General features: G+C 43.1%; 4 protein-coding genes across 12 annotated transcripts in view; all 4 read right to left on the bottom strand.

Moving 5' to 3' along the window:
* LOC106606438 (E3 ubiquitin-protein ligase rnf213-alpha) overlaps positions 1-35359 on the bottom strand; it is a 77953-nt gene extending 42594 nt beyond the window's left edge. Inside the window, exons 1-28 of one of the 4 annotated variants that reach the window (XM_014202643.2) lie at positions 35205-35359; positions 33895-34016; positions 28446-28606; positions 27193-28131; positions 25361-25554; positions 23343-23513; positions 22949-23151; positions 20932-21221; positions 20097-20356; positions 19627-19836; positions 14543-14735; positions 13277-13332; positions 13004-13181; positions 12196-12363; positions 11974-12072; positions 11762-11884; positions 8486-8669; positions 7769-7942; positions 7350-7502; positions 6547-7175; positions 5788-5947; positions 5341-5558; positions 5084-5221; positions 4679-4843; positions 3223-4507; positions 2920-3098; positions 2629-2784; positions 1-2527 (exon numbers count right to left, since the gene is read on the bottom strand). The exon at positions 1-2527 is cut by the window's left edge and continues 1091 nt beyond it. In XM_014202643.2, coding sequence (XP_014058118.2) covers positions 1-2527; positions 2629-2784; positions 2920-3098; positions 3223-4507; positions 4679-4843; positions 5084-5221; positions 5341-5558; positions 5788-5947; positions 6547-7175; positions 7350-7502; positions 7769-7942; positions 8486-8669; positions 11762-11884; positions 11974-12072; positions 12196-12363; positions 13004-13181; positions 13277-13332; positions 14543-14735; positions 19627-19836; positions 20097-20356; positions 20932-21221; positions 22949-23151; positions 23343-23513; positions 25361-25554; positions 27193-28131; positions 28446-28606; positions 33895-33997 — 9316 coding nt within the window. In that variant the 5' untranslated portion in view covers positions 33998-34016; positions 35205-35359. Of the gene's footprint in view, positions 2528-2628; positions 2785-2919; positions 3099-3222; positions 4508-4678; positions 4844-5083; positions 5222-5340; positions 5559-5787; positions 5948-6546; positions 7176-7349; positions 7503-7768; positions 7943-8485; positions 8670-11761; positions 11885-11973; positions 12073-12195; positions 12364-13003; positions 13182-13276; positions 13333-14542; positions 14736-19626; positions 19837-20096; positions 20357-20931; positions 21222-22948; positions 23152-23342; positions 23514-25360; positions 25555-27192; positions 28132-28445; positions 28607-33894; positions 34017-34469; positions 35102-35204 lie in introns of those variants that run through there. The other 3 variants (XM_014202644.2, XM_014202647.2, XM_045719847.1) reach the window with 3 other exon arrangements.
* Positions 35360-35748: 389 nt separating this feature from the next.
* LOC106606439 (sialoadhesin) lies at positions 35749-45842 on the bottom strand. Of its 4 annotated transcripts, none has more exons than XM_045719848.1 (11): positions 45485-45842; positions 42836-43195; positions 42485-42730; positions 42122-42388; positions 41711-41822; positions 41566-41611; positions 40823-40956; positions 40691-40735; positions 40495-40586; positions 40234-40293; positions 35749-36625 (listed from the first exon to the last, which is right to left on the bottom strand). In XM_045719848.1, exons 1-11 carry the CDS (start codon positions 45546-45548, stop codon positions 36474-36476), a joined length of 1578 nt encoding a protein of 525 aa, XP_045575804.1. In that variant the 5' UTR covers positions 45549-45842; the 3' UTR covers positions 35749-36473. The 4 variants fall into 4 exon arrangements, with proteins under 4 accessions (XP_045575804.1, XP_045575805.1, XP_045575806.1 ...); XM_045719849.1 differs by having other exon boundaries at positions 40545-40586; positions 45485-45841; XM_045719850.1 differs by lacking the exon at positions 35749-36625 and adding an exon at positions 38285-39903 and having other exon boundaries at positions 45485-45840.
* Positions 45843-49573: 3731 nt separating this feature from the next.
* LOC106606440 (guanine nucleotide-binding protein G(o) subunit alpha) lies at positions 49574-85273 on the bottom strand. 2 transcript variants are annotated; one of them, XM_045721303.1, is made up of 11 exons: positions 85054-85273; positions 84755-84899; positions 81334-81425; positions 80403-80495; positions 77822-77982; positions 70621-70749; positions 65887-66016; positions 65505-65576; positions 58414-58501; positions 58181-58249; positions 50018-50102 (listed from the first exon to the last, which is right to left on the bottom strand). In XM_045721303.1, exons 1-10 carry the CDS (start codon positions 85090-85092, stop codon positions 58227-58229), a joined length of 972 nt encoding a protein of 323 aa, XP_045577259.1. In that variant the 5' UTR covers positions 85093-85273; the 3' UTR covers positions 50018-50102; positions 58181-58226. The 2 variants fall into 2 exon arrangements, with proteins under 2 accessions (XP_014058128.1, XP_045577259.1); XM_014202653.1 differs by lacking the exon at positions 58181-58249 and having other exon boundaries at positions 49574-50102.
* Positions 85274-90119: 4846 nt separating this feature from the next.
* On the bottom strand, positions 90120-131930 carry LOC106606425 (ethanolamine-phosphate cytidylyltransferase). 2 transcript variants are annotated; one of them, XM_045719845.1, is made up of 13 exons: positions 131572-131930; positions 120961-121049; positions 115558-115719; positions 113832-113898; positions 112538-112622; positions 110733-110774; positions 109625-109772; positions 108189-108271; positions 107150-107227; positions 106881-106946; positions 95107-95172; positions 93392-93480; positions 90120-92527 (listed from the first exon to the last, which is right to left on the bottom strand). In XM_045719845.1, exons 1-13 carry the CDS (start codon positions 131691-131693, stop codon positions 92413-92415), a joined length of 1212 nt encoding a protein of 403 aa, XP_045575801.1. In that variant the 5' UTR covers positions 131694-131930; the 3' UTR covers positions 90120-92412. The 2 variants fall into 2 exon arrangements, with proteins under 2 accessions (XP_045575801.1, XP_045575802.1); XM_045719846.1 differs by having other exon boundaries at positions 109625-109763.
* Positions 131931-144000: the final 12070 nt, after the last annotated feature.

Genomic DNA, 144000 nt, shown 5'->3' with positions numbered 1-144000 from the left:
AACCTTTCCCCTGTTTACGGCAGATGTTTAGGTAGGCCCTGGCAAAGGGTTGGAAGAAATCCCTGACCTTCTCCAAAATCATTGTGTCAGACGAGCATATGCCTTTAGCGCTCTCAATCAGCTCTTTCTCGTCAGGGTCGCAACGTGAGACGAAAATGCCTCTATTCATCTTCGCAGGATCCAAAGCCCAGTTGGAGATGCCGATGAATCCAACCTTTTTGTGCGGTAGCGGCTCATCATCGATGCATCCCTCTTCTAGTAGAGGATGGAGGGTTTTCAGGGGCATTTTGGGCGAATCCTCAGCCAAGCCAATCTCATCCAGCACCACCACAGATATATACTCCTTCAGGTTCTTCCCCTCCTGGAAACGAGCACATTGCTTGAACGTGTTGATGATGCCCTCCGGTGTGGAGTGAGGGCTGCACTGGAAGGACACCAGGTGAATCTGCTTAAGCCTTTTGTAGAGGTCAGAGTGTGCGGCTTGGCCCTGCATGGCGTCTGCCACCAAGGTTTTAGACAGAGATTTTGAACTCCCAGGTTTCCCCACCAAGAAGAGGGGGATTCTCAGCTCTATACAGACCACCATCATGAAGACATTCTCTTTCAGAGCATTGTTTCGTGCAATAGTTTCCCCCAAGGGCACTCCGCTCAGAAGGAGATCCTGCATGAGGGAGATCTCCTGCATCACTTTGAATGGGGTGTAGGTTTCAGTGAGGTATTTGCAGATTCTCTGTCTGTACTTGTCCTTGTTTTCCAAGCAAGCATGGTAGCATACGCCCAGAGCCATCACTACAGACCACAAGACTGGGTCTCTTGCTTCTGGATCCCTCTGGTTCCTCTCACTCCTCTCTGCATTTTGATTTCTCTGATACTGATTTAGCTCAGCAAGCAGCATCGCATGGTTTCTGTAGAACCACACAAAGGCTTGCATGCAACGTTCTACATCCCTCAGACTTACGAAGCTACATTCGTCTTTCCTTGTCCGCATGTACCGCTGCGAAGCAGACAGGACTTCCGCGATCAACCTGGTGTATACTATATCGATCGTGTTGGTCTCAACCACCCTCTGGACAATCTGCTGGATGTACATTTTTTCAGTGTGATCATTGAGCTGGCCAAAGTCCCACACCAGAGGTATCATGCTGGGGGGCAAGGCCTGGACTCTGTACACCAACTGGCGGAGAGGGATGGAGCCCAGCTTCTCATCAGTCTCTTCAGCTCGGACTCGATATCCCAGTCCAGCAGACTCCAACCTCTGAATCATCTCGTCAGTGTGTTTTCTGTAAGGGTTGCATGCGGCGATGATCTGCAAGCCGCAATGGGGCACCAAACACTCTCCCTCCACTGTATTATCACAGAGGACTTCCTTGATACTGCTGATGGCTTCCGTGGTGTTGGCTTCGTCAAAGAAGAGGACAGAGTCAAAGCCGTAGTCTTGTTTGTTGGTGAACGCAATGGCTTCTGCTTCCCGGATTTTGGTGTAGATCATGTCTGAGCTGGTTCCACCATGAACTTTGACTAGCTTCATGTTCTCCGTGGCCACTCCGCTCCTCCTAAGCTCACATAGGAATTTAATGAGCCTCGTCTTCCCAAAGCCTGTCTCCCCCATGATGATGACTGGGATGCCACACCTGAACCGCATGTGGATGGCCAGCATCTTCAATATATTGTCAGTGGTGAGCTCATACGTTTCGTCAGGATCAAGAGGCCACTGGATTCCCAAGACGTTGCAAAGGCGTTCAATCTTCTCCCCTCTGGGCAGTTGGTCAAAGTCGATATTGAAAGGGACTCTCTGTAGCTTTAGACCCTCATACAGCTCTCTGGTCATGATGTCTCTTTTGATCACCCTTCTTGTGGATGGATCGACGGCGTCAACAGAGTTCTGTTCGTTGGGCTGAAGATGGAAGCCAATGAAGGTCATGGACACATGGTCATCGTTGAAGAAGATGTACGGATGTGGTTCTGACTCCCATCTCTTCCTGATCCGGAAGGGTGCCAAGTCTTCGTCGCTGACCCCAGTCAGGTCCATCTGCTGCCTCCCGGGGCTCTGGTCAGAGATGCTGAGTGACGGTGTGGCAAAGTCCTTGGCCATCAGAATCATGAAGTCCACCACAAAGTTCTTGAATCCCTGGAGGGTGTCCCCGGTGAAAGAGGCATCACAAAAGACTGACGTCTCACAGTCTCGTAGTTGAAGGTTTAGGAACCATGCGAAATTCCTTAACTCGGCCCACGACGGGTCCATTATGCCACAGAACATAAAGAGCATCTGTAGACATTCTACATAGGTGCCTTCCACCCCACTGTACATGAAGGTGTCCAGGTCGATTTGATTATGGAAACGTGTCAGATACTGGTAGGGTCGTTGGTATGCTTCACTCCTGAACTCTTTGTCATCCATGAATGGGTCTTCAAGCTTTACAAAGGAGGGGTCCTCCCGCATCCTCATTTCCAGATCTAGAACCTCTTTTGGTGGGCGGCAGAAGACATTTGGGAACACATCCAGGAACGTGGAGTTGGCACTTGCATTCTGTGAAGAAATAAAGTGTGAGGAACGAAAGTGTGAGTGTTCTTTTTCTCTTATCACAATGAAAATGTATAGGATTTAACACCAAGAGACTACATATTTACCGTTCTTGGGCCATTTCTGGGCAAGTTTACTGATGGCTGCAGGATCTCAATGACATAAAGCTGCTTGTTGCTGCATTTCCACATCCTTCCCTCTGAATCCATCAAATATCCCAAGACCAACAGTTTAAAGAGAAACTCATAGAGGCCTTTCCGCACCTGTTGATAAAACATTTTTTTAAAGAATTTCATCAAAATATCACAAAACGAATCTACATGGATAAACATTCTATCAAAAATAGTTAAACTATCACTAAACAAATAATAATGACCAATAGGCTACAGTATATTTACCGAAGATGTGACATCGAAGTGGAAGATGAGCTCTTTCAACTTGGGGGTATTCAGCAGAGACTGAAGAATAACATTCTCATCAACCCTTGGCTCGATCAAGCGGATGCATTTCAGCAGTGACAGCTTCTTGGTGGAGTGTTTCAGTTTTTCATACAGCCTCTTGATGTAAAGGGACTTACCTGAAAGTGTGAAGAACATGTCATTATTTTAAGCATAAATCCAGCGGATAAGTAGGATATATCAAACCACCAATTCAATGATCAACACAGGAGTATACATAAACTGAAGGCCAAATATACTCACCAACTCCAGCTCTATTGGACGACACAACTCCAACAAACATTCTGTCCTTGAACACAGCAGCAGCACTGCTCTGATCTGACGGGACCGTGTAGTGTTTGTTGAGGTATCTCTGGATGCTGCTCAGGGGTTCCTGGGGCACCATGTGTAACCTGTACTGGCTGAAGGCCGAGGGAAGGTAGGCATGCTCTCTGTCCGAGCTGCAGATGATCACGAGCCTGTAGTCTTTCCTGCTCTGCATTTTAATTCGCTGGAAAAAGCTCTCCACCTTGGAGCTGACTTCGTAGCTCAACTGATCGCCGTAGAGCATGGTGTAAATCTTCTTTCCTCTGTAGCCGGCAGTGAGGCAGCGTCTGAGGAACAGCTCCACCTGCTCGTAAGGCGTGGAGGAGTTGCACAGTAGGACCTCGTCGTATGTGGGCAGCGGCTCGTGTTTGCTGCTCATGTAAATGGAGATACAAGACGACAGGATCTCGTCGTGTGGGGAAACTATGAGGTTTGGACTTCCGATAGCCAGGCCCTTGGGTATCAATCTTTCAATGCTTTTGTATTTCTTCTCATCAGTCATGTCTCCTTCATTCTCATCACCTATGTTGGCCAGAATATCTAGCAGTCTTCCGAAGCTTTGGATGTCGAGAGTGTCTGGGAGGAAACACTTCATGTCTCTCATGTAGGCGTTCCACATCAAGTCCAACTTTCCTGAGTCGCTAATGTGCTCCACAAGACTTGGACGATTGTCTGAAGAGAGATTCAACTCTCCAATGAAATCCAGACCTCCCTGTACACCGCTCGGCACCTCAACAAAAGTCTGGAAGTCAATGTCCTCATTTTGCACAAGTGGGTTAGTGAGGATCTCGTATTGCAGTATGTGCCAGGTTTGCCTAAGATCGGAAGCTGTGCAGTTGGGTTTGACGAAGGAGAGCATCATGAGAACTTGGTCCTCCAAATTCGACACATTCTGCTGAGTCAGCTTACTGCACAGGTATACGATCTGCTCAGCGGTGTAGTAGTTCAGGTAGTAATTGTGGGATCTCTGTTTGTCCATGAAGTCGTTCCAGTACTTCAGACACTTCTCCATCTTCCTGCACAGCTCGGGAAGCTGCTCCACGATGCTGCCCTCCACTATTATCACACTGACAACGCTGCCAAGGTTGAAGTCCATGATGATGCCGGCATCTTGGCTGAGGGAACTACTGTTGATGTTGGCCTCCCAGTGTCTGAACAGGGGGTTCCCTGCCGTGAACAGGGCAATGAATGCCACAGCTAGCCTCTGGACACTGGCGAAAACCTGAGGAAAAGAACCCAAAGTGAATCCTTGTTTATAATGGCACATACCAAATGCTCCTCTCTTCTATTACTATTTGACTACCAAGCTCACCTTGAAGAAGAGGCTTCAACCTTAACTGACATGCATGGTTAAAGAAAAGGTTAAATTAAAGAAAGAAAAATACTACAGTACCTCCGCAAACTGGTCCACCTCACACTGGCCTTGGTCCCCTTTCCCAGACATGAGCATGAGTTTGTTCTGCAGTTCCCTCAGGTCCTCCAGGGAGTAACGGCGCATCTCATGGCCCTCCTCGTGCTCCTCTGGGATTTGCAGTTTCAGGGCAGTGTCCAGGCTCAACTGGAAGGACAAAAAGAAAAAATTATGTTGAAGCATGGCACTGTAGAACTATGACATAATAATTCTACTCCACTGAAGTATCATTCTACACACTGGAGTGGTAAACGTTTTAACCGAACTTCAAAGCATCGGTAAGCAGTTGGAACAAAGTCCTGGCTAAAATGAACATGAGTAAGAGCTGATACTTTTAAAGATGGTTGAAACTAACTGTATATTCTATGGATTGTTGTTCAGGCCTACCTTCTTTTGGTTCTGGGCACTGATGATGTAGATTCCTTTACTGTTGATGGCTGATGCTAAGGAGAGAGAGGATAGTTCCACAGATCCATGGCTGTCCTTCACAGTCTTCAACCACTCCAGGTGGCGCGCTGTGTCACGCTGCAATAAGGACATTCACAGTCAGGTAGTTTTCCACTTTTAAATGGACAGTTGACTTTGAAGTTTTGGCTTATTTAAGGTAGGTTGAAAGTAAGTTAAATATCATAAAACTTCGTCACCAGCTTCTTTGGGAGGTTGTTGTCATTGTCCAATGCCCTCCACAGCTTCTTCAGCACCTCCTTGAAGGCCTGGAAACCGGAGTCTGGCTTCAGTTCGTACAACATCGGAGAGTAACCCAGGACAGCATCATGGAAACAGGCCACACGGTCCACGTCGAGGTCATTCTCCCCAGCAGAGATGGAAGCCAAGTCAACAAACACTTTAAGCTCGTTGATATCTGGAATAGAGCACAACAGACTGATTAATCCAATAGCACTACATTTATCCCACAATGGGTAATTGTGCAGACAAGCAGTTCAGATACAGTATAACAAATAACATGAGACCTCATAATAATCACATGAAATATAATTACACGAAACATGACTGTCTATTTTCAATAGATAGTTAGTGACTGATTACTGACAGGTTACCCTCTTGAAGGTAAAGATGATCACCCCATTTACCTTCAAGAGCCTCTTTAACCCAGATGACAAAGTTTTTCCTGAGGCCGAGTTCCTGGAGACACAGTCTGCGGGGCTCTGTGATGTCCACCAGAACCAGCTTTGTCTGCATCAGGTCATTGTCAATACGATCCAGGTGCTCCCTCTTAAAGTCCTCATGCGTCTGACAACAGAGAAATACAGAATTTGTTTGAGTATTGTTTGTTCTACCAGTACTTGGCTTCTGATTGGCTGAAAGGTTTAATACACAGTTTAGTTCCATACAGAAAACCAAACACACATCCTGGCAATGTTAGCTTCAGATAACTTTGGCCGGGATTCAAACAAATCACACTACGCCGACAGCGCCCCTGACAATGTCCTTGACATTCTACGAGATAATATTTATGGTAAACGTCACGGGTGTCAGCTCAAACGCAAATTACCTTTTTAAATTCAAGTGTTGCGCGACATAGGCACAATGCAGTTTGTTCGCTAGCTAGCATTAATTTGTAAAACCAACTTTTGACGAGCACTGTCATTTTCAGCAGTGGTGGCCAGGACAGTGGTGGCTAGAAAGCTGATACAATGTTGCCTAGTGGCAAAAGAAAACTTGCTAACATTTTCTGTTTGAGCGGTAGCTTAGGACAGTTGGCTGGCTAGAATAAGTTTATTACCAAAGTAACAAGCTATCTAGCTACGTCAGTGAATGTGCACAAAACAAGATGACATTTGTTTTAAACCTGTGATAAATAAATGAAACGGAAATTCACACCAACTCACAACTTCTAGCAGTGTCTGCAGGACTTGGAAGTTGCCTTGAAGGTTGAGCGTCTGCTTGACCAACATGATGACCTGAGCAGACTCCACAGCCAGGTGAAGCTCGTGGTACTGCTCAATCTGCTGCACCCTTCTCTGGATCCACTGTTTGTTATCCGACTTGTCGTTTCTGCACATGATATCAAAGTCCTGCGCCAGCTCTTCGTACTTGCCCCTGTAGGCCTTGAAGAGAGTATCGACCTCTTCAAGCCGAAGGCTGCCGTTCTTCAGGCATTTGTAGATCTCATCGTACTTCGCGTAGCAAGGAAGAAAAATATTGCTGTGTATCTCGACTGGTCCTACAAAGTAGTCAACCGATTCCTCAGGTTCTTCATGGTCATAGTCTTCATCATATGTACCTCTTCTGGCAAGGTCTCGGGCCTGTTTCTCCCAGCACAACTTGAAGATGTAGCTGTCTTTAAATCTGTGCAGAACCTCTGCCATCTCTCTCACGTCGTCCTCAAGTTCGAAGAAGGTGACTACACCGGCCGTTGGAGAAGAGAGTTGGTCGAATGGATGGACCTCCATGAATTGGTCAAGGGTCATTGCTTCAATGTTGGTCTGTAGGTTTGCTTCCAAGCCTTCAAATTGAACTGCAAGAGAGGGATTAAGCATGAAAACGATTAGGACCACTGATCAGACTGGCCAAACGCAACCTTCCCTCAAAAGATTTTACTTTCATTCACCCATTTGACTTCTCACAAACACAGACCTGCGTAGCAGCTTTGTGTGGATCTTTGACCGAATACACACACAAACACACCTACCTACGACATGTTCCTGTAGTTTGCGGCTCATGGTAAGCAGGACTTCCACCAGCTCCTTCTCATGGTAGACAGCTTTCACCTCCTCCTGCCTACACATTAGCAGCCTTTTCATGGGGGCGCTGTCCTTGTAGCGCTCATTCTCCGAAAGACAGTCTGCATTTAGATCAAAACACACATTTAATAAGCAAACAGCACTAAGACTAATAAAAAAAGACAGCCTTTATCAATATTATGAAATCCTTTCATATGAACAAAGAACTTGGGTTGCAAAATTATGGAAACGTTCCAAAAGTTTGATTATAATTTTTTAAATCCCGGATGGGGAATTGCCAGTTGAAAGAATCTTCCAAACAGGATTTCTGAAAAAGATGGAAATGTAAGGGACGTTTTCAACCCTAAAAAGCACAACCTCCCATTACCTATTTTCAGCAGCTCTGTGAAAGTATCCCTCTTCTCCAAGACGGAGTTGAGCAGTTTGATGCGGATGTTTCCGTGGACCAGCTGGTTGGAGATGGCAGTGAAGGACGAGATAGCTACGGCCATCCTGTCCCTGGCTTCTTCAGAGAGCTGCTCAATCAGCTTTTTATCTGCACCTAAAACCACATAGGATTTGCATTACAATATGGGGTAAAAGCAGCTGGATACTGAAACAAGATGGGTTAAATGCTTGATACAGTTACAGGACTCTCAATTTGAAACCAGAAAAGTCTAATTGAGATCACAAAAACTATTATAAACACAACATACATTTGAACTCCAAAAACATCACCAGGACTGGGACACAATGATGGCCAAAGACCGCCAGAAGAGGGGAGTCTTTCAGCACTGGGGCGGCAGGTAGCCTAGTGGTTAGACCGTTGGTCCAGTAACCGAAAGGTTGCTGGATCGAATCCCTGAGCTGACAAGGTAAAAATCTAACGTTCTGCCTCTGAGCAAGGCCCACTGTTCCCCGGTAGGCTGTCATTGTAAATAAGAATTTGTTCTTAACTGGCTTGCCTAGTTAAATAAAGGTTTAAAAATATATATATATATTATGTAAAAACCATACGGCAGACATAATTATCATGCAATCGGACCATACACTAAAACAGGCAAATAGACTGATTAAAGAACAGTAAATAGACTGATGGAAGTACCGTGTAGATGGAAAATGTTCTTAGCGGCTGTCCAGGAGAGCAGGTGTTGAAAAACCACGTCATCTTCTTCGTGGTAATCACCATGCTCATCTCTCGGCCAGGACTTCTGGATGATGGCTGAGATGAGTTTACCAAACTTCCAGTTGATCTTCAACCGGTCAAAGAGTTTACCCTCGGACTTGCTCTGTGTAAGAAAAAAAAACATTTAAGAGATTGAGATCTATACAGGATATGAATTCCTAAAATAAGAGATTAGGTTTATGTCCTAGCCAACTTCTTCATCAAGGCTTATTTTCCATTTCATTCAGAAGTGGTTCAGTTTAATATGCTTTAATATGCTTATAAAAGGTCATTATACAGTACCAGTTAAAAGTTTGGACACAAACTCATTCAAGTTTTTTTTTTTTACTATTTTCTACATTGTAAAATAATAGTGAAGACATCAAAACTATGAAATAACATAAGGAATCATGTAGTAACCAAAAAAAAGTGTTCAACAAATCGAAATAGATCTTAAATTTGAGATTCTTCAAAGTAGCCACCCTTTGCCTTGATGACAGCTTTGCACACTCTTGGCATTCTCTCAACCAGCTTCATGAGGAATGATTTTCCAGTCTTGAAGGAGTTCCCACATATGATGAGCACTTCTTGACTACTTTTCCTTCACTCTGCAGTCCAACTCATCCTAAACCATCTCAAAAGGCTTGAGGTCGGGTGATTGTGGAGGCCAGGTCATCTGATGCAGCACTCCATCACTCTCCTTGGTCAAATAGCCCTTACATAGCCTGTGTTGTGGGTCATTGTCCTGTTGAAAAACAAATTATAGTCCCACTAAGCACAAACCAGATGGGATGACGTATCGCTGCAGAATTCGGTGGTAGCCATGCTGGTTAAGTGTGCCTTGAATTCTAAATAAATCACAGACAGTGTCACCAGCAAAGCATCCCCACACCATTACACTTCCTCCTCCATGCTTCACGGTGGTAACCACACATGCGGAGATCATCCATTCACCTACTCTGCGTCTCCCAAAGACACGGCGGTTGGAACCAAAAATCTCAAATTTGGACTCATTAGACCAAAGGACAGATTTCCACCAGTCAAATGTCCATTGCTCGTGTTTATTGGACCAGCAAGTCTCTTCTTATTATTGGTGTCCTTTAGTAGTGGTTTCTTTGCAGAAATTTGACCATGAAGGCCTGATGCACGCAGTCTCCTCTGAACAGTTGATGTTGAGATGTGTCGTTATTTGAACTCTATGAAGCATTTACATGGGCTGCAATCTGAAGTGTAACACTGGGTCTTCCGTTCCTGTGGCGGTCCTCATGAGAGCCAGTTTCATCATCGCGATTGATGGTTTTTGCGCTTCATGGTTTTCCAGATTGACTGACCTTCGTGTCTTAAAGTAATGATGGACTGTCGTTTCTCTTTGCTTATTTGAGCAGTTCTTGACAAATATGGACTTGGCATTTGACCAAATAGGGCTATCTTCTGTATACCACCCCTACCTTGTCACAACACAACTGTTTGGCTCAAACGCATTAACTTGTTATGGATAGGGGGCAGTATTTTCACGGCCGGATAAAAAACATACCCGGTTTAATCTGATTATTACTCCTGCCCAGAAACTAGAATATGTGAGTATAACAGAACTCATTTGGCAGGCCAAAACCTGAGAAGATTCCAAACAGGAAGCGCCCTCTCTGTCCATTTCTTGGCCTTCTTGATCATCTCTATCCAAAACAGGGGATCTCTGCTGTAACGTGACATTTTCTAACGCTCCCATAGGCTCTCAGAAGGCGCCAGAACGTTGAATGATGACTTTGCAGGCCATGGCTGAAAAACAGTAGCGCATTTGGTAAGTGGTCGATCTGAGAACAATGAGACTGACGCGCGCGTGCACGAGAAGAGTCCATTTTAGATTTTTAGTCTTTGAACGAAAACAGGGTTTCCCGGTCGGAATATTATCGCTTTTTTACGAGAAAAATGGCATAAAAATTGATTTTAAACAGCGTTTGACATGCTTCGAAGTACGGTAATGGAATATTTTTAATTTTTTTGTCACGAAACGCGCCGGGCGCGTCACCCTTCGTATAGTGTCTTGAACGCACAACAAAACGCCGCTATTTGGATATAACTATGGATTATTTGGAACCAAACCAACATTTGTTATTGAAGTAGAAGTCCTGGGAGTGCATTCTGACGAAGAACAGCAAAGGTAATCCAATTTTTCTTATAGTAAATCTGAGTTTGGTGAGTACCAAACTTGGTGGGTGTCAAAATAGCTAGCCCGTGATGGCGAGCTATCTACTCAGAATATTGCAAAATGTGCTTTCACCGAAAAGCTATTTTAAAATTGGACACCGCGATTGCATAAAGGAGTTCTGTATCTATAATTCTTAAAATAATTGTTATGTTTTTTGTGAACGTTTATCATGAGTAATTTAGTAAATTCACCGGAAGTGTTTGGTGGGAATGCTAGTTCTGAACGTCACATGCTAATGTAAAAAGCTGGTTTTTGATATAAATATGAACTTGATTGAACAAAACATGCATGTATTGTATAACACAATGTCCTAGGAGTGTCATCTGATGAAGATCAAAGGTTAGTGCTGCATTTAGCTGTGGTTTTGTTTTTTGTGACATTATATGCTAGCTTGAAAAATGGGTGTCTGATTATTTCGGGCTGGGTACTCTGCTGACATAATCTAATGTTTTTCTTTCGCTGTAAAGCCTTTTTGAAATCGGACAGTGTGGTTAGATAAAGGAGAGTCTTGTCTTTAAAATGGTGTAAAATAGTCATATGTTTGAAAAATTGAAGTTTTAGGATTTTTTAGGAATTTGTATTTCGCGCCACGCCTATCATTGGATATTGGAGCAGGTGTTCCGCTAGCGGAACGTCTAGATGTAAGAGGTTAAGAAGGAAAGAAATTCCACAAATTAACTTTTATCAAGGCACTTCTGTTAATTGAAATGCATTCCAGGTGACTACCTCATGAAGCTGGTTGAGAGAATGCCAAGAGTGTGCAAAGCTGTCATTAAGGCAAAGGGTGGCTACTTTGATAAATCTCAAATATGTTTTCATTGTTTAACACTTTTTTGGTTACTAAATGATTCCATGTGTTATTTCATAGTTTTGATGTCTTCAGTATTATTCTACTGTAGAATAATAGTGCAAATAAAGAAAAACCCTGAAATGAGTAGGTTTGTCCAAACTTGACTGGTATTCTATATTGAATCTGTATTTAAGTAAAGTGTTACCATGAGTCTACTTACCTGGCACAGTGAGGTGACAGCTTCCAGGGCACATTTCTCTATACTCTTGGCTACGTGAGGGTGAGATTCATTCAGGACCTCAATCTTCGAACAGTAGATCTCTATCTGATCCAGAGGAGACTCCTAGAAATGCAGAAAATGTATTTCAGTCATTTCACCAATGGCTATTTCAGTCAGGTCTCAATTGTACTATATGTGTGGCCGTTTCATACCTGTTTCAGTTTGCCCTCCAAGTCCCTAGTGAAAGTTTGTCTCCATTCTTTTGTGAAATCGTCATTGGCGAACTTGAGAGAGATTATGTTATTCCACATCTGGCAAATAAAAAAAGAGCATCAGTAAGTTAGTAAAAAAAAAAAAAAGATAGAAATACACAAAAAGAAAAGAAAATTCATGGTCATGATTTGCACAACAAAAATAAATCATTTTCTCCTCACCTCTATCTCTGTGGTGACACTGACACTGAGGTACAAGGTGGCCACACTCCTGGCCAGCAACCGGTCTCTGAAGGTTTTGCCGATCCAGGATCTGACGATCACCATCGCCTCGGATAGCAGCTCCAGCTCCTTGGCATGCATATGCTCTCTTTCCACATCCTTAGTGGCCTTGAAAAGGAATGATAAGTTATTTCCATCCTTTTTCGGAAATGTCTCAACCATAGCAATTTGCCTGGAACACTGACGGGTACACTCAATATGGCCGCCGGTCCACCCATCACAGGAAATTGACTTAAATGGGAATGTCCGTTCTAGTAAATATTTTTCTATAGTCTGAAGTAGTCGGCTGTACCTGCACCAAAACTCTGGTATTTCTCCTTTTAGAGCTTGTTCTCCATCTTCTTTTTAAATAGTGAACCAACATGTTTTAGCACTTTTATTTCCCCGACTTGATCAAAACTCGTTTTCTCATGCTCTCTCTTATCGCTCTGCAGCAGACATATAGTGAGAAATATGTTTGGAACATCGAATCGCAATAAAGAATCATGATACATATAGAATCCCAATACATATCGTACCGGCACCTATGTATTATGATAATATAGTATTGTGACGTCCCTGAAAATTCCCAGAAATACAAGATAGTGGTCAGATTCAAAGACGTGTTGTTAATGTATTTTCTGTTTAATAAATAACTTTCATATCTAAAGATATGATATCTGAAGACACTGAAGCAGCAAACGTTGTGGAAATTAATGTGTGTCATTCTCAAAACTTTTGGCCACGACTGTACTTGATCTCTACATACCTGTTTCTCAAAGGCCCGGGCAAACTCGGATACGGAGACAACCATGTTCATGCATGCCACAGGGATGTCTGTGAAGTTCTGAGTGTAGGTTGAAGTGGACCGGACTCCTCTGCAGATCTTCTCAAAAAGTTTCACTGCAGCTGCCAAGCACTCTCTGCCATACGCCTCACTAAAACAACTGCAATCACAAAAAACAGTGGATGTTTTACAATAACTATCATCAAAGATCAAAAGGAAACGAGTGAACTAAATTAGTTACAGAAAGTCAATCACCTGTATTTCTGCTCGATGAGATTGCTTTGAATATGTGAGAGAGTGTCCGACACATACTGCAGGGCAGAAAAAACACATTGTTAAAAAACAAGTTGATTTGAAACCTTCAATGCTCTATAATACTTTTAAAAACATTTTTGGTTTATTCGCTAGGATAGAAATAGAGGAGAGAGTATACTGAAAAAGCTGTGGGCCGGATTCAAACACATGCTGCAGGAGTATATAATATGTACTCCTATAAATACACTCCTGTGTTCTGGAGGCAGCGGCTAAGACCGCTAAACTACCATAGCCCACTTCTACAGGGCATTACTTCTTCAACTAGTTATAATAATGGATTGGATTTAGCTATATAGCACATTTACCAGTAGCTCAATGCACTTTACATACTGTGCCTTCAGAAAGTATTCACACTTCAAGATTTGTTGTGTTACAGCCTGAATTTAAAATAGATTACATTCAGATTGTCACTGGCCTACACAGAATAACCCATAATATCAAAGTGGAATTATGTTTTCAAATGTTTTACTAATGAATTAAACATGAAAAGCTGAAATGTCTTAAATCAATAAGTATTCAACCTTTTTATTATGGCAAGCCTAAATAAGTTAAGGACTAACAATTTGCTTAACAAGTCACATAATCAGTTGAAATGGAGCTAAGAACTGGCAAAATCCTAGATAAAAACCTGGTTCTGTCTGCTTTCCAACAGACACTGGGAGATTAATTCACCTTTCAGCAGGACAATAACCTAAAACACAAGGCCAAATCTACACCGGAGTTGCTTACCAAGAAGACAGTGAATGTTCCTGAATGGCCGAGTTACAGTTTTGACTTAAATCTACTTGAAAATCTATGGCAAGACCTGAAAATGGTTGTCTAGCAATGATCAACAACCAATTTGACAGAGCTACAAGATTCTAAAAATAATAAAATGGGCAAATGTTGCACAATCCAGGTGTGGAAAGCTCTTAGAGACTTACCCAGAAAGACTCACAGCTGTAATCGCTGACAAAAGTGATTCTAAAATGTATTGACACTGGCGGTTTAATACTTATCTAATCAAGATATATATTTATAAAAAATACTTCTTTATATATGTAAAAAAAAAAAATTAAGTTACAATTTTGTGTAAATCGTTAACAAAATATGACAAATAAATACATTTTAATCCCATTTAGTAACAACCAAATGTGGAAAAAGTCAAGGGGTGTGAATACTTTCTAAAGGCACTGTAGTCAGGGGGGAAACTAGGGTCCAGCTCACCTGGTTGTTGCTATAGGTGACATCCTGAGGGGCCCTCAGAGTGAAGACATGGAGCAGGTCCAGCAGTTCCACGTTAATGAGGACGCTGCATTCCATCAGGTCCTCTATGGGCAGCAGACACATCCAGGACCGAGACACTAGTCTGTCCATCTCAACCAGATGGCCATTGTTTTTCATGAGGTTTAACATCGCTCTAAAAAAAGGAGTGGAAAAAGGAGGGATATCAGATATCACCAATTAATATATCAACTTTTTTGGACACACCTACTCATTCAAGGGTTTTTCTTTATTTGTACTATTTTCTACATTGTAGAATAATAGTAAAGGCATCAAAACTATGAAATAACACATATGGAATCGTGTAGTAACCAAAAAAAAAGTGTTAAATCTAAATATATTTTAGATTCTTTAAAGTAGCCACCCTTTGCCTTGATGACAGCTTTGCACACTCTTGGCATTCTCTCAACCAGCTTCATGAGGAAGTCATCTGGAATGCATTTCAATTAACAGGTGTGCCTTGATAAAAGTTAATTTGTGGAATTGCATTCCTTCTTAATGAGTTTGAGTCAATCAGTTGTGTTGTGACAAGATAGGAGTGGTATACAGAAGATAGCCCTATTTGGTAAAAGACCAAGTTCATATTATGGCAAGAAGAGCTCAAATAAGCAAAGAGAAATTACAGTCCATCATTACTTTAAGACATGAAGGTCAGTCAATCCGGTAAACAATCAAGCGCAAAAACAGTCAAGCGCTATGATGAAACTAACTCTCATGAGGACCGCCAGTGGAAAGGAAGACCCAGAGTTACCTCTGCTGCAGAGGATATGTTCATTAGAGTTAACTGCACCTCAGATTACAGCCCAAATAAATGCTTCAGAGTTCAAGTAACAGACACATCTCAACAACTGTTCAGAGGAGACAGCGTGAATCAGGCTTTCATGGTTGAATTGCTGAAAAGAAACCACTACTAAAGGACACCAATAAGAAGAAACTTGCTTGGGTCAAGAAACACGAGCAATGGACAAAAGACCGGTAGAAATCTGTCCTTTGGTCTAATGAGTCCAAATTTGAGATTTTTGGTTCCAACTGCCGTGTCTTTGTGAGACACTGAGTAGGTGAACGGATGATCTCTGCATGTGTGGTTCCCACCGTGAAGCATGGAGTAGGAAGTGTGATGGTGTGGGGGTGCTTTGCTGGTGATACTGTCTGTGATTTATTTAGAATTCAAGGCACACTTAACCAGCATGGCTATCACAGCATTCTGCAGCGATACGTCATCCCATCTGGTTTGCGCTTAGTGGGTCTATAATTTGTTTTTCAACAGGGCAATGACCCAAAACACACCTCCAGGCTGTGTAAGGGCTATTTGACCAAGGAAAGTGATGGAAGCCTGCATCAGATGACCTGGCCTCCACAATCACACGACCTCAACCCACGATGGTTTGGGATCAGTTAGACCGCAGAGTAAAGGAAAAGCAGCCAACAAGTGCTCAGCATATGTGGGAACTCCTTCAAGACTGTTGGAAAAGCATTCCAGGAGAAGTTGGTTGAGAGAATGCAAAGAGTGTTCAAATCTGTCATCAAGGCAAAGGGTGGATACTTTGAAGAATCTAAAATATATTTAGATTTGTTTAACACTTTTTTGGTTACTACATGATTCCATATGTGTTATTTCATAGTGTTGATGCCTTCACTATTATTCTACAATGTAGAAAATAGTAAAAATAAAGAAAAACCCTTGAATGAGGAGGTGTGTCCAAACTTTTGACTTGAGGTCATCCTGACTAGTTGCATCACCACCTGGTATGGTAACTGCTCCGCATCTGACTGTAAGGCGCTACAGAGGGTAGTGCGTACAGCCCAGTACATCACTGGGGCCAAGCTTCCTGCCATCCAGGATCTATATAATAGGCGGTGTCAGAGGAAAGCCCATAAAAATGTCAGAGACTCCAGTCACCCAAGTCATAGACCGTTTTCTCTGCAACCGCACGGCAAGCGGTACCGGGGCACCAAGTCTAGGACCAAAAGGCTCCTTAACAGCTTCCACCCCCAAGCCATAAGACTGCTGAACAATTAATCAAATGGCCAGCCGGACTATTTACACTGACCCCCCCCTCCATTTGTTTGTACACTGCTGCTACTCACTGTTTATTATCTATGCATAGTCACTTCACCCCTACCTACATGTACAAATGACCTCAACTAACCTGTACCCCTGCACACTGACTCAGGATCGGTACCTCCTGTGTATATCCTCGTTATTGTTATAGTTTAATTTTATTTAAACTTAACTCTTCTTGAACTGCAGTGTTGGTTAAGGGCTTGTAAGTAAGCATTTCACAGTAAGGTCTACACATGTATTCGGCGCATGTGACAAATAAAGTTTGATTTGATACTGTAATTACGAAAGGCCAAACATTTAGCGTAATCAAGGACGCAAACTGATGAGGGCCCAAAAAGGTGATTTTTTTTTTTTTTCACTGAAACATGAAAGAAATCCCTGCCAGAGGGAAATGCAGGTTAACTAATTAATCAACAAAGAATTTGATCTACATGATCAGTCTCGGTGTGTAAAATAAAAAGTGGTTCATGTGAACCTAAGAAAGCAATCCAATGTTATTTGTTGCCTAGACTTTACTGCAAACAAGAAAGAACAATACACTAATATTACAGTTAGCCATGACAGCCTTTATAATAGAACGCTTGTGACCACACACATCTAAATATTGCACTTGGGAAAAAAACTTCTTAAAGTAGAAATAGAATTTAACAAACATGCATTCTATTCATGTCCATTATAGTGGCCACTATAGTAGACATCGATCAAGAGCACAAGGCTACATGTGTGCAAAAATAACGGTCACTGAGTAAAAAAATTAATAATCCCCCTCACTCACACACAAGTGTTTACAGTCAGGTTCAACACAACAAAAGCAAATCTTTGTACTACACATTATTACATTGTACACTTTCTGCCTGTGGACATCTGTTCTACAATGTGCCAGCAGAGCATGATACCGTTTGTTGGCATAATGTCTCTCTTTCAGGCAGAGAGAGTACACCTGGCCCTTCCAGCAGGCAAGTTTAGGCCGCTGCTTCACTCCCACTATCCTTGGTAGCTATGGTGATGCGTGTGTTTATATGGGTTTATCCAATTGTGAAACATAAATAAAAACGAATCTGCCAAATAAATTATAGTATTTAATTTTTTTTAAGTTTGTGTGTGACAAAGACGATTAGTGATTAAGGCAGTAGCCTAACCTAGCCTGTTAACGTTAGCTAGCTACTACTAGTGGATATCACTTTAGCTAAAAGTAAGCTATAGAGATTTGAGGCATTTTGCTACCATGTCTAAGAGACAGGAAGCAAATAAAACATTTTTTAAAAAGAGGCTCAATCTCTAAACCAAAGAAATTCGCTGGTGAAATTTACCAGTGTGCAGCACTGTCCATCAGCCGGTGTGGAGAATGACAAGCCTACGAGGACAGGCCATTCATTCGCCGAGAACGAAGAGCCCCCGCTCTCTGATTCTTTCTCGCCGGGTCTCCGTGGTCAGGCTTCTCACCTACCTCTTCGTTATCGTTCAGAGGATGCACTGCTGTAACTGTCAAACTGCCTTTCCACTGTCCCGCTGTCATTCCAGAGCGCGCGCGGATGCTGTAACGAGCAAATCGCTATCCACAAACAAACATCTTTTGATATGTATATCGATATATGCACTCAATTTTTTTTAGAACTGCAGATATGCAGGTCATTTCCAAAGGCCTTAAGTAAAATGACTGCCATAAAGATTTACACATAGGAGAGATATGCACAAACATGAAAGATAGGGCAAACCTGCAACTCCATATTTGGACGACAAGAAAAATACAAAAAGTTATCACGCGTAGAAAGAGATTTTTATACGTATAAAAAAGGTTTGTACCCATAGAAAGCTATTTCTATACATCACTGGCAGCCTCTCGTTCGGCCTACATTGATGCCTGCCTTTCAAAAGCTGCAGAAATTATAGTATGTTAACCATGTGTAACCATAGTATGTCCAATGTAAATAATCGAAACCCTAGCCCTAGATTACTCTATATTTGCAACACTATTGCAGTGTAAACCCGTTCATCACCCAAATAGTTGAATTAGCTGGCCAGTGTGATAGCACCACTAAATGTGAAGGATATACATTGTAAGTGATTATAATCCATCCACTGTCTCATGTTGCACAGACGATGAGCATTAAGGAGACATAAGTATTTACTGAGGCCCCGTTTACCCAGGAGAGGCATGCAAAAGATAGAGGGGAGGTGTAGGATCAGACTTTGTAACAGCATTGTTTCCATCCCTCTCCTCGCCCCAAACTGGGCTTGAACCATGGACCCTCTGCACACATCGACAACAGTCACCCGCAAAGCATCGTTACCCATCGCTCCACAAAAGCCACGGCCCTTGCATAGCAAGGGAAACAACTACTTCAAGGTCTCTGACTGAGTGACGTCACCGATTGAAATGCTATTAGCATGCACCGCTAACTGGCTAGCCATTTCACACCGGTTACACTCACCCCCTTTGACCTTTTCCACAGCAACCAGTGATCTGGGTCAACAGCATCAACTTTTTTCTACGACTACAAATCGCTTTCTACACGTGAAAACTTTGTCTTTATGGCAGTCATTTTAATTAAGGCCCTTGGAAATGACCTGCATATTGCGGTTATAAAAAAATTCTAATGCAATATATCGATTTACAAATACAAATCAAAAAATGTTCGTGGATAGTGAATTGCATTTGTGGATAGTGATTTACATTTGTGGAAAGTGATTTACATTCGTGGATTGGAGAGTTACATTTGTGGAAAGTGATTGGTACTTATTTGTACAAATCATGATACACGAATACAAAATGCATGCTGTGAGTTCACAATACATTCGGCATGATATTGATCCCATAGCCTCCCCCCTCCCAAACTTTTCTCATCGGATCTACACGAATCACACAGGTCACCTATTTTGGATTCAAAACAGCGAATTTCGCCAAAAGGTGAGACAATAATGATTTTCTATTACGACAGGGAGAATAGAAGAAGTACTGTACCTCCTGTCCTGGCTGTTGAGTGCCATGTTGCCCGCTTTGAGGCCTTGGAGGCCCGCCCAGGACTGCTCGTACTTGGGGGTGACAGTGATAGATATGGGTGTGAACGGTTTGGAGAATCCCTTGAGGAGGTGGAGCAGGGGGAGCACCAAAATCCACCGGGGGCCTTCAGTCTTCACACTGTTGATCAGAGTCACCAACATGTCTGGCAAGCTGGTCAGGAGAAAAATACAGCAGGTTGTTTTTCACACAAAAACATCAGCACTTTTGTCCCAATTTTTTTCATGAAAACTCATCCACTAACATGTACTGCTGTCAAACACTTTCTGTTAGAAACTGTTTTGAGAAAATGTGTATAAAATATATTACTCTGTTTCAAACTAATACAAATGATTACATATTTTACAACAAACAATAATTATAGTGTCTGCAATAGGCAAAAAATAAGTAGAAATCCCGACGCCAAAACCCACTTTTTGAGACCTGAGACGGCTTGGGCGAAGTCGGTCCAGTACTGCAGGAAGGAGTCTTTGGGCAGCTTGGGCAAGCACAGGACGGTGCAGAGCCGGGTGGACTCTCCGTGGTCCAGCTTGAGGCCGTACTGCTTCCACACGTACAGCATGACCACAGCTGCCCTCATGGGGTCCTGGATGAAGCAACTCTTCCCCTCACCCTCCTTCTGCAGCTGAGGAACAACGTTATCCAGCATGAACTGCTTCAGCAGCTTCCTGACCTTGAGGAAGGCAGAACAAACAGTGAACGTTATCAGATGTGTTGTTTTGGGGACGGTTGCACACTGCAACACAACTCATCCATTTGCTTTTCCCTTCCATATACAAAAGAAACATACAATAAGGCAACCAAATAAAGAAATGTGAGAGAAAAAAAACAGCAATCATTACAGAAATGATAACTCCCTCACACAAAATTACCTCTGTGCATTTTTGGGCAGAGTTAATATAATATGAGTGGGTTTTATTTGTTTTGTCAAGCAAATAGACACTGAAATGTTTGCCCTCATTTCACTTCTAACAGCAACAAAATAACAGTAACACATTAGAAGAGGGGAGGCAGAGCAGGAGAAAGCAAAACAAGCTAAAGCCAAACAGCAAGGGGGTGGGGGGGTAACATCCATGCATGCATTAGCATTCAGGTAGGTGGGGGGAGGGTGGTTACGTCTAGGCCAGGGTGACGAAGTGGGTCTTTAGGCAGGACTGATGGAGATGGAAGATGGAGATGGATTCTGAGTTTCGGATAGGTAGAAGGAGAGAGTTCCAGAGCCGGTGTGACATTTAGAACTTCACTTACATCTTTTTCGTCGTAGTCTAAGGAGCACCATTTCTTGTGTGTCTCCTCATAGACAAACGGGTTCCCGTAGATCTGGTAAAACTGATTCAGCTGACTGAGGAAACTCTTGAAGTTAATGTCAGTCCAGCTCCTGAGGAGGTCAAATATACTCTCCAGCATAACCTTCCCTGCGATTTCTCGGCCTTCGATAACACTTTTCCTTTGTTCCGGCCAAAGAGCATCTTTTAGCCGCTTGAGCATGTTCTTGGATGGCTCCACACAGATGATGTCATCATACTGATGCCAGTCCCCTGAAACCAACCAAAATCACAGTTTAATATGATATTTGGATACATTTGACAATTTCCTCACATGTAAGACAGTGTTTGAACAAAATGGACAAGTAGCACCAAATAGCTGTATGATAAAAGTCGGCAATAAGGTTTTGAACTTCATGTTTACAGTGCCTTCGAAAAGTACTCAGTACCTTGACTTTTTCCACATTTTGTTACATTACAGCCTTATTGTAAAATTGTTTCAATTGTCCCCCCCCCTCATCAATCTACACACAATACCTCATAATGACAAAGCAAAAACAGTTTTTCAGTAAATGTTTAAAAAAATAATAATATATCACATTTACATAAGTATTCAGACCTTTTACTCAGTACTTTGTTGAGGCACCTTTGGCAGCTATTACATCATTGAGTCTTCTTGGGTATGACCCTACAAGCTTGGCACATCTATATATTTGGGGAGTTTCTCCCAGATCCTCTCAATCTCTGTAAGGTTGGATGGGGAGTGTTGCTGCACAGCTATTTTCAGGTTTCTCCAGAGATGTTAGATCGGGTTCAAGTCCGGGCTATGGCTGGGCCACTCAAGGACATTCAGAGACTTGTCCCGAAGCCACTCCTGCGTTGTCGTTGTCCTGTTGGAAGGTGAACCTTCACCCCAGTCTGATGTCCTGAGAGCTCTTGAGCAGGTTTTCATCAAGGATCTCTTTACTTTTCTCCGTACTTTTGCTCATCTTTCCCTCAATCCTGACTAGTCTCGCAGTCCCTGACACGGAAAAGTATCCCCACAGCATAGGGATGGTGCCAGGTTTCCTCCTCGCATTCAGTTCAATCTTGGTTTCATCAGACCAGAGAATCTTGTTTCTCATGGTCTGAGAGTCTTTAGGTGCCTTTTGGCAAACTCCAAGTGGGGTGTCATGTGCATTTTACTGAGGAGTGGCTTCTGTCTGGTCACTCTACCATAAAGGCCTGATTGGTAGAGTGCTGCAGAGGTGGTTGTTCTTCTGGAAGGTTATCCCATCTCCACAGTGGAACTCTGGAGCTCTGTCAGTGTGACCATCAGGTTCTTGGTTACCTCCTTGATCAAGGCCCTTCTCCCCCAATTGCTCAGATTGGCCGGGCAGCCAGCTCTAGGAATAGTCTTGGTGATTCCAAACATCTTCCATTTAAGAATGATGTGTTCTTGGGGACCTTCAATGCTGCAGAAATGTTTTGGTACACTTCCCCAGATCTGTGCCTCGACACAATCCTGTCTCGGAGCTTTACGGACAATTCCTTCGACCTCACGGCTTGGTTTTTGTTCTGACATGCACTGTCAACTGTGGGACCTTATAGAGAGGTCTGTGCCTTTCCAAATCATGTCCAATCAATTGAATTTACCACAGGTGGACTCCAATCAAGTTGTAGAAACATCTCAAGGATGATCAATGGAAACAGGATGCACCTGAGCTCAATTTCGAGTCTCATAGCAAAGGGGCTGAATACTTATGTAAATAAGGTATCTGTTTTTAAATTGTAATACATTTGCAAAAATTTCTAAAAACCTGTTTTCGCTTTGTTATTATGGGGTATTGTGTGTAGATTGCTGAGGATATATATTTTTTTTAATCCATTTTAGAATAAGGCTGTAACGTAACAAAATGTGGAAAAGTCAAGGGGTCTCTATATGAAGTAAATGGAACATTTTAAATCAGTGACTTGAAATCAAGTACTGCTATAGAAATTGTTATAGCAACTGCACCCACCTTCTTCATTAAGCAGATGGGAATTGACAAAAAGACATCTGTTGGTGGTGGGGTAGTTAGAATCCAGATTGTATATGTACTCAAACTCGTACTTTTGCTTTTTATGCTTGTAGACGAGGTACTTGTATGGTATGGACACGGTTGCATTAGATTTGGTTGTGGTCAAGCTCCCTTCAACTAGGAACCCATGCTCTCCAAGATCCCTGTAGAGGTAATGCATTGGTTTATCGTCTGTTACATATCATATACATTGAACCCCCACGAGTCTGTTGTTTCCTATGTGAGATAGATGGGAACAATGTTGAACATTATAAGCAGGTTCCTATTGAATATATATATTCTACATATTTGGCTAAACTGTCTTGACGGCTGATACATGTATATAAAAACATACTTAGACATAGTGAGCTCAACGGAATTGGTATCCCAGTTCCCAATGTTCCCCCCAGCCCTGATGAAGATGCGGTCCTCGTCTGGGTTTAGCTTGAAATCCTTTGAGAGGACAGCGTGGAAATAGATTGTGAGTCTCTCACTTGCAGAGACCTGTTTTTTCCCTGGAGGTATCCTGAAATTGGACCAAACAAAATGAATCCGATGGGTATTGTGTTAGCTAAGTGGAGGTGTGCATGATCGATGCTGATAAAAATGATTTGAAATGTGCAGAGCTGTGGTCGAATGTGTAACAGTCCCGGCACAAGCACCTCCCCCAACGGAGACTGGGATTCAATCCCCCTCTCCACCCTTCCTCATACAGTGCCTTCAAAAAGTATTCACACCCCTTCACTTTTTCCACATTTGGTTGTGTTATAGCCCAAATGTAAAATTGATTAAATTGAGATTGTGTCACTGATCTACACACACACACACACACACACACACACACACACACACACACACACACACACACACACACACACACACACACACACATATATATCCCATAATGTCAAAGTGGAATTTTGTTTGTAGAAATGAATAATAAATTAAAAACGCTGAAATGTCTTGAGTCAGTAAGTATTCAGCCCTTTTGTTATGGCAAGCCTAAATAAGTTCAGGAGTAAAAAATGTGCTTAACAAATCGCATAATAAGTTGCATGGACTCATGTTCAATAATAGTGGTGAACACGATTTGTGTACCCCACACTTACAAATAATTGTAAGGTCCCTCAATCGAGTAGTGAATTTCAAACACAGATTCAACTACAAAGACTAGGGAGGTTTTTCAATGCCTTGCAAAAAGGGCACCACTTGAATATGTCTTTGAGTATGGTGAAGTTATTAATTAGACTTTGGATGATGTATCAATACACTGTCACTACAAAGATACAGGCGTCCTTCCAAACTCAGTTGACGGAGATGAAAGAAACTGCTCAGGGATATCAACCATAAGGCAAGGGTGATTTTAAAACTGTTAGAGGTTGTTTAATGGTTGTGATATGAGAAAACTGATGATGGATCAATAACATTATAGTTACTCCACAATACTGCAAAGAAATGTGGCAAAGAACGGAACTTTGTGTCCTGAATACAAAGCGTTATGATGGGGGCAAATCCAAACCCAACACATCACTGAGTACCACTTCATATTTTCAAGCAGTGGTGGAAGCATCAGGTTATGTGTATGCTTGTCATCGGCAAATACTAGGTCGTTTTTGGGATAGAAAGAAACAGCGCATGCAAAATCCTAGAGGAAAATCTTTCAGAGACAAATTCACCTTTCAGCAAGACAATAACCTAAAACACAAGGCCAAATATACACCGGGAGTTGCTTACCAAGACGCCATTGAATGTTCCTAAGTGGCGTTATTACATTTCACTTAAATAAGCTTGAAAATCTATGGCAAGACTTGAAAATGGCTGTCTAGCATGTAACGATCAACTTGGCAGAGCTTGACGACTGAAATTCTCCTTAAGACTTTCCAAAAACGATTCAAAGCTGAAATCGCTAACAACAGTGCTTCTACAAAGTATTAACTTAGGGGTGTGAATACTTATGTAAATAAAATATTTCTGTATATACTTTTCAATAAATTAGCAAAAATGTCTAACAACATGTTTTTAATGTCATTATGGGAATTGTGTGTAGATGGGTGAGAAAATACATTATTTAATCCATTTTGAATTCTGGCTGTAAGACAACAAAATGTGTAAAAAGTCAAGGAGTATGAATACTTACTTTGCTTCTATACCTGTAGTTAGAGTGGATTCCCACTCTCAAAAACGTGTTTGGAAATAAGCACAACATTGTGTACACAGACAACAATGGATAGTAGCGCTGTGCGGGTTGAGGGTGTTTTTGAAAGTGCTTTTGTGCACCTATAGATGTTTATCAATGCAACAAAAGTGTGCCTTTTAGGGTCTTCATGCTATCATTGTGTGACTTCTGTTATGAACAACACAATTTGCAAATACCTTTTTGGCGGTGGAACATCCTGACCCTTGGTTTCAGAGTCGTCGCTTTTGTTGTCTTTCTGTTTCTCTTTCTTGGCGCCTGGGCTCTGTGGTGTAGGGGAGGAGGCGTCTCCTCCCCCACGGGAAGGCTGCTGCTGGACCTCCACGTTCTCCACCTTCACCTGTGGATCCACACTGGAGCCTCTGCTCTCCACCTGGCATGAGGAGAAACAGACAGTTTGAGGATCAGTCTGCTCTACACCTGGAATGAGGAGAAACAGACAGTTTGAGGATCAGTCTGCTCTCCACCTGGCCAGAGGAGAAACAGACAGTTTGAGGATCAGTCTGCTCTCCACCTGGCCAGAGGAGAAACAGACAGTTTGAGGATCAGTCTGCTCTCCACCTGGCCAGAGGAGAAACAGACAGTTTGAGGATCAGTCTGCTCTCCACCTGGCCAGAGGTCAAACAGACAGTTTGAGGATCAGTCTGCTCTCCACCTGGCCAGAGGAGAAACAGACAGTTTGAGGATCAGTCTGCTCTCCACCTGGCCAGAGGTCAAACAGACAGTTTGAGGATCAGTCTGCTCTCCACCTGGCCAGAGGACAAACAAACAGTTTGAGGATCAGTCTGCTCTCCACCTGGCCAGAGGACAAACAGACAGTTTAAGGATCAGTCTGCTCGCCACCTGGCCAGAGGAGAAACAGACAGTTTGAGGATCAGTCTGCTCGGCACCTGGCCAGAGGAGAAACAGATACTGCGAGAACATCTCTTCAAAGAGCACCTTGGTTGACCTCCCTTGCGCCCTACACCAAAAAACAGAACACCTTACTACTCTACTCATCTTTCTCGTGTGAATACTGGAACTTATATTTTCTTACTAGCACGGATTTTACTGATAGCTGCTTTTATGAGGAAGGTTTCACTTGAAATATCTCTGATATGTGCTTGTTATACCAATCTTAATTGAATGTGCTGATTGTAAGTCAAATGTAAAAATGTAAATTCTGTGTTTGAGGGGATGAGTTTCAGCAGGGTAAAGCACAGAATATAATCACTCAAGACTAAAATTAAAGGTGATATGTAGGTCAGTGGTTCTGCGCAGTCTGACTACAATGTAGTTGATCTCAAACATACACCAAGTCAGAGAAGGTAACAAGCTCCCCCCACACCCTTAGACAAAACAAACTACATCAGCCATAATAACCTAGTCTAAGCAGTTTTTTATTTGATTTAGTTAATTAGCACACATGGTGGCAAATGTTGCCATAATACAGGTTTATAATATGGGCTATATAAAGTTAGGGTTACCTTATGGAAATAAATACTAGCCCGTATCATAGCAACACAAATATATTTTATTGAAAAAGAAAACCTGGGCCTCCTGAGTGGCGCAGCGGTCTAAGGCACTGCATCGCAGACCCGGGTTCATATTCCGGGCTGTGCCACAACCAGCCTGGAGTCCCATAGGATTGGCCCAGTGTACAAAGCATTAGGAATACCTTATATTGTGCACCCCTTTTGCCCTTAGAACAGCCTCAATTTGTCAGGGCATGGACTCTACAAGGTGTTAAAATGTCCAGCAGCGTTGCAGTTCTTAACACAGTCAAAACCGATGCGCCTGGCACCTACTACTATACCCCGTTCAAAGGCACTTCAATATTTTGGCTTGCCCATTCTCCCTCTGAACGGCACACATACACACTCCATGTCTCAATTGTCTCAAGGCTTGAAGTGGATTTAACAAGAAGTCAATAAGGGATCATAGCTTTCACCTGGATTCACCTAGTCAGTCTAATGGAAAGAGCATGTTTTGTACACTCAGTGTATTTTGTAATGTCAAGCAGCTACATTACCTCTGATTTCTTCTGAGAGCCAAACACCATCTCATTGCCAGCGGTGGTGTGCTTCAGGTCCTGGTTCTGCTGATCATCTGTCCCTTTCTGTTTGTCTTGTCTGGTCTGGTTCTGCTTAGCATTCTGGTTCACGTTTGCATTCTGGTCCAGGTTCGTCTGCTTTGAATTGGCCACGTCTTTCTTGTTCTTAGTGGTCTTCACGTCAGCAGCCTTTGGAGCTTTCTGGTCAGCGGTCTTCACGTCAGCAGCCTTTGGAGCTTTCTGGTCAGCGGTCTTCACGTCAGCAGCCTTTGGAGCTTTCTGGTCAGCGGTCTTCACGTCAGCAGCCTTTGGAGCTTTCTGGTCAGTGGTCTTCACGTCAGCATCCTTTGGAGCTTTCTGGTCAGTGGTCTTAACGTCAGCAGCCTTTGGAGCTTTCTGGTCAGCGGTCTTCGCCGATACCACTGAGGCTGACTGAAGATGGGGGATGGTGGTGGTGGTGGATTTGCCAGCCGAGTCGGTGAGACAGGCAGGAGTGTCATTCGGAGCCGACATGGAGGTCTGTTTTGTAGGTGACTGAGATAGGTCTTTCTCTTCACTGCTCTGTTGATCTTTCCCTGCGGCAGGCTGGCTCTCTGCGCTGGCCTCAGGCTGTGACGAGGTAGTGCTTGGAGGATCTTGATTGTCAGATGTGTTCCCAGATGGACTGAATGTACTGGGTGCTGCTGATGATGCTGATGCACTGGCTGGTTTCTCCACTAAGGCAGACGTGTCATGAAGTGAGTTGGGTGTCTCGTCCATGGCGCTGGCATCGCTGTCAGAGGACTCTGCAACTTCCTGTTTCCTGTTAATCCCAAGGCTGTCCATAAGGGAGATATCAGACAGTTCAGAGGTCAGCTGGTCAGAGTTCAATGACGCAGGGCCGCCGTCCTTCTTCTTGGTCCTCTTCCTCTTTTTTCTCTGATTGAGCCAAAGGTTGAAAAAAAGAGAACAAACCTTAGTATATCCACTCTTCCCTCAATCAAAATTACTTACATTTTGTGTTTTATTAGGATGCCCATTAGCTGTTGCAGGAGCAGCAGCTACTCTTCCTGGGGGCCTACAAGCTAGGTGATCAGTTTCTATATCTGGACTGTATCATTGACACAGTTTAGTGACTGATAAAGCAATATCTTCAGATGAAAAAATATTTCCAAACACAGCATCATTTTTATTTTTTTAATCGGAAATTAGAATGAGGAAGTTCTCAAAAACATGTTGGTTTTAATATCAACCTTTTTCTTAGGGTTGCTGTTGGGCTCTTCATTGGGCCGCTTCGGAGAAGTGTTAGTTTCCCGGTTATTCAGGGTTGACACATCACTCTCCATTTCTGTCTTCTCATTCACACTCTCCAGTGATGGCTCTAACGGTTTAGGTGAACTTCCAGAAGTGTTGTCTGCATTTGAAAAACAAAAAAAATCATCAGTTGCATTAGTGCTTGTGAATTACATTGTCAACTTGATCAGAATTCCCTCCGTTTTCTGGTGTAGGCCAATGTTCACTCTAATTTTTTTCAGCAGGTCTAGTGAACGCAAACTTGAACATTGTGAAAATTCTGTGCAACTTCCGGTGAGCATTTACTGTGAACACAGGCTTTACTGCTTTAAGTTACAGTTAACAGTGGTCAAGTAGGCTACTGTGACTTTTGATCATAATGTAGTCCAACCAGAGTGGCCTGCCATCAAAAACAATGGAGAAAATGCATCCCATAACATTTTAACATGGAAATAGCTGTTCTATCATTCAGACTACAGTAGCAACCAATGTGTGGTGTTCAATGTAGGCCTACATTCCATGAAACTGAAAATAAACATGCAGGGCTTGACATTAACCTGTTTATCCACTTGTCCTTCAGACAAGGAGCTGACTGAAAATGTTGTGGTGTTTGATGCATGAAACCACTTTACAAAATAAAACTCATTATTCCCATACCATTTATTACAGAGAATCAGACAAAATATGCTACGCTCTGCTTACTTACCTTATTCAAGACCGTTTCAAAATACAACACTGCCCCTTTAAGACATAGAAAATGCTCTTTACCAGACTTGATTTTCAAAGATGGCTTGAAAGGCACACATTTTGTGCTCTTGTAGGAAGCAACCACTCCCCATTGTTGACTAGAAATTAGCTATAACTGGGCTAATAACTTAATAACTAGCAAAGAATATGAAGAAATGTGCACAGGTGGCTACATGCATATCTACTCACGATAGCTCATGTTGTTCAGTTCTAGGTGAATTGCACAGATCCATATATGTCAATGACTATTTGCATTTAGGCATACTACAGCGCTGATTGGTTATGACGCACCGGTCTGTGTAGAGTAAGGGCCTGAGTTCTGCATGTCAATGCAATCGAATCCTTCTCCAATGCACACTGCCTAAAAGAAAATCTCTCGCACAATAAGTCTTGCATAGTAGTTCATTTTGTTTCGGTATGTTACATTGAAGGTGTCTAATATTGTGTTGATTTGAGCACAAGTCCCACAGCAGAACGAAACGTTGATAGTGTTAACTAAAGAGGAAAACTCTAGAAAGTTGAGTGAAGTTCAATCCCTCTTACTGGCGCTGCGCACAGCTTTGAAGGAACATTGGTGTAGGCTATTGGGGCTCCCGAGTGGCGCAGCGGTCTAAGGCACTGCATCTCAGTGCTAGAGGCGTCACTACAGACACCCTGGTTTGAATCCAGGCTGTATCACAACTGGCCGTGACAGTCCATTTACATTTAAGTCATTTAGCAGACGCTCTTATCCAGAGCGACTTACAAATTGGTGCATTCACCTTATGATATCCAGTGGAACAACCACTTTACAATTGTGCATCTAAATCTTTTAGGGGGGTTAGAAGGATTACTTTATCCTATCCTTGGTATTCCTTAAAGAGGTGGGGTTTCAGGTGTCTCCGGAAGGTGGTGATTGACTCCGCTGTCCTGGCGTTGTGAGGGAGCTTGTTCCACCATAGGGGTGCCAGAGCAGCGAACAGTTTTGACTGGGCTACGCGGGAACTGTGCTTCCTCAGAGGTAGGGGGGTCAGCAGGCCAGAGGTGGATGAGCGCAGTGCCCTCGTTTGGGTGTAGGGACTGATCAGAGCCTGAAGGTACGGAGGTGCCGTTCCCCTCACAGCTCCGTAGGCAAGCACCATGGTCTTGTAGCGGATGCGAGCTTCAACTGGAAGCCAGTGGAGAGAGCGGAGGAGCGGGGTGACGTGAGAGAACTTGGGAAGGTTGAACACCAGACGGGCTGCGGCGTTCTGGATGAGTTGTAGGGGTTTAATGGCATAGGCAGGGAGCCCAGCCAACAGCGAGTTGCAGTAATCCAGACGGGAGATGACAAGTGCCTGGATTAGGACCTGCGCCGATAGTCCCTGGTTTGAATCCAGGCTGTATCACATCAGGCCGTGATTAGAAGTCAGTCCCATAGGGCGGCGCACAATTGGCCCAGTGTCGTCCGGGTTTGGCCGTCATTGTAAATAAAAATGTTATTTTATTTATTTAACCTTTATTTAACTAAGTCAGCCTGTTGTTAACTGACTTGCTACACCGCTCGTTGCAAAATACATTTATACTTACATTTTAGTCATTTAGCAGACACTCTTATCCAGAGCGACTTACAGTAGTGAATGCATCCATTTCATTTCATGCATTTTTTTCATTTATTTATTTATTTTTTGTACTGGCCCCCCGTGGGAATCGAACCCACAACCCTGGCGTTGCACACACCATGCTGGTCCTGCAAACACCATGCTCTACCAACTGAGCCACAGGGAAGCTATCTGGAAATCTATATTATTTAATTATCGTACCCACACTGCTCGCGCGCTCCAACAAGCATCTGCGCTGACTACACCGCTCATGTCGCGAAATAAATTTACAAATCTATATTATTCAATTATTGCGCCCACACTGCTCGTGCGTGTCTGCGTTGCCAAGGGCTAAAATAGAAGTCAGTTCTATTTCTGACGCAGATCGCGCTGCAAGTCCTGCCTCTCCCATCTCCTCATTGGTTATAACCACGTGGGTGACTGAAAGACGAACGAGGTCAGTAATGCACCTAATTTATGAAAGTTGCCAATTGCAATATAAAGTCAAGAGAAGAAAAAGCCTGGAAGGAGGAGTGATGACTAGAAACGATTCGGTTGACAATTTTATGTGTGGATTAATTGGCGGAGTAGAGGACCTAGTGCATTTCAGGTAAAATAACAACCCAATGTTTATATCCCAGGACAAATTAGCTAGCAAGTGCAAGCTAGCTAGCTAAATTGCCATAAATGTTAAATACTTTTCGACCTGTCTCTGAATTAATATAATTGGTTCAGTTTGTTTTGATATTTTAACCTGCTCGCGTTTGGTGTGGGGGGACAAAAATCAATTTATGCACGATGGCAGCCGGTTTGGGTTCCGTCTTAAGAACAAATTCTTATTTACAATGACAGCCTACCCCGGCCAAAACCGAATGACGCTGGGCCAACTGTGCGCTGCCCTATGGGACTCCCAATCACGGCCGGATGTGATACAGCCTGGATTCGAACCGGGGACTGTAGTGACACCTCTTGCACTGAGATGCAGTGCCTTAGACCACTGCGCCACTTGGGATACCTTAAGTGACTTACCTAATTAAATAAAGGTTCAATTTAATATATATTTCGGAAGTTTACATATACTAAGGTTGGAGTCATTAAAACTCCTTTTTCAACCACTCCACAAATTTCTTGTTAACAAACTATAGTTTTGGCAAGTCGGTTAGGACATTTGCTTTGTGCATGACACAAGTAATTTTTCCAACAATTGTTTACAGACAGATTATTTCACTGTGTCTCAATTAAAGTGGGTCAGAAGTTTACATACACTAAATTGACTGTGCCTTTAAACAGCTTGGAAAATTACAAATTAGGATGTCATGGCTTTAGAAGCTTCTGATAGGCTAATTGACATCATTTGAGTCAATTGGTTGTGTACCTGTGGATGTATTTCAAGGCCTACCTTCAAACTCAATGCCTCTTTGCTTGACATCATGGGAAAATCAAAAGAAATCAGACAAGACCTCAGAAAATGAATTGTAGACCTCCACAAGTCTGGTTCATCCTTGGGAGAAATTTCGAAACACTTGAAAGTACCACGTTCATCTGTACCAACAATAGTACGCAAGTATAAACACCATGGGAGCACGCAGCCGTCATACCGCTCAGGAAGGAGACACGTTTCCTAGAGATGAACGTACTTTGGTGGGAAAAGTGCAAATCAAACCCAGACCAACAGCAAAGGACCTTGTGAAGATGCTGGAGGAAACGGGTACAAAAGTATCTATATCCACAGTAAAACGAGTCCTATATTGACATAACCTGAAAGGCCGATCAGCAAGGAAGAAGCCACTGCTCCAAAACCGCCATAAAAAACCCAGACTTCGGTTTGCAACTGCACATGGGGACAAATGTTGTACTTTTTGGAGAAATGCCCTCTGGTCTGATGAAACAAAAATAGAACTGCTTGGCCTTAATGACCATTGTTATGTTTGGAGGAAAAAGGGGAGGCTTGCAAGAGGAACTGGTGCTCTTCACAAAATAGATGGCATCATGACGAAGGAAAATTGTGTATATATTGAAGCAACATCTCAAGTTAAAACTTGGTCGCAAATGTGTCTTCCAAATTGACAATGACCCCAAGCATACTTCCAAAGTTGTGGCAAATGGCTTAAGGACAACAGTCAAGGTATTGGAGTGGCCATCACAAAGCCCTGAACTCAATCCCATAGAAAATGTGTAGGCAGAACTGAAAAGGTGTGTGCTAGCAAGGAGGCCTACAAACCTGACTCAGTTACACCAGCTCTGTCAGGAGGAGTGGGCCAAAACTCACTTAACTTATTGTGGGAAGCTTGTGGAAGGCTACCAAAAACATTTGACCCAAGTTAAACAATGTAAAGGCAATGCTACCAAATACTAATTGAGTGTATGTAAACTTCTGACCCACTGGGAATGTAATGAAAGAAATAAAAGCTGAAATAAATCATTCTCTCTACTATTATTCTGACATTTCACATTATTTAAAATAAAGTGGTGATTCTAACTGACCTAAGACAGAGAATTTTTACTAGGATTAAATGGCAGGAATTGTGAAAAACTGAGTTTAAATGTATTTGGCTAAGGTGTATGTAAACTTACGACTTCAACTGTGTGTGTGTGTGTGTATGTATATATCCCCTCTTTCTTCATTCACCATTACAGTTGTAAAATAAATCATATTTTGATGGAGGTGTCGCATTATTTGCATACTGTTAATGAGGGCCTGTGGGAATGTAGGGGTTCATGAGGAAAGCATCCCTCTCTCATGTGGCTTGCAATGTGAAGTTAGCAATAAACGTGCCTTCATAAAGATACACAGTTAGTAGTTATTTTACTCACGTACAGACAAGTTTGATTACATGACAGGAGGGTCTGAGTTTTTTTTTAATGATGACTGTATACAGGCAATTCCACAGTAACTGAGTGACAATGAGACAGATATTCAACTTTAAAATATATGTCAAACAAAAACCAATGATTGCAAAGTAAAACAACCCATACAACTCTATGCACAAGGACTACTTTTAACAATTTCCACAGACATTTTTACAAAAACCCATTTACTTTCTTCAAGTAAAAAAGTAAGAAAATGTATTTATATGACGTAACATTACAGAGCAGTACTGACCAGGCTCCTTGGTGAGTGGTTGTGCAGATAGCTGATGGCCACACTGGCTGCAGAATCTAGCAGTTTTCTCAAACGCAACATGGCCACAACCTGTGCACTTCATCTTGAAGTTTCAATGGCGTCTGTATTTCAGAGGGAACACTGTTTGCATCTGTATGACAGCGCTCGGGACCAAATATCTCACTTTCACTTAAACGTTCTTGAATTTCAATGTAATGTGAGAAACAACTAGCCAGCTAAAGGTATAGCCACTTCCTTAAACTAAAGCCAGTCAAATATATTCTAGGATCTGTTTTGTGGCAGACTATATTAACTGCCCCAAATCAAATCCATACATACAGTAAGTTATCATCATCAGTCCAGGCTATAGCTACTGTTAACGTTATGGCTCTACCCACAAACATATTTTTTCATGTAGTTAAGTTAGTTAGCTAGCTAATGCAATCTGCATGATTTACCTAGAAATTGCTTTTCCTTCCTAAATATTTTTATCCAAGTAATTATAATATATAACATTGCAGACCAAGTAGAAAATTGCTAAATATTTCCCAACAACCTAGCTAGCTCCTGATTACCTTGGGAAAAGCTGAAAGTTGTCAGTACAGTGTTGGTGTTCCTGAATGCGCAAACTCTGCTACCCTCGCGATAGCCACTTCCTCTTTCGTTTCTAGAGAACTACACAACAGCCTAGTGCCTGGATAATTAACTAGACAATTTTATTACAATTGACGAATGCAAAAGCTCCTCGGAAATGACAATGAAATGCACTGACATTATCAATAACAAGCTTTCTAGCTAGCCTGGCACTTCTCTGTTCAGCTATTGCTACAATCCACTCGACAAAGAGTGGAATGTTAGCTGAAACGACTGGTACCCAGATAGCTAGCTATATGTTAATATTCATCTGTGGCCGGGCTTTTTAGCTAGTTAGCCGCTATCTCCCATATAAACGATTGCAAATGAATGCCATGACAACGTACAGCAGTTTGTTCTGTATTGCTATCTGACATGTAGATAATTATGACATGACACCAACCCTGCACTGCCTCGATTCAAGCAGTTGCCATCTAACTAGTTTGGTAAATAGCCCACACAGTTGTTAGCTGCTACTACTAGCTACGTATACACTGTGACCTAGCTAGCTAGTCATATTGAGTTGCCCGGCATAGCCGTCCACACCATCTGACCTAAGTGCTAGTCTCTTCGCTCCGGGAATGTGGACAGGTCTCCCGGAGCGAAAAGGCTACCTCAGCGCTAAAGTTAGCTAACGGTAGATAATTGAAAATAGCTTTGCTACTGTATACATTTACCTGTGTTAATCACACGAGGGTCTGTTGTTTTACCATTCCACAAAATGGGTGAAGTAAAATTGCACTTTCGTTTTGTGAGAAATGGGCGTCAACAAGCTAATCCGTGTACACTGTCCAACTATTATATTCAGTGAGTTCCCAATTTATCACATGCATTGCAAGCGGTGGCAGCTACATGGTGGGGGTTTTCCGAATGACATGGCATGTTCTTGCCCTTAAACTGTCCAACTGTAAAGGTCATATCATGTTTTGCCAATCTTCTTTCCCCCAAGTAAATTAATAAAGGTTCATTGATTAATCAAGAACTGATAGCAGCTGCTCAGTGTTTGGGCCCCGTGCACATTAAAACAAACTTTTCTGGTTATTTGGCAGCAACTTGCATGCCAAGTTAAATGTGCAATACTTTAACCACCTTTGAACATATGCTTTTTTTGTCTGCAATTATTTAATCATAGGATTTGGCAGGGATAACTGAACCATTGCAAATGTTTTGACTGAAGCAACACCATTTCCCCCTAATGCTCAATTGAGTCAACATGAATGAGATTCAAGGTAATATGATATCTGACTTAATTGCATGAACATTATAATAACAATGTATTTTTGAGGCACAAGTCCTCCTCTACTGTAATGGCGAGGGTGAACACTGAGCAGCATCCACTTATGACAGCGGATCTCACAGATCAGGTTTCTAGCCCAGGGATTTCCCCATACACTCAAAGTGGATGGGGGTACTCTGTGTACGGCTCCCCCAGACGTTTTCTCTACAATCACTGTGACTCAGCTGTCTCTACACCACCCTAGTAGGCTACTACTACTGCTGTACCTCCAGCCAAGTGGCCAGAGCAGGCTCTAAAGTGAGAACGTTGCACAATGCTGGCATCATATTACAGTAAGTCTAGAATACAGCTTGGCTACTCGTCAACTGAGGGTTGGCAATGATGGGAAGTGAAGAGGAGTATTTGCAACGAATAGACATTGATTTATTAATACACCTATTACTAGTATGGAAATCTGAAGGGTAACGGAACATTGCATCTTAATTGTGGGCAATTCTATGGTAACAGAGTGATGCTGAGACTCATATTTTTCACTTTAAAATATTTGTCAAGCAGAAACCAATGATTGAAATGAAGTTAAACAAAGTTAAACAAACCGTACAATTGCATGCACAAGGACTACTTTTAACAATTTCTACTGAATATTTTACAAAAACACGTTTACTTTAAGAACAGTGGAGATGCAAAGTTTGGTAACATAATTGCTGACCTAGCTTTGTGTTCCCCTCATAACCACTTGATGAGTTATCAAAAGAAGAGGTTCTTTGCCCTGACATTCAGCTGGATAGCTGAGCAGTGGAGAAGATGGCATCCAATCTGCTCGTCTTGAATGGAGGCTTGGTGGTCCAGCTAGATGCCATCCTGTAGTGTCACGAGGACACAGGTAAGCATGTGTTATTGACTGGGGTTCGAACTAAATCCTAGGCATTCATCTTCAGGGCCGGTATTTATAAAGCACGTTAGAGTGTTAGTGCTGGTCTAGGATCAGTTTTATCTTGGATCATAATGAGTAAGACTATATGGATTGTAGATCAGCACTCCTCTGAGGCGCTTTATGAATACAGGTCCTGGTCTTAGGCAAGGTCATCACGAGAGCGTAGTTCACCAAACCACCTCCATTACTCATGTATGCAAGGGAAAACGGGCACAATCAACAGGGCATAATATTCAGAACGTGACAGACAGAAGTGTCTTGTACCCAATTGAAAATATCATCTGTCCTTGCTTCAGCATAAGGTCATGAGTCATAATGTTGAGTCAAGTCCATTCCAAACCTTTGCATTTTATATATTTTTTCAGAATGTGAGACTGGCAACTTTCTGTGAGTTGGAATAGTAGACTACACAAGGCTCAATTACGAAATTAGTTTGTGCATCAGCAGTTCTACTCTTATGTCAGTCACAGATAGTCGATTAGCCCATGTCAGCTAACATTCTTTACATTGCTAAGTTTGTTTAGCGGCCAGCTATCTAAACTTGTTATCATGGTTGAATTATCTACTAGGGGGCCCCCATTGATTTGTTAGTCATTCTCACTCTAAAAAAAACTGCTAACATTTCTCTACACCTGTGTAGAATTGGTGGAATTGCAGGAAATTAGCTGTAAAACAGGCGTGCCGGCCTGAAAGGACTACCAGCTCAACACTGAGATGGGCTTCAAGGTAAAAATCTCTCTGTCTCACCAGGGGACAGCACTACTGGGATATCAACCCTCCAGAGGACAACAATAGCCACTGGGCTGTAAGCATCGTCACTTGTACCAGCTCTGAGGACCGTTACAGGATCCTGGGTGGGGGAAGAGGAGGAGGACGAGGGACAGGTGAAAGATGGGGCAGGAGAAGCAATTGGAAAGGCTTTTGCAGCAGCGTTCGCCAAGAGGAAGTAGGTGGACTGTAAGAGGTAGGAGGTAAATTCGAGGCCCTCAGAAGGAAGAGATGGGACAGCAGGAAGTGGGGAATGGTGTCTATGGATGCAAGAAGGAAGAGAGCAAGGTGGTTCAAGAAAAGAGAGAGTTGAAAAAGACAAGAGTACGTCCAGAAAAGAGAGACAGAGAAAGAAAAGAGGTATCAAAAAGTAAAGAGGGAGGTAGAACGAGAAAAAGGGGATGAGCCAGACACTCAGGAGAACACTACTGCAAGGCTGAAGAAAGGGTCAAGCTCTTCCGCAGGTTTGAGAAGGTGCCGTTCTATCCCCTGCACCCAGCCATCACGCTCAGGGAGCTGGAGAGCAGAATGACCTTCAGATGATGAGGTCATGGGTCAAGGGGCTATGCCATGGTGATGCTTCAGCTCAGAAAATGGAGTAGTCCTAGAAGTGGAATAATTAGAACGAACATTCCCATTCAAGTCTATGTTCTGTGATGGATCTAGATCTATTTCTAAGAGGAAATCTGTCATTTAAGAGGGTTTCAGAGGAGAGTTTGTATGTCATCCCCTGTAGGTCACAGAAGGAGTGCACATGGAAAGGTGATGGATTAGTCTGAATTTGCATAAACAAATACAACCTAAATAAATTAGATTGATACGCTTCATGTTTTTATTTAAATGTTTACTTAAGACTGTAAAGTATAATGGTTAAGGATAGCTATAAAGTACATACAATTAAGTTAAAGTACTTTTTTCTGCAGTGGGCTAAATCAGGGTCACAGTGTTTCTTGGTAGTCTTAATAAATCTACTTTGAAACAGAAGTATATATGTCACACATGGTTATGGGCTTAAAAAAGAAGACACCTGTACCATGTCAGATATAGAGTTATTCCATTTTGCATCCCAATATTACACTTTATATACATTATAGAAGACTGAAATATAACCAAACCATCTTTAAATAGAACACCGGATATAATGTTTATTAGTTATGAAATTATAAAAAATATGAACATTCTACCTATGAGAGTGCTTTTGGTCGTTTGACTGCAGGAAAGAGTTTTAAAATTAAAGGAAGTAAAATGCATTGCCAGATGCATATGACTAAGTGAAATACATTTAAAACGTAAAACAAAAATAAACAATGTATCAAAATATTGGCGTCTTTATTCTTATGGAATTAAGACTACATGAGTGGACTGCAGATATCCAAGGTGGCCATCTGCATTGTCTCAGGTGTACTGCAGATATCATAATCTCTTCCTCTGTTCACAGCTGTGAGTTCATTCATCATGCAGAGGCTCTGTTCTGACCTCTAGTGGAGTCTAATAGATCCTCAGGGTCCATTGTGTGAGGTTCACCATCTCAACTTGCCTGACGACTCAAGGTAACTGAAATCTTCAGCCGTTCTGTTTGCTATGTATTTCAGTCAGACTGACAGCGTTGAAGTTGTTTGTGGTGACGTCAAAATGAGGTCATCAAATGGGCCTCTCGGGTGGCGCAGTGCTCTAAGGCACTGTGCCACCAGAGACTCTGGGTTCGAGCCCAGGCTCTGTCGCAGCCGGCCGCGGCCGGTTTGGCCGGCACTAGCGACTCCTGTGGCGGGCCGGGCGCAGTGCGCACTGACCAGGTCGCTAGATGTACGGTGTTTCCTCCGACACATTGGTGCGTCTGGCTTCCGGGTTGGATGCACGCTGTGTTAAGAAGCACAGACTCGGGAGAGGGAGTCCGTGCAGGAGTTGTAGCGATGAGACAAGACAGTAACTACTAACAATTGGATACCACGAAAATGAGGTCATCAGCAATTGGATCATCTCTAACCAATCAGAGTATCAAAGCCAATGAAGAATTTTCAAAGCGCCATTGAAGGCTTCCACCATTTTAATGTAATCAACTGGGTGGGACTTCCAACATTTATTGGCTGATCCCTCCTGGTGGCCATATTGGAGTCATGTCCAACCGGTTCATCAGGAGGGATCAGCCAACCTGAAGAAGAAAATTGACTACTTCAAAATGAAGATAGCCTCAATGGTGCTGCACATGCTGTCACAGATAAAAAGATGAGTCCTCTATCTATGCGCTTTATCCACGTGTGTTCTGGCTCTGGCCCAAACCATCGGTTTCTGGGACCAATCAGAGCGGTTAGAATGTGTTTGCATTCTAGAAATTGTCAGGAAGGTACTCAGATCCAGAAGACACTAACATCCGTGGGTGTGGCATAGCGTTTGTTCAGAGCAAGGAGTTTCGTTAGCCAGACAACATCTCAACTACTGCCTGAAACCAAAATAAAGTCTTAAGAAAGCTCAAAGAAAGTTTGAATGGGTCAATGTACACTGTAAAACATAGATTATTTTTTACTTCTGAAATGATCTGCCTTATGTTTACGGTAATAGTACTGCATGATCATAATGTTTGTTGTATTTTAAAACATCAAGGCAATAAAGGCTACGCTTAGACAGGCAGCCCAATTCTGATCTTTTAACATCAGATCTTTTTCAGAGCTGATCTGATTGGTAAAAAGACCAATTAGTGAAAAAAATACAGAATTTGGGCTGCTTGTCTAAATGCAGCCAAAGTGACAAAGTCTTAGTTGAGATGTGTTACCTGATCCCAGCGCTGTAAATGACTGGGTCATCCTGGGCCTGTTTCCCCCTAGGAGTGGGCCTACAAACAAGAACACAGTAATTATCATGGTTGTGGAATTCTATTGTTGTTATCGTTATCTTTTACATAATAATTGCTATTATACAAATCATTGTTGCTAAAGACTGGTTTATACTAGGTCTAAAAACATGGCTGTAGACCATTAGAATATGAAGAAGTGTTGTTGGCAAAAACAACATTAAATTTATACTCAGGACTGACATTGCGACGGTAATTGTCCTTGTTGCAGAGAGGATAGAACAGGTTGGTACCTGGATACTACACTGTAGAGATCCTCCTTGGCTTGTTGCTCCCTGAACATGTGGAAACAGAAACACACATATTGTTATTGGTTATCACAAGAAAATCTAAAGAAAATTGTCATATTAAGTGTATTTTTTTAAAGTAGCATTCTTACCATATAGAGCTGTAGATGGGCGTAGCTTCCTCGTCCTGCTGTTGTCTTACAGAGGACGTGAACACAAACATAGTGCAGTTGGTTAAGGTAACATCACCCATTGATTTGTGGATTGTTTAATCAATTACTTACATGTTTGCCTTTTGCTTGGTGTTGTTGTGCACTGTTGCATAGATGACTTCATCCTGTTGAGATGGATCCTCCTCTCTCCGCTCTTCTGTCAGGCTACAGTCTGACGTGGGGCTGGTTACATGCGCTTCTGTGGTCTAGACACAGTGAGATAGAGACAGAGAAAATACTGGCAATGCATTTGTGAACAGCAGAACTTTCTGCACAATAGTTTAAAAAAAAATCTGGGCAGACAAAGTTAAGCTACAATATTTCCACTTCCTTATGTAAATGATCACACTTTCACATCAATTTCCTCTGTGAATCAGCCAGTACACTTGCTCCTACCCACACATAGACATATACAATTACGATCTATGCTGGTTGCAGGATTTTCTGCTTGCATCTCTCTCACCATGAGCGTTGTGGGTGTTTTTGTGGTGAAGACTATAGGCATGCTGATGGCTGTAGCATAAATAGTGACTGCTTGCATGTTGTTCTGTACATGTGATAGCTGTGCCACACTGTGCTGCAAATGCATTGGGTTCAAACATTGACCCTGCATGACTATCATCATCACAATTAATATGATGATAAGAACGGAATAATTATTGTGTGGTTGCAACACAAAAGCACATATATGACGTGTATAGCCCAAAACAAATAGCTGGAACAAATAGCTGGTAACAAATAGCTGAAACACAAGGCTAGTATCCAATCGCTGGTAACAAATAGTTGGTAACAAATAGTTTAAAACATATTGTCACCTGTGTGTTCTCTTCTGTGTCTGATTTTGGTGCTGTAGTCTTTTTCCTGAGGACACAGAAATATGCAGCATGATTATGACAAATTTAGAATGCAAAGTAAATGAGCTAAAAATATTTGTTTGAGGAAATAGTGGTTTAAACCTACCTGTGAGCAACAAGATGCCAAGCGACCATCGGCAAAATGACAATCATTGGCACTACAGCAAGAACTGCAACAAGTATTGTGAGTGTCACAGCTGCCATCCCCTTTGCATGATCTGCATATTAACACAAAAGCGTTATCATTTAAATTACATTTAAGTCATGTAGCAGACGCTCTTATCCAAAGTGACTTACAATCAGTGCATTCATCTTAAGATATCTAGGTGAGACAACCACATATCACAGTCATAGTAAACACATTTTTCCTCAATAAAGAAGTTATAAGCAAAGTCAGTGCTATTAGGAAAAGACAAGTGTGTTTGTTTTTGCATTTAAGTTGTTCAGATTTCTGATTGCTAGAATTGTTACTCTTTATAACCCATGTTGTGGTTTTACAAAATGTTATTGTACTTACCTTTGACTTTCAGAGATAGAATAGTGGAATTCTGTCTTCCATGCTTATTGCTGACGACACAGAAGTATTTCCCACTATTACCAGTGTGAGTAACATTAAACTGTAGCTCAGCCTGAGATACCATTTCCAGACAACTCTCTCCATCTATTTTAAACCAAGTGTAGTTCAATGTTGGGTTAGCATTGCTGCTGCAGGTCAAAGTAACATCACTACCCTCCAATACTTCAGATGACGGCCAGACTGAGACTGAGGGATTCCTAGGGCCATCTGAAAGAGATCAGACCACATCATCTAGTTGTTATCTTCCATCAGTGGCTTTTTAGAAAACAGTGTTACTTGTTGATAAAACCTTCCTTTACTCACATTCAACGTTGACCCCGATAACCTCAGAAAGTGGTCTATTGTAATGCTTTGGTGAACATGAGTAGTTTCCAGAGTCTTGAAAGGAAATGTCACAGAGGTAAAGAGTTGAGGACTCCTCTTGCAGGGGTTTTCCATTCCTGAACCACATAACTGCAGATGAACAGTTGTTCATACAGGTCAGATTCACACAATCCCCTTCTTTTATTGGTTCGTGTACTTTGGGTGTTGTCATCGAAATGATCAACTCTAAAAGTGAAGGGGAAAAAACGGTAAATGTCCTAATCTATAGACAACGCAATAGTGAGCTAAGCCCATTTCACGTTTGCAGCAAATGAAGGAAAACAGACTTACCAGAAATATTCACTTTTGCACCATTACTTCCCGTCCACTTGCCGCCGTTATTAGTTTCAAATCTGAATGCATATTCTCCACTGTCTCTCTGCTCTACTTGGTGGATTTGCAAAGAACAATTATGAACTTTGTTACCAACATACTCAAATTTGGTGCCGGTATGAGTTCTACTATTACTATCAATGATGAAAGGGCCATCAAAAAACTGTTTCCTCCCTTGACTCCACATAACTTTTTCCACTGTAAGGTTCTTGTTAACAACCATCTCAGGATAGTGATATGTGCAGAAAATGACAACAGAAGAGCCTCTTACTGCACAGACATCTTGATATACCACAAGCCAGTTGGTGCACAAAACCCCTAAAACAAAAGCAAATGTTTTATTGATTTACACTCACCTACCCTATGTATTTACAGTGCCTTGCTAAATTATCCATACCCCTTGAATTGCTTAACATTTTATTGTGTTACAAAGTGGTATAAAATGTATTTGTCTTTTTTTTGTCAACAATCTACTCAAAATGCTCTGATGTCAAAGTGGAAGAAAAATTCTATATATTTTTTAAGATTAATAAAAATGTCACAACTAAAATATAGTCATTGCATAAGTATTCAGACCATTTGTTTAGGCAAGCCTACATGAGTTCAGGAGTAAGATTTGGCTTAACAAATCACATAAGTTACATCCAGTGGTGGAAAAAGTACTCAATTGTCATACTTGAGTAAAAGTAAAGATACCATAATAGAAAATTACTCAAGTAAAAGTGAAAGTCACCCAGTAAATTACTACTTGAGAAAAAGTCTAAAAGTATTTGGTTTTAAATATACTTAAGTATCAAAAGTAAATGGAATTGTTAAAATGTATCAAAAGTAAAATTATAAATCATTTAAAATTCCTTATATTAAGCAAACCAGACGGCACCATTTTCTTTGTTTTATTTATTGCCGGATAGCCAGGTGAACACTCCCAACACTCCCAATTTACAAACGAAGCATTTGTGTTTAGTGAGTCCGCCAGATCAGAGGCAGTATGGATGACCAGGGATGTTCTCTTGATAAGTGTGTTAATTGGACCATTTTCCTGTCAAAATGTAATGAGTGCTTTTGGGTATCAAGGAAAATATATGAAGTAAAAAATACATTATTTTCTGTAGGAATGTAGTGAAGTAAAATTAAAAGTTGGCAAAAACATAAATAGTAAAGTACAGATACCCCAAAATCGACTTAAGTAGTACTTTAAAGTATTTTTACTTAAGTGCTTTACACCACTGGTTACATGGACTTTCTCTATGTGAAATAATAGAGATTGACATGACTTTTGAATGACTAACCCTTCCTCTGTACCCCGTACATACAACATCTGTAAGATCCCTCAGTCAAGTATTGAATTTCAAGCGCAGATTCAACTACAAAGACCAGGGAGCTTTTGGATAACTTCATAAAGAAGGACAGTGATTGGTAGATGGGTTACAATAAGTCAGATATTGAATATATCTTTAAGCATGGTAAAGTTAATCATTATGCTGTGGATGATGTAATAAACCACCCAGACACAACAAAGATAGAGTCGTCCTTCTGAACTGAGCTGCAGGACAGGAAGGAAACTTTTCAGGGATATTACCATGGGATGTTACCACCAAATTGGTGACAGTTACAGAACTTGAAGAATTAAGAAAATAATAATGGGCTAATATTTCACAATCCAGGTGGCTAAAGCTCTGAGAGACTTACCCAAGAAGACACATAGTTGTAATTGCTGTCAAATGTGTTCATAACATGTATTGACTCACGGAGATTAACACTTATGCAACAACTATATTTTACTTTTTAATTTTAATTTAAATGAAAAAACAAAATTTAAAAAATTCCACTTTGACATTACATGTTATTCTGTTTAGATTGTTGACAAAAAAAATTAATTAAATAAATGTTAATCCCGCATTGTAATACAAATCCAAGGGGTATGAATACCTTTTCAAGGCACTGTATTTAGACAGTGAATCTCTATACTCAAGCATTTGGGTTTGAGATAAAATGTTTTATGTGAGGTGATAGTACAGAATGTCACCTTTTATTTGAAGGTATTTTCATATATATTTTTTACAATTTAGAAATGAATGCACTTCATGTATCTAGTCCCCACATTTTAAGGTGTCAAGTATTTGGACAAATGAACTTAAAGTGCAATATTGTGTCATTTTGGAGTGACCTCTTCTTATTTACACTTTTATTGTAAATAAGAATAGAATATGTTTCTGAACACTTCTACATAAATATGGATACTACCATGATATGGATAGTCCTGAATGAATTGTGAATAATGATGAGTGAGAAAGTTACAAGTGCACAAATATCATACCCCCAAGACATGCTAACCCTTACAAGAACCGGGAAGGTTAGCATTTTGGGGTATGATTTTTATGCGTCTGTAACGGTCTCACTCATCATTACTCACGATTCTTTCAGGACTATCCGTAATCATGGTAGCATCCACATTAATGTAGACGTGTTTAGAAACATATTATATTCTTATTTACAATAAAAGTGACTCCAAAATGACACAATACATTGTATACCACTAATTATACATGATACATATAATAAATGACTTCCTAGTGTTATATTTCTAATTTCCTTCGTTGTTCTTACCAGGCAAAATGAGTAGAGACAGAGCCATTTCCATACAGATGGGTTGTGTCAGCCCAACACTCATCTTTGTAGCCAAACAGCAATCTCTCTAAGGTCCTTCACTTGTGTCAGAGTTCTTAATACAGCAGTCAAAAATGCAGAGTGAACCTCAGTCCTCTAGTTTAAAACACAGACGTTTTGTGTCAATTCATGTACGGGCTTGGAGTTACTCATCAGGAGCTGCGCTGCAAAAAGGCAAACTGTCTTTGCAAGTGTCATCAAAAGACAAAAAGTCTGGGTGTATCAGCTAGCTAATGAGCTGAGTGAGAGTCACCTGTTGACATCAGAGACACTCGCCGCAACCAAATCAGGTCATTTTACCACAGGCACAACGTGCCACCTACAGCGCCTTCAGAAAGTATTCATAGCCCTTGACTTATTCCACATTTTGTTTTGTTACAGCTTGAATTCAAAATCGATTAAATCGATTTTTTTTGTCACCCATCTACACACAACACCCTATAATGACCAATTGAAAACATGTTTTTAGAAATTGTTGCTAATTCATTGTAATATAATACAGAAATATCTAATTTACATAAGTATTCACACCCCTGAGTCAATACATGTTAGAATCACCTACAGCTGTGAGTCTTTCTGGGTAAGTCTCTAAGAGTTTTGCACACCTGTATTGCACAATATTTGCACATTATTCTTTTTAAAATTCTTCAAGCTCTGTCAAGTTGGTTGTTGATCATTGCTAGACAGCAGTTTTCAAGTCTTGTCATAGATTTTCAAGACGATTTAAGTCAAAACTGTAACTAGGCCACTCAGGAACATTCAATGTTGTCTTGGTAAGCAATAACAGTGTATCTTTGGCCTTGTGTTTTAGGTTGTTGTCCTGCTGAAAGGTGAATTTGTCTCCCAGTGTCTGTTGGAAAGCAGACTAATCTAGGTTTTCCTCTAGGATTTTGCCTCTGCTTAGCTCTATTCTGGTTCTTTCTATCCTAAAAAATCCCTAGTCCTTGCCGATGACAAACATATCCATAACATGATGCAGCCACCAGTATGCTTGAATATGAAGAGTGGTACTCAGTGATGTGTTGTATTGGATTTGTCCCAAACATTACATTTTGTATGCAGGATATAAAGTCAATTTCTTTGTCACATTTGTTGCAGTTTTATTTTAGTGCATTATTGCAAACAGGATGCATGATTTAGAATATTTGTATTATGTACAGACATCCTTCTTTTCACTCTTGTCATTTAGGTTAGTATTGTGGAGTAAGTACAATGTTGTTGATCCATCCTCAGTTTTCTCCTATCACAGACATTGAACTCTGTAACTTTTTTAAAGTCACCATTGGCCTCATGGTGAAATCCCTGAATGTTTTCCTTCCTCTCCGGCAACTTAGTTAGGAAGGACGCCTGTATCTTTGTAGTGACTGGGTGTATTGATACACCATCCAAAGTGTAATTAATAACTTCCCCATGCTCAAAGGGATATTCAATGTCTGCTTCTTTGTTGTGCCCTTCTCTGGGAGGCATTGGAAAACCTTGCTTGTCTTTGTGGTTGAATCTGTTTGAAATTCACTGCTCAACTAAGGGACCTTACAGATAATTGTATGTGTGGGGTACAGTCATTAAAAAATCATGTTAAAAATTATTGCAGAGTGAGTCCATGCAACTTGAGACAATTTTTTACTCCTGAATGTATTTAGGCTTGCCATAACAAAGGGGTTGAATACTTATTGAAACAGGACATTTGAGTTTTTCATTTGTAATGAATTTGTAATTAACTTTGATATGATGGGGTATTGTGTGTAGGCTAGTGACACAAAATCTCAGTCAATTTAACACAACAAAATGTGGAAAAAGTCAAGGGGTGTGAATACTTTCTGAAGGTACTGTAAGTCATTTCCATTTATACTGTATGTTAGCCAGGGCGCGTGACCCAGATTGTACCCTCTGCTCAGGGCAAAACAAGTAGGCCTGCCAATCACAACTTCTGCTGGTGTCCAGACCAAATAAGGAGAATATTGTTACACTGAAGTGATTGTGTGTGATGTTGTACATTGTCCACATGGTGGCAGACTACTGTGTATGACTCACATTTCCGGAAGTAAATTATACCCAAATCTATGCGTTATTCCACACAGAAGATTTATAGAATAAACCAACTATATGAACATGCGCCATACATTTGTGAAACCAAAAATGAATATTAGACAAAACAGAGAATAGTTTATACTATAATTGAAAAAACTCAGAGAAATCCTTTTTAAAAAATGTTTACCGTAGGCTAGGTAGGCTATATGCTAAACTTCACAGTGGGTTTCCAATAACATAAAAACATAACATATTAATAAATATATAGGAAACTTGAGCAACATTGTGAATTGTAAACCTTGTAAATAATCAGAAAATTAAAGTGTGCTTTGATGTGTGCAGAACCTGACGTTACTACCCTTCAGCAGTTTTATGAACTGATACATTCGCTGAATCTAAATTAAACGTCAGATCATGTCTGACACCATACCACCCTTCAGACTCCACAAGCCTACGTCCCTGGCTCTCCAACGCGTAAAACGGATCAATCCACACACGATTCGATCAAGCGGAATATGAATCACCCACTCTATCGTAGCCTAGTTGACGAAAATTAAATACGATCACGAGGTCACTATATAAGAGAGGACAGTAGGGAAAAAACATATACCAAGTTCTCATCGAGGTGAAGTTATAGGGAGAAAGTTAAAGGAGCGCAAGAACGAGAACTTCACACAGTGTTCGACATGGAGAGGTCCGTTAAACTTGCTTTAGTAATTGTAGCTATTTCCATGCTGGTTTCTTGCAACCCAACCGAAGCGTGGTACAAGCAAGTTTCCGGCCCAAGCTACTACTCTGTGGGCAGAGCTTCGGGTTTGCTGTCCGGGATCCGGAGATCACCATATGTTAGGAGGTCCGAGACCAATTCAGTGGCGGACAGCGGAGAATCTACGGTGAACAGCATCCTCTCGGGACCGAGCAGTCGACTGAATTCGGTCCTTAAATCTATGGTAAGAGGCTATATTTTATATTACTGATGTTCAATTGAGCAATGCGCATTGGAAACAGGCACTTCCTGTGGTGCGTAAAAGTGCTTAAAGGTGCGTAAAAGTTACATTTCACCGGGCACAGACAACAAGAATAATCAAAAGTAGTCCAATTATGTTTAGTTTTTTTGGTAGACTATATTTCAAACAGTTTTGACACCCTGAAACTGGATCATCATGAAGGAGCTGTCCATTCAGCACCAGCGCACCACCAAGTAGCCTACAGCCTCATTATACAGTCAAGTTTGGACTGATTAGAAGAAAACAATAAATCAAAAGGACATATTAGAATGTCAGTTTATAGTCATAAATTGTTATTTTCAAAATCCACATTTTGGGGAAATTAATCTCAAACAGCCACAAGTCTTGAACATCAATGAACTTTCTCATAATTCGCTTAATGTTGCATTATGTTGATTAAAATGTCTTGTTTTTTTTTCAGCCTATTTGTATCAAAGATATCACACCGAATCTGCAGAGCTGCGAACTTGTTCAGGATGGTTCAAGGTTATTTCAATGTAAAGCAGACGTGTTCGTGTCGCTCGACTCATTGGACTGTGTGGAAGCATGATCAGCACCGCGAACGTGGATGGACTGATAATGTTCGATGGAACCGAATGTTTCTTATTTTCACAAATATTGTGTGAAAGTCTGTTTTAGACTGCGCATGGCAGTATGCTGACTACTACTTCCCCTAACGGGTAATAGCCAAAGTGTTTGTTAAATCATATGTAATGCATAGCAATGTACATATGTATTAATTTCCTTGTTTAATGAATAAATACATCTTATATTGCACTCAAATTATTTTACCCAATTATTTCGCCCTATAGGTCAAAATGAATCCTGCTTCACACATTTGTACAATTATCTATTATTATATATCAATCATCTATACACCTATTTGTATGTAAATGTTAAGACACATTTTAGTTAACTCAAATAGGCCATAATACAAACCACTCAAGCTTAGCATACATCTGCCGCCATCTTAAAATAATTACCAAAGACAAGTAGGCCTATACATTATTTTATTGAATTAAAAAAGACTTATAAAATGTCAAGAATACAGTCAAAATGAGGAATGTCCATCCATATTAACTTAGCTCAGTCCTTTAAATCCATGATGACAATACAAATTAACTAAGGATATAGCTTTGAATGTCCTGAGCAACTAAATTAAGTTGGTTTTACAGATCATAACAGTAAAAATAAATGTACAAAACACAATGACAGTTTTCTGTAGTTAGTAAATATTACATATGTTAAATTATATAAAAACAAATATCCATCAATAAAATCTAGAAAGTGTCTTTAAGGCACTGATGCAGTCAAATGCACCCAGGTCAGGGCTTATAGCAATGAGACCGCCTCCAAGTTCTCCTTGATGATGGTGTCCATGACGACGTGGAAGACCACCCGTACGTTGTGGGTGTCCGTGGCAGTGGTGTAGTGGTGGTAGACAAGCTTGTTGGGGGTCCTGTTGCAGGCCACAAACATGGCAGTGATGTGACGTGCAGCAGCATCCACGTCCCAGTCGGCTCCTGTATTAGGGGACGTAGCAGAGAAGTCACGTCAGTTGAGTGACATATCCAATTGAGTGACGTGTACAAGTTGAATTTCAAGTTCAATCTCCCACAATTTACTAGCCATAGGGAAGTTTGGGCAACTGCCTGATGGGCTGGTCCATCTTCAGCCCATGTTATAGTAAATGTAGTTTTTTGTGCTGTGATCATTATTTGGCTAATGAAGGGGCCCAAAAAAATAAAAAAAAAAACATAAATCCAGTGTTGCAAATATATTTTCTCAGTCCGCCCCTGTCCATCTCTATAGGCTTGTAGCTTATTCCATATCTTCAACTCCATCACACGATTACAAAGACTGACTCTGGTACAAGAGTGCTGTAAGGAAACATGTTTAGTAGCAATCATGCGTCAATGGGGTTTGCGGTCCTAAAAATGAAAAACGGTGAGTCTTGCTCCTAGATATTCCTTTAAAAAAAAAAAAAAAAAAAAAACTGGATTAGGTAGATGTGTGCATGTTTCAAAATCATGGACAGACACGTGAAAGGTTTGGAAAAATCCAGTGTCTGGAGATAAATGTCTCATTTAGGCATGATGAACTGAAACTCAGTGAACAAGTGAAATTATGTTCCGTGACAAGTTCACGCAAAACAACTTGGTTCTTATAGAGTGGACAAACGGAGAGAAAACAACCCCGCAGCTCAACTGAAGACTGAAGACCTCCATGTTAATTACCACACCTCCTGCTCTGCAGGATGAGAGTGAAATATGTTACTGTTACGGAGCCCTGAGGACCACAGAGGCTGTGTATAAGTGAGGTGTTATCGGTCTGCCATGATAACCCCCTGGCAAGACATTCTGGCTTCTGAGTGGCTGCGTCTGAAATGGTACCGTATAGACCTCTGGTCAGAAGTAGTGCACCATGTAGAGAATAGGGTGCACTTTGAGACGCAGCCATTGTCTTGTATCTTGATACCCCCATTGGGAATGCTATGAGTAGGTTTCCCCTCATGCTGCAGGGAAAACTGCAGTAGATCCAGTCTAAAGAATGTGGTAGCGTAAACCGGAATGTGAATACTGGATGTATGTTCCAGGGGGATTCCCATAGAAAACACAGTAACACAAGGATGCCTGCAAAGAAGGGATTCTCCATATGGAGAAACCAGTCCCAGCTTTAAAATGACATGCAGCTTATAAAGCCTTTCTAAACACTACATAAATGTATAACGTATGTCATGCTCTATAAAGGGTTCATAAATGTGGCATAACTGTGTGACAACCACCAATGTCAAATATGCCATAACCCACTGTTAAATATTATAACTGCTTTATAAAAGGGTGGCATAAGCATAGCTTAATAAATCATTAAATTGAGGCTTCACAAAGCATTTATAACCTTCTCATGCATGTTGGTAGAGCATTGCAATGTCAGGATAGTGGGTTTGATTCCCGGGACCAGCCATATGTAAAAATGTATGCACACATGACTAAGTCGCTTTGGATAAAAACATCTCTTATAATGGCAAAATTATTATACACTGCTCAAAAAAATAAAGGGAACACTTAAACAACACAATGTAACTCCAAGTCAATCACACTTCTGTGAAATCAAACTGTCCACTTAGGAAGCAACACTGATTGACAATAAATTTCACATGCTGTTGTGCAAATGGAAAAGACAACAGGTGGAAATTATAGGCAATTAGCAAGACACCCCCAATAAAGGAGTGGTTCTGCAGGTGGTGACCACAGACCACTTCTCAGTTCCTATGCTTCCTGGCTGATGTTTTGGTCACTTTTGAATGCTGGCGGTGCTTTCACTCTAGTGGTAGCATGAGACGGAGTCTACAACCCACACAAGTGGCTCAGGTAGTGCAGCTCATCCAGGATGGCACATCAATGCGAGCTGTTGCAAGAAGGTTTGCTGTGTCTGTCAGCGTAGTGTCCAGAGCATGGAGGCACTACCAGGAGACAGGCCAGTACATCCGGAGACGTGGAGGAGGCCGTAGGAGGGCAACAACCCAGCAGCAGGACCGCTACCTCCGCCTTTGTGCAAGGAGGAGCACTGCCAGAGCCCTGCAAAATGACCTACAGCAGGCCACAAATGTGCATATGTCTGCTCAAACGGTCAGAAACAGACTCCATGAGGGTGGTATGAGGGCCCGACGTCCACAGGTGGGGGTTGTGCTTACAGCCCATGTCACGTCCTGACCAGTATAAGGGTTTTGTTATTGTAGTTTGGTCAGGACGTGGCAGAGGGTATTTGTTTTATGTGGTTTGGGGTGGTGTTTTTGGTAGAGGGGTATTTGATTTATGTATTCCGGGGTTTTTGGGCACAGTTCCTTGTCTATGTATTTCTATGTTTAGTCTAGTTAGTTGTATCTCTATGTTTAGGTTAATGGGGGGTTGGACTCTCAATTGGAGGCAGGTGCTTTCTCGCTGCCTCTGATTGAGAGTCCTATATATGGGTATGTGTTTGGTTTAGTGTTTGTGGGAGATTGTCTCTTGTTTTGCGTGTGTGAGCCTTACAAGACTGTTTGGTTGTTTGTGAGTTCTTCGTCATTTGTTATTTTGGTGTTTTCTTGGTTTCAATAAATATCAAGATGAGCATCCACATTCCTGCTGCGTTTTGGTCCTCCTTTCCCGACGACAACCGTGACAGCCCAACACCGTGCAGGACATTTGGCATTTGCCAGAGAACACCAAGAGTGGCAAATTCGCCACTGGTGCCCTGTGCTCTTCACAGATAAAAGCAGGTTCACACTGAGCACATGTGACAGACGTGACAGAGTCTGGAGACGCCGTGGAGAACGTTCTGCGACCACCATGCTTCACCGTAGGGATAGTGCCAGGTTTCCTCCAGACGTGACACTTTGCATTCAGGCTAAAGAGTTCAATATTTGTTTCATCAGACCAGAGAATCTTGTTTCTCATGCCTTTTGGCAAACTCCAAGTGACCTGTAATGTGCATTTTACTGATGAGTGGCTGCCATCTGGCCACTACCATAAAGGCCTGATTGGTGGAGTTCTGCAGAGGTGGTTGTCCTTCTGGAAGGTTCTCCCATCTCCACAGAGTAACTCTGGAGCTCTGTCAGTGTGACCATCGGGTTCTTGGTCACCTTCCTGCCCTTCTCCCCCGATTGCTCAGTTTGGCCAGGCGGCCAGCTCTAGGAAGAGTCTTGGTGGGTCAAAATTTCCTCCACTTAAAAAAATGGAGGCCACTGTTCTTGGGGACCTTTAAATGGTGCAAAAATGTTTTGGTTCCCTTCCCCAGATCTGTGCCTCGACACAATCCTGTCTCAGAGCTCTACGGACAAGTCCATCATCATGGCTTGGATTTTGCTCCGACATGAACTGTCAACTGTGAGACCTTATATAGACAGGTGTGTGCCTTTCCAACTCATGTCCAATTAATTGAATTTACCACAGGTGGACTACAATCAAGTTGTAGAAATATCAAGGATGATCAATGGAAACAGGATGCACCTGAGCTCAAGGATCTGAACATGTTGTCATGACTTTGGCCTGTGGGTAAGGTTTATGACCCCCCCATAAATACCCTTCTCCCTTCCCCTCTCTTTCTGACCCTACTGAAGGACTGCTGAATAGCCTGTGTTAAATATAGAGAGTCTGGGAACATCAAACAAATGGGGAAAAGGAACCATATTTTGGTAATAAAACCAGCTGGAAATATGCTTTGGAACGTAATGAGTATGGATGTCAGTTCGGTTGTCATCTGAGACATTATGACTGATGACAGGACGACATAAACGGTACCTGGGAAAGTATACACCCTCTAGTTATCAGAGTCACATGGAATTGTTATGCAATTGAAATGTTTGATATTGAAATTGTTTGTTAGGAGATTAAATGTAATTTTAGCTTCCAAATGAGAGATTTGGGTTTTCATAAGGAAAGTGCCCTGCTTGATCAGTGGCCCACCCCTGTGAAGAGACAGGGGTTATAAACGATGAAACACATCCTTCCCCCTCTCCACTATATAAGCCTTTGACGAAAAGATAACCACATGTTCCAGTACGTGAGGTCTGCAGCCTCTACGTTAGAAGGACACACGTCAAGTACAGAACTAAGCCAACCTCGGCGTGAGCTTTGGTGGCGAATGGTATGAACTTTGAGCTTATTCACTACAGAAGTGATACTTCCTAGCCGTTGACTTAGCAGCGGCCGCTGTAGACGTGGGCTAGGAAAGGACGGACGACGGATCCAGTCTAACAAACAGACGAAGATACCACCACGTATCCAATTTACCACCAGAGACATTCTTCCGAGGACAGGAAGATCTGTTGGCCAACCCGGCCAGCATCTACGACCAATCTACTGAAGCGCAGCTCAGAGTAAATATTTATTGCATTTTCCTTTTCCAAATGGGCGGTAATTTAGTAATGCATAAGATAATGTATTTTCGATAGCATAGCTACTGTTTGTTCCTAAGTCTTCCCGCTCTTTCATTCAAGCCCAACCCCCTTTCCTTTGTGTAACCAGCCATCATACAGGTTCCGTCCACCAGGGACGTTTTCTGTATGACATCATTTGTATTCTGTGTATTTGTAATTCTGTGTGATTAGTTTAGGTATTTAGTAAATAAATGATTAAACCCAATTTTGTATTGCTGATTCAACTTGTTAGCCAGGGTTCGTGAAGATAGCCAAGAATTTACAACTTTCATTATGAGACTGAAAATGAGATAAGGGTTAATAGACTGCTATCGATGTAAAATATAAATAGGTCTTTAAGAGTTTATTCAGAAGATAACGGCTCTATAAACACTCTTCCGTGGTGTCCCGACTTTCTAGTTAATTACATTTACATGATTAGCTTAATCAGGTAATATTAATTACAGAGAAAGAATTTTATAGGTTAGCATGTCATATTCCTTAATCCGGCATAGCCAAAAACACGACAATGTGTAAATAAGTATTGTTTATATTATTTTTAACAGAATGAGCAAACATTTTGAAAAAACCTGTTTTATTTATATATCTATCTATCTATTATCATCAATCTATCTATATATATATATATATATACACACTGCTCAAAAAAATAAAGGGAACACTTAAAGAACACAATGTAACTCCAAGTCAATCACACTTCTGTGAAATCAAACTGTCCACTTAGGAAGCAACACTGATTGACAATAAATTTCACATGCTGTTGTGCAAATGGAATAGACAACAGGTGGAAATTGTAGGCAATTAGCAAGACACCCCCAATAAAGGAGTGGTCCTGCAGGTGGTGACCACAGACCACTTCTTAGTTCCTATGCTTCCTGGCTGATGTTTGGTCACTTTTGAATGCTGGCGGTGCTTTCACTCTAGTGGTAGCATGAGACGGAGTCTACAACCCACACAAGTGGCTCAGGTAGTGCAGCTCATCCAGGATGGCACATCAATGCGAGCTGTGGCAAGAAGGTTTGCTGTGTCTGTCAGAGCATGGAGGCGCTACCAGGAGACAGGCCAGTACATCAGGAGACGTGGAGGAGGCCGTAGGAGGGCAACAACCCAGCAGCAGGACCGCTACCTCTGCCTTTGTGCAAGGAGGAGCAGGAGAAGCACTGCCAGAGCCCTGCAAAATGACCTCCAGCATGCCACAAATGTGCATGTGTCTGCTCAAACGGTCAGAAACAGACTCCATGAGGGTGGTATGAGGGCCCGACGTCCACAGGTGGGGGTTGTGCTTACAGCCCAACACCGTGCAGGACGTTTGGCATTTGCCAGAGAACACCAAGATTGGCAAATTCGCCACTGGCGCCCTGTGCTCTTCACAGATGAAAGCAGGTTCACACTGAGCACGTGACAGACGTGACAGAGTCTGGAGACGCCGTGGAGAACGTTCTGCTGCCTGCAACATCCTCCAGCATGACCGGTTTGGCGGTGGGTCAGTCATGGTGTGGGGTGGCATTTCTTTGGGGGACCGCACAGCCCTCCATGTGCTCGCCAGAGGTAGCCTGACTGCCATTAGGTACCGAGATGAGATCCTCAGACCCCTTGTGAGACCATATGCTGGTGCGGTTGGCCCTGGGTTCCTCCTAATGCAAGACAATGCTAGACCTCATGTGGCTGGGATGTGTCAGCAGTTCCTGCAAGAGGAAGGCATTGATGCTATGGACTGGCCCGCCCATTCCCTAGACCTGAATCCAATTGAGCACATCTGGGACATCATGTCTCGCTCCATCCACCAACGCCACGTTGCACCACAGACTGTCCAGGAGTTGGCGGATGCTTTAGTCCAGGTCTGGGAGGAGATCCCTCAGGAGACCATCCACCACCTCATCAGGAGCATGCCCAGGCTTTGTAGGGAGGTCATACAGGCACGTGGAGGCCACACACACTACTGAGACTCATTTTGACTTGTTTTAAGGACATTACATCAAAGTTGGATCAGCCTGTAGTGTGGTTTTCCACTTTAATTTTGAGTGTGACTCCAAATCCAGACCTCCATGGGTTAATAAATTGGATTTCCATTGATTATTTTTGTGTGATTTTGTTGTCAGCACATTCAACTATGTAAAGAAAAAAGTATTTAATAAGATTATTTCTTTCATTCAGATCTAGGATGTGTTGTTTAAGTGTTCCCTTTATTTTTTTGAGCAATATATATATATATCTATCTATCTCTCACCAGGATCCATATTGACCATACAGTTGAAGTCGGACGTTTACATACACTTAGGTTGGAGTCATTAAAACTCGTTTTTCAACCACTCCACAAATTTCTTAAGAAACTATAGTTTTGGCAAGTTGGTTAGGACATCTACTTTGTGCATTAAAAGTAATTTTTACAACAATTGTTTACAGATTATATCACTGTGTCAGAATTAAAGTGGCTCAGAAGTTTACATACACTAAGTTGACTGTGCCTTTAAACAGCTTGGAAAATTCCAGAAAATTATGTCATGGCTTTAGAAGCTTCTGACAGGCTAATTGACATCATTTGAGTCAATCGGAGGTGTACCTGGATGTATTTCAAGGCCTACCTTCAAACTCAGTGCCTCTTTGCTTGACATCATGGGAAAATCAAAAGAAAGCAGCCAAGACCACAGCAAAGAAATTGTAGACCTCCACAAGTCTGGTTCATCCTTGGGAGCAATTTCCAAACGCCTGAAAGGTACCACGTTCATCTGTACAAACAATAGTACGCAAGTATAAACACCATGGGACCACGCAGCCTTCATACCGCTCAGGAAGGAGACACGTTCTGTCTCCTAGAGATGAACGTACTTTGGTGAGAAAAGTGCAAAAACAATTCCAGAACAGCAAAGGACCTTGTGAAGATGCTGGAGGAATCGGGTACAAAAGTATCTATCCACAGTAAAACAAATCCTATATCGACATAACATAAAAAGCCACTCAGCAAGGAAGAAGCCACTGCTCCAAAACCGCCATAAAAAAGCCAGACTACAGTTTGCAACTGCACAGGAGGACAAAGATTGTACTTTTTGGAGAAATGTCCTCTGGTCTGATGACACAAAAATAGAACTGTTTGGCCATAATGACCATTGTTATGTTTGGAGGAAAAAGGGGGATGCTTGCAAGCCGAACAACACCATCCCAACCGTGAAGCACGGGGGTGCTTTGCTGCAGGAGGGACTGGTGCACTTCACAAAATAGATGGCATCATGACAAAGGAAAATTATGTGGATATATTAAAGCAACATCAAGACATCAGTCAGGAAGTTAAAGCTTGGTCGCAAATGGGTCTTCCAAATGAACAATGACCCCAAGCATACTTCCACATTTGTGGCAAAATGGCTTATTAAGGACAAAGTCAATATATTGGAGTGGCCATGACAAAGCCCTGACCTCAATCCCATAGGAAATTTGTTGGCAGAACCCTAACCCTACCAAATACTAATTGATTGTATGTAAACTTCTGACCCACTGGGAATGTGATGAAAGAAATAAAAGCTGAAATAAACCACTACTATTATTCTGACATTTCACATTCTTAAAATAAAGTGGTGATCCTAACTGACCTAAGACAGGGAATTTTTACCAGGATAAATGTCAGGAATTGTGAAAAACTGAGTTTAAATGTATTTGGCTAAGGTGTATGTAAACTTCAGACTTCAACTGTACCTGAAGAATACACATGTGAAGAGGTCATTTTATTCTCCTCACAGCCTTATCTTAAAGCAATGGCGTTCGCTAAATCATCAGCAAAGGAATAAAACAGATTGATTATTTTAGGAATAATGCAAAATGCATAATTTTTTTGACAAGTACAATTTTACATGTTTTTGGATTGACTGATTTGGACAACAGCGAAAACTAACCAGAATTGATACCAATATATATATTTTTTACTTTACCTTTGTAACTAGGGAAGTGGAGTCGCAAGTGCCTTCCTGAGTTTATGATCTTCTCCTGGAAGAGGTCCCTTTTGTTCATTAACAGAATCTGAAAAAGATTTGATGACAATACAAAAATATATAATTCTGATAAGACTAGAGCTTCATTCCACAAATCTAAATAGCTAAATCAATGTCAACATTTGAACAATGAGGACATAAAGTTAATAAAATCAATAAAGATGCATGTCAAATAGTTCTGAAAGTAAACCTTTAAACACTCTCCCATACATTCCTTCTAGTGTCACTCCTGACCTATACCAACTCACATGACACACAATAGCTTCCTAGAAGAGAACCAAAAAGACTGATATAGGTTTTTCAATTCAGGGTCCACAGCTGGTGTCAAACCTGTGAAAAGCATTTTAACAAATAAACAATGCATTCAGAACTCTTCCCTTTTTCCACTGTTACATTACAGCCTTATTCTAAAATTATTTTATAAAAAGGTTTTATCCTCCAATCTACACACTACCCCATAATGACAAACTGAACAGGTTTAGAAATGTTTACATATTTATAAAAACAAAAAATATATTTAAGTATTCAGAGCCTTTGCTATGAGACTCGAAATTGAGCTCAGGTGCATCCTGTTTCCATTGATCATCCTTGAGATGTTTCTACAACTTGATTGTAGTCCACCTGTGGTAAATTCAATTGATTGGACATGATTTGGAAAGGCACACGTCTTTATAAAAAGGTCCACAGTTGACAGTTCAAGTCAGAGCAAAAGCCAAGCCATGAGGTTGAAGACAGAATTGTGTTGAGGTACAGATCTAGGGAAGGGTACCAAAACATTTCTGCAGCATTGAATGTCCCCAAGAACAGTGGCCTCCATGATTTTTAAATGGAAGAAGTTAGGAACCACCAAGACTGATCTTAGAGCTGGCCGCCCGGCCAAACTGAGCAATCAGGCGAGAAGGGCCTTGGTAAGGGAGGTGACCGAGAACCCGATGGTCATTCTGACAGAGCTCCTTTGTGGAGATGGGAGAACCTTCCAGAAGAACAACCATCTCTGCACCACTCCGCAATCAGGCCTTTATGGTAGAGTGGCCAGACGAAAGCCACTCCTCAGTGAAAGGCACATGACAGCCCGCTAGGAGTTTGCCAAAAGGCACCTAAAGGACTAATCAGACCAAGATTGAACTCTTTGGCCTGAATAACAAGCATCATGTCTGGAGGAATCCTAGCACCATCCCTACAGTGAAGCATGGTTGTGGCAAAATCATGCTGTGAGGATGTTTTTCAGTGGCAGGGACTGGGAGACGAGTCAGGATCGAGGGAAAGATGAACAGAGCAAAGTACAGAGATCCTTGATGAAAACCTGCTCCAGAGCGCTCAGGATCTCAGACTGGGGCCTAGGTTCACCTTTCAACAGGACAACGAGCCTAAGCACACAGCCAAGACAACGCAGGAGTGGCTTCAGGACAAGTCTCTGAATGTTCTTGAGTGGCCCAGCCAGAGCCTGGACTTGAACCTGATCGAACATCTCTGGAGAGACCTGAAAATAGCTGTGCAGCGACGCTCCCCATCCAACCTGACAGAGCTTGAGAGGATCTGCAGAGAATAAATGGGAGAAACTCCCAAATACAGGCGTGCAACGCTTATAGAGTCATACACAATAAGATTGGAGGCTGTGATCACTGCCAAAGGTGCTTAAACAAAGTCCTGAGTAAAGGGTCTGAATACTTATGTAAATGTGATTTCAGTTTATTTTTAATACATTTGCAAAAATTTGTAAAAACAGTTTTTGCTTTCTCATTATGGGGTAGTGTGTGTTGATTGATGTGGGGGGAAAAAAACAATTTAATAAATTTGAGACAAAATGTGGATAAAATCAAGGGGTCTGAATACTTTCCAAATGCATTGTACATCATTAGCTTGTAAGAGAAAGAGATACCAGTAACGTAACCTAAAAATGTGAAAGACAAGAGAAATGAGTTGGGAGGTTGGCCATGCCCTACCACTGTGATTGAGATATACACTGCTCAAAAAAATAAAAAAGGGAACACTTAAACACCACAATGTAACTCCAAGTCAATCACACTTCTGTGAAATCAAACTGTCCACTTAGGAAGCAACACTGATTGACAATAAATTTCACATGCTGTTGTGCAAATGGAAAAGACAACAGGTGGAAATTATAGGCAATTAGCAAGACACCCCCAATAAAGGAGTGGTTCTGCAGGTGGTGACCACAGACCACTTCTCAGTTCCTATGCTTCCTGGCTGTTTTGGTCACTTTTGAATGCTGGCGGTGCTTTCACTCTAGTGGTAGCATGAGACGGAGTCTACAACCTACACAAGTGGCTCAGGTAGTGCAGCTCATCCAGGATGGCACATCAATGCGAGCTGTGGCAAGAAGGTTTGCTGTGTCTGTCAGCGTAGTGTCCAGAGCATGGAGGCGCTACCAGGAGACAGGCCAGTACATCAGGAGACGTGGAGGAGGCCGTAGGAGGGCAACAACCCAGCAGCAGGACCGCTACCTCCGCCTTTGTGCAAGGAGGAGCAGGAGGAGCACTGCCAGAGCCCTGCAAAATGACCTCCAGCAGGCCACAAATGTGCATGTGTCTGCTCAAACGGTCAGAAACAGACTCCATGAGGGTGGTATGAGGGCCCGACGTCCACAGGTGGGGGTTGTGCTTACAGCCCAACACCGTGCAGAACATTTGGCATTTGCCAGAGAACACCAAGATTGGCAAATTCGCCATTGGCGCCTTGTGCTCTTCACAGATGAAAGCAGGTTCACACTGAGCACGTGACAGAGTCCGAAGACGCCGTGGAGAACGTTCTACTGCCTGCAACATCCTCCAGCATGACCGGTTTGGCGGTGGGTCAGTCATGGTGTGGGGTGGCATTTCTTTGGGGGGGGGGCCGCACAGCCCTCCATGTGCTCGCCAGAGGTAGCCCGACTGCCATTAGGTACCGAGATGAGATCCTCAGACCCCTTGTGAGACCATATGCTGGTGTGGTTGGCCCTGGGTTCCTCCTAATGCAAGACAATGCTAGACCTCATGTGGCTGGAGTGTGTCAGCAGTTCCTGCAAGAGGAAGGCATTGATGCTATGGACTGGCCCGCCCGTTCCCCAGACCTGAATCCAATTGAGCACATCTGGGACATCATGTCTCGCTCCATCCACCAACGCCACGTTGCACCACAGACTGTCCAGGAGTTGGCGGATGCTTTAGTCCAGGTCTGGGAGGAGATCCCTCAGGAGACCGTCCGCCACCTCATCAGGAGCATGCCCAGGCGTTATAGGGAGGTCATACAGGCACGTGGTGGCCACACACACTACTGAGCCTCATTTTGACTTGTTTTAAGGACTTACATCAAAGTTGGATCAGCCTGTAGTGTGGTTTTCTACTTTAATTTTGAGTGTGACTCCAAATCCAGACCTCCATGGGTGTCACGTCCTGACCAGTATAAGGGTTATTTGTTATTGTAGTTTGGTCAGGACGTGGCAGAGAGTATTTGTTTTATGTGGTTCGGGGTGGTGGTTTATTTAGTAGGGCGTTTGATTTATTATTTCCGTTTTTTGGGGGTAATGTTCTATGTTTGTATTTCTATGTGGTCTCTGGTTTTTTGTATTTCTATGTCTGGTTTATTGGGGTTGGACTCTCAATTGGAGGCAGGTGTTTTCTCGTTGCCTCTGATTGGGAGTCCTATATATGGGTATGTGTTTGGTTTAGTGTTTGTGGGAGATTGTGTCTTGTTTTGCATGTGTGAGCCTGACAAGACTTTTGTTGTTCGTGAGTTCTTCGTTTTTGTTATTTTGGTGTTCACTTTATTTAAAATAAATATCAAGATGAGCATCCACATTCCTGCTGCGTTTTGGTCCTCCATTCCCGACGACAACCGTTACAGTGGGTTGATACATTGGATTTCCATTGATTATTTGTGTGATTGTGTTGTCAGCACATTCAACTATGTAAAGAAAAAAGTATTTAATAAGATGTCATTCATTCAGATCTAGGATGTATTAGTGTTCCCTTAATTTTTTTTAGATCATACATACATACATATGTATACACACACACACACATATGTATGTATGTATGTATGTATGTATATATACACATATGCATATATGTATGTGTATATGTATATACACGTGTACATACATACACACATCAAAAATAAGACTTTACTGAGTTAGAGTTCATAAGGAAATCAGTCAATTTAAATGCATTCATTAGCCCCAAATCTATGGATTTCACATGTGCATCTGTTGGTCACAGATATCATAAAAAAATGTGGGCGTGGATCAGAAAACCATTCAGTATCTGGTGTGAGCACCATTTGCCTCATGCAGCACGACACATCTCCTTTACATATAGAGTGGATCAGGCTGTTGATTGCAGCTTGTGGAATGTTGTCCCACTCCTCTTCAATGGCTGTGTAAAGTTGGATATTGGCGGGAACTGGAACGCGCTGTTGTACACCTCAATCCACAGCATCCCAAACATGCTTAATGGGTGACATGTCTGAGTATGCAGGCCATGGAAGAACTGGGACATTTTCAGCTTCTAGGAATTGTGTACAGATCCTTGCAACATGGGGCCGCGCATCATCATGCTGAAACATGAAGTGATGGCGGCAAATGAATGGCACGACAATGGGCCTCAGGACCTCGTCATAGCATCTGTGCATTCAAATTGCCATCGATAAAATGCAATTGTCTTTTGTGGTGGTTAATTTCTGCATTACCAAATGACGAGAGAGAAACTTCACACACCAGTCAGTTATTATTAAAGATGTAGTTTAAGTATAAGAGCTTTGCAATAGCACTGACGTTCAATGATGCACCATTTCTAATGAACCATTGAAAGTGAAAACACAAAAGTACAAATATCTTTTATAGCCAAGATACACCCCTCTCAACCTACATGACGAACAATAGATACATAGAATGGTTACAAGGTTAAGATTTGTATGTAAGGGTATCTATAATACATAGCAGACAGTTACTGCTGTGTCAACAGTTTATTGTATAGACCAGTGTCTGGCCCTCCTACTCCAAACTGGAACCGTCTAGCACAAAAACACCAACTCATCCAATGGCATAACTCAATTGTCAACTCTAGATACTCCCATCTCAAGTAAAACCCCTTCTTGACCCCACTTCTGGACAAGCTCACTGAGGGGAATGAGTCTCTAGGTCATATACTATCCCAGGATAAGTGCAACATCAGAGAGGACATGGTTCCATACACTGCCATACACCTCCCCCCAATGCCAAACGAGGGAGTGACTTGCGCACAGACATTGTGGAGACAAGTAATTGGTTCTCCATTAATCATGCCATCCCTTCACATGGTTTAAGAATAGGTAAAGACACATTCACATATAAAGACAATGTTCCATCCTGTCCTCTTCCCTTTCTGATATTCTGCATAACACCAGATGCATGTAAAAGACAAGTCTGACCTCTCCCCTTTCTGGGCCCCAGGTGACTGAGCCCCAGCTGAGGGAAGAAGTGCAACTGCCGACACCAGAGTCCAAAGGAATACATTCTAATAACAGGTATATCACATAAGCATATTATGCAGATAAGACATCTTAATTATCTATGTTACCCAACTAATTCTGATTCATTCGCCACACTGTTGTCTATAGCTTATGCCTGCTCATAGCTTATGCCTGCTCATACCATAACCATCGCCACCATAGGGCACTGTTCACAACAGTGACATCAGCAAAACGCTCACCCACACAATGCCATACACGTGGTCTGCGGTTGTGAGGCTGGTTGGACATACTGCCAAATTCTCTATAACGTTGGAGTCGGCTTATGGTAGAAAATTAACATTCAATTCTCTGGCAACAGCTCTGGTGAACATTCCTACAGTCAGCATGCCAATTGCACACTCAATCAAAACTTGAGACATGTGGCATTGCGTTGTGTGACAAAACTACACATTTTAGAGTGGCCTTTTATTGTCCACAGCACAAGATGCACCTGTATAATGATCATGCTGTGTAATCAGCTTCTTGATATGCCACAACTGTGGATGGAGTATCTTGGCAAACGAGAACTGCTCACTGTAAACATTTGAGAGAAAAGCTTTTTGTGCACATGGAACATTTCTGGGATTTTTTTATTTCAGTTCATAGAACCTGGGACCAACACTTTACATGTTGCGTTTCTATTTTTGTTGAGCGTAATTAACGACAGAAAACACCCGCAACTGAAAACTGATTATGACTCACATCCACAGTCCAAACGTCTTTTACAACCTTTTAGTCTAAACGAGACAAATTAAAACAAGCTCGTTACACGCTTTTTATAAACAGTCCTCCCGGCTTCAGCGCTGAACTGAGATCACCTCAATTATGCCCCTTGTGTGGTAATTGCCTGTGTCTGAGGCAATTAGAGGCAGTTGTGCCGCCTGCGGCTGGCTGGGTAGAGGTGGTTAGCAGGAGGCACTCTGGGGACTCCATGGGCTTTAATTACATCCACTGGGCTGCCCTCAGCAGGTCACAGCGTTGTGCTTTTATTTAACCTTTATTTATACAGCTCAGTCAATTAAACACCATGATGCGATGGCGACATGTTTGAACGTTGTGGAAAATTCAGAAGGAGCTGTGTCATGTGGAACAGAAAGGCCTCTCGGACGTGTAGAATAAGGAATCATGTCAGCTCCATATGTGATATGCCTGAACTTGGCCCTGGACTCTGCAACACCGCATAGACAGCCCCAAGCACGTGACATTGGGAGTACAGGAAGATGTTTCCTCTAAAACCACTGTTCCAGGGACATATTATTTTCTCCCCATAATTGAAATAAGGTAAGAATTGGGTGGTATGCTAATCTAATGCTTGATCTGTCATTAAGGGCAACTTCTACCTGCAGCTGAATGTGGGTAACTGGAAGTGGCCAGAGGAGAAACCATCACTAAGGTGGACAAAGTAATTTGTAACCTTGATTGGGTGTGTAATGGTTTTACTTAAGAGTGACAATGTTTGGGAAAGGCAATCAGTTCGGAGGACTGTGTTAAGACAGAAATGTGTTACGTAGGTGTTGTCAGACAATCACCATGTGAAAACTTACCAATGAGGTACTTCTGAAAACTATGTTGGTGCAGATGGAGGTAAAGAGTTCAAGGCTCTCTTGTAGTCGGTTCTAAGAGGGATATGAACAGAGTGAGCAAGCACGAGCATGACAGAGATGAAAGGGGTGTGGGGGAGATTAAGAAAATCAATGATACTGGACATAGAAGATCTAAACAAAGTTTCACTCAATCTGTCAGATATGACTTCAAATATAGATGGTACCATACACAACTTTAGGCCATTCTACTGGTTTGTTACATTGTTCTGACGTAGAGAAGGTACTGTAGTGTACACAACATCCCCCTCTACTTTTTAATCAAAGCTGAGACTGAACAGCTCTAACTCCCATACCTTCTGCTAAATGGTATACTATCTATTACCATAGAGCGGTCCTCCATCAGGGTCATGTCGTAGTCACTGAGCGCCACAACAAACAGTAAGGCCCGGACACAGTCAAAGTAGCTGAGCCACTTCCTCCTCTTGGTCCGCTGGCCGCCCACATCATACATCCTGTAGGTAGGCAGACAGACAACTTTATTCACAACTTAGAGACATGAGGTGACAGAACAAATTAACAGGCTACAGTTTCTGGTGTCAATCATTTAATTTCCAAAGACTTATAAAATATGTACATCACCCTCAACAAGGGATATTGTAAGTTTGAGGTTGAAAAGGTTGAAAGCACTGAAGCAAAACACCTTAAATAGTGTATGAACGATGGACAGACTTCATATAACTGAAGTAAATCTGAAGAAAGATTTGACAGATTGGTACAGTCACTTGGGGAGAGTTATTGGCAGCAGTGTCCAGATGCAACATGTGGTAAAAATGTTTTTATTTATTTCATGTCACTGTTAATAACATAACTTAAATTTCACTAATTATATCCTGTGTCATCTTGAAATGTGATTAACATAAATGAAGCAAAATAACTTACAGATCCATTCAAATGCATGAAAATAGTCCAGAATGTTCAACATAATTGACTGGAAAAATAAACGAAATAACTCCACAACCGCCCATCACAAATGTTTCCAACTTCCACATGTCATTGATTTGTCCTTCTGTCCACACAAGGTGTCAGGTACAAGGGAAATGAGAGTTCCAGAATCAATGTGATTCTCCACTCCAATTCTCCAGTTCCACCTTGGGACTTAAAACATATGTCTCCACATCAGCTCACACTTCATCTATAGTGAACAAAAATATAAAATGCAATAAATTCAAAGACTTTACTGAGTTACAGTTAGATATGAATCTGTTGGTCACATATCTTATTTTTTTTTTAAAGATAGATGTGTGGATCAGAAAACCAGTCAGTATTTGGTGTGACCACCATTTGCCTCATGCAGGCGACATCTCCTTTGCATAGAGCGGATCAGGTTTGTGGCCTGTGGAATGTTGTTCCACTCTTCAATGGCTGTGTTTAGTTTCTGGATATTGGCGGGAACTGGAAGACGCTGTCGTACACATCAATCCAAAGCATCCCAAACATGCTCAATGGATGACATGTCTGGTGTGTATGCATGCCATGGAAGAACTGGGACATTTCTCAGCTTCCAAGAATTGTGTACAGATGCTTCTGACATGGGGCCGTGCATTATCATGCTGAAACATGTGGAGTTATGACAAGACAATGGTCCTCAGGATCTCGTCACAGTATCGCTGTATATTCAAAATTGCCATCGATAAAATGCAATTGTGTTCGTTATCCGTAGCTTATGTCTGCCCATACCATAAACCCACCATAGGGCACTATTCACAACGATGACATCAGCAAACCGCTCGCCCACATGACGCCATACATTTGGTCTGCAGTTGTGAGGCTGGCTGGACGTACCGCAAAATTCTCTAAAATGATGTTGGAGGCAGCTTATGTTAGAGAAATTAACATTGAATTCTCTGGCAACAGCTCTGGGTGGACATGCCAATTGTACGCTTCCTCAAACCTTGAGACATCTGTGGCACTGTGTTGTGTGACAAAACCGTACATTTTATAGTGGCCTTTTGTCCCCAGCACAAGGTGGACCTGTGTAATGATCATTCTGTTTAATCAGCTTCTTGATATGCCACACCTGTCAGGTGGATGGATTATTTTGGCAAAGGAGAAATGCTCGCTAACAGGGATGTAAACAAATATGTGAACATAATTTGAGAAATAAGCTTTTTGTGCATATGGAACATTTCTGTGATCGATTTTTGTTCAGAGTATATTACACCCAGCACCACCAGCAAACACAGGAATAGGCCTACTGTACTCCAGTCTCTAGGGATTAACAACAAGATCGTAGCAGTCTGGTCCCTTATTGTACGTGCTGTAACCAACAACTCTGAGGATTGTCTAAAACACAAACAGTAGGAGTAGAGCATTCTGGGCTAAACATTTAAACCGGAAAAGTAGTATTCCATGTTGAATCCCTGTGAAGCTCAGGGTCTTGGTGACACAGGTCATTGTGATAGTGACCAACCTGCATCTGACAGTCACCAGGAGTGTGATTACACTACCCTTGTCAGAGACACTTAAGCCGTGTCTTTGGGGTCACATTTTGTTTTAAAACCCGGCATAGCAAAGATAGCCTGGTCCCATACGGCATACAACTCTTCCATAGGTGTCATGTCATACAATGAACGAACACACAACACAGAGGAGTTAGCTAATTACTGGACTACAAGGCTACAGCAGCAATCCCTGAGATAACGGTGATTGAGGTAGAGTATTTTTGGAACCATTACAAGACTGCTACATGACTGGGTCTCTGATACACACTCATAAACGTTGGGCTTGTCGTGATGAGAAAAAAATAAAGTTGACATTTAATGTTGCTGAAGTTCCGTTTCACAACCAACTGTATCCACGTCTAATACCTGGTAGTGTCATTGATCATTGTTCTACGTCGAAAGCACAGGAGTGGAGCTGAAGCATGATGACGTGATGTGTTCCGAAGGCTGGAGCACAGTACAAGGAGAATCAGCAAGGAGAGAAGGGGGTGTTGAGGGGATTTAGTGGCCATTAGGAGGAAACCTCTTGCTATTCCTTCTCTCTCTCTCTCTCAGAAGCACAGAGAGCACGAGGACATGAGCGAGAGACGTCAATATCTCATAGGTCTGATTCATTCCTCAGTATGCCGCCTCCCTTGCAGCTGTGAGCGGGGTGTCTGCTAGCACTCCTCAGGCACACCTCGCTAAGTCGTGAGAAGGGCCAGATGGGGCCACCATGGGACATTAGAGCCCAGAGAGTAGGGCAATCAGCAGGGTAGGCCGGTTTATAACCCAACCCCTTCCCACCCTGGAGATCAGCATGCTCCTTCTTTGTACCAAGACACTTTGGGAAAAGTGCAGTCCAACAAATGATTCTGATCACCAGAAGGCATACTCAACTGTTTACTACACTGAAACACTACATTTGTTTCAGTCAAACAGAAGCCCTGGCTCTTGGTTTGCTATAAAGCTGAAGGATAGAGCTGGTGAAATGTAGATGGAACTTGAGCTGCACAAATCCATTCCCACTTTATTTATTATTTTTTTCCAATGGGCACACTCATTTTGCAAGCGGGGAATAACATTCACCACCCGAATCTACAGTACTCAATACAATGGCAAACTCCACCTTCACTGCCCACGTAGTTTGGCATCCCCTGGCTATTATTCACATTTGGCCACATTCATTATTCAATAAGGTCAATTGAAGAAGACAGCAAAACATTTGACTGAAATTAGAGGCATTGATATTGCATGGAGATTTCAAGAAAAGTCATGCAGATGTAATGGATTTGATTTAAAACGCATACATTTCATTATTGAAGAAATTAAACCGAAGGGGGGTTTGGAAATGATAATACAAGCAACAAAAATACATATTAAATATAATTGATTTCAAGTGTCCTATAAACTTTGCTCAATATTTCATGATTACATAGAAACACAAAACTAAAAAACTATTAGCAGCATATAAACTAGATATTACCAAATGAGTACAAAAATTACTTAATCATTTTCTTAGCTGCCTTTATCGATTTATGCAATTTTGTGCCCTTTGTCCATGGCATCACATTGTGGGAACAAAGTGATATGGCTGCGGTATGATTCACTAAGTTCCACCCACCCCTCCATGTCACAGCAAGGCAAGCCAAAAAAGAACAAAGATTAATTCATGGCTCTAAGGTGTCTGACAAGCCAAATGTCATAATTTCTGTTTGCCCCTGTAGTACATTTTAAAATGGTAGACATCCGAGTGATCCTTTTATTTTTCTAGGAATAGTCACAATATGACGTGTCTAACGGTCATTTTTGTATTCACGCTGGGCTGAAGCACGTCTGGGTACGCTTGCATTTATGAATTCAAGCCTCTGGAAAACAGTACTGCATCTTGGGAAAGTGGTTGCCATCAGTTTAAACTTTAATACATGACAATCTCTAATGACGTGATAGTAATTCACCGACAATCTTCCTGCACAGTTCTCTGTGCATCAGGAGACCAAGAAGCCAGAGACAAACTGACAACTTGTCTGAAGCCATTTCTTTTACAATCACACACAGCTGAAACACCAGACATACAGAGGCTTCTTATAGACAGGCGTGAGGCAAAGAGGGAACATTGTCTTGATACTACAACAGTTTACTAGAATGAGTCAATACAGAATTGGTTTGGTTTGAGATGAAGCACTATGGACATTCATAATAATGCTCATTTGAAAATGGTCACTCAAGGAACCATAAAATGACAAGCAGAATTATTTTTGAAATATGACCCCGTTGCCTGTAATCATGTAGTGTTGTCAGTATGACACCAACCCGCTCTAAACAGCCATACCACAAACCCATTCACAACACCACCCACCTGCCTACAGAAATGACACTATGATACTGAACTGAGAATGTATGATCACACAGAATATTTAAGGTATCAATGGGTGTCATTGTCTTATGACAGAGTTGTTCGTTATACTCAGAAGTAAGACAATGGAGGTGTACATTTGTTATAAAGAACATATGCAAAATAACGTTTAGAAAGCATGATGAATGTATTGGACAAGATTCATGGGTGGACGAATTATGGACTGGTTTAGACAAGGCAATTCTCACATGAAATAGAGCCAGTGAGAACCATTGCTTACCTGAAAACCATGTGATTGACTGGAAACTGAGTCTCGATGATTCCGGAGGTTCGCACTCTCACCCGCAGTACGTCCGCCTCAGTGGGAATGTATCTGGGAGAGATGATCCGATTTATGTTCTCAAAGAAACTGTGAAAGGCAGATGGAGGAAACGACAGTCAAAACAAACAAAAACAGCTTTAAGAACGTAAATGGTTTAACTGAAGAACATAAAATCAGGCAATGTTGATTAAAAAAAAAAAAAAATAAAATAAAGTTTTTTTAAAACATGGTGAATTATGTTCAAAATGATATTTTATTGATGCATTAACAACCTCTCTGGGATCGTTCGGGACGCTAGCTTCCCACCTCGCCAACAGCCAGTGAAATTGCAGGGCGCCAAATTCAAACAGAAATCTCATAATTACAATTCCTCAAACATACAAGTATTATACACCATTTTAAAGATAAACTTCTTGTTAATCCAGCCACAGTGTCGGATTTCGAAAAGGCTTTACGGCGAAAGCACACCATGCAATTATGTTAGGTCAGCGCCTAGCCACAGAAAACCATACAGCCATTTTCCAAAGAAGGAGAGGTGTCACAAAAGTCAGAAATAGCTTTAAAATGAATCACTAACCTTTGATGATCTTCACCGGATGGCACTCCTAGGACTCCATGTTAGACAATAAATGTGTGTTTTGTTCGATAAAGTTCATCTTTTTGTCCAAAAACCTCATTTGAAATTGGCGCGATGTTCAGAAATGCATTGTCTCAAACAAACATCTGGTGAAATTGCAGAGAGCCACATCAAATTACAGAAATACTCATCATAAACATTGATGAAAGATACAAGTGTTATACATAGGATTAAAGATAAACTTCTTGTTAATCAGTGCATAACGGAGTAAAAATAAAATTACACTCCAAATGTTTGGGGTCACGTAGAAATGTTCTTGTTTTTGAAAGAAAAGCGCAACTGGCAGCGTCATTAAATAGTACCCGCAAAACACCAGTCTCAACATCAACAGTGAAGAGGTGACTCCAGGATGCTGGCCTTCTAGGCATAGTTCCTTCTCAAACTAGACACTAATGTACTTGTCCTCTTGCTCAGTTGTGCACCGGGGCCTCCAACTCCTCTTTTGCTGTTCTGTGAAGGGAGTAGTACACAGCGTTGTACGAGATCTTCAGTTTTTCTCATGGAATAGCCTTCATTTCTCAGAACAAGAATAGATTGACGAGTTCCAGAAGTAAGTCTTTGTTTCTGGCCATTTTGATCCTGTAATCGAACCCACAAATGCAGATACTCAACTAGTCTAAAGAAGGCCAGTTGAATTGCTTCTTTAAAATCAGAACAGTTTTCACCTGTGCTAACATAATTGCAAAAGGGTTTTCTGATGATCAATTAGCCTTTTAAAAAATTAGAAACTCAGATTAGCTAACAACCTGCCATTGGAACACAGTAGTGATGGTTGCTGATAATGGGCCTCTGTACGCCTATGTAGATATTCCATTAAAAAAACAAATATACCGTTTCCAGCTACAATAGTCATTTACAACATTAACAATGTCTACACTGTATTTCTGATCAATTTGATGTTATTTTAAAATGGACATAAAATGTACTTTCAAAATCAAGGACATTTCTAAGTGACCCCAAACCTTTGAATGGTAGTGTATGTATATATGATGAGTTGTATGAGTATATGGTCTCCGAGGCAGTTTAATGAGTAACTTGTACTGAGCGAGAGAGAGAGAGAGAGAGACGGGAGAGAAATCTAAATGAAGCAGTCATTTGGGAGTGTGGGATCCACCACCAGAGGACAGTCCACCAAGTGGCTGGCTAGGTGGGATCCACCACCAGAGGACAGTCCACCAAGTGGCTGGCTAGGTGGGATCCACCACCAGAGGACCAGCATTCTAATTTATGTGATGAAACAAACGTCCACACAAAAAGTATTCTGTGAGAGACGCTTTGTGTTGAACGTGTTCATAGAAAACTCACTTCATCCGTAGGATCCACGGGGACTTGAGTCAGAAGATGTCCATAGTGATAAGGGATAGTCAAAAACATCCAAAACTGTGAATGGTGTTAAAACACACCAAGCCTTAGGGAAATGGCCAGTCTCTAGAATTTGCAATTATAAAGCATGTTCCGTATCAACACACCTTCAAGGCTTTTACTCATTGTATGCAAATCAGGTTCATGAGCCATATCAACGCAAGCTTTTTACTGGAATACTTTGAAGGTATAATGGCATAGCTCTGTTACCATAGCCAGACTGTTTCAGCAGAGCTCTAAAAGCAAAGTGCTTTCCATAAGAGAGAACTCATCATTAGAACACGTCAAAACAACAAGTCACTTCTCATGCCACAATAAAAAGGTACAGACAACCATTAGAAGGGAAAGGCCAAATGAGTAGTGTTGATCTAAGGGGGGAGGAATAACATGACATATTGGAGCTGACCTTTTGATCACACAGCAATTAGCACTTCTCACAAAGCAACACACACAAGCTGGCACAGTAGAGAATGTCACAAAGCGCTGTAAACTGATACCTAGAGGGTGCGACAGAGGCTTCCGCCAACCACCTTTCTACCCACGCTGCACTACACCGCCACGAGCCAGGCATTCGTGACATTCCGGTCCAGTCTCATTGTGTCATCCACCAAAGATGCACACCCACCCCCTCCCTCCATCCTCACACCCTCCTCGAATGCAGCACTCCCTACATGGCACTGGTGATTTTGAGTTGTGGCCAACAGGCCCTGGGTTCAAATAGTATTAGTTGCCATTCAAATACATTGAGCGTTTGATTGAACCTGGCCTGGAGTGTGCCGGGTGTGCAGAGGCTATTCCATTGGTTCCATTGCCCAAGACAAGTTCAATTGAGCGCAGCTAAAGTATGCGAAAGAAGATGAATACCATTTCAACCCAGGTCTGGTGGCCATGAAGCCCACGCCAAACTGTCCACTGTCCGGCAGGCCATAGTGGCATGTCAGTGGGCCACGGAGGCCCAGACTACAGGGGCGGGAGCTCCAGGCAGGCTCAGCTGCAGTGGGGGGGGGTTGATCCAACCTAGCACCCTCAAACAGGACACCAAGCCTGGGTACGGTCATGACACCCACTGCTATCCTCTGCTGGGCTGCTGTCTTGAAGGATCGGGAGTTTGGAAGCAGAGCTTCAAAGTGATGGGGATGGACTGTACAAGCAGTTCTTTTCAGCTTGGGTTAGCAGTGTTTACAGAAGCCAACAGTTCCAGTTCCTCAGCCTCCTCTAAAACCCAGTGGAACAGTAAAGAACTACAGGTCAGGACAGTTGATTCAGAACAGGTCTGTATGAAAAAAAACAGTTGTCTCTTCTACATGTAAGCTGTCAGTTTACTGTATAGCCTCTTGGACAGTCTCAATACTTAAGTTCTCTCCTCATTACCTTTCATGTCACAATACTCTAGAATGGCTTCCTCTCCTCATCACCTTCCCTTCATGACTACCGATGAGTGAAAGGTTTCCATTATATTGCTTTCACCTGAAGTGACCTGCGAGATCAGTGATCGGCAGAGGAGAGAAGACCAGGAAAAAACGTTGAGCCTTTGAGTCCATTTTTAAAAGGGCAACAGGGGTTCAGTCAATCATAATTTCCTCCCTTCACAATCCAGAGGAAGTCAAAGTGTGTCACGACCGTCTGATCTGCCAATTCATGTGGAAGAGATCAATTAGAACAGGAGGTCTAACAGACAGAGGACAGACTGGGGAGAGAGCTGGGACAGAGGTAATCCTTAGTCATATCAAGGGTGTCTGAAATGGAACCCTAAACCCTAGTGACTAAAGGGTTCTGATCTAAAGTGGTGCACTATAAAGGGAACAGGGTACCATTTTAGATGCAGACAGACTCTTTATTTACGTGTGGTCTAAGGACAGTGGGAGAGAATGGGAGGTAGAGAGCTGGGAAGAAAGAGGTGATCCTTAATGTCACATCACAACTCCCGCTCCCAGCCAGAGGAGGAGACACTAGGAGTCCCGATAATGAAGTTGTCATGGTGGACTGGTCTTTCCTCAGTCTGGGAAGATACTTAACACTTGGATCCTCACACGAAAGAACCCGGCACCTGTTGTTTCACTGATAAGAGCACCCGCCCTTTCACTTTTACATATACACAGAGTACAAAACATTACAAACACCAGCTCTTTCCATGACATACTGACCAGGTGAATCCAGCTGAAAGCTATGATCTCTTACTGATGTCAATTGTTAAATCGGGTTAAAGAAGGATTTTTAAGCCTGGAGACAATTGTGAAATGGATTGTGCATGTGTGCCATTCAGAGGGTGAATGGGCAAGACAAAAGATTAAGGTGCCTTTGAACGGGGTATGTTAGTAGGTGCCAGGCGCAACGGTTTGAGTGCGTCAAGAACTGCAACATTACTGGGTTTTTAAACGCACAACAGTTCCCTGTGTTTATCAAGAATGGTCCACCACAGATGGACATCCAGCCAACTTGACAACTGTGGGAAGTATTGGAGTCAACATGGGGTCAGCATTCCTGCGGAACGCTTTTGATACCTTGTAGAGTCCACGCCCCGACAAATTGAGGCTGTTCTGAGGGCAAAAGGGGGTGCAACTCAAAAGTGTGTGTGTGCACCTCTGCTGGCTTGCCTCTGAAGCTAAGCAGGGTTGGTCCCTGGATGGGAGACCAGGAGCCCTTTATCATGACTCAGTTCTATTACATTACACGAGTCATTAGATGACAGCATCTTCTGTAGGGGGAGTTTTGTTAATTAAGATCTGCGACACTCGGTCTGAACATTAACACGTCACTTGCAGTACGGCTTTGGAAGCAAAAGGAACTTTCATATTAGCAATAAATCATTTTCCAAAATCAAAAGGTTCAATTGATACACACCTTTATATGGTTAGGGTTCCCACTTGGCCATATTTTCATGTTACAGCGCTTGTTTACAGAAAACAGACAGAGTGAACTACCTGTGCTATTTAGCCATCTGCGTCTCCGAACACCTGTTTGTAAACAGAAGAGACACCACAAACATGTTGTCACTAAAAAAATAAAAAAATAAACTGTCCGCTGCAACTGTCCCCCCTACAGTAAGTGTTATTATTGTGATGTGAAAGTATAGGCATTTATGTTTCTAGAACCGTGCCGCAATTGAGAATCAATTCACGTTTAGATGGAATATTTGGCTGTTTCGGCTTCCAGAGCCAATTCATCCTTTAAACAGAACATGTAAGGTCCTTGGACTAAGGAGTAAGGTTAGGTTCCTTTAATCCATTATTGGGCTAGGAGATCAGATGCTGCTGGAAGTGGTGTTGGAGGGTCAGTAGGAGGCACTCTGGTCTAAAAAAGATGAATGCCCCAGGGCTGTGATCGAGACATTGCACTGAGTAGGGTTCCGTCTTTTGGATGGAACATTAAACGGGTGTCCTGACTCTGTCTTCACTAAATATTCCCATGGCACTTATTGTTAACAGTATGGGGGGGTTAACCCCGGTGTCCTGGCTAAATTTACAATCTGGCCCTCATTCTATCATGGCCACATCATCCCGAGCTTCCAATTGGCTCATTCATTCCTCCTCCCCCCCTTCTCTCCCATGTAACTACTCCCCAAGATCATTGCTGTAAATGAGAATGTTCAGTCAACTTACCTGGTAAAATAAGGGCACATTCTTTTAAATACTTTTTTTTTATCAAATAAAACTCACGACATCAGTGTGAAACATAACTAAAGAGAGCAGAGCAGAATGCTTCCGCCGTTAACCCAAACCATAATCCACACTTCACTTGAACAACACCCCATTCAGCAAAGGTAATGTCCCTGAAAACAAGGCATAAAGAGGCACTAAATTGGGATTTGATGACACTTGAAACAAAATGTCATAAAAACCCGCCACACTTCACATGAAGCGCCTAATTGCGTCGCTCACCAAGGACGTGGTGCTATGTCCCATCATATCACATGCTTAGAAACACAGCTGATCAACCCCCACAACAGAGGACGTGTGTCTGACACCAGAACAATAAAATAATAACTATTCTGAGCATGACCTCAGTTCAGGGCAGGGGCCTGTTTTGGGAACATGTAAAACACACACATGCCTCCAACTACAGAATGACATCATGGTGTTTAAGTAGCCATCTACATAAGCAGTCTAATATACAGGAGTATATTCAAAAAGAAGACAAATCGAGAATAAACTGGTGCAGATTAAATTGGAGCTGGGTAACGTCACAATACATGTGGATCCACCACCAACCCCTCTGGCTGGCAATCCCATACATAGCCCTCTGATGCCACCTTAGCAACAAACCCATACATAGCCCTCTGATGCCACCTTACCAACAACTGCCCCCCAGGTGGTGGGTAAAGTAAAGCTGAATTGCTGTGAAGCAGAACACGTGGCCGCTGCTTAGTTCATAACGCAGACAGTCAGGAGTCTTTTAACCAATTATCCCAATCACAACACGCCTCTGTAAATAGTAGTATGTACACAATCCCCGGTTATCGTCCCCTCACTTGCTCACTAGACACACAAGCATTTCAAACTTAATTCTCATGTCTTTTTTTCCATGTCCTTTTTGAACCAACCACCACGTTTACAAAGATATTCCACAGGCATTACATTATAATGAAGGACCAATTAAAAATGTCAATTCAGCAAAATGTCAGGAGAATCATTTCCTGTGACGGATGTATTTTTTTGCTACAATCCCATTATGTGCATATCGACGAGGAAGTAAGCAAAGGCTTCCCTTGTACGACCTGTGAGGATCCACACGGTCTAGTCAGTCTGAACGAGGTGGGACAGCGCAGATACAACATGCGTCACGACACCAGTAGCACGATTCTTGATTTTCCACGGCAAAGAAGAAAAGCAGCCACGAGACAGACTATTAAACTCTATGAGCCTTTAAGAACCTGCTTTATGTCATATGCTTTCTGCTATACCGTCAATTATAGGATGTGAGTGACGACAGTGAAAAAGACCACATTGCTGCTACCTCACTCTCCAATAGAGGTTGATTATATATATATATATATATATATATATAATATATAGTGTTAAAACCAAAACGCAGCATTTCTATCAACTTCCACTGTTTCACCATGAAATTCAGTGAGCTCCATATGTGGTTTCCTTGACATGATAATACTTCAGAGAACTGTGATACTGAGTACAGTGACAACACTACATGTAAGGTACTCACTAGAGCGCGGAGTCATTCAGTTGGAACTCGTAGCCCCTGGCAGCTGCAGCTCTCACACCCTGGTCGGCCCAGAGAGCACAGAAAGACAGGGCCACAAACGGCAGCAGCTCCCCGTCCTCCCCGAAACACTGGCCACAGGACAGCACAGAGCGGGCATGGGCCTGTATGGGGACAACAGGCAGAGGGCTTCATGATCACCGATACTCCAGGGCAGTGGTTCCCAAACTTTTTATAGTCCCGTACCCCTTCAAACATTCAACCTTCAGCTGCGTACACCCTCTAGCACCAGGGACAGCGCACCCTCAAATGTTTTTTTGCCATCATTGTAAGCCTGCCCCACACGCAAAATGATACATTAAAACATAAGAATGAGTGGGAGTTGTCACAACCCGGCTCGTGGGAAGTGACAAACAGCTCTTATAGGACCAGGGCACAAATAATAATCAATCATTTTGCTCCTTATTTAACCATCTTACATATAAAACCTTATTTGTTCATCAGAAATTGTGAATAACTCACCACAGGTTAATGAGAAGGGTGTGCTTGAAAGGATGCACATAACTCTGCAATGTTGGGTTGTATTGGAGAGTCTGTCATAAATAATTTCTCCCAGTCTGTGCCTGTATTTAGTTTTCATGCTAGTGAAGGCTGAGAATCCACTCTCATATAGGTACATGGTTGCAAAGGGCATCAGTGACTTAACAGCGCAATTTGCCAAGGCAGGATACTCTGAGCGCAGCCCAATCCAAAAATCTGGCAGTGGCGTGTGATTAAAATCAATTCTCACAGAATCGCTTGTTGTAATTTCAATGAGGCTTTCTTGTTCAGTTCATCGGTAAGTGGACTGGAGGCAGGGCATGAAAGGGATAACGAATCCAGTTGTTTGCATCATCCGTATCGTGAAAGTACCTGCGTAATTATTCACCAAACTCACTCAGGTGCTTCGCTATATCACATTTGACATCGTCGGTAAGCTTGAGTTCATTTGCACAAAAAAAAAAAAAATCATACAATAATGTAAAGACCTGTGTGTTGTCCTTGTTAATGCAGACAGAGAAGAGCTCCAACTTCTTAATCATAGCCTCAATTTTGTCCCACACATTGAATATAGTTGTGGAGAGTCCCTTTAATCCTAGATTCAGATCATTCAGGCGAGAAAAAACATCACCCAGATAGGCCAGTCGTGTGAAAAACTCATCATGCAAGAGGTTAGACAAGTGAAAATTATGGTCAGTAAAGAAAAGTTTAAGCTCGTCTGTCAATTTAAAAAACAAACGTGTCAATACTTTGCCCCTTGATAACCAGCACACTTCTGTATGTTGTAAAAGCGTTACATGGTCGCCGCCCATTTCTTTGCATAGTGCAGAAAATACACGAGAGTTCAGGGGCCTTGCTTTAACAAAATTAACCATTTTCACTGTAGTGTCCAAAACGTCTTTCAAGCTGTCAGGCATTCCTTTGGCAGCAAGGGCCTCTCAGTGGATACTGCAGTGTACCCATGTGGTGTTGGGAGCAACTGCTTGCACGAGCGTTACCACTCCACTATGTCTCTCTGTCATGGCTTTTGCACCTTCAGTACAGATACCAACATGAGCAGCAGCTACATACAGATCGTTAGTGGAATTCCCGCGAGAGAGTAATGGTTAATGTGATTGGATGTTAATTATTTGACTAGGCTACCTGTATTTGACGTTGTGTTGTTATTTCACTGAACACTAGATGGTTTCATTTTATTTTTGGCAGTGAAACGAGGCTAATCAGGAGAATTTTTTTTTTTTAAGTTTAAAAAATATATATATATTTAAATGTGAATCAGATTTTTATTTGGCGTACCCCCGACGGCATTTCCCCAGTTTGGGAATATGATGAAAATGTGCTGTCTCGGGTCGTGTTCATTAGGGAATGAAAGACATATGCTTTTTTTATTTGAGTTTTGCTATGTAAAATGAGTGTTTCTTATTGGACTAGTCCAGGTAGTCCCTCTCGGTTTCAGTCTTTTCTTCCATTTGGTCTTAATGAACAACCCAACTAAATCATAATGACAGATGTAGAAGATAAATGCCAGTCCCTGTGTCCACTTGTCGTTATTAGTGAGGTCAAGAAAGATGTATGAGGCAAAGAGGCCTTTAAACTTCGAGATATGGCTTGTGATCGTGTAAGGGACATAGCTAGGAGAATACCAGAGCAATGCTGACATCTAACGTGACATCTGAGCGCTACAGTTTCAAAAAGAGGAAACTATGACCATGGGCAGAGATGTACGTCTAAAACTGGGCTGACTAGTTACACGGTATGATCCTGTTAGGTCAACATGTGTTAAATGGGGGTACAGAATGTGTTGCATCATTACTAGAGGGTGTGAATAGAGACCATATTTCAATAATGTGTGCTGTATCTGTATGATAGAAGACCACAAATGGTCTTCTGGCTAGTACCCTCTGCTAGTTGTGGTTTATGTATCTGTTGCCTGGAGTAACTATGTATTTTAAATTGTCAAATCAAAAAGGCCCTAACAAGGTGGTCAGTAAGTAGCTCACATGAGATGATGCTCCAAGACTAGCTGCTAGCTCTTCTCCCTCACCTTGTTCTTCTTGTTGGCCAGATTAATCCTCAGCAGTCCCATGCCGCGCAGCACAAACTTCATGGAGGTCAGGAGGTTATCCAGCACTGCAGCCTGTGAAGGGAGGGAGTTTGAGTTTTATTTTGGTATACATGGCAGCTAAAATCTGAAGTGTGAATACATCAAGAAAGACAAGTAAATCAATAAATATGTTCACTAATCGAGAAAGTTCAGTAGTCTGATGGAATCACTCATGGAGGGCTCAGTTTAAATACTTCGGATGGGGAGTGAGAGATGGAGGGAGAGAGAGGGGTGACTATTGAGCACTGGGACTGGGCTATTCTTCACAACACTGCAGATAGAACAAACATTTGAATGATTCCCTATTCTACCAGACAGATATTCATGCCTGTTCTATGTGAATGTTCAATAACATAACACCCACCTTTACAGACCCCTAGCTAAGGACAATACACAGTAAAAAAAACATGGTTTGAACAGTATACCTAGCATTATATAGCTACCATTAACCGCACCAAAGCTGTTCTACCTCCATGGTCTGATTGGTAGGAGGTAGAATCACCTTTCCCAAACCCCAGCCCCCATACATCCAGACGCAACAACTCCCTCCCTAAACTCCCAAGTGGAGTCACTATCAGCTACATCAGTGCCCTGTCCAGCCCAAACACTATTCGATTAAGCATCAGTAAGAGCATTTTCTTGCAGAATGGAAGCATACAGTATTAATCGAGGGCAGTATGCATTGATCATGGTATCGTGACTGTTGAATACAGCCTTTTTAAGCCAACAACATAACAGGCTATGGGCCTGTCTGGGTTCTTTAGAATAGTGAGAATGTAGTGTAACAAAGCCAAGAATCCCCTTTAAAGAAAAAAACAAATACCACAACACATTCGAGAATCTCTGCCAAGGAGGGTAAAGCGTGCAGTACCTTGAAGCTAATAAGCTCTGGCTTGGAGAAGCCATGACTGTGGATGATCTTCATCTGCTTGACCATGGTACTCTTACCACTCTCTGCAGCACCTGGAACAAAGTAGTCATCACATCTGTGCAATCTAATGCCAACTTAAATCACAAACATAAATACATTAAATATATTCTGCAGTGACATGGTTGGCCATATCTGTGATTTGTAACCAACCTGGTCTCAGAGCATTTCGTATTTTTTTGTACATAAATCCAAGACACCACATTTAGTATGATATGTTACGTTTCTTATGGTATGTATTCATTTGTGGATGTCCATCACCCATTTCGTATGATATGTTAAGAATTACAATTTCTAATTACATGTTACGACTCTGCAAAACATTTCATATGTTACAAATTCCAGGTAGGTGGCTAAGGTTAGCTAGCTCGCTAACTTTAGAGTTAAATTCCTAAACTTGTTTAAAGGGTTAAGGTTATGGGAAGGGTTAGGGATCGCTAACATGCTCGTAGTTGCAAAATATCAAGTAGTTAAAAAGTTGACAATTAGCTAAAATGCTAAAGTTGTACATGCTGAGATTCTAAATTATCTAGCAACCATTTGCATTATAAGGTTAAGTTTAGGAGTTAGGTTAAAGGGTTAAGGTTAGGCAAAGGGCTAGCTAAAATGGTTAAGGTCAGGGTCAGTGTTGGAAAAATACCCAACCTTCATACTTGAATATAAGTAAAGATTCCTTAATAGAAAATGACTCAAGTAAAAGTGAGTCACCCAGTAAAATAGTACTGAGTGAAAAAGTCAGAGTATTTGGTTTTAAATAGGCTTAATTATCAAAAGTAAATGTAATTGCTGTAACTTTTTGGGTGACCTGGCCAAATTCACACTGTAGAAATATGAGTTATAGATCTATTACTCTAGTTGAACGCAAGTCTAAGAAGCGGTAGATCTGTTCTTTTGCGTCTTCAAATGGCTAAAATAACTTTGGGATTATGGAAAATATATATCACAAGGATTTAGATGGTTGAATGATTCTCTACACTAGAGCAGCTTATTTTGTTAAACTGAAATTAGGCAAACTACAAAATTGTAACACGTAAAGTGTTGGTGCCATGTTTCATTGGCTGAAGTAAAAGATCCCAGTAATGTCCCACACACAAAAAGCTTATTTCTATCAAATTTAGTACATCCCTGTTAATGAGCATGTCACCTTTGCCAAGATAATCCATCCACCTGACAGGTGTGGCATATCAAGAAGCTGATTAAACAGCATCATTACACAGGTGCCCTTGTGCTGGGGACAATACAATGCTTATCTAAAGAATTTGCAGTTTTGACACAATGCCACAGATGTCGCAAGTTGAGGGGAAAGGGGGGATATTTAGTCAGTTGTCCAACAATGTATTCAACTGAAATGTGTCTTCCGCATTTAACCCAACCCCTCTGAATCATAGAGGTGTGGGGGGCTGCCATAATCAACATCTTCGGCACCCAGGGAACAGTGGGTTAACTGCCTTGCTCAGGGGCAGAACGACAGATTTTTACCTTGTCAGCTCGTGGATTCGATCCAGCAACCTTCCGGTTACTGGCCAAACCCTCTAACCACAAGCCATGCAATTGGCATGCTGACTGCAGGAATGTCCACCAGAGCTGTTTCCAGAGAATGTAATGGTCATTTCTATACCATAAGCCACCTCCTACATTGTTTTAGAGAATTTGGCAGTATGTCCACCTGGCCTCACAACTGCAGACCACGTGTAACCACGCCAGGCCCTCCAGATCCAGCTTCTTCACCTGCGGGATCGTCTGAGACCAGTCACCCAGACAGCTGATTAAACTGTAGGTTTGCACAATCTATGAATTTCTGCACAAACTGCCAGAAACTTTCTCAGGGAAGCTCATCAGCATGCTCATCGTCCTCACCAGGGTCTTGACCTGACTGCAGTTCAGCACCGTAACCTACTTCAGTGGGCAAATGCTCACCTTCGATGGACACTGGCACGATGGAATGGTGTGCTCTTCACGGACGAATCCCAGTTTCAACTGTACCGGGCAGATGGCAGACAGTGTGTATGGCGTTGTGTGGGCAAGCGATTTGTGGTTGTCAACGTTGGGAACAGAGTGCCCCAGTGGTGGTGGGGTTATGGTATGCCCAGTCATAAGCTATGGACAGCGAACACGATTGCAATTTATCGATGGCAAATTTGAATATGAAGAGATCGAGGCCCATTGTCATACCATTCTTCCGCCGCCATCACCTCATGTTTCAACATGATACTGCACGGCCCCATGTAGCAAGGATCTTTACACAATTCCTGAAAGCTGAAAATGCCCCAGTTCTTCCATGGCTTGCATACTCACCAGACTTTACTCACCAGAAATGTCACCCATTGAGCATATTTGTGATGCTCTGGATCAACAGCATGTTCAAGTTCCCACCAATATTCAGCAACTTTGCACAGCCATGAAGAGGAGTGGGACAACATTCCACAATCAACAGCCTGATCAACTCTAAGCGAAGGAGATGTGAAGGAGATGTATTGCACTGCATGAGGAAAATGGTGGTCACACCAAATACTGACTGGTTCTGATCCTCGGCCCTACCTTTTTTTTTAAGGTATGTGACCAACAGATGCATATCTGTAATCCCAGTCATGTGAAATCCATAGATTAGGGCCTAATGAATTTATTAAAAATTTACTGATTTCCTGTAACTCAGTAAAATCTTTGAAATGGTTGCATATCACATTCATATTTTTGTTCAGTGTATTACAGTTTTAGCAACCAATGGCGGAGCAATTTCTGCAGTGTAACTAAGTATCAAAAGTATACATAATTTTAAATTCCTCATTAAGCAAACACAGCACCAACACTCATACATTTACAAACAAAGCATTTGTGTTTAGTGAGTCCACCAGATCAGAGGCAGGAGATGACCAGGGATGTTCTCTTGATAATTGTGTGAATTGGACACTTTTCTTGTCCTGTTAAACATTCGAAACGTAAAGAGTACTTTTTTGTGTCAGGGAACATGCACGGAGTAAAAAGTACATTATTTTCTTTAGGAATGTAGTGGAGTAAAAGTAGTCAAAAATATAAGAGTACAGATACCACAAAATAACTACAGTAGTAGGGCCTACTTCAAAGTATTTTTTCTTAAGTACTGTACATAATTGGGAAGGGTTAGCTAACATGCAAAGTATATCAAAAGTAGTTCAAAAGTAGCCTAAATGATAATTATCCATTTGGATTTCTAGAAATTTGCATTATACCCACCCAGCCAAACTCCTTTCAATTTTGCATCGGTCTCAAGTAACCATACCAAAGATAACTTATCGTACTTAAGTGTCTCGGATTTCCATACAGAATAATACAACATTCTGAGACCAGGTTGTTGCAACACATACACACTGCACGCACACAAACTTACCAAGTAGCAATATTTTGATCACGTTCACCTCAAGCTTGGCTTGTTCAAACAAATCTCGTTCTATATTAGAGCTTTGAATTTTCGCCCTTTTCTCATCCTCAGTAACGTCGGGTACGGGGTGAATGCAAATTGATCTCACGCACATCTAGGTTTGAAATGTCAATTTTAGTCGAAGATACAGTATGTTCTATTAGAATGTCGCATAACGACTGGCCGGAGATGTTTGCTTGATTTAAAATGTATTGAAAACAAATGAGGTTTACACATTAAACACAAACAAAGACAACATTTTGATATACCTGCAGAGGAGCTGGCAGAATATTGAAAAAGCGGAACATCTTTGAGGTAGCCTACCGCATAGAGCTCAACGTTTGCTACAAACTGGGGCTGAAAATACAACACGAGATAAAGAGAAATGAGGTAAGCCTAAAGAACAGGGAATATGTCCAGTTAATTTCTATAGGCTATATTACTCAAAGGTTAAATCGTGCAGTTTAGCGTTACACATGGGAGGTGACCTAACACATAACACCTGTGCATTATTAGTGGAGATCCGTGCTCATTTCATGAAGAAACCAATCACGCGCGCGAGACTGAAGCGAAACTTAATTAAAGCCTACAAATACCTATTACAGTGTTCTATAACTAAGTTGATCACTTTATTTAAACAAACACATGCATAGTGCTGTATAATAAGCTTTATGATACATTACGTGCTCTTGTAAAACAAACCACTATATAGCCTCAACATGGTTAAAACTAGAATGTTTACATCATGGATGGTTAGTCCTTGCATCCATAGCTCTGTCTATGAATTTGAGTGGTTCCATTTCTCCAGCCCCATCCCTCAGCTTTTTACTAAAACAGGGGCGGGGTGCTTTTGTTATTGTTTTAACTGCTGATTGCCACTGTAACGCCTCGATCACACGGATATCATTTTAGCGTTTTACGGACACCAGAAGTACATTAATTTACAATGGAACACTGTGTTTACCTTGCAGCATTGCGTTACAGTGTGTTCTGTGTGGTGCATACATTGGATTTGTCGAACATATGCATCAAATTGTATGCGTAGACGGTTTGACAGAAATGGTAGCAGGTGAATGTTGAACTTTTGTTGCACACATCCAGATGATGTTGCGTACCATTTTGCGCAATAACGATGTAGGTGTGATCGAGGTGTTTAAAAACAATGAAACAATAAACGGTGTAAATTGTAACCTGACTCATATAGCGAGGATCGCTACTCTAACCCCTCACATGTCCAGGCCCGTGAGCTCCAATGACCTCACAGCCGCCATCCCACTTCTGACACCAATGTAGCAAACATTGGTGTCAGACTGGCGTGAAAGCCTATGCATTGCGTCAATAGGGTTAACTGAATTGGTGGGAATTGTAAAGTGTCTCATATAGCAGGATCGCAACAGTATAACAATGTGTCTACAAACTATATTGTCTGTGTTTCCAAACAAGTATGGCTATAATAATGCCTTATAACTCATTATAGTCAATTATCAATAAAACATCATACAGAGTTTTATCACCACTTACGAGTTATTCCCTCTCCCTTCCTATTATAGATGCTTACAAAACATAGGAACACGTGCTCTTTCCATGACACACACTATCCAGGTGAAAGCTATGATCCCTTATTGATGTCACTTGTTAAATCCACTTCAATCAGTGCAGATGAAGGTGAGGAGACAGACAGGTTAAAGAAGGATTTGTACTACTTGAGACATGGATTGAGTATATGTGCCGTTCAGAGGGTGAATGGGCAAGACAAAATGTTTAAGTGACTTGGAACGGGGTATGGTAGTAGGTGCCAGGCGCACCGGTTTGAGTGTGTCAAGAACTGCAATGCTGCAGGGTTTTTCACGCTCAAGTTTTCCATGTGTATCAAGACTGGTCCACCACCCAAAGGAAATCCAGCCAACTTGACACAACTGTGGGAAGCATTGGAGTCAACATGGGCCAGCATCCCTGTGGAACGCTTTCAACACCTTGTAGAGTCCATGCCCCAACGAACTGAGGCTGTTCTGAGGGCTAAAGGGGCAACAAGATATTAGGAACGTAATATTTTGTACACTCAGGGTATAGTCAGTGTCATAACGCATTATAAAGGATATTATAATATAAAGCATTGTACAAATGTTGACCTACTTCATAGAAAGTGTTAATTCTCCACTGTATATTCAATATATCACTTTTCTGTATGAGGAATGAGGATACACTGCATACTAATTAGGCTCGGGATAATTAAAAATGGTCAAAGTAATAAACTGACATTTCCCGACTTAGTAGTGTGAAGTGATTGATAGATGCAATTTGACCCTAATTTCGGCTGATCACAGGTCCTATCTGTCCAACACATGACCTCATACTCTTTAATGAATGATGATGATTACCTGTATAATGCCTTTGCCTATAATGATCACTTTACTCAAATCATCTTCAAGTATTTTGCTCATTAGTCCACTGTAGATATGGTGCAAGACCCTAAGTTGTCAAGATAGAGCACTTTTAGTAAAAAGCTAAAAGTGTGATGATGCAAATGCACCATCGTCACACTTTTATTTTTAGCTAAAGTTCCCTATCTTGAAAACTTAGGGCTCTATTCAATCTGTATTGCAGAAGCGTTACAGATTGCCTGATCGAAATTCACAGGTAATTTCCGATTGAGCCGACATATGCAGCTTTTACCGTGAATGCAGTCTCTGCTAACGCGGGAACATTGCCTTTAAATTTCAACCACGCTGTAACACTGAATTTCCGCGATACTGATTGAATAGAGACCTTAACTGCTGACATGCATGGTCTAATTAACAAAATACAAAATATATCTATATTTTTGCTGTAAATTGATCCTTTAAGAACAACTAGGCAGCAAACAATATCACCCTAACACACCTTCTATTAGTAAAATCGTTTTTTAAAATACGGAGACAAAGTCAAGATGACCAACACAGTTTTTCAGATGGAGTTGTTATTATTAACAATGATAATATACTGTACCAAATTCCACAGCGTTTGTCATTTAGAAGATCAGAGTTGTCAATAACATAGGATAACACTGTAGCCTATACAGTACATTGAATACATTCCAACTTTATAGACAGACAACGTTTTATATGCTTTTGAAACATATGAAACCAACCAGAGTTCATGTCGAGGTGGTCTGACTGAAAAATATACATTTATGAAAAATATAGTATTTAATCCGATTAACGTTTTGAAATGGTGAATTTTTTTCTCCAGAGGTTAAGACTTTTGATCGTATGACAGTAAAAGGTCATTTGTTTATCTAAGTTAACAGCACCGTACATATTTCATAATCTCCTATCGTTTAAAATAATTTGCCATTAAAAGCATCTGGTTAAAACTCAGTTCAGTGCTCTACCAGAATGTGCAAGGATAAGTAGTGTCTTTTACAGAGGAAGAGTGACCTGCTGTGGTTAAAACAAGAACTGCGCTCAAAGGTTGGGCAATGGGTCCTGGAATAATAGTTTGCATTTGTTGTAGTGGAGAACCGTTCTATCTATATTATAGATTCATTCTATAACATAGAACAGTTCCAAGGCTTTCCAGTCAGTACGTTCTGGTAGTATTATCTACATGAGGTCCCATAGGTTGGCCCATCTACACAAAAGGTGCTATATAGAACCCAAAATGGTTCTTCAGCTGTCCCAATAGGAGAACCCTTTGAAGTACCCTTTTTGGTTCCAGGTAGAAACTTTTTGGGTTGCCAAAAGGGTTCTACCTGGATTCAAAATGGAACCAAAAAGGGTTCTATTTGGAACCCAAAAGGGTTCTCCTATGGGCACAGCCGAATAAGCCTTTTGGAACCCTTTTTTCTAAGAGTGTAATATTTAATTCCGTTTCTCTTCTAGAAAGTGATTAAAACTGTCCGAAAGCTGAGGGTAGCCTCTGATAGAAAGCTTGAATCATTAATGACCTCAGCTTGTCCCAAGGTGAAATCGACCAATCGGCTCTCACAGAGATGGTACATTTTCAAACCCATCCCTGAACACCTCTAGTGGTTTCAACATCTTCCAGAGAGTTCTCCTGGTTAATATTAATTTATAATACATACATACAGTACATATATACAGAGATAGATAAGATAGGACTGTAAGTTGTGAGGGGATCAGCCCATTGCCACGATGACAGCAGCAACAGTCCCTTGGAGAATGACAACGGCTGCATCCGAAATGACACCCTATTCCCTATTTAATGCATTACTGTTGACCATCAGATCCATGTTAAAAAGAGTGCACTATATACAGTGAGGGAAAAAAGTATTTGATCCCCTGCTGATTTTGTACATTTGCCCACTGACAAAGAAATGATCAGTCTATAATTTTAATGGTAGGTTTATTTGAACAGTGAGAGACAGAATAACAACAAAAAAATCCAGAAAAACGCATGTCAAAATGTTATAAATTGATTTGCATTTTAATGAGGGAAATAAGTATTTGACCCCCTCTCAATCAGAAAGATTTCTGGCTCCCAGGTGTCTTTTATACAGGTAACGAGCTGAGATTAGGAGCACACTCTTAAAGGGAGCCAGAAGTCATGTTTTGCAGAGGGGTCAAATACTTATTTCCCTCATTAAAATGCAAATCAATTTATAACATTTTTGACATGCGTTTTTCTGGATTTTGTTGTTGTTATTCTGTTTCTCACTGTTCAAATAAACCTACCATTAAAATGATAGACTGATCATTTCTTTGTCAGTCGGAAAACGCACAAAATCAGCAGGGGATCAAATACTTTTCCCCCTCACTGTAGGAAAAAGGGTGCCATTTTGGATGCATCCAATGTGTTGGTTGTTCAATAATCGCTGTGCGAGGAGCAGCAGAGGTGGTTTGATGGGTCTCCAAAGCAACAAGTCCAAGCCTCGGCCGACAGACTTCAACCTAACCACACTATTTCTCCCAGAAATGAATAATTCATAATTCTCCTGTTTAATAAAGCTCAATCAACCCCAAGAAAAATAACTTGCGTTATGATAATTATTTAGAAACAAATATTAGTCTGGCGTTAACTTGCACAGCCAGATTTATTTAGAGACACACCTGTCTGGTTCCACAAGACTCTGTTGGGCCTTCTGGTTCCCTGTCTGGCTGTTTATAACTCAGTGACTAGGCTGGGACTTCTGGTTCCCTGTCTGGCTGGTTATAACTCAGTGACTAGGCTGGGACTTCTGGTTCCCAGTCTGGCTGGTTATAACTCAGTGACTATTTTGGGCCTTCTGGTTCCCTGTCTGGCTGGTTATAACTCAGTGACTATTTTGGGCCTTCTGGTTCTCTGTCTGGCTGGTTATAACTCAGTGACTATGTTGGGCCTTCTGGTTCTCTGTCTGGCTGGTTATAACTCAGTGACTATGTTGGGCCTTCTGGTTCTCTGTCTGGCTGGTTATAACTCAGTGACTATTTTGGGCCTTCTGGTTCTCTGTCTGGCTGGTTATAACTCAGTGACTATTTTGGGCCTTCTGGTTCCCTGTCTGGCTGGTTATAACTCAGTGACTATGTTGGGCCTTCTGGTTCCCTGTCTGGCTGGTTATAACTCAGTGACTATGTTGGGCCTTCTGGTTCCCTGTCTGGCTGGTTATAACTCAGTGACTATGCTGGGCCTTCTGGTTCTCTGTCTGGCTGGTTATAACTCAGTGACTATGTTGGGCCTTCTGGTTCCCAGTCTGGCTGGTTATAACTCAGTGACTATGTTGGGCCTTCTGGTTCCCTGTCTGGCTGGTTATAACTCAGTGACTATGTTGGGCCTTCTGGTTCCCAGTCTGGCTGGTTATAACTCAGTGACTATGTTGGGCCTTCTGGTTCCCAGTCTGGCTGGTTATAACTCAGTGACTATGTTGGGCCTTCTGGTTCCCTGTCTGGCTGGTTATAACTCAGTGACTATGTTGGGACTTCTGGTTCCTTGTCTGATTATAACTCAGTGACTATGTTGGGCCTTCTGGTTCCCTGTCTGGCTGGTTATAACTCAGTGACTATATTAGGCCTTCTGGTTCCCTGTCTGGCTGGTTATAACTCAGTGACTATGTTGGGCCTTCTGGTTCCCAGTCTAGCTGGTTATAACTCAGTGACTATGTTGGGCCTTCTGGTTCCCTGTCTGGCTGGTTATAACTCAGTAACTATGTTAGGCCTTCTGGTTCCCTGTCTGGCAGGTTATAACTCAGTGACTATTTTGGGCCTTCTGGTTCCCAGTCTGGCTGGTTATAACTCAGTGACTATTTTGGGCCTTCTGGTTCCCTGTCTGGCTGGTTATAACTCAGTGACTATTTTGGGACTTCTGGTTCCTTGTCTGGTTATAACTCAGTGACTATGTTGGGCCTTCTGGTTCCCTGTCTGGTTATAAGTCAGTGACTATGTTGGGCCTTCTGGTTCCCTGTCTGGCTGGTTATAACTCAGTGACTATTTTGGGCCTTCTGGTTCCCAGTCTGGCTGGTTATAACTCAGTGACTATTTTGGGCCTTCTGGTTCCCTGTCTGGCTGGTTATAACTCAGTGACTATGTTGGGACTTCTGGTTCCTTGTCTGGTTATAACTCAGTGACTATGTTGGGCCTTCTGGTTCCCAGTCTAGCTGGTTATAACTCAGTGACTATGTTGGGCCTTCTGGTTCCCTGTCTGGCTGGTTATAACTCAGTGACTATGTTGGGACTTCTGGTTCCCAGTCTGGCTGGTTATAACTCAGTGACTATGTTGGGCCTTATGGTTCCCAGTCTGGCTGGTTATAACTCAGTGACTATGTTGGGACTTCTGGTTCCCAGTCTGGCTGGTTATAACTCAGTGACTATGTTGGGCCTTCTGGTTCCCTGTCTGGCTGGTTATAACTCAGTAACTATGTTGGGACTTCTGGTTCCCTGTCTGGCTGGTTATAACTCAGTAACTATGTTGGGCCTTATGGTTCCCTGTCTGGCTGGTTATAACTCAGTGACTATGTTGGGCCTTCTGGTTCCTTGTCTGGTTATAACTCAGTGACTATGTTGGGCCTTCTGGTTCCTTGTCTGGTTATAACTCAGTGACTATGTTGGGCCTTCTGGTTCCCTGTCTGGCTGGTTATAACTCAGTGACTATGTTGGGCCTTCTGGTTCCCTGTCTGGCTGGTTATAACTCAGTGACTATGTTGGGCCTTCTGGTTCTCTGTCTGGCTGGTTATAACTCAGTGACTATGCTGGTCCTTCTTGATCCTTGTCTGGTTATAACTCAGTGACTATGCTGGTCCTTCTTGATCCTTGTCTGGTTATAACTCAGTGAGGGAAGGGGAGACAGTGAGAGGTCTATATTGTTTGGGTGGTTTGTGAAACCATAAGAAATAAAGAACATGTAAATCCATTCAGCCTGTATTAAGATATAAAGACAAAGAAAACAGCCTCACCTAACATGTTACCATGTCAAACCTACAACAGAACTCCCATTGTAAGAATACTGCATGTTGAAAACAAAGGCTCGCTGTCTGGCTGTTGGTAAGGAGAGTGTATGACCTGCAGGGTGTTGGTTGGGAGTTGGAACACAGGTGAGGTGGATTGACTGCGCTGCATTGGTGGTGGGGATTAGATGTATTGGGTTTAGTCAGTCTCAGATTGACCCTGAGGGTGGTCAATGGTTCCTCGTGGTGGGAGTGCTCCTTCGGGCCTGTCGTCCTAGAGCACAGCCTGGGCTCTCTCCTTGCCTTTCTCCTCCTCTCTTCTCTTCATGGCTTGGATCACAGCCATCTCTTTGGCCTCTTTCTTCTGGTTCCTGGCCTCGAACAGCAGCCTACATCGCAGGGGACACAGAGGGGAGGTTTCATTAGTATGGTAACGCATGGAATATTTACCCTTCTGTGATTTAGAGTATAGTATAATTGGAATGTCTTGGTAGCGCATGATGCTTGCAACACCAGGATAGTGGGTTCGATTCCCGGGACTACCTGTACGTAAAATGTATGCGTGCATGACTGTAAGTCGCTTTGGCTAAAACAATCTGCTAAATGGTGTTATTATATTATTTTATATTGGGAGCTGAAAACGCATACCCAAAATGCTGTGCAGGTTCAGACAAATGGTTCATACACTTACAAAGTAGAGAAAGGTTACTGGGAGTAATATAGTGTGTGACTTTCTTTACTTTTCCCCAATATTATCATGATGACGTGACCTTAGCATCATTACAACTACAGAGATATTATCATGATGACGTGACCTTAGCATCAGTACAACTACAGAGATATTATCATGATGACGTGACCTTAGCATCATTACAACTACAGAGATATTATCATGATGACGTGACCTTAGCATCATTACAACTACAGAGATATTATCATGATGATGTGACCTTAGCATCATTACAACTACAGAGATATTATCATGATGACGTGACCTTAGCATCATTACAACTACAGAGATATTATCATGATGACGTGACCTTAGCATCATTACAACTACAGAGATATTATCATGATGACGTGACCTTAGCATCATTACAACTACAGAGATATTATCATAATGACGTAACCTTAGCATCATTACAACTACAGAGATAGTATCATGATGACGTAACCTTAGCATCATTACAACTACAGAGATATTATCATGATGATGTGACATACCAGGTTATCTCACTTCTTCCTGCCCTTACCTGTTTTTGATGATCCTCTGAACAATACTATCAGTGGTGAGGCTGTTCATACTGTCCACAGTGTGCAGTATTCCTTTCTTTCTGGGCTCCTGCATTTAGAGAAACACAGTCCACACTTAAACATTCACTTAGACATTGCACGCTTTGGATAAAAGTTTGCAAAATGGCATATGTTATTATATACTATACTGTATATTATATTAGTCTTCCAAATACATTGTAACCACTTAGAAACCAAGTAACAAAGGCTTTTTAAATGAAGAAGTTCATCCCTACATTTTTCTGTGAGAATGCCTTGATGGGAAAAGTACTGTAAGCCCCATGATAAATTGTCCAACATTTTTCGTTTACTAAAGTGGTGGCCATTATCCCCTTTGGTTTTCTGCTAGTCATACACTACCCTTTCAAAGAGCATCTTATACGGTGGCAGGTAGTCTAGCGGTTAATTGCATTGGGCCAGTAACCGAAAGGCACGGAGCCTGCAGCGACAGTCCCGAGTCCGGAACCTACAGCGACGCTCCCCAGTCCGGAGCCTCCAGCGACGCTCCCCAGTCCGGAGCCTCCAGCGACGCTCCCCAGTCCGGAGCCTCCAGCGACGCTCCCCAGTCCGGAGCCTCCAGCGACGCGCGGCAGTCCGGAGTCTTCAGCGGCGGCCTGCAGTCCGGAGTCTTCAGCGGCGGCGGCCTGCAGTCCGGAGTCTTCAGCGGCGGCGGCCTGCAGTCCGGAGTCTTCAGCGGCGGCGGCCTGCAGTCCGGAGTCTTCAGCGGCGGCGGCCTGCAGTCCGGAGTCTTCAGCGGCGGCGGCCTGCAGTCCGGAGTCTTCAGCGGCGGCGGCCTGCAGTCCGGAGTCTTCAGCGGCGGCGGCCTGCAGTCCGGAGTCTTCAGCGGCGGCCTGCAGTCCGGAGTCTTCAGCGGCGGTCGGCAGTGCAGAGCCTCCGGCGATGAGCCACGGTCTGGTTCCTCCGGCGACACAGAAGCGGGAGGATCAGCGGGCGGAGTGGGGGCTACGCCCCGAAACAGAGCCGCCGCCAAGAATAGATGCCCACCCGCACCCTCCCCTATAGGTTCAGGTTTGCGGCCGGGAGTCCGCACCTTTGGGGGGGTACTGTCACGCTCTGACCTGAGAGAGTCGGTTAATTTCTATATTTTGTTAGGTCAGGGTGTGGGGTGGGCATTCTATGTTTTATATTTCTATGTTTTGGCCAGGTATGGTTTCCAGTCAGAGGCAGCTGCCTATCGTTGTCTCTGATTGGGAACCATACTTAACCATACTTCCCTCCTTGAGTTGTGGGATGTTATTTTTGTACTGCTCAGTAAGCCTGCAAGACGTGACGGTCGTTTACCTTTGTTTATTATTTTGTTTAAGTGTTCTGAGTAAAAATAAATATCAAGATGAACACTTACCACGCTGCACCTTGGTCTACTCCTTTGGACAACCGTTACACTCTGAGCTGACTAGGTGAAAAATCTGTTGATGTGCCTTTTGAGCAAGTCACTTTACCCTAATTGCTCTGGATAAGAGCGTCTGCTAAATTACGTAAATGTAAAATATACCAAGTCCCCATGGCCTTGTAGTTTTCTGCCAGTCATAGTCTACCCTTTCAAAGAGCAACCTTATACCAAGTCTCCATGGCCTTATAGTTTGTATCAATTGGAGTGCACCAGCACATTGTTTTTTAGTAACAGAGTTGTCAGAAAAAGGTGCAGGGTACTCACGGCATAGGGGTCAGACCCGTCTTTGTCAGGATGCACCTCTGTCTTCCCATGACACACAAGGTCCACCTGCAGAAGTAGACCACGCATGATGAGACCCAACACTAACCCACTGTAGATACCACACATGATGAGACCCAACACTAACCCACTGTAGATACCACGCATGATGAGACCCAACACTAACCCACTGTACATACCACGCATGATGAGACCCAACACTAACCCACTGTAGATACCACGCACGATGAGACCCAACACTAACCCACCGTAGATAACACGCATGATGAGACCCAACACTAACCCACTGTAGATACCACGCACGATGAGACCCAACACTAACCCACTGTAGATACCATGCAGGATGAGACCCAACACTAACCCACTGTAGATACCATGCAGGATGAGACCCAACACTAACCCACTGTAGATACCATGCAGGGTGAGACCCAACACTAACCCACTGTAGATACCACGCATGATGAGACCCAACACTAACCCACTGTAGATACCATGCAGGGTGAGACCCAACACTAACCCACTGTAGATACCACGCAGGGTGAGACCCAACACTAACCCACTGTAGATACCACGCAGGGTGAGACCCAACACTAACCCACTGTAGATACCATGCAGGGTGAGACCCAACACTAACCCACTGTAGATACCATGCAGGGTGAGACCCAACACTAACCCACTGTAGATACCATGCAGGGTGAGACCCAACACTAACCCACTGTAGATACCATGCAGGATGAGACCCAACACTAACCCACTGTAGATACCATGCAGGGTGAGACCCAACACTAACCCACTGTAGATACCATGCAGGGTGAGACCCAACACTAACCCACTGTAGATACCACGCATGATGAGACCCAACACTAACCCACTGTAGATACCATGCAGGGTGAGACCCAACACTAACCCACTGTAGATACCACGCAGGGTGAGACCCAGCACTAACCCACTGTAGATACCATGCAGGGTGAGACCCAACACTAACCCACTGTAGATACCATGCAGGGTGAGACCCAACACTAACCCACTGTAGATACCATGCAGGGTGAGACCCAGCACTAACCCACTGTAGATACCATGCAGGGTGAGACCCAACACTAACCCACTGTAGATACCATGCAGGATGAGACCCAACACTAACCCACTGTAGATACCATGCAGGGTGAGACCCAACACTAACCCACTGTAGATACCACGCATGATGAGACCCAAAACTAACCCACTGTAGATACCATGCAGGGTGAGACCCAACACTAACCCACCGTAGATACCACGCAGGGTGAGACCCAGCACTAACCCACTGTAGATACCATGCAGGGTGAGACCCAACACTAACCCACTGTAGATACCATGCAGGGTGAGACCCAACACTAACCCACTGTAGATACCATGCAGGGTGAGACCCAGCACTAACACACTGTAGATACCATGCAGGGTGAGACCCAACACTAACCCACTGTAGATACCATGCAGGATGAGACCCAACACTAACCCACTGTAGATACCATGCAGGGTGAGACCCAACACTAACCCACTGTAGATACCATGCATGGTGAGACCCAGCACTAACCCACTGTAGATACCACGCAGGGTGAGACCCAACACTAACCCACTGTAGATACCATGCAGGGTGAGACCCAACACTAACCCACTGTAGATACCATGCAGGGTGAGACCCAACACTAACCCACTGTAGATACCACGCAGGGTGAGACCCAACACTAACCCACTGTAGATACCATGCAGGGTGAGACCCAACACTAACCCACTGTAGATACCATGCAGGGTGAGACCCAGCACTAACCCACTGTAGATACCATGCAGGGTGAGACCCAACACTAACCCACTGTAGATACCATGCAGGGTGAGACCCAACACTAACCCACTGTAGATGCCATGCAGGGTGAGACCCAACACTAACCCACTGTAGATACCATGCATGATGAGACCCAACACTAACCCACTGTAGATACCATGCAGGGTGAGACCCAACACTAACCCACTGTAGATACCATGCAGGGTGAGACCCAACACTAACCCAATGTAGATACCATGCAGGGTGAGACCCAACACTAACCCACTGTAGATACCATGCAGGGTGAGAGCCAACACTAACCCACTGTAGATAGCACGCATGGTGAGACCCAACACTAACCCAATGTAGATACCACGCATGATGAGACCCAACACTAACCCACTGTAGATACCATGCAGGGTGAGACCAAACACTAACCCACTGTAGATACCACGCATGATGAGACCCAACACTAACCCACTGTACATACCATGCAGGGTGAGACCCAACACTAACCCACTGTAGATGCCATGCATGATGAGACCCAACACTAACCCACTGTAGATACCATGCAGGGTGAGACCCAACACTAACCCACTGTAGATACCATGCAGGGTGAGACCCAACACTAACCCACTGTAGATACCACGCATGATGAGACCCAACACTAACCCACTGTAGATGCCATGCATGGTGAGACCCAACACTAACCCACTGTAGATACCATGCAGGGTGAGACCCAACACTAACCCAATGTAGATACCACGCATGGTGAGACCCAACACTAACCCACTGTAGATGCCATGCATGATGAGACCCAACACTAACCCACTGTAGATACCACGCATGATGAGACCCAACACTAACCCACTGTAGATACCATGCAGGGTGAGACCCAACACTAACCCACTGTAGATGCCATGCAGGGTGAGACCCAACACTAACCCACTGTAGATACCATGCAGGGTGAGACCCAACACTAACCCACTGTAGATACCATGCAGGGTGAGACCCAACACTAACCCACTGTAGATACCACGCATGGTGAGACCCAACACTAACCCACTGTAGATACCACACATGGTGAGACCCAACACTAACCCACTGTACATACCATGCAGGGTGAGACCCAACACTAACCCACTGTAGATGCCATGCAGGGTGAGACCCAACACTAACCCACTGTAGATACCACACATGATGAGACCCAACACTAACCCACTGTAGATACCATGCAGGTTGAGACCCAACACTAACCCACTGTAGATACCATGCATGATGAGACCCAACACTAACCCAATGTAGATACCATGCAGGGTGAGACCCAACACTAACCCACTGTAGATACCATGCAGGGTGAGAGCCAACACTAACCCACTGTAGATAGCACGCATGATGATACCCAACACTAACCCACTGTAGATACCACGCATGATGAGACCCAATACTAACCCACTGTAGATACCATGCAGGGTGAGACCAAACACTAACCCACTGTAGATACCACGCATGATGAGACCCAACACTAACCCACTGTACATACCATGCAGGGTGAGACCCAACACTAACCCACTGTAGATGCCATGCATGATGAGACCCAACACTAACCCACTGTAGATACCATGCAGGGTGAGACCCAACACTAACCCACTGTAGATACCATGCAGGGTGAGACCCAACACTAACCCACTGTAGATACCATGCAGGGTGAGACCCAACATTAACCACTGTAGATACCACGCATGATGAGACCCAACACTAACCCACTGTACATACCATGCAGGGTGAGACCCAACACTAACCCACTGTAGATGCCATGCATGATGAGACCCAACACTAACCCACTGTAGATACCACGCATGATGAGACCCAACACTAACCCACCGTAGATACCACGCATGATGAGACCCAACACTAACCCACTGTAGATGCCATGCATGATGAGACCCAACACTAACCCACTGTAGATACCATGCAGGGTGAGACCCAACACTAACCCACTGTAGATACCACGCATGATGAGACCCAACACTAACCCACTGTAGATGCCATGCATGATGAGACCCAACACTAACCCACTGTAGATACCACGCATGATGAGACCCAACACTAACCCACTGTAGATACCATGCAGGGTGAGACCCAACACTAACCCACTGTAGATACCATGCAGGGTGAGACCCAACACTAACCCACTGTAGATACCATGCAGGGTGAGATCCAACACTAACCCACTGTAGATACCATGCAGGGTGAGACCCAACACTAACCCACTGTAGATACCACGCATGATGAGACCCAACACTAACCCACTGTAGATACCATGCAGGGTGAGACCCAACACTAACCCACTGTAGATACCATGCAGGGTGAGACCCAACACTAACCCACTGTAGATACCATGCAGGGTGAGACCCAACACTAACCCACTGTAGATACCACGCATGATGAGACCCAACACTAACCCACTGTAGACACCATGCAGGGTGAGACCCAACACTAACCCACTGTAGATACCATGCAGGGTGAGACCCAACACTAACCCACTGTAGATACCATGCAGGGTGAGACCCAACACTAACCCACTGTAGATACCATGTAGGGTGAGACCCAACACTAACCCACTGTAGATACCATGCAGGGTGAGACCCAACACTAACCCACTGTAGATACCATGCAGGGTGAGACCCAACACTAACCCACTGTAGATACCATGCAGGGTGAGACCCAACACTAACCCACTGTAGATACCACGCAGGGTGAGACGCAACACTAACCCACTGTAGATACCACGCAGGGTGAGACCCAACACTAACCCACTGTAGATACCACGCAGGGTGAGACCCAACACTAACCCACTGTAGATACCACGCAGGGTGAGACCCAACACTAACCCACTGTAGATACCACGCAGGGTGAGACCCAACACTAACCCACTGTAGATACCATGCAGGGTGAGACCCAACACTAACCCACTGTAGATACCATGCAGGGTGAGACCCAACATTAACCACTGTAGATACCACGCATGATGAGACCCAACACTAACCCACTGTACATACCATGCAGGGTGAGACCCAACACTAACCCACTGTAGATGCCATGCATGATGAGACCCAACACTAACCCACTGTAGATACCATGCAGGGTGAGACCCAACACTAACCCACTGTAGATACCATGCAGGGTGAGACCCAACACTAACCCACTGTAGATACCATGCAGGGTGAGACCCAACATTAACCACTGTAGATACCACGCATGATGAGACCCAACACTAACCCACTGTACATACCATGCAGGGTGAGACCCAACACTAACCCACTGTAGATGCCATGCATGATGAGACCCAACACTAACCCACTGTAGATACCACGCATGATGAGACCCAACACTAACCCACCGTAGATACCACGCATGATGAGACCCAACACTAACCCACTGTAGATGCCATGCATGATGAGACCCAACACTAACCCACTGTAGATACCATGCAGGGTGAGACCCAACACTAACCCACTGTAGATACCACGCATGATGAGACCCAACACTAACCCACTGTAGATGCCATGCATGATGAGACCCAACACTAACCCACTGTAGATACCACGCATGATGAGACCCAACACTAACCCACTGTAGATACCATGCAGGGTGAGACCCAACACTAACCCACTGTAGATACCATGCAGGGTGAGACCCAACACTAACCCACTGTAGATACCATGCAGGGTGAGACCCAACACTAACCCACTGTAGATACCATGCAGGGTGAGACCCAACACTAACCCACTGTAGATACCACGCATGATGAGACCCAACACTAACCCACTGTAGATACCATGCAGGGTGAGACCCAACACTAACCCACTGTAGATACCATGCAGGGTGAGACCCAACACTAACCCACTGTAGATACCATGCAGGGTGAGACCCAACATTAACCACTGTAGATACCACGCATGATGAGACCCAACACTAACCCACTGTACATACCATGCAGGGTGAGACCCAACACTAACCCACTGTAGATGCCATGCATGATGAGACCCAACACTAACCCACTGTAGATACAACGCATGATGAGACCCAACACTAACCCACCGTAGATACCACGCATGATGAGACCCAACACTAACCCACTGTAGATACCATGCAGGGTGAGACCCAACACTAACCCACTGTAGATACCACGCATGATGAGACCCAACACTAACCCACTGTAGATACCATGCATGGTGAGACCCAACACTAACCCACTGTAGATACCATGCATGATGAGACCCAACACTAACCCACTGTAGATACCATGCAGGGTGAGACCCAACACTAACCCACTGTAGATACCATGCAGGGTGAGACCCAACACTAACCCACTGTAGATACCATGCAGGGTGAGATCCAACACTAACCCACTGTAGATACCATGCAGGGTGAGACCCAACACTAACCCACTGTAGATACCACGCATGATGAGACCCAACACTAACCCACTGTAGATACCATGCAGGGTGAGACCCAACACTAACCCACTGTAGATACCATGCAGGGTGAGACCCAACACTAACCCACTGTAGATACCATGCAGGGTGAGACCCAACACTAACCCACTGTAGATACCACGCATGATGAGACCCAACACTAACCCACTGTAGATACCACGCAGGGTGAGACCCAACACTAACCCACTGTAGATACCATGCAGGGTGAGACCCAACACTAACCCACTGTAGATACCATGCATGGTGAGACCCAACACTAACCCACTGTAGATACCATGCAGGGTGAGACCCAACACTAACCCACTGTAGATGCTATGCAGGATGAGACCCAACACTAACCCACTGTAGATACCATGCAGGGTGAGACCCAACACTAACCCACTGTAGATACCATGCAGGGTGAGACCCAACACTAACCCACTGTAGATACCATGCAGGGTGAGACCCAACACTAACCCACTGTAGATACCACGCATGATGAGACCCAACACTAACCCACTGTACATACCATGCAGGGTGAGACCCAACACTAACCCACTGTAGATGCCATGCATGATGAGACCCAACACTAACCCACTGTAGATACCACGCATGATGAGACCCAACACTAACCCACCGTAGATACCACGCATGATGAGACCCAACACTAACCCACTGTAGATGCCATGCATGATGAGACCCAACACTAACCCACTGTAGATACCATGCAGGGTGAGACCCAACACTAACCCACTGTAGATACCACGCATGATGAGACCCAACACTAACCCACTGTAGATGCCATGCATGATGAGACCCAACACTAACCCACTGTAGATACCACGCATGATGAGACCCAACACTAACCCACTGTAGATACCATGCAGGGTGAGACCCAACACTAACCCACTGTAGATACCATGCAGGGTGAGACCCAACACTAACCCACTGTAGATACCATGCAGGGTGAGACCCAACACTAACCCACTGTAGATACCATGCAGGGTGAGACCCAACACTAACCCACTGTAGATACCACGCATGATGAGACCCAACACTAACCCACTGTAGATACCATGCAGGGTGAGACCCAACACTAACCCACTGTAGATACCATGCATGATGAGACCCAACACTAACCCACTGTAGACACCATGCAGGGTGAGACCCAACACTAACCCACTGTAGATACCATGCAGGGTGAGACCCAACACTAACCCACTGTAGATACCACGCAGGGTGAGACCCAACACTAACCCACTGTAGATACCATGCAGGGTGAGACCCAACACTAACCCACTGTAGATACCACGCAGGGTGAGACCCAACACTAACCCACTGTAGATACCACGCAGGGTGAGACCCAACACTAACCCACTGTAGATACCACGCAGGGTGAGACCCAACACTAACCCACTGTAGATACCACGCAGGGTGAGACCCAACACTAACCCACTGTAGATACCACGCTGGTTGAGACCCAACACTAACCCACTGTAGATACCACGCAGGGTGAGACCCAACACTAACCCACTGTAGATACCACGCAGGGTGAGACCCAACACTAACCCACTGTAGATACCACGCAGGGTGAGACCCAACACTAACCCACTGTAGATACCACGCAGGGTGAGACCCAACACTAACCCACTGTAGATACCACGCAGGGTGAGACCCAACACTAACCCACTGTAGATACCACGCATGATGAGACCCAACACTAGCCCACTGTAGATACCACGCAGGGTGAGACCCAACACTAACCCACTGTAGATACCACGCAGGGTGAGACCCAACACTAACCCACTGTAGATACCACGCAGGGTGAGACCCAACACTAACCCACTGTAGATACCATGCAGGGTGAGACCCAACACTAACCCACTGTAGATACCACGCAGGGTGAGACCCAACACTAACCCACTGTAGATACCACGCAGGGTGAGACCCAACATTAACCACTGTAGATACCACGCATGATGAGACCCAACACTAACCCACTGTAGATACCATGCAGGGTGAGACCCAACACTAACCCACTGTAGATACCATGCATGATGAGACCCAACACTAACCCACTGTAGATACCACGCATGATGAGACCCAACACTAACCCACCGTAGATACCACGCATGATGAGACCCAACACTAACCCACTGTAGATGCCATGCATGATGAGACCCAACACTAACCCACTGTAGATACCATGCAGGGTGAGACCCAACACTAACCCACTGTAGATACCACGCATGATGAGACCCAACACTAACCCACTGTAGATGCCATGCATGATGAGACCCAACACTAACCCACTGTAGATACCACGCATGATGAGACCCAACACTAACCCACTGTAGATACCATGCAGGGTGAGACCCAACACTAACCCACTGTAGATACCATGCAGGGTGAGACCCAACACTAACCCACTGTAGATACCATGCAGGGTGAGACCCAACACTAACCCACTGTAGATACCATGCAGGGTGAGACCCAACACTAACCCACTGTAGATACCACGCATGATGAGACCCAACACTAACCCACTGTAGATACCATGCAGGGTGAGACCCAACACTAACCCACTGTAGATACCATGCAGGGTGAGACCCAACACTAACCCACTGTAGATACCATGCAGGGTGAGACCCAACACTAACCCACTGTAGATACCACGCATGATGAGACCCAACACTAACCCACTGTAGACACCATGCAGGGTGAGACCCAACACTAACCCACTGTAGATACCATGCAGGGTGAGACCCAACACTAACCCACTGTAGATACCATGCAGGGTGAGACCCAACACTAACCCACTGTAGATACCATGTAGGGTGAGACCCAACACTAACCCACTGTAGATACCATGCAGGGTGAGACCCAACACTAACCCACTGTAGATACCATGCAGGGTGAGACCCAACACTAACCCACTGTAGATACCATGCAGGGTGAGACCCAACACTAACCCACTGTAGATACCACGCAGGGTGAGACGCAACACTAACCCACTGTAGATACCACGCAGGGTGAGACCCAACACTAACCCACTGTAGATACCACGCAGGGTGAGACCCAACACTAACCCACTGTAGATACCACGCAGGGTGAGACCCAACACTAACCCACTGTAGATACCACGCAGGGTGAGACCCAACACTAACCCACTGTAGATACCACGCAGGGTGAGACCCAACACTAACCCACTGTAGATACCACGCAGGGTGAGACCCAACACTAACCCACTGTAGATACCACGCAGGGTGAGACCCAACACTAACCCACTGTAGATACCACGCAGGGTGAGACCCAACACTAACCCACTGTAGATACCACGCAGGGTGAGACCCAACACTAACCCACTGTAGATACCACGCAGGGTGAGACCCAACACTAACCCACTGTAGATACCACGCAGGGTGAGACCCAACACTAACCCACTGTAGATACCACGCAGGGTGAGACCCAACACTAACCCACTGTAGATACCACGCAGGGTGAGACCCAACACTAACCCACTGTAGATACCACGCAGGGTGAGACCCAACACTAACCCACTGTAGATACCACGCAGGGTGAGACCCAACACTAACCCACTGTAGATACCACGCAGGGTGAGACCCAACACTAACCCACTGTAGATACCACGCAGGGTGAGACCCAACACTAACCCACTGTAGATACCACGCAGGGTGAGACCCAACACTAACCCACTGTAGATACCACGCAGGGTGAGACCCAACACTAACCCACTGTAGATACCACGCAGGGTGAGACCCAACACTAACCCACTGTAGATACCACGCAGGGTGAGACCCAACACTAGCCCACTGTAGATACCACGCAGGGTGAGACCCAACACTAACCCACTGTAGATACCACGCAGGGTGAGACCCAACACTAACCCACTGTAGATACCACGCAGGGTGAGACCCAACACTAACCCACTGTAGATACCATGCAGGGTGAGACCCAACACTAACCCACTGTAGATACCACGCAGGGTGAGACCCAACACTAACCCACTGTAGATACCACGCAGGGTGAGACCCAACACTAACCCACTGTAGATACCACGCATGATGAGACCCAACACTAACCCACTGTAGATACCACGCAGGGTGAGACCCAACACTAACCCACTGTAGATACCATGCAGGGTGAGACCCAACACTAACCCACTGTAGATACCATGCAGGGTGAGACCCAACACTAACCCACTGTAGATACCATGCAGGGTGAGACCCAACACTAACCCACTGTAGATACCATGCAGGGTGAGACCCAACACTAACCCACTGTAGATACCATGCAGGGTGAGACCCAACACTAACCCACTGTAGATACCATGCAGGGTGAGACCCAACACTAACCCACTGTAGATACCATGCAGGGTGAGACCCAACACTACCCCACTGTAGATACCATGCAGGGTGAGACCCAACACTAACCCACTGTAGATACCATGCAGGGTGAGACCAAACACTAACCCACTGTAGATACCACGCATGGTGAGACCCAACACTAACCCACTGTAGATACCATGCAGGGTGAGACCCAACATTAACCACTGTAGATACCATGCAGGGTGAGACCCAACACTAACCCACTGTAGATACCATGTAGGGTGAGACCCAACACTAACCCACTGTAGATACCATGCAGGGTGAGACCCAACACTAACCCACTGTAGATACCACGCATGATGAGACCCAGCACTAACCCACTGTAGATACCACGCAGGGTGAGACCCAACACTAACCCACTGTAGATACCATGCAGGGTGAGACCCAACACTAACCCACTGTAGATACCATGCAGGGTGAGACCCAACACTAACCCACTGTAGATACCACGCAGGGTGAGACCCAACACTAACCCACTGTAGATACCACGCAGGGTGAGACCCAACACTAACCCACTGTAGATACCACGCAGGGTGAGACCCAACACTAACCCACTGTAGATACCACGCAGGGTGAGACCCAGCACTAACCCACTGTAGATACCACGCAGGGTGAGACCCAACACTAACCCACTGTAGATACCACGCAGGGTGAGACCCAACACTAACCCACTGTAGATACCACGCAGGATGAGACCCAACACTAACCCACTGTAGATACCACGCAGGATGAGACCCAACACTAACCCACTGTAGATACCACGCATGATGAGACCCAACACTAACCCACTGTAGATACCATGCAGGGTGAGACCCAACACTAACCCACTGTAGATACCATGCAGGGTGAGACCCAACACTAACCCACTGTAGATACCATGCAGGGTGAGACCCAACACTAACCCACTGTAGATACCACGCATGATGAGACCCAATACTAACCCACTGTAGATACCATGCAGGGTGAGACCCAACACTAACCCACTGTACCTTTGGAGTTTCCACAAATCTTAGCATGCTCAGCCTGGTTCAAATGGCTCGGCAGAACAAGTGTAGTGTCTTGAGCCCTTACCTTGAAGTGGTCTAGTAACTCTCTCGTGACTGCATAAGGCGCACCAATCACCACCTCAGAGACATACTACAGACAGAAACAGAACAGAAGCACATTAGATTAATATACTCATCACTTTTCATCATTTTATTTTACCTTTATTTTAACAGTCCCATTGAGACCGAGGTCTCTTTCACAAGGGAGCCCCGCATACACACAATTTACAAAATGACTCTTATAAAATAGATGTACAGTATCTCTTATTAAAGAGAAGGAGAGAGAGAACTTACTCGACAGGCCAGCACACTGAGTGTTCTCTCATGGACGTTCATAATGGGGTAATTCTTCCCTTTGTAGCGATTCACCTCCTGAAAAATTCACAGAAAACCCAAAAGTAAGAATAAGATGACGCAAATTTCCACTATCAGTGGCAGGATTTAATTTGACAGTGGGTTGGTTATAGGCATTGTGGTTTTTAAAGGAAATTTCTGATTGAGCCGAAATATGCAGCGTTTACCGTGAATGGGATCGCCGAGAACATTGTGGGATCATTGCCTTCGATAGCCATCACCAGGTTAATAGACCAATAACAAAGAGTTCCAAACCTCTCTGTCAATAACAGCTAGTTTTACATTTTCCTCTCCCCACTGAGACCACTCCTAGACAGTCCTTGCTAAATTCTTGCTTGAGAAATAGTTTTTTGCTGAAAAGCCATTTTTGTCCATTTTAATGCACAATTATTACAGTAACTGTTACCCAGAATGTATACTTATTGATATATAAATGGCTGCATTAGACCTATAAATCCCAGCCTAAATTATCTATTTTACAGCTGAACTGAGGAGACAATAGACCAGATTGTCTCAAAGAGTAACCCCACTATAACATATGGCTTGTCAGACTCACCTGGTCAAAGTGTAACCCCACTATAACATATGGCTTGTCAGACTCACCTGGTCAAAGTGTAACCTCACAATAACATATGGCTTGTCAGACTCACCTGGTCAAAGTGCAACCCCACTATAACATATGGCTTGTCAGACTCACCTGGTCAAAGAGTAACCCCACTATAACATATGGCTTGTCAGACTCACCTGGTCAAAGAGTAACCCCACTATAACATATGGCTTGTCAGACTCACCTGGTCAAAGAGTAACCCCACTATAACATATGGCTTGTCAGACTCACCTGGTCAAAGTGCAACCCCACTATAACATATGGCTTGTCAGACTCACCTGGTCAAAGAGTAACCCCACAATAACATATGGCTTGTCAGACTCACCTGGTCAAAGAGTAACCCCACTATAACATATGGCTTGTCAGACTCACCTGGTCAAAGTGTAACCCCACTATAACATATGGCTTGTCTGAAAGCCTGGAAACAGCCTCCAAGAAGTCCACATGGCCGATATCTGAGAAGACATTGGTCAAGGCCGACAACAACAACAACTATAGTATCTACAAACTAGGCCTCTGAGTCCAGTCTATAATCTCAAACCTCTCCACACACTGTAGATGACTGGGCCCAGGTGTTTTGGCTGACCACAGGACCAGCCAGTTATAGAAATACAGAACATCTACGTCACATAAGTGTAGTGCAGCTAGGTAGTGTAACAGTATAGCTTCCGTCCCTCTCCTCACCCCTACCTGGGCTCGAACCAGGGACCCTCTGCACACATCAACAACTGCCTCCCACGAAGCATCGTTACCCATCGCTCCACAAAAGCCGCGGCCCTTGCAGAGCAAGGGGAACAACTACTTCAAGGTCGCAGAGCGAGTGACGTCACTGATTGAAACGCTATTAGAGCGCGCCCCGCTAACTAGCTAGCCATTTCACATCGGTTACACTAGCATGAGGGGTGTTTGTCTTTCTATGGCCCAGTTTTTCTTGGTCAGGTCACATGGTCAGAAAATAACAACTCTTTGCTCTAACATGGTAGATATGAGTGTATAGAGTCACCTGACATTGATGTATCCTACCATCAGGGCCTTCAAAGCTGTCAGAGAAGGCCTTAGTAACAAGTCAAACCATTCTTATGTACATGTAACTGTCAAAATAAAGGAAACACTTGAGTAAATGAGGGATACAAAGTATATTGAAAGCAGGTGCTTCCACAAATGTGTGGTTCCTGAGTTCATTCAGCAATTAACATCCCATCATGCTTAGGGTGATGAAAAAAATGCTGGGTAAGCCATTATTTTTGGCTACCATGGCAATGCCACCATAGGATGACAATGTCCCCATCTACAGGGCACGAGTGGTCGCTGAATGAGCAAGAAAACGATGTAAACCATATGCCATGGCCGTCTCAGTCACCAGATCTTAACCCAATTTAACACTTATGGGACATTCTGGAGCGACATCTGAGACAGCGTTTTCCACCACCGTCAACAAAACACCAAATGATGGATTTTTTGGTGGAATAATGGTGTCTCATCCCTCAAATAGAGTTCCAGACATGTGTAGACTGTATGCCAAGGCAGAATGAAGCTGTTCTGGCTCGTGGTGGCCCAACACCATATTAAGAGACTATGTTGGTGTTTCCTTTATTTTGGCAGTTACCTGTATCAACTCACTCCATATTATAGACATGCTCAGGAAAAGCTCCTGGCACCAGACCTGGTAAATATGAGGAGGCTGGTGGAGGGAGACATCACCATGCGGGATTCCAGCCATTGTATTCGCTGGAATGCAACGAATGGAATGGTATCAAACACACGCAATTGAAAGTAGTGCGTTCATGGAGCCACCAGACAGAGGATACGGAAGAGGTCGAAGGCTCCAGCCACATAGATGATGGTGTCCCCAGGCTGAGGCTCCTGTCCTGAGGCAAACTGGATAATCTTCTGGGACGTCTGGAGGAACTGGGACACCCCCGTCCACGGACTGTGGCCCTTCGGACCCTGCAACACCCATAATGCACAAAGACCACGAATAAATACAGTGTAGCACTTGACAAACCACGACTAAATGTTCATTCCAAGCCAGCAAAGGAATGATATCATTACACTGAGTATGATATTCCTTACAGAGGCTAATACAGGTGGAACCTCTGAGAGAGTTATTGAGTCCCCTAAATGGAATGAAGTATTGTCCATAAATGTGTTCATTGGGCAGAAAGGGGAACAACACACCATGCCAGTATGTGGCAGCTTGACTTATTAAAATCCTATAGCATTTGGTATTCAAAGTTGGTATTCAATATTCACTACGGTCTTTTCTCATAGGAGAAAATGATCACACTGCGTCACCCAGTGGCCAAATGAGTAAAACACCATCTGAGATCCCTCTTCCTGAACATCCAGTAGCCAGTCAGTCAGCACTGTGAGGTATATCTCAATGTCCGTCAGAGACCCCAACACATTTATTCAACACTGGACAAATATATTTTTCTCTCTCTTTCAACGTATGAAAAAGAGAACATTTGTTATGTAACGGTGATCATTCTAAAGTAGCGTTCTCTTTCCCACCCCCATTTGGAATCCAAACGTTGTTCAAATGTAGATCCTCTGGTCAGTTTCTGCATTCAGAGGGAACAGAGGTGGTATTCATTACCACCTGGCCAGGCCCAGAGTTTTGATTATCAACTGGGCACCACAGTAACGCCCTTTGTTTCAGAGAGGGAGTTGGCGAGAGTTGGGGGGGGGTACTAAAGCTGTAGCAGAGAAAGTCTACCCAGGATTTGGACACAAATAGTGGACCATGACAAAGCAGTTGCTATGGTCAAGTGCACTCTGATTTTTAAAGGGCTCTTCTTTATTTAAATGATCAAAAACAGACAGCTGTGCATTTCACAGAGTGAGCCTTTGTGGGATTTAAAAAAATAACTTTTCTTGAAGTTGTACATGTATGAGAGTAGACATGGGACCTACCTTCCCAAAGTTGTCTGTGTGCTGTTGATAGTCTGAATGGCCCTGAGGGGACACAGGAGAGGAAACAGGCTCCAGTTGATCTACTATTCAACTGGAACAATAGGAGCTAGGAGACATGACAGATACGAGCAAATCATGACTTCTACATTTTTGATGTCAACAGGAGACTAAGTGGAAATTCGACTGAAGTGGAAGAACTCCTGGTCCTATTGTAGCCTATGAGGGGTTTTTATACTCACTATGGTAACCTATGAGGGGTTTCTATACTCACTATGGTAACCTATGAGGGGGTTCTATACTCACTATGGTAACCTATGAGGGGGTTCTATAGTCACTATGGTAACCTATGAGGGGTTTCTATACTCACTTTGGTAACCTATGAGGGGTTTTTATACTCACCATGGTAACCTATGAGGGGTTTCTATACTCACTATGGTAACCTATGAGGGGTTTCTATACTCACTATGGTAACATATGAGGGGTTTCTATACTCACCATGGTAACCTATGAGGGGGTTCTATACTCACTATGGTAACCTATGAGGGGTTTCTATACTCACTATGGTAACCTATGAGGGATTCTATACTCACTATGGTAACCTATGAGGGATTCTATACTCACCATGGTAACCTATGAGGGGTTTCTATACTCACTATGGTAACCTATGAGGGGTTGCTATACTCACTATGGTAACCTATGAGGGGTTTCTATACTCACTATGGTAACCTATGAGGGGTTTCTATACTCACTATGGTAACCTATGAGGGGTTTCTATACTCACCATGGTAACCTATGAGGGGTTTCTATACTCACTATGGTAACCTATGAGGGGTTTCTATACTCACCATGGTAACCTATGAGGGGTTGCTATACTCACTATGGTAACCTATGAGGGGTTTCTATACTCACCATGGTAACCTATGAGGGGTTACTATACTCACTATGGTAACCTATGAGGGGGTTCTATACTCACTATGGTAACCTATGAGGGGTTTCTATACTCACTATGGTAACCTATGAGGGGTTTCTATACTCACCATGGTAACCTATGAGGGGGTTCTATACTCACTATGGTAACCTATGAGGGGTTTCTATACTCACTATGGTAACCTATGAGGGGTTTCTATTCTCACCATGGTAACCTATGAGGGGTTTCTATACTCACCATGGTAACCTGTGAGGGGTTTCTATACTCACCATGGTAACCTATGAGGGGTTTCTATACTCACCATGGTAACCTATGAGGGGTTTCTATACTCACCATGGTAACCTATGAGGGGTTTCTATACTCACCATGGTAACCTATTAGGGGTTTCTATACTCACCATGGTAACCTATGAGGGGTTTCTATACTCACCATGGTAACCTATGAGGGGTTTCTATACTCACCATGGTAACCTATAAGGGGTTTCTATACTCACTATGGTAACCTATAAGGGGTTTCTATACTCACCATGGTAACCTATGAGGGGTTTCTATACTCACCATGGTAACCTATAAGGGGTTTCTATACTCACTATGGTAACCTATGAGGGGTTTCTATACTCACTATGGTAACCTATGAGGGGTTTCTATACTCACTATGGTAACCTATGAGGGGTTTCTATACTCACTATGGTAACCTATGAGGGGTTACTATACTCACTATGGTAACCTATGAGGGGTTGCTATACTCACCATGGTAACCTATGAGGGGTTTCTATACTCACTATGGTAACCTGTGAGGGGTTTCTATACTCACTATGGTAACCTATGAGGGGTTTCTATACTCACTATGGTAACCTATGAGGGGTTTCCATACTCACTATGTTGCTGTGGTGGGCTTTGGTCATCAGTAGCATGCGACCGACCAGGTCTGTGGTAGAAACTCCCTGGGTTCGCTTGCACTCCCTGGAACAACACCAGCCATGAGACAAAATTGTACAATTGTAGACAGAGCATAACAACAGCAATAATAATATGATAATATATTAAATAATATATAATATACTAAATAAAATATAAACGCAAAATGCAACAATTTCTAAGATTTTGCAGTTACAGTTCATATAAGGAAATCAGTCAATTGAAATACATTCATTAGGCCCTAATCTATGCATATGACATGGCTGGGAATACAGATATGCATCTGTTGGTCACAGTAGGGTTGTGAATCAGAAAACCAGTCAGTATCTGGTGTGAGCACCATTTGCCTCATGCAGCACGACACATCTCCTTGGCATAGAGTTGATCAGGCTGTTGATCACTCCTCTTCAATGGCTGTGTGAAGTTTCTGGATATTGTCGGGAACTAGAACACGTCGTACCCGTTGATCCAGAGCATCCCAAACATGCTCAATGGGTGACATGTCTGATGAGTATGCAGGCCATGGAAGAACTGGGACATTTTCAGCTTCCAGGAATTGTGTAACAGATCCTTGCAACATGGCGCTGTGCATTGAGGTGATGGCGTCGGATGAATGGCACGACAATGGGCCTCAGGATCTCGTCACGGTATCTCTGTTCATTGAAATTGCCATCGATAAAATGCAATTGTGCTCATTGTCTGCAGCTTATGCCCGCCCATACCATAACCCCACCATGGGGCACTCCGTTCACAGACGCACTGCCAAATTCTCTAAAACGGAGTTGGAGGAGGCTTATGGTATAGAAATGAACATTCAATTCTCTGGCAACAGCTCTGGTGGACATTCCTGCAGTCACCATGCCAATTGCACGCTCCCTCAAAACTTGAGACATCTGTGGCATTGTGTTGTGTGACAAAACTGCACATTTTAGAGTGGCCTTTTATTGTCCCTAGCACAAGGTGCACCTGTGTAATGATCATGCTGTGTAATCAGCTTCTTCATATGCCACTCCTGTCAGGTGGATGGATCATCTTGGCAAAGGAGAAATGCTCACTAACAGGATATAAACAAATTGGAGCTCAAGATTTGAAAGAAATAAGCTTTGTGTGCATATGGAACATTTCTGGGATTTTTTATTTCAGCTCATGAAACATGGGACCAACACTTTACATGTTGCCTTTATATTTTTGTTCAGTGTATATTATTAACGACAGCTTAATATCAAGGTTCATTCCAGCTTGAGTAACTCTCACCTGTACCTCCCTGACCTCTTCACCTCTTCGTATGTGTCCTTCCCATCCGCTGTTAGTGTGATGTCATCTGAAATGACACATTCAACATGTCTGCTATATTCTGATCAAGGCGACAGACATGAGATACTTTACAGGAGTTCAAGGGGCAAGATAGAACCATTAGATACTGGGAAAACACGAAACAGGATATTACCCCCCAAAATATGAAAACTAAATAAAATAAAAGTGTATTGGTCGCGTACACAGTTTAGCAGATGTTATAGCGGATGCAGCGAAATACTTGTGTTACTAATTCCTCACAGTGTTACTATGTTAATATAGTATGTTAATGGGTTAATAAGTTACTATGTTACTATGTCACTGTGCTAATATGTTACTGTGTTAGTATGTTACTACTGTTACTGTGCTACTATGTTACATTTACATTTTAGTCATTTAGCAGACGCTCTTATCCAGAGCGACTTACAGTAGTGAATGCATACATTTCATCTCATACATTTTTGTTTCTGCGCTGGCCCCCCGTGGGAATCGAACCCACAACCCTGGCATTGCAAACACCATGCTCTACCAACTGAGCTACAGGGAAGGCTAATGTTAATACGTTACTGTGTTACTACTGTTACTGTGTTACTATGCTACTGTGTTACTGTGTTACTATGTTACTGTGTTAGTATGTTACTACTGTTACTGTGTTAATAAGTTACTGTGCTACTATGTTAATACGTTACTGTGTTACTACTGTTACTGTGTTACTATGTTACTGTGTTACTATGCTACTGTGTTAATAAGTTACCTTGTTACTGTGTTACTACTGTTACTGTGTTACTATGTTACTTTGTTACTATGTTACTGTGTTAATAAGTTACTATGTTACTATGTTATTACCATGTCACTGTGTCACTGTTACTTTTCTACTGTGTTACTGTGCTACTATGTTACTACTGTTACTGTGTTACTATGTTACTTTGCTACTATGTTACTGTGTTAATAAGTTACTATGTTACTACTGTTACTGTGCTACTGTGTTACTAAGTTACTGTGCCACTGTTACTGTTACTACTGTTACTGTGTTACTATGTTACTGTGTTACTACTGTTACTGTGTTACTGTGTTACTATGTTACTGTGTAACTGTGTTACTACTGTTACTGTGTTACTATGTTACTGTGTAACTGTGTTACTACTGTTACTATGTTACTACTGTTACTATGTTACTGTGTTACTATGTTATTGTGTTACTTTGTTACTACTGTTACTGTGTTACTATGTTACTACTGTGTTACTATGTTACTGTGTTACTATGTTACTGTGTAACTGTGTTACTACTGTTACTATGTTATTGTGTTACTTTGTTACTATGTTACTACTGTTACTGTGTTACTATGTTACTGTGTTACTATGGTTACTGTGTTAGTGTTAATACGCTAGTATGTTACTATGTTACCACTGTTACTGTGTCACTATGTTACTACTGTTACTGAGTCACTATGTCACTGTGTTACTATGTTACTGTGTTACTATGTTACACTTCACATTAAAACAATACAATGAAAATAAGTGAAGTTCTACTCTACTGTTTCTGAGTCTACCTATCAAAGACATGGGGGGATGTTTCTCTCTCTCTCTCTCTCTACACAAACAGTTGCTGAGTGGACTATCCTGGATTTAAAAAAATGAACAGAATATTCAGAACCGGCCCACCCATTCAAGTATCTCATCAAACTCACCTCCGTGCACACAGAAGTCACTGGTGTACTTGTCCAGGGTCTCCAGCGTGGTGACGTAGGGCGCTCCCTCCACTATCTCATCCACCCACTTGATGGCTCTTACCATCTTGTATCGTTCATCCTGGGTGAAGACCGGGGGACCCTTGTGCTGTGAGATCTCACCTACAGGGTGACGAGGTATTATTACTAATGGTCACTGATATTCATCAAAACACACCGACCACCAGAAGCTAATAGCTGTAGAGTGTTTTTTCCCTGGCATTAAAGGGACAGTTCATCTTTTAGTATTTTGTTCATTAGAACACTGTTAACATGATCCCCCAAAAAGTGTCCATATCAGCAGTTAAGTTTTCAAGATAGAGCACTTTCAGTACAGAGAAAAAGCTGTGATGATGATGAAATTAGTTGAGTGAACTATCCCTTTAACAAGTGTCCTGTGGTCAGTTCCGGTCCACATTTAGATCCATGTCTGCACATGTTTACTATAGACGAGTCATGATGACCATGTTTACTATAGACGAGTCATGATGACCATGTTTACAATAGACGAGTCATGATGACCATGTTTACTATAGACGAGCCATGATGACCATGTTTACTATAGACGAGCCATGATGACCATGTTTACTATAGACGAGTCATGATGACCATGTTTACTATAGACGAGTCATGATGACCATGTTTACTATAGACGAGCCATGATGACCATGTTTACTATAGACGAGCCATGATGACCATGTTTACTATAGACGAGCCATGATGACCATGTTTACTATAGACGAGCCATGATGACCATGTTTACTATAGACGAGCCATGATGACCATGTTTACTATAGACGAGTCATGATGACCATGTTTACTATAGACGAGTCATGATGACCATGTTTACTATAGACGAGTCATGATGACCATGTTTACTATAGACGAGTCATGATGACCATGTTTACTATAGACGAGTCATGATGACCATGTTTACTATAGACGAGCCATGATGACCATGTTTACTATAGACGAGCCATGATGACCATGTTTACTATAGACGAGCCATGATGACCATGTTGACTATAGACGAGCCATGATGACCATGTTTACTATAGACGAGTCATGATGACCATGTTGACTATAGACGAGTCATGATGACCATGTTTACTATAGACGAGTCATGATGACCATGTTTACTATAGACGAGTCATGATGACCATGTTTACTATAGACGAGTCATGATGACCATGTTTACTATAGACGAGTCATGATGACCATGTTTACTATAGACGAGCCATGATGACCATGTTGACTATAGACGAGCCATGATGACCATGTTGACTATAGACGAGTCATGATGACCATGTTGACTATAGACGAGTCATGATGACCATGTTTACTATAGACGAGTCATGATGACCATGTTGACTATAGACGAGTCATGATGACCATGTTTACTATAGACGAGTCATGATGACCATGTTTACTATAGACGAGTCATGATGACCATGTTTACTATAGACGAGTCATGATGACCATGTTTACTATAGACGAGCCATGATGACCATGTTGACTATAGACGAGTCATGATGACCATGTTGACTATAGACGAGTCATGATGACCATGTTGACTATAAACGAGTCATGATGACCATGTTTACTATAGACGAGTCATGATGACCATGTTTACTATAGACGAGCCATGATGACCATGTTTACTATAGACGAGCCATGATGACCATGTTTACTATAGACGAGCCATGATGACCATGTTTACTATAGACGAGCCATGATGACCATGTTTACTATAGACGAGTCATGATGACCATGTTTACTATAGACGAGTCATGATGACCATGTTTACTATAGACGAGTCATGATGACCATGTTTACTATAGACGAGTCATGATGACCATGTTTACTATAGACGAGTCATGATGACCATGTTTACTATAGACGAGCCATGATGACCATGTTTACTATAGACGAGCCATGATGACCATGTTTACTATAGACGAGCCATGATGACCATGTTTACTATAGACGAGCCATGATGACCATGTTGACTATAGACGAGCCATGATGACCATGTTGACTATAGACGAGCCATGATGACCATGTTGACTATAGACGAGTCATGATGACCATGTTTACTATAGACGAGCCATGATGACCATGTTTACTATAGACGAGCCATGATGACCATGTTTACTATAGACGAGCCATGATGACCATGTTTACTATAGACGAGCCATGATGACCATGTTTACTATAGACGAGCCATGATGACCATGTTTACTATAGACGAGCCATGATGACCATGTTTACTATAGACGAGCCATGATGACCATGTTTACTATAGACGAGTCATGATGACCATGTTTACTATAGACGAGTCATGATGACCATGTTTACTATAGACGAGTCATGATGACCATGTTTACTATAGACGAGCCATGATGACCATGTTTACTATAGACGAGCCATGATGACCATGTTGACTATAGACGAGCCATGATGACCATGTTTACTATAGACGAGCCATGATGACCATGTTGACTATAGACGAGCCATGATGACCATGTTTACTATAGACGAGTCATGATGACCATGTTTACTATAGACGAGTCATGATGACCATATTTACTATAGACGAGCCATGATGACCATGTTTACTATAGACGAGCCATGATGACCATGTTTACTATAGACGAGCCATGATGACCATGTTTACTATAGACGAGCCATGATGACCATGTTTACTATAGACGAGCCATGATGACCATGTTGACTATAGACGAGCCATGATGACCATGTTGACTATAGACGAGTCATGATGACCATGTTGACTATAAACGAGTCATGATGACCATGTTTACTATAGACGAGTCATGATGACCATGTTGACTATAGACGAGTCATGATGACCATGTTTACTATAGACGAGTCATGATGACCATGTTTACTATAGACGAGTCATGATGACCATGTTTACTATAGACGAGTCATGATGACCATGTTTACTATAGACGAGCCATGATGACCATGTTGACTATAGACGAGTCATGATGACCATGTTGACTATAGACGAGTCATGATGACCATGTTGACTATAAACGAGTCATGATGACCATATTTACTATAGACGAGTCATGATGACCATGTTGACTATAAACGAGTCATGATGACCATATTTACTATAGACAAGTCATGATGACCATGTTTACTATAGACGAGTCATGATGACCATGTTGACTATAAACGAGTCATGATGACCATGTTGACTATAGACGAGTCATGATGACCATGTTTACTATAGACGAGTCATGATGACCATGTTTACTATAGACGAGTCATGATGACCATATTTACTATAGACGAGTCATGATGACCATATTTACTATAGACAAGCCATGAGCAGATAGTGCTCTGAACGTCTTGATCAGATAAGGTATACTCAGCAAGACGTTGCAACAAACAGCACCACAGATATTGAGACGAGCAACCAAAGACTTTGCTCTCACACAGTCTCTGTGTGCTTCACAAGTGCATGGTCATGCCCCTTCCCCCCCCCACACACACAGCTGAATAATCAAAGCTTGATGATGTGTTGAATATCTGAATCAGCTGTGTAGTGCTAGGGCAAAAACGTGCACCCAGGGGGGACCCAGGACCGAGTTTGGGAAACCCTGCTATACTGCATGCGCTGTAGCCAACTGTCATGTTGTAGTCAACCATTGGCATGACAACGAAGAAAGAAAATAGTAGGCTAGAGCATCAAAAGACTGGACCAGCAGGCTGCTACAGTAAATAGTGTGATGGACTCAAACAGTAACAAAGTGTGTACAACATAGGGATATACTGTATGACCGCCAACACTTGGTTGACTGTGAACTTGTTTTAATAAAGTGAAATAATCCAGCCTGGTCCCAGAACTGTTTGGGTTGTCTGCCAAATTAACCCCTATGCTCAATGGCATGCCTTGCCATAGAAGTTGGCAAGACAGCACAAACATATTTTGGTCCAGGCTAGAAATGATCAATGTGGGTATGACAAGGGCTTTACAGTCTGTGTATATCTTTTTGCAAAGTCATCAAAACTGCATGTGACATTGACCTTGTCTGTTATAAACCTAAGGGGGATATAGGGGGATGGAGAGAAATACATGACCAGCTGTATAATAGTTTCACACTGACTGTACAGTACATTATCCACACTGTAGCAGAGATAATCCATTATCACGCCTCTCTCTCGCTCTCTCTCTCTCTCTCTCTCTCTCTCTCTCTCTCTCTCTCACCTCTCTCCTCTCTCTATCCCCCCCCTCTCTCTCTCTCTCCCTCTCTGTGATAGAGAGGTTATAGCCTACTATCTATGTGCTCCTTTGTCCCTAACAGACCACAGTGTGTGAGGCTCTATTGTTTGAGTTAAGCCATGTAGTTCTGGGTTATGGTAAACACTGACAAGGCGCCCGTCGCACAGTGTGTCTGTGGTCCCAGTGTCAGAGTGCCCTAGTGTGCCATGGGAGGCTGTGATGTGTTGTTGTGTCCCAGCCACTGTTTGGGCCCCTGTGTTACTACTGTCACAACAGTCGCAAGATCTCCAAGTGGCTCGTGTTCATTAGGAAATGCAATGAAAACAGGTAGTCCATCCAGGTATTTCATCCTTGTTTCAGTCCATTTTTATTTAATTTGGTGCCTAATGAACACAACCCTGGTGTCTGATGGTGATGAGTTATTAAAGCAGTGGGAGGCTGGCTGCCCAACACCTCCCCATGGCAGGCTGAAGGGTTTGGGAGAGAAGGAGGAGAGGGATAGGGTCTGGTGGGAGATGCTTTGATGTGTGTGTTTGGAGGGTGTTGGCTCTGTGTTGAGGTGATGCAGGTCAAGTCTGGTTGGGCTCTTGGTTGGGGTAGGAGATGTAATGGGGGACTGGTAGTGGCAGTTGAGGGCTGAAAGGATGAGGTCACTATGCTAGGTCTGGGCGTCTGAGGGGATTGGGAGGTGGTGGTTATTCCATGGAGGTCAGGGTCACATTCATTAGGGCCCACAACGGTGTGGACCAACACAAATGTTGGACGAGGTAACTCCTGGTATTATTCCAGGTAACTCCTCCCTGTTTCCATCCATTTTCTTACATTCAGTGCTTAATGAATACAACCCCTGGTATGATGGAGACTCTCCTGTTGCATGCTGGGACTGGAACCCAACCCTGGTGTGATGGAGGCTCTCCTGTTGCATGCTGGGACTGGAACCCCAACCCTGGTGTGATGGAGGCTCTCCTGTTGCATGCTGGGACTGGAACCCCAACCCTGGTGTGATGGAGGCTCTCCTGTTGCATGCTGGGACTTGAACCCCAGCCCTGGTGTGATGGAGGCTCCCTTGTTGCATGCTGGGACTGGAACCCCAACCCTGAAGCTCTTACCGTCTGTGTGTACTCCAACGATGAGGTAATCTCCCATGGCCTTGGCCTGCCGCAGCTGGTTGGAGTGACCATAATGGACCATGTCATAGCTAGAGGAAGGATAACAAAGCCACAGTTAATACTAGGGGGCATTCATAGGGTCAGTTTCCAAGATGTAGATTAAGCCTATTCCTGGACTGAGAATGTTTTGTAATATAGGAGTAGGCTTAATCTGGTTCCGGGAAACCTGTCCATAATGTACATCTAGTACCACCAAACTGTCAGAGAAACAGTGTCACTATATCCATAGTAGCCATGGAGACCAGCACTGAGCACTCCATCTGTAGTTGATTTGATTATAGCCCAGATTGGGACACAGGTTGGTACAAAGTAATCTAGCACGGTGATGACTAACAGGTGGACATTAGCATTAGCCTGCTATCACTCAAACTGCTGACATGACAGGCCCTGCAGTGGTTTGGTGTCTGTTCCGGCTCCTCACTCAGTGGTGGTTGAGGTACAGGTACAGTGAGAATTAGCACAGCAAGTGGTAATGCTATACTGTAGGCCCCCTGATGTATGGATTCATAAAGCTTTTATAACAGCTACATAAGACGTTAAACCATCTGTCATAGTCAGTCATAAACATTATGAACCATGGTATTAGATACAATGAAGCTTGTCATAATGGGTACTAGAGATAACAGGATGTTTTTGTCCTGTGTAGAGGTCGACCAATTATGATTTTTTTCAACGCCGATGCCGATTATTGGAAGACCAAAAAAGCCGATACCGATTAATCGGACGATTTAAAAAAAAAAAAAACGTTTTTTTTATTTTTATATATATATATATATATATAATATATATATATATATATATATATATATATATATTTGTAATAATGACAATTACAACAATACTGAATGAACAATGAACACTTATTTTAACTTAATATAATACATAAATAAAATCTATTTAGTAAAAAAAAAAAGAATGACATGTTCAATTTGTTTTAAATAATGCAAAAAGGGTTGGAGAAGAAAGTAAAAGTGCAATATGTGCCATGTAAAAAAGCTAACGTTTAAGTTCCTTGCTCAGAATATGAGAACATATGAAAGCTGGTGGTTCAATATTCCCAGTTCTTCAATATTCCCAGTTAAGAAGTTTTAGGTTGTAGTTATTATGACGCGTTGACTATTTCTCTCTATACCATTTGTATTTCATATACCTTTAACTATTGGATGTTCTTATAGGCACTTTAGTACTGCCAGCCTAATCTCGGGAGTTGATAGGCTTGAAGTCATAAACAGCGCTGTGCTTCAAGCATTGCTAAGAGCTGTTGGCAAACGCAGTAAAGTGCTGTTTGAATGAATGCTTACGAGCCTGCTGCTGCCTACCACCGCTCAGTCAGACTGCTCTATCAAATATCAAATCATAGACTTAATTATAATATAATAAACACAGAAATACGAGCCTTTGGTCATTAATATGGTCAAATCTGGAAACTATCATTTCGAAAACAAAACATTTATTCTTTCAGTGAAATACGGAACCGTTCCGTATTTTATCTAACAGGTGGCAACCCTAAGTCTAAATATTGCTGTAACATTGCACAACCTTCAATGTTATGCCATAATTATGTAAAATTCTGGCAAATTAGTTCACAGTTCGCAACGAGCCAGGCGGCCCACACTGTTGCATATACCCTGACTCTGCTTGCACTGAACGCAAGAGAAGTGACACAATTTCCTTAGTTAATATTGCCTGCTAACATTAATTTATTTTAACTAAATATGCAGGTTTAAAAAAATAAACTTCTGTGTATTGATTTTAAGAAAGGCGTTGAGGTTTATGGTTAGGTACATTATTGCAACGATTGTGCTTTTTTCGGCAATGCGCTTTTGTTAAATCATCACCCGTTTGGCAAAGTAGGCTGTGATTCGATGATAAATGAACAGGCACCGCATTGATTATATGCAACGCAGGACAAGCTGGTTAACCTAGTAATATCATCAACCATGTGTAGTTAACTAGTGATTATGTGAAGATTGATTGTTTTTTATAAGATAAGTTTAATGCTAGCTAGCAACTTACCTTGGTTCCTTGCAGCCACAAGGTCCTTTTGACGCTGCATTCGCGTAACAGGTGGTCAGCCTGCCAAGCCGTTTCCTCGTGGATTGCAATGTAATCGGCCATAATCGGCACCCAAAAAGGCTGATTACCGATTGTTATGAAAACTTGAAATCGGCCCTAATTAATCGCACATGCCGACTAATCGGTCGACCTCTAGTCCTGTGACCTCTTTTGGATTTATCACTTTCCCCATTCCATTTCCTAGGCCCACCAGGGGTATTCAAATCTTACCCTACGAGGTCCAGAGCCTCTTGGTTCTGTTCTACCTGATCATTATTTCACCCACCTGGTGTCCCAGGTCTAAATCAGTCCCTGGTTAGAGGGGGGAAATGGAAAAAAGCAGTGGAACTGGCTTCCAAGTTGTGTTGAATTTGAGGGCTATAACTTACATTATGTGGCAAATGACATCATAGTCTCCTCAGTAGCATGTTATAGTGGAACTGGAATAGCACATTTGTAGTCATGTAACCTGTGTTATAGAGGCACTTGACATAAAGGCACATTGCCTACAGTAAAGTATTAGAGAGAAAGTTGAAACCTGGAGAATTCTTATCGCCAATGTATTGTGTCAATAAAATGTCTGTTAACGGTACACATCAACTGTAGTAATTTGACGAATCATAAAAGTGGATAAAATCAGTCATAAGCCATTTACAACTACTGTACATGACCTGCTGCTGCTATAAAATGTCATCAAATTAGAGATGTCACGCTTTAGAGATGTCCAGCCCAGAGCAGTAAGAGAATCTCATGTTGCTAAGTAGCCTGCCTGTCTAAGGGGTAGGGCAGTGATGACACAGTGAACCCCTGAACCATGGTGTGATGTGGTCGTATCACTATACACTGCAGACTGCTCTTGTTCCTACTTCCTACTGCACTTAAGTGAACTTTCAAGATGGACCACTTAATGTTATCACTTTTTGTATCAGCTTTCTTTCCCACGTGGCTGTTCTTAAAAGCATTTTTTATTGTTTATTTATTTAACCTTTATTCAACTAGGCAAGTCAGTTATCAACGGTACTGAATGTTAAATGAACACGTTGTATGGCGCGACCAAAAGAACATTGTTTTGTGTGATGACTGAACAGCATAAGCAGTCCCTGACCGTTTCAGACGTTTTGTTCACACTGTCTGTTAGAGCTGTGGAATGGAATCCACATGTTTATTCTAAATAGGGGGCTTAATGTGACTACTGAGTGTGGCTGGTCAGGCCAGAAGTGGTGTGTGTGTGTGTGTGTGTGTGTGTGTGTGTGTGTGTGTGTGTGTGTGTGTGTGTGTGTGTGTGTGTGTGTGTGTGTGTGTGTGTGTGTGTGTGTGTGTGTGTGTGTGTGTAAGGAGACTGAGACAAAGGACTAAGGGTTACATAAGAGACTATGCTTGTGAGAGAGGCCCTGCAGTCCTAGGCTTGGTGTCCATGTCTCTCTGCCTGCCTGCCTGCCTGCCTGCCTGTCTATCTGCCTGTTTGTCTGCCCTTGGACAGTGTAACCCAGGAACGCTAGGTGGCTTGAAAGGTGGCCTGGGCTGATGCTGTTCCTGTTGTTTTTTTTAGCAGGGTAGGAATCACCAGAGGATCACAGGCCGTGATGAAATATTAAGTAGTGTGGCAAGGTCAGCTAGCAGATAGACACCCAAATAGCACCAGAGCTGTTTGACAATAACGCCAGCTAGGTCTAGGGTAGGGAATGGTATAGTGGTACAATAACACCAACTAGGTCCCAGTAGAGAATGGTATAGTGGTACAATAACACCAACTAGGTCCCAGTAGAGAATGGTATAGTGGTACAATAACACCAACTAGGTCCCAGTAGAGAATGGTATAGTGGTACAATAACACCAACTAGGTCCTAGTAGGGAATGGTATAGTGGTACAATAACACCAACTAGGTCCATGTCTGGAATGGTATAGTGGTACAATAACACCAGCTAGGTCCCAGTAGAGAATAGTATAGTGGTACAATAACACCAGCTAGGTCCCAGTAGAGAATGGTATAATGGTACAATAACACCAGCTAGGTCCCAGTAGAGAATGGTATAATGGTACAATAACACCAGCTAGGTCCCAGTAGAGAATGGTATAATGGTACAATAACACCAGCTAGGTCCCAGTAGAGAATGGTATAGTGGTACAATAACACCAGCTAGGTCCCAGTAGAGAATGGTATAATGGTACAATAACACCAGCTAGGTCCTAGTAGAGAATGGTATAGTGGTACAATAACACCAGCTAGGTCCCAGTAGATAATGGTATAGTGGTATTGAGATAGCACAGCAAGGAGTGCACAACTAAATAGATAAACGATAGATAAACAGAATCACTATAATAAGGTAAACATGATAAAATGGAAGAAATCTGTGGTAAAAATAGTAAAATAGAATAACTATAATAACGTAAAGATCCCTTTAAGTCTACACCATGTCACATGTGATGACAAAGTACACTTACTGTATGTTTTTTTAACTGACATATTTTCAAATATACAATCTCTAAGTGTTCGTGCACTTACTGTAAGTTTAAATTGATAGATTGAGCCTCAATGTCTAAAATCAATCATGTACTCCATTTTGGAGCAATCATGTCGTTAAGGGGATCCTTTAACTGTTTTGTGACAGAGAGCACTATCAGAGGAAGTAGACAGACAACAGAAGAGCACAAGCCCAAAAAAAAGAAGTCCCAAGACCATCTAATTTCCATTACTGACCCCTAGTCTGGCTGATACCAGTCCTCCTGACTTCAGAGTCTGGCTGATACCAGTCCTCCTGACTTCAGAGTCTGGCTGATACCAGTCCTCCTGACTTCAGAGTCTGGCTGATACCAGTCCTCCTGACTTCAGAGTCTGGCTGATACCAGTCCTCCTGACTTCAGAGTCTGGCTGATACCAGTCCTCCTGACTTCAGAGTCTGGCTGATACCAGTCCTCCTGACTTCAGAGTCTGGCTGATACCAGTCCTCCTGACTTCAGATTCTGGCTGCTACCAGTCCTCCTGACCAGAGTCTGGCTGATACCAGTCCTCCTGACTTCAGATTCTGGCTGCTACCAGTCCTCCTGACTTCAGATTCTGGCTGATACCAGTCCTCCTGACTTCAGAGTCTGGCTGAAACCAGTCCTCCTGACTTCAGATTCTGGCTGCTACCAGTCCTCCTGACTTCAGATTCTGGCTGATACCAGTCCTCCTGACTTCAGAGTCTGGCTGAAACCAGTCCTCCTGACTTCAGAGTCTGGCTGATACCAGTCCTCCTGACTTCAGATTCTGGCTGATACCAGTCCTCCTGACTTCAGATTCTGGCTGATACCAGTCCTCCTGACGTCAGAGTCTGGCTGATACCAGTCCTCCTGACTTCAGATTCTGGCTGATACCAGTCCTCCTGACTTCAGAGTCTGGCTGATACCAGTCCTCCTGACGTCAGAGTCTGGCTGATACCAGTCCTCCTGACGTCAGAGTCTGGGAAGCTGTTTGATGTTGTCAGCACCAAACGTCGATAATGAACGGAACTGTGCCTTTACTGGTTGGTTGTCCTCTGTGTCTCTCTCACTCAAACACGCACTGCCACTCAGAGCCTCCAAGTGTCTTCCCCTTGTTTAACAACTGTTGGGTTTTCAAATCCAAACAACCAGAGCTCTCAACCCCCAAGATATATATTTTTTGAAAGAACCAATCAATATGCCTACTCTGAGACGGATCAAATATGAAATTATAATGACTGGCTTTCCAAACCATTGGGGCACAGCGCGCTGTGTACAAAGTGGGTCTGCACAACGTGGGTCTGCACGTCAGCCAGGCTAGCAACCCTCCAGCAAGACAGCCCAAACATTTGTTCTCGTTTTTCTTGTTGTTCAAATCTTTGTTTGATGCCTGTGTCTAATGGTTTCTTGTATTTACCACAAATACTTCATATGATATCGCTCTCATAAAGATAATCTATGCTGTTATTAAAATGTGCTTGGACATACTATCTATACATGATATACCATGTACCATAGATACATGACACAGGCCTAGAAAGGCTTCTTGTGCTATCTCTATCATAAAGATAATCTATGGTGTCATTACATCTGTTAGGATTATTACTACTACTACTACAGACGTCACCTCAGAATGACTCTTCCCCTGACTGAGATTATTACCACTGGGGATTTACAGACAGACATCACCTCAGAATGACTCTTCCCCTGACTGAGATTATTACTACTGGGGATTTACAGACAGACATCACCTCAGAATGACTCTTCCCCTGACTGAGATTATTACTACTGGGGATTTACAGACAGACATCACCTCAGAATGACTCTTCCCCTGACTGAGATTATTACTACTGGGGATTTACAGACAGACATCACCTCAGAATGACTCTTCCCCTGACTGAGATTATTACTACTGGGGATTTACAGACAGACATCACCTCAGAATGACTCCTCCCCTGACTGAGATTATTACTACTGGGGATTTACAGACAGACATCACCTCAGAATGACTCTTCCCCTGACTGAGATTATTACTACTGGGGATTTACAGACAGACATCACCTCAGAATGACTCTTCCCCTGACTGAGATTATTACTACTGGGGATATACAGACAGACATCACCTCAGAATGACTCTTCCCCTGACTGAGATTATTACCACTGGGGATTTACAGACAGACATCACCTCAGAATGACTCTTCCCCTGACTGAGATTATTACTACTGGGGATTTACAGACAGACATCACCTCAGAATGACTCTTCCCCTGACTGAGATTATTACTACTGGGGATTTACAGACAGACATCACCTCAGAATGACTCCTCCCCTGACTAAGATTGTAAACTGCATGTTTATAGGCTGTGTTCTTGGTCGTCTTCATTAGGGCACACACGTTTTCAAACATTTTGCAACGGTAAATGAAAATGAGCATCCAGGTAGTCCCTTCCTGTTTCAGTATGTTTTTTTGTTGCCTAATGAACACAACCCAGCCTGGCAGCAGCTATGTGAAAGCCTGAGTGAGGAGTGTCAGTGGACTTTAGAGCTCAGTTGATGATGTTGCTGACTTGGACCCTGGCTACCTTCTGTCACTGGAAACCAATTAACAACAGAATGTCTCAACCTTCAACCCTAAAGGCAGGACAGTGTCTAGATTAGGGTTGCAAAATAAATTCCCTGGTTTTCCAGAAATCCTGTTTGAATTCTGGATTTCCTGCTTATTCCCTCCTGATTCCGTGAATCCTCCTACAGGGATTTCGGGAAAACCAGGGAATTTATTGAAAGTTCACGGAATTGAATTTTTTTCTGACACTGACAAGTGACACTCCAACAATTGATAGTTTAGCAGATTTAAGGCTAGATTCAATCAGATCAAGCGTTAACTAGTTAACCGCATAGCTGATGTTTTGGCGGTGTCGGAGGTGTAACTGCATTATAGACGTCAAAGCAGAGTGTCTGCTCGTGTGGTCATTGTCACAAAGCCACAACCCCTCCCACTCGCGTTAGAAGTTCAGAATGAGTAAGTGTTGGCTATTTCGGGAAAAATTACACTCAAATTGAAAATCACAAAACAAAATTATGAGAAAATGATTATTTCTATCAGCCTAATAGAGGGGCAGATTACAGCTCACATTCCAGTGCTCAAACTTCTAAACAAGTTGGGATTTCTCTTAATGCAACTCCATGCAGCCAATGGCAATGTCCGCTTTAGGTATAATGCCACTTGTGGATATGACAGCTCTCACTTCCAACACTGCCAAAACAACCGCCATGCGGGTCTTGGCTAGCGCAGATCTGACAGAATCTAGCCTAAAGTCTCACTGACAGACAACAAATATATATTTCCTTTCCTAAGTCAATCTGCCCAGTGCCGCTCCTAGGGCCTGCTACAGATGATGCTGACGGTGCTAGATGTCAACAAGAATATGGTGATGCTGCTGCAATGTATGGCCAAACAATGTACTGTATTTAGCGAGGACAGACGAGTGAGTCCGCAGGGCATGAACTTTCATGGACATGGCAGGTGTAGGCCGAGGGGTTAGAAGGGTTAGTGAAATGAGCTCTGTTCACACAGGCTCGCTTTGGGAACTCACCCCACCGATTAATATTCTGGCATCCGAAACATTCTGCAACATTCCATCTAACCACGGCTAGGTGGCTGCACCAAAACGACTGGAATTCTCCCAGAGAAAGCCGCCGTAATGCTGATCTTCACGAGGCATGAATTCAAAGCGTGTTTTTTTTCCCTACATTCCTGACGTGGGTCAGGTACATGTCCTGTAGCTTCTGACTCTGCCCCAGGGGGAGACTGTGTGTGACGGTGTTTCTCATGGCAGAAACACTCGACAACGTCAGTGTTTAGTTTCCACACACTACCACTCCGTTTTGAAACAAACTCTGACCACGGAACAATGGCAGGCTTGTTAGTGTTTCCACTGCCCGTACGCTCGGCTGCTTCATAAGCAGGTTACAACACAGAGGAAGAGGGTGCTGTGGTCTATACGCCTACAGCACAACACAGTGGGTGTCAGGGAGGTGGAGCGAGTTATAGTGCAGGCCTATGGGGTGCTGTTTGTAACATGCTGTATTTTGTGAAAACTATGAATTCCGTGCAGCAAAATACAAACATGCAAAGAAATATAGCATGCAACAAACGCCCTTGTTCCTGGAGAGAGGGACAGATGTTGAAGCCTTCAGAGTGCTGACACTGTACTCTGAAGTGTGTTGGAAGGAATGTGGACTGTTGACACTGGGTATTATCTCAGAGGTCCCTCTTTCTGTCTTGAATTATCTGACTTTTGGTGGTATTTAGGTGGTATTCCATGCACTGTGCACAGGAATGTACAAGTAATTCCAGATCAAATATCCGAAATCCACAGCAAAAGAAGTAGAGTCAAGTTGTACACTCGTACAATAGGGGCGTTCCTGCATATGGGCATTCCTGCATCTGCAGGAACGCCCCCCCCCTCAAGTATCCCATTGGTTCCTTCATGAACATCCCCCCCCATCGAGTATCCCATTCATTCCTGCATGAACGCCCCCCTTCGAGCACCCTATTGGTTCCTGCATGAATGCTGGGAGGCTAGGGCAACACTGTGTGCTAGTTAAATAACTAACGCACAAAAAACATATTTGTGCACAAATTGTTTACATCCCTGATAGTGAACAGTTCTCCTTTACCAAGATAATCTATCCACCTGACAGGTGTGGCATATCAAGAAGCTTATCAAACAGCATGATCATTACACAGGTGCACCTTATGCTGGGGACAATAAAAGGCCACTCTAAAATGTGCAGCTTTGTCACACAACACAATGCCACAGAAGTCTCAAGTTTGAGGGAGCGTGCAATTGGCATGCTGACTGCAGGAATGTCCACCAGAGTTTTTGCCAGAGAAATTAATGTTAATTTCTCTACCATAAGCCTTTGTGACAATGGGGTTTTAGAGAATTTGGCAGTATGTCCAACCGGCCTCACCACCGCAGACCACGTGTAACCACGCCAGCCCAGGACCTCCAAATCCGGCTTCTTCACCTGCGGGATCATCTGAGACCAGCCACCTGGACAGCTGATGAAACTGAGGAGTATTTCTGTCTGTAATAAAGCCCTTTTGTGGGGAAAAACTCATTCTGATTGTGTAACAGAGTCCTCCTGCTGTGTAAGGGAGTCCTTCTAAGGACTAGCTGGCTGAGTTAGCACACGGTGTACTTCTCTCCCACCTGCTGAACACCTGCCCCCGCTGTCGTTACCTGAACTGCGGAAAACAGTGCCTGTCAGGCAAGGGGTGAAGGACACTGTCTACCTGTGTAGGGCTAACTAGCTACCGTTGTCACCCCACCCCTTCTTCTGTGGCGTTTATCCGTGGCCGGCATCCAACCTTATTGTGCATTAACGCCACCAACTGTACTGGAGCACCCCTACCTCCTGCTTCTCCCTAACTTAAACATTTACCAATAGAAGTATAAAGAGGGGTTCCTGCAGATGCAGGAATGTCCACATGCAGGAACACCCCGAATTGCCGGGCACAATTGCACCCTTCTCCACCTGTATGCACACTATGCGTGAATGTAGTTTGCCTAGGCTACGGTCGCCGTGCATAGCCTATCCTATCGCTTCAATAAGATGCAAAGTGAATACCCTGGTGGCATGTTGCCATTACTGAGAGTAAGACTGGAAGGTAAACATACCTGGCATGTGATGCGGCAGCCTATTGAAACACTTTTCTGTTTTGACAGGCGGGATGCCGATGGAATGGAGCAACCATGCGCTGCTGTTTATGGCAGTATTTCTAAGTGCATTGGCTATGGACAGTTCACTGTACATCACATAAATTGTGAAATGATGCTACGTTTTCCCCACATTAAAATATACAATCTTTGTAATATACTATATTTGTGTAAGTATCATAGAGGTGGGCATGCCTCAAGTTTGTGAGAAAATGTAATTTAATTGTATGCATGCTCAGGGCAACAATGTAGCAACACAGGCCTTCTATCTAGCTGTCACTGTAACGTTAATGTTATTCTGTGTCACTCACCACCCGTCACACCACACCCGGATGGTTCGTCTTCTCTTCTCCGGACTGCAAGCTGTAGCGCCGAGGTTCGTCCCTGCATCTTTCCCTGTTGTGTTCATTGGGTGATGTCCGTTCTTGATCATTTTGTGCACGAAAAGACTACGATGATATTATATTTCAACGTAGCCTGTATCCTGGACAAGCAACCCCTAATAATAGCACGAACGAAGACACAAATATACCTGCACCGTTCGATTTTATGTCTAGGCTTTATCTAGTGTATGTCCTTTTGCAGGATAGCCGGTTTCTGCATAGAAGTGACGCCTGAGCAGCAGAACCGTGGGACAACGCCTCCTATCCCGGGGAAGTGGCGTCACATGGCATTGGATCGTACGATGACTGCTAGAGGATAGCCGACATATTGTTACATAATAGAGGCATGCTCCACTGTCATGTGATTAGATCTGGATTCACACGTAAGGCTAACCATGTATATACACATTAAGAATATAGTTACAGTGTGAAATGAAAATGAAATAGAAGAGGACATCTGGTCCCAGTTCTTCACATTCATTCTTTAACATACAGGCTACAATAGGCTACATCCATAATCCATCAAATAGCAGGTCCCAGAGCCTGCAAGTCCCTTAGAATAGAATATAACCTACATATATACAATAGAATAGACACGTAGAATAGAAAAGTCACGCATAGAATATAATATACACGTATAGAATATAATAAACACTTATAAAATAGAACAGAATATACATGTATAGAATAGAATACAATATACACATATACTTGTAGAATAGAATAGAATGTACATGTATGGTATGTAATCGAATATACACATATAGAATAGAAAATACACATATACCCATAGAATATAGTATAGAATATAAACATATATAATAGAATATAAACGTATGGAATAAAATAGAATATACACGTATAGAATATAATGTACACATATAGAATAAAATTGAATATACATGTATAGAGTAGAAAATACACACATAGAATAGAATATACACTTATAGAATAAAATAGAATATACACGTACAGAATAGAATATACACGTACAGAATAGAACATACACATATACCTGTAGAATAGAATATAATATACACCTATAGAATATACACATATAGAATAGACTAGAATCTACACATATACCTGTAGAATAGAATAAAATATATTCGTAAATAATAGAATATACACGTACAGAATAGAATAAACATATAGAATAGAATATACACATATAGAATAAAATAGAATATACACATACAGAGTAAAATAGAATATACATATATAGCTGTAAAATAGAAAATACACGTATAGAATAGAATATACATATGTTGAATAAAATAGAATATACACATGTAGAGTGAAATAGAACATACACATATAGAATAGAATATACAAGTATAGAATAGAATATACACATGTAGAATAGAATATACAAATATAGAACATAATATACACGTACAGAATAGAATTTACACGGATAGAATAGAATATACACAAATATAGAATATATAGTTGAAGTCGGAAGTTTACATACACTTAGGTTGGAGTCATTAAAACTCGTTTCTCAACCACTTCACAAATGTCTTGTTGACAAACTATAGTTTTGGCAAGTCGGTTAGGACATCTACTTTGTGCATGACACAAGTCATTTTTCCAACAATTGTTTACAGACAGATTATTTCACTTATATTTCACTTTATCACAATTCCAGTGGGTCAGAAGTTTACATACACTAAGTTGACTGTGCCTTTAAACAGCTTAGAAAATTCCAGAAAATGATGTCATGGCTTTAGAAGCATCTGATAGGCTAATTGACATCATTTGAGTCAATTGGAGGTGTACCTGTGGATGTATTTCAAGCCAACCTTCAAACTCAGTGCCTCTTTGCTTGACATCATGGGAAAATCAAAAGAAATCAGCCAAGACCTCAGAAAAATTGTAGACCTCCACAAGTCAAACGCCTGAAGGTACCACATTCATCTGTACAAACAATAGTACACAAGTATAAACACCATGGGACCACGCAGCCGTCATACCGCTCAGGAAGGAGACGCGTTCTGTCTCCTAGAGATGAACGTACTTTGGTGCGAAAAGTGCAAATCAATCCCAGAACAACAGCAAAGGACCTTGTGAAGATGCTGGAGGAAACAGGTGAAAAAGTATCTATGTCCACAGTAAAACGAGTCCTATATCGACATAACCTGAAAGGCCGCTTAGCAAGGAAGAAGCCACTGCCCAAAGTTCCATTCGAACGCGATTTTTTTCCCAGGACAACTTGCAGACTTGTTTACGTGCTGCTGTGCGTTTTTGTTGCCAACCTTACTTTGCTACCTGACAACTTTACGGTTTTTACTTTTTAATTACCGTTTATATTTTTAGTTTTTCCCTCACTCAACTTTTTTCATTCAACTTGTTCATTCCGGACATTTTATCTGGACATGGTTCGTCAGGAGTTCCAACAGCCGAAGCTAAGTAGTAACATTAACATGATGCCTTCTAATTGCAGTCGCTGTACTCATAATATACAGGAGAACGATCGCCTTATGGCAAGGATAGCTGTGCTGCAAGTCCAGCTTCAGACGCAATCGTTAGGCAAGGGTAATTTCAGTGTAGAAAAGGATGAAACAACGTCTGTGCCACCAGTAAGTACAGATAGTAACATTAGTATAAATCCCCTCGCACGGTCCCCGCAGCCGGACAACTTTCTTATGGCTTCTGGAGAGAAATGCTGTAGGAATGCTCAACCGGTGTCGCTTATTAAGCCGACAGAAACTTTCAACCGGTTCTCCCCATTAAGCAGCGGGTCGGAGTCAGAGGCCGAGCCTTCTCTGGACTCTACTCCCGTTACGGGGTCTGAGACGCCGAAGCTTCCCACCATTAGTTCTGACAAATTGAAAACCCTAGTCATTGGCGACTCCATTACCCGCAGTATTAGACTTAAAACGAATCATCCAGCGATCATACACTGTTTACCAGGGGGCAGGGCTACCAACGTTAAGGCTAATCTGAAGATGGTGCTGGCTAAAGCTAAAACTGGCGAGTGTAGAGAGTATAGAGAGATTGTTATCCACGTCGGCACCAACGATGTTAGGATGAAACAGTCAGAGGTCACCAAGTGCAACATAGCTTCAGCGTGTAAATCAGATAGAAAGTTGTGTCGGCATCGAGTAATTGTCTCTGGCCCCCTCCCAGTTAGGGGGAGTGATGAGCTCTACAGCAGAGTCTCATAACTCAATCGCTGGTTGAAAACTGTTTTCTGCCCCTCCCAAAAGATATAATTTGTAGATAATTGGCCCTCTTTCTGGAACTCACCCACAAACAGGACCACGCCTGGCCTGTTGAGGAGTGACGGACTCCATCCTAGCTGGAGGGGTGCTCTCATCTTATCTACGAACATAGATAGGGCTCTAACTCCCCAAGCTACACAATGAAACAGGGTGCAGGCCAGGCAGCAGGCTGTTAGCCAGCCTGCCAGCTTAGTGGAGTCTGCCACTAGCAAATCAAATCAAATTTATTTATATAGCCCTTCGTACATCAGCTGATATCTCAAAGTGCTGTACAGAAACCCAGCCTAAAACCCCAAACAGCAAGCAATGCATGTGAAAGAAGCACGGTGGCTAGGAAAAACTCCCTAGGAAAAACTCCCTAGAAAGGCCAAAACCTAGGAAGAAACCTAGAGAGGAACCAGGCTATGAGGGGTGGCCAGTCCTCTTCTGGCTGTGCCGGGTGGATATTATAACAGAACATGGTCAAGATGTTAAAATGTTCATAAATGACCAGCATGGTCAAATAATAATAATCATAGTAGTTGTCGAGGGTGCAACAAGTCAGCAACTCAAGAGTAAGTGTCAGTTGGCTTTTTCATAGCCGATCTTTGAGAGTATCTCTACCGCTCCTGCTGTCTCTAGAGAGTTGAGAACAGCAGGTCGGGGACAGGTAGCACGTCCGGTGAACAGGTCAGGGTTCCATAGCCGCATGCAGAACAGTTGAAACGAGCAGCAGCACGGCCAGGTGGACTGGGGACAGCAAGGAGTCATCATGCCAGGTAGTCCTGAAGCATGGTCCTAGGGCTCAGGTCCTCCGAGAGAAAGAGAGAATTAGAGAGAGCATATTTAAATTCACACAGGACAACGGATAAGACAAGAGAAATACTCCAGATGTAACAGACTGACCCTAGCCCCCCGACACATAAACTACTGCAGCATAAATACTGGAGGCTGAGACAGGAGGGATCAGAAGACACTGTGGCCCCATCCGATGATACCCCCGGACAGGGCCAAACAGGCAGGATATAACCCCACCCACTTTGCCAAAGCACAGCCCCCACACCACTAGAAGGATGTCTCCAACCACCAACTTACCGTCCTAAGACAAGGCCGAGTATTGCCCACAAAGATCTCCGCCATGGCACAACCCAAGGGGGGGGGGGGCGCCAACCCAGACAGGAAGACCACGTCAGTGACTCAACCCACTCAAGTGACGCACCCCTCCCATGGACGGCATGGAAGAACACCAGTAAGCCAGTGACTCAGCCCCTGTAATAGGGTTAGAGGCAGAGAATCCCAGTGGAAAGAGGGGAAACCGGCCAGGCAGAGACAACAAGGGCGGTTCGTTGCTCCAGCCTTTCCGTTCACCTTCACACTCCTGGGCCAGACTATACTTAATCATAGGACCTACTGAAGAGATAAGTCTTCAATAAAGACTTAAAGGTTGAGACTGAGTCTGCGTCTCTCACATGGGTAGGCAAACCATTCCATAAAAATGGAGCTCTATAGGAGAAAGCCCTACCTCCAGCCGTTTGCTTAGAAATTCTAGGGACAATTAGTGTAGTCAGCTCAGCTATCCCCATTGAGACCGTGTCTGTGCCTCGACCTAGGTTGGGCAAAACTAAACATGGCGGTGTTCGCCTTAGCAATCTCACTAGAATAAAGACCTCCTCCATTCCTGCCATTATTGAAAGAGATCGTGATACCTCACATCTCAAAATAGGGCTACTTAATGTTAGATCCCTCACTTCAAAGGCAGTTATAGTCAACTAATCACTGATCATAATCTTGATGTGATTGACCTGACTGAAACATGGCTTAAGCCTGATGAATTTACTGTGTTAAATGAGGCCTCACCTCCTGGTTACACTAGCGACCATATCCCCCGTGCATCCCACAAAGGCGCAGGTGTTGCTAACATTTACAATAGCAAATTTCAATTTACAAAAAAAAAAAAACAACTACGTTTTTGTCTTTTGAGCTTCTAGTCATGAAATCTATGCAGCCTACTAAATCACTTTTTATAGCTACTGTTTACAGGCCTCCTGGGCCATATACTGCGTTCCTCACTGAGTTCCCTGAATTCCTATCGGACATTGTAGTCATAGCAGATAATATTCTAATTTTTGGTGACTTTAATATTCACATGGAAAAGTCCACAGACCCACTCCAAAAGGCTTTCGGAGCCATCATCGACTCAGTGGGTTTTGTCCAACATGTCTCTGGACCTACTCACTCCCACAGTCATACTCTGGACCTAGTTTTGTCCCATGGAATAAATATTGTGGATCTTAATGTTTTTCCCCATAATCCTGGACTATCGGACCACCTTTTTATTACGTTTGCAATCGGAACAAATAATCTGCTCAGACCCCAACCAAGGAGCATCAAAAGTCGTGCTATAAATTCTCAGACACCCCAAATATTCCTTGATGCCCTTCCAGACTCCCTCTGCCTACGCAAGGACGTCAGAGGACAAAAATCTGTTAGCCACCTAACTGAGGAACTCAATTTAACCTTGCGCAATATCCTAGATGCAGTTGCACCCCTAAAAACATTTGTCATAAGAAACTAGCTCCCTGGTATACAGAAAATACCCGAGCTCTGAAGCAAGCTTCCAGAAAATTGGAACGGAAATGACGCCACACCAAACTGGAAATCTTCCGACTAGCTTGGAAAGACAGTACCGTGCAGTATCGAAGAGCCCTCACTGCTGCTCGATCATCCTATTTTTCCAACTTAATTGAGGAAAATAAGAACAATCCGAAATTTATTTTTGATACTGTCGCAAAGCTAACTAAAAAGCAGCATTTGTCACGTCCTGACCAGCAAAGGGAGTAATTGTATTATAATTTGGTCAGGACGTGGCAGTTGGGTATTTGTTTTGTATGGTTTAGGTTGAGTGTGAATTTTGTAGGGGTGTTTGATTTATTATTTCCGGGTTTTGGTTTATGTTCTATGTTTTGTATGTCTAGGTTCATTCTAGTTCTTTGTATTTCTATGTCTAAGTAATTGGGTGTTGGACTCTCAATTGGAGGCAGGTGTTTTCTGTTGCCTCTGATTGAGAGTCCTATATATAGGTTTGTGTTTTGGTTGTAGTTTGTGGGTAGTTGTTTTTGCATTGCGTTGTATATAGCCTGCAAAACTGTTCCTGTCGGTCATTGTTTCTTGTTTTTTCGTGGTGTTCACATTTAAATAAAATATGATGAGCACGCAACCCGCTGCGTATTGGTCCACTTTTTCCGACAGCGATTTCTCCATATCTTCAGACGAAGAGGAGCGTGACAGCATTCCCCAAGAGAGGATGGCTTTCACTTCAGCAGTAATACATTCATGAACTTCTTTGAGGAAAAGATCATGATCATTAGAAAGCAAATCACGGACTCCTCTTTAAATCTGCGTATTCCTCCAAAGCTCCATTGTCCTGAGTCTGGACAACTCTGCCAGGACCTAGGATCAAGGGAGACACTAAAGTGTTTTAGTACTATATCTACTATATCTCTTGACACAATGATGAAAATAATCATGGCCTCTAAACCTTCAAGCTGCATACTGGACCCTATTCCAACTAAACTACTGAAAGAGCTGCTTCCTGTGCTTGGCCCTCCTATGTTGAACATAATAAACGGCTCTCTATCCACCGGATGTGTACCAAACTCACTAAAAGTGGCAGTAATAAAGCCACTCTTGAAAAAGCCAAATCTTGACCCAGAAAATATAAAAAAACTATCGGCCTATATCGAATCTTCCATTCCTCTCAAAAATGTTAGAAAAAGCTGTTGCGCAGCAACTCCCTGCCTTCCTGAAGATAAACAATGTATACGAAACGCTTCAGTCTGGTTTTAGACCCCATCATAGCACTGAGACTGCACTTGTGAAGGTGGTAAATTACCTTTTAATGGCATCAGACCGAGGCTCTGCATCTGTTCTCGTGCTCCTAGATCTTAGTGCTGCTTTTGATACCATCGATCACCACATTCTTTTGGAGAGATTGGAAACCCAAATTGGTCTACACGGACAAACTCTGTCCTGGTTTAGATCTTATCTGTCAGAAAGATATCAGTTTGTCTCTGTGAATGGTTTGTCCTCTGACAAATCAACTGTACATTTCGGTGTTCCTCAAGGTTCCGTTTTAGGACCACTATTGTTTTCACTATATATTTTACCTCTTGGGGATGTCATTCGAAAACATAATCTTAAATTTCACTGCTATGCGGATGACACACAGCTGTACATTTCAATGAAACATGGTGAAGCCCCAAAATTGCCCTCGCTAGAAGCCTGTGTTTCAGACATAAGGAAGTGGATGGCTGCAAACTTTCTAATTTTAAACTCGGACAAAACAGAGATGCTTGTTCTAGGTCCCAAGAAACAAAGAGATCTTCTGTTGAATCTGACAATTAATCTTGATGGTTGTACAGTCGTCTCAAATAAAACTGTGAAGGACCTCGGCGTTACTCTGGACCCTGATCTCTCTTTTGAAGAACATATCAAGACTGTTTCAAGGACAGCTTTTTTCCATCTACGTAACATTGCAAAAATCAGAAACTTTCTGTCCACAAATGATGCAGAAAAATGAATTCATGCTTTTGATACTTCTAGGTTGGACTACTGCAATGCTCTACTTTCCGGCTACCCGGATAAAGCACTAAATAAACTTCAGTTAGTGCTAAATACGGCTGCTAGAATCCTGACTAGAACCCAAAAATTTGATCATATTACTCCAGTGCTAGCCTCCCTACACTGGCAAGGGCTGATTTCAAGGTTTTACTGCTAACCTACAAAGCATTACATGGGCTTGCTCCTACCTATCTTTCTGATTTTGGTCCTGCCGTACATACCTACACATACGCTACAGTCACAAGACACAGGCCTCCTAATTGTCCCTAGAATTTCTAAGCAAACAGCTGGAGGCAGGGCTTTCTCCTATAGAGCTCCATTTTTATGGAATGGTCTGCCTACCCATGTGAGAGACGCAGACTCGGGCTCAACCTTTAAGTCTTTACTGAAGACTCATCTCTTCAGTAGGTCCTATGATTGAGTGTAGTCTGGCCCAGGAGTGTGAAGGTGAACGGAAAGGCTGGAGCAATGAACTGCCCTTGCTGTCTCTGCCTGGCCGGTTCCCCTCTCTCCACTGGGATTCTCTGCCTCTAACCCTATTACAGGGGCTGAGTCACTGGCTTACTGGTGTTCTTCCATGCCATCCCTAGGAGGGGTACGTCACTTGAGCGGGTTGAGTCACTGACGTGGTCTTCCTGTCTGGGTTGGCGCCCCCCCTTGGGTTGTGCCGTGGCGGAGATCTTTGGGCTATACTCGGCCTTGTCTCAGGATGGTAAGTTGGTGGTTGAAGTTATCCCTCTAGTGGTGTGGGGGCTGTGCTTTGGCAAAGTGGGTGGGGTTATATCCTGCCTGTTTGGCCCTGTCCGGGGGTATCATCAGATGGGGCCACAGTGTCTCCTGACCCCTCCTGTCTCAGCCTCCAGTATTTATGCTGCAGTAGTTGTGTCGGGGGGCTAGGGTCAGTCTGTTATATCTGGAGTATTTCTCCTGTCTTATGCGGTGTCCTGTGTGAATTTAAGTATGCTCTCTCTAATTCTCTCTTTCTCTCTCTCGGAGGACCTGAGCCCTAGGACCATGCCTCAGGACTACCTGGCATGATGACTCCTTGCTGTCCCCAGTCCACCTGGCCGTGCTGCTGCTCCAGTTTCAACTGTTCTGCTTGCGGATATGGAACCCTAACCTGTTCACCGGACGTGCTACCTGTCACAGACCTGCTGTTTTCAACTCTCTAGAGACAGCAAGAGCGGTAGAGATACTCTCAATGATCGGCTATGAAAAGCCAACTGACATTTACTCTTGAGGTGCTGACTTGTTGCACCCTCGACAACTACTGTGATTATTATTATTTGACCATGCTGGTCATTTATGAACATTTAAACATCTTGGCCATGTTCTGTTATAATCTCCACCCGGCACAGCCAGAAGAGGACTGGCCACCCCTCATAGCCTGGTTCCTCTCTAGGTTTCTTCCTAGGTTTTGGCCTTTCTAGGGAGTTTTTCCTAGCCACCGTGCTTCTACACCTGCATTACTTGCTGTTTGGGGTTTTAGGCTGGGTTTCTGTACAGCACTTTGAGATATCAGCTGATGTAAGAAGGGCTATATAAATAAATACATTTGATTTGATTTTGATTTTGACTGCTCCAAAACCGCCATAAAAAAGCCAGACTACGGTTTGCAACTGCACATGGGGACAAAGATCGTACTTTTTGGAGAAATGTCCTCTGGTCTGATGAAACAAAAATAGAACTGTTTGGCCATAAAGACCATCGTTATGTTTTAAGGAAAAAGGTGGATGCTTGCAAGCCGAAGAACACCATCCCAACTGTATAGCACAGGGGTGGCAGCATCATGTTGTGGGGTTGATTTGCTGCAGGAAGGACTGGTGCACTTCACAAAATAGATGGCATCATGATGAAGGAAAATTATGTGGACATATTGAAGGAACATCTCAAGACATCAGTCAGGAAGTTAAAGCTTGGTCGCAATTGGGTCTTCCAAATGGACATACTTCCAAAGTTGTGGCAAATGGCTTAAGGACAACAAAGTCTAGGTATTGGAGTGGCCATCACAAAGCCCTGAACTCAATCCTATAGAAAATTTGTGGGCAGAACTGAAAAAGTGTGTGCGAGCAACGAGGCCTACAAACGTGACTCAGTTACACCAGCTTTGTCAGGAGGAATTGGCCAAAATTCACCCAATTTATTGTGGGAAGCTTGTGGAATGCTACCCAAAACGTTTGACACAAGTTAAACAATTTAAAGGCAATGCTACTAAATACTAATTGAGTGTATGTAAACTTCTGACCCACTGGGAATGTGATGAAAGAAATAAAGCTGAAATAAATCATTCTCTCTACTATTATTCTGACATTTCACATTCTTAAAATAAAGTGGTGATCCTAACTGACCTAAGACAGGGAATTTTTACTAGGATTAAATGTCAGGAATTGTGAAAAACTGAGTTTAAATGTATTTGGCAAAGGTGTATGTAAACTTCCAACTTCAACTGTGCACGTATAGAATATACCCATATAGAATCAAATAGAATATACACATATAGAATAGAATATACACATATAGAATAGAATATACACATAAAGATTAAAATACAATATACACATACAGAATAGAATGTACACATTTAGAATAAAATATAAATATATAGAATATACACATATGCCTGTAGAATAGAATAAAATCTACACCCCAGGGCCCAGCGTGTTTCTAGTGAATACACCCCAAGGCCCAGCCCACCGTGTTTCTAGTTAATACACCCCTGTGCCCAGCCTACCGTGTTTCTAGTTAATACACCCCAGGGCCCAGCCCACCGTGTTTCTAGTGAATACATCCCTGGGCCCAGCCCACCGTGTTTCTAGTGAATACACCCCAGGGCCCAGCGTGTTTCTAGTGAATACATCCCAGGGCCCAGCCCACCGTGTTTCTAGTTAATACACCCCTGGGCCCAGCCCACCGTGTTTCTAGTTAATACACCCCAGGGCCCAGCCCACTGTGTTTCTAGTTAATACACCGCAGGGCCCAGCATGTTTCTAGTGAATACATCCCAGGGCCCAGCCCACCGTGTTTCTAGTTAATACACCCCAGGGCCCAGTCCACCGTGTTTCTAGTTAATACACCCCAGGGCCCAGCCCACCGTGTTTCTAGTGAATACATCCCAGGGCCCAGCCCACCGTGTTTCTAGTTAATACACCCCAGGGCCCAGCCCACCATGTTTCTAGTTAATACACCCCAGGGCCCAGCCCACAGTGTTTCTAGTTAATACACCCCAGGGCCCAGCCCACTGTGTTTCTAGTTAATACACCCCAGGGCCCAGTGTGTTTCTAGTGAATACATCCCAGGGCCCAGCCCACCGTGTTTCTAGTTAATACACCCCAGGGCCCAGCCCACCGTGTTTCTAGTTAATACACCCCAGGGCCCAGCCCACCGTGTTTCTAGTGAATACACCCCAGGGCCCAGCGTGTTTCTAGTGAATACATCCCAGGGCCCAGCCCACCGTGTTTCTAGTTAATACACCCCTGGGCCCAGCCCACCGTGTTTCTAGTTAATACACCCCAGGGCCCAGCCCACTGTGTTTCTAGTTAATACACCGCAGGGCCCAGCATGTTTCTAGTGAATACATCCCAGGGCCCAGCCCACCGTGTTTCTAGTTAATACACCCCAGGGCCCAGTCCACCGTGTTTCTAGTTAATACACCCCAGGGCCCAGCCCACCGTGTTTCTAGTGAATACATCCCAGGGCCCAGCCCACCGTGTTTCTAGTTAATACACCCCAGGGCCCAGCCCACCATGTTTCTAGTTAATACACCCCAGGGCCCAGCCCACAGTGTTTCTAGTTAATACACCCCAGGGCCCAGCCCACTGTGTTTCTAGTTAATACACCCCAGGGCCCAGTGTGTTTCTAGTGAATACATCCCAGGGCCCAGCCCACCGTGTTTCTAGTTAATACACCCCAGGGCCCAGCCCACCGTGTTTCTAGTTAATACACCCCAGGGCCCAGCCCACCGTGTTTCTAGTGAATACACCCCAGGGCCCAGCGTGTTTCTAGTGAATACATCCCAGGGCCCAGCCCACCGTGTTTCTAGTTAATACACCCCAGGGCCCAGCCCACCGTGTTTCTAGTGAATACATCCCAGGGCCCAGCCCAGCGTGTTTGTAGTTAATACACCCCAGCCCATTCTGGGTGATGTGATCACAAGCAGGGGATTCCTCTACCTTACCTCCTACTGGGTCATGTGGTGCCACCTTGGGTATGAACATGCGCTGAATACAACCTTACAGTGAAATGCTTACTTACAGGCTCTAACCAATAGTGCAAAAAAGGTATTAGGTGAACAATAGGTAAGTAAAGAAATAAAACAACAGTAAAAAGACAGGCTATATACAGTAGCGAGGCTATAAAAGTAGCGAGGCTACATACAGACAACGGTTAGTCAGGCTGATTGAGGTAGTATGTACATGTAGACATAGTTAAAGTGACTATGCGTATATGATGAACAGAGAGTAGCAGTAGCGTAAAAGAGGGGTTGGCGGGTGGTGGGTGGCGGGTGGCGGGAAACAATACAGATAGCCCAGTT

Source organism: Salmo salar, chromosome ssa06, assembly GCF_905237065.1.
Source record: "Salmo salar chromosome ssa06, Ssal_v3.1, whole genome shotgun sequence".
NCBI lineage: Eukaryota > Metazoa > Chordata > Actinopteri > Salmoniformes > Salmonidae > Salmo > Salmo salar.
The sequence above is the reverse complement of the archived record's forward strand: the minus strand, read 5'-3'. Positions and strand labels throughout refer to the sequence as shown.

Bases quoted from the DNA above. Each gene is read 5' to 3' on its own strand.
- LOC106606439 (XM_045719848.1), bottom strand. From the start codon at position 45,548: ATGAGTGTTGGGCTGACACAACCCATCTGTATGGAAATGGCTCTGTCT. The intron at 43,196-45,484 runs GTAAGAACAACG...CTTTTGTTTTAG, and splicing joins GTCTCTACTCATTTTGCCTG to GGGTTTTGTGCACCAACTGG. The intron at 36,626-40,233 runs GTAACACATCTC...GTGACACTACAG, and splicing joins ATTTACAGCGCTGGGATCAG to GATGGCATCTAGCTGGACCA.
- LOC106606440 (XM_014202653.1), bottom strand. From the start codon at position 85,092: ATGTTCCGCTTTTTCAATATTCTGCCAGCTCCTCTGCAG. The intron at 77,983-80,402 runs GTGAGGGAGAAG...GTCCCCATACAG, and splicing joins TGGCCAACAAGAAGAACAAG to GCCCATGCCCGCTCTGTGCT. The intron at 70,750-77,821 runs GTGAGTACCTTA...TGCCTTTCACAG, and splicing joins CTGAATGACTCCGCGCTCTA to TTTCTTTGAGAACATAAATC.
- LOC106606425 (XM_045719845.1), bottom strand. From the start codon at position 131,693: ATGATCAAGAACGGACATCACCCAATGAACACAACAGGGAAAGATGCA. The intron at 112,623-113,831 runs GTGAGAGTTACT...GTGTTGTTCCAG, and splicing joins AAGAGGTCAGGGAGGTACAG to GGAGTGCAAGCGAACCCAGG. The intron at 93,481-95,106 runs GTGAGTACCCTG...CTCTAAATGCAG, and splicing joins ACGGGTCTGACCCCTATGCC to GAGCCCAGAAAGAAAGGAAT.